At 40.7% G+C, this 144,179-nt stretch overlaps 1 protein-coding gene across 1 annotated transcript; it reads left to right on the top strand.

Annotated features, from left to right (window-relative positions):
- Nucleotides 1-45,873: 45,873 nt before the first annotated feature.
- Nucleotides 45,874-104,491, top strand: STMN2 (stathmin 2). Its single transcript, XM_089661010.1, has 5 exons — nucleotides 45,874-46,059; nucleotides 97,493-97,588; nucleotides 99,412-99,584; nucleotides 100,834-101,025; nucleotides 103,010-104,491. Exons 1-5 carry the CDS (start codon nucleotides 46,041-46,043, stop codon nucleotides 103,067-103,069), a joined length of 540 nt encoding a protein of 179 aa, XP_089517136.1. The 5' UTR covers nucleotides 45,874-46,040; the 3' UTR covers nucleotides 103,070-104,491.
- Nucleotides 104,492-144,179: the final 39,688 nt, after the last annotated feature.

The following is a 144,179-nucleotide window of genomic DNA, read 5'->3' as shown; positions in this document are numbered from 1 at the left end:
CATAAAAAAAATGATAAAAATGTCATATGGGTACAGTGTTGCATGACCGCGCAATTGTCATTCAAAGTGTGACAGCACTGAGAGCTGGAAATTGGCCTGGGCAGGAAGGGGGTATAAGTGCCCTGTAGGCAAACGGTTAAGTGATTGTAAACCATCACTTTGTAAATCAACCCACTCAGTTTAAAATAGAAATGAAAGGCAAAACATTTGTGTCTATGTATAAAACAAACATTATAAATACCTTTTTTCCCCCTTTTTATATGTGATCACATGCCCTCTGCTTTCAGCTGCATAAGAGCTGGGGGAGGAGAAACAGCAGTACACTGATCCAAATGGATACAAATAGATGGCTGTGTGGAGTAGGGAAGGTGAGGGGGGGTGTCAGGTCGGTTCATTGGAGGAGAGAAGACATAGCTCATTGACCATGGTGTATGTTCTCCTACTTAGTGTGGTCAGTTTTTATTAGATAAGCAGAGAGACTGGCAGCAACACCAGGGATTTCACACAAAAGAAGCAATACAAAGAGAACAGGATACTTTTTCATACAAGTACATGGTACAGCAGGCACATATCAGGAATATAAAATATTGGGTTTACATATTCTTTAAATCTTGAACCTTTGCAGAATTCTCCTACACCCACCACACTGTCTCCAGCAGCATCTTTCCCATAGCAATTGTCTATTCTGCAGCTGTAAGAGTAAGAAATGTCCTAAAATATTTCTCTATGATGCTGGTAAAACTCTCAGCAGCAGGATGCACATGACCATGAACAAGTGGTTCAATAAACATGGGCAGGGACATTACTTCCTTCACTGCACACTGGGTGAATCTTAAGGTGGCTGGGAAGGATGCAGGACAGGATATACTACTGGAGCTGGTGGTGTTGCCATGTTTCTTGTCAGATGGTGATAGAGCAGTCACCTGTACCCTCTCTTCACTCATCCAGGCCTCATCCTCTCACTCTTTGAAATCAGCAGTCCCACCAAATGCTCCAGTCCATATGTAATGTGCCAGGATAAATATTAATATGCTGTGTTGTAGCTTGTATACCTGGGGGACAGAGGCCACACTGGTCCTGAGCTGGTGGCAGCTCTGTCGACCCAGGTTGAGGTGACTCATGCCACACAACTTCAGCTAGACAAAGTTGTGTGACAATGGCACTAATCTACTGGCCACCCTTTGCCCTTCACATACATTCCTTGCCTGGAATCAACGTTGTTGTGCACCAGCTCATCACAAAATGCCCTGATTCTCAGAAAGTCCTTTGTCAGACTAGGAGTGTTTGTGGGCAATTAAGGTGGTCATGCCCAACCATTTCTTGATTGGCATAAATGCAACACTAATATCAGCTACCTGCAAATCCTGTTATCTGTGACACCTCCACACACTGCATGGCATCACAGACCGGGCAGCAAAAACAAGAGGAGAACATGCTGCTATTTCAGGGCCAACAGAAACATTTGCCCTTTACCTCTATCCTTGTGAGGCAGAGGCAACAGGAAGCCCAAGAGGAATACAAGGAGGATGAGATGGTTGGACTACTCAAAAGGGTAAGCAGAAGAAAATGCAGAATGCTTTAAAGGAGAGGTTTCACCCTTCCCAAAATCCAAGAGTTTTACATGGATGGTATAAGATTGTTGAAAACAGCGTTGAACTCACCAACACAGAGGACTGGGGTCCTCTGTTGCAGGCAATGTGGCAAATTGGGTCTTTTATGCTCAAATGCCTGCAAAGGGACCTAGAATTCAGGTCATCAAAGAGAGGGACCACTATTGGTTGATCACTCTATTCGATCCCAATACTAATAGGGTAAAATGACTCATTTTCAATCATCATCTCAGATATAGCTCATAATTAGAGATGAGCGAATCGAACCTGGCGAAGTGGAATTCGTTTCGAATTTCAGGAAAAATTCGATTCGCATCGAATCCGAATTTTAGCAAACTTCGGGTGCACGAATCGAATTTTTCCCGATCAGCCGGCAAAAGTGTCACTGCAGAGAGCTCCGCTATTTCTGACAGTTCTGACAGTTCATTTACAGCGGTTGAAACATTGTATCTATTTGTTTCCATTTAGGATACAGATGTTTTTATTCGGAAATAAATAGATACAATGTTTCAACCGCTGTAAATGTGAAGGAACTGTCAGAGAACTGTCAGAAATAGCGGAGCTCTCTGCAGATACACTTTTTGCTGTACTGGAATACTTCTTCTTTTCATTCTTCTTCTTCTTTTCATTCTTCTTCTTCTTCTTCTTCTTTTCATTCTTCTTTTCCTTCTTCTTCTTCTTCTTTTCATTCTTCTTTTCATTCTTCTTCTTTTCATTCTTCTTCTTCTTATTTTCATTCTTCTTTTCATTCTTCTTCTTTTCATTCTTCTTCTTCTTCTTTTCATTCTTCTTTTCATTCTTCTTCTTCTTTTCATTCTTCTTCTTCTTCTTTTCATTCTTCTTCTTCTTCTTTTCATTCTTCTTCTTCTTCTTTTCATTCTTCTTTTCATTCTTCTCATTCTTCTTTTCATTCTTCTTCTCATTCTTCTTTTCATTCTTCTTCTTCTTCTTTTCATTCTTCTTTTCATTCTTCTCATTCTTCTTTTCATTCTTCTTCTCATTCTTCTTTTCATTCTTCTTCTTCTTCTTCTTTTCATTCTTCTTTTCATTCTTCTTCTTCTTCTTTTCATTCTTCTTTTCATTCTTCTTCTTCTTCTTCTTTTCATTCTTCTTTTCATTCTTATTCTTTTCATTCTTCTTCTTCTTCTTCTTGTCATTCTTCTTCTTCTTCTTGTCATTCTTCTTTTCATTCTTCTTCTTATTCTTTTCATTCTTCTTCTTCTTCTTTTCATTCTTCTTTTCATTCTTCTTCTTCTTCTTTTCATTCTTCTTCTTATTCTTTTCATTCTTCTTTTCATTCTTCTTCTTTTCATTCTTCTTCTTCTTCTTTTCATTCTTCTTTTCATTCTTCTTCTTCTTCTTTTCATTCTTCTTCTTCTTCTTTTCATTCTTCTTTTCATTCTTCTTCTTCTTCTTTTCATTCTTCTTCTTCTTCTTTTCATTCTTCTTTTCATTCTTCTTCTTCTTTTCATTCTTATTCTTCTTCTTTTCATTCTTCTTTTCATTCTTCTCATTCTTCTTTTAATTCTTCTTTTCATTCTTCTTTTAATTCTTCTTTTCATTCTTCTTCTCATTCTTCTTTTCATTCTTCTTCTTCTTCTTTTCATTCTTCTTCTTCTTCTTTTCATTCTTCTTTTCATTCTTCTTCTTCTTCTTTTCATTCTTCTTCTTCTTCGTCGTGCCCCGTGACTGCCCAAATGAGTGAAGTGTGCGGGGATTCTAAGATCGACGGCACTCATCTGCATGTCATACTGACTGACAGTATTATTTCTCTTCCCCAGCAGACTCCAAGGGCATTTAAATTAAAGGTACAGTGTTCTGCACTAATATAAAGGCTCTCTGAAGCCTAGAAACCCTTTAAATAAGTAAAATTCGCGGCGAATAAATTTGCATCGAATCGAATTTCTCCCGCAAATTCGGCGAATCGGCCGAATCGAATTTTTGAATAATTCGCTCATCTCTACTCTTAATGCAGCACTTTTAGGAGGTATTGTATAAGATCCTTTTAGGTACAATGCCTGATGGTGACAGGATCCCCTCTGATGACCAACATGCCTCTGATTGTCTGATGTAGTCAATGTGCTTTTGGAAAGGGCTGTTAGCGAACCAAGAGATTTTGCTATGGAGAGCAAAAGCCACCTGTTCCTTGACAGTGTGAACTGACTCACTTTCAATAAAATTAACCAGTCATGGATTGCCAATGACTGCAAAATTCTTGCTGTTGATGCTACAGATAAAACATTTAAGTGTCATACAGCCCAAGAAAATTGATACATGCCACAATTACCAGCTCCTGCCATCTCTCCTGGTTTATTCTGTGCTCTGGCACTGTAAAGATCTCACATAATGTTTTTGCAGCTTGACTTCAGCTAAAATTTTAAGTATCTTCTGCAGGGGTAAACACTTGTTTTGTGTCTAAAAGTTTGAGGCCAGTTCTGGTGCTCAGGAACTGTAAACATGACACACACCATTTTAGCAGCTCGACTTCAGCTGCAACATTTCTAATGTTTTCCATAGGGCAAATCCTGCATTGTGTCACAAAGTTTATGTCCTATTAAGAGGCTAAGGCACAATAAAGATGTCACAGTGTTTCTGCAGTTTAACTTCAGATACAAAGTTTTAAATGTTTGCTGCAGGGTAAATCCTGCTATGTGTCTCAAATTTGGCTTATTCTTGTGCTCCAGCTATGTAAAGATGTTGCACAATGTTTCTGCAGCTCAGGTTCAGTTTCAGTCTTTCTAATGTCTTCAGGGTAAAATCTGTATTGTGTCCTAAATTTTGCAGCCTATTCTGGTCCTATGGTTCTATCAACCCACTCAAAAATATTTTGGTCATTTCTCCTTAGATAATACACAGTAATGTTTATTTTAAGATAAAAGCAGCTTTTTCTCTCCCTCCTAAATTGAGGCCTAACTGAGCTGCTTACATATTGTCCAGGCACTTCTAAGTGTTTTGGGCTAATACCTCTCAGTTAATATACCCTGATTTCTATTTCAAGAGAAAACCTTCCCCAGTTTTCTCACTTTACTTGCAGTTTAACCAAGCTGATTACAAACTGTCCAGCCACTTTAAAATATTGTTGTTTTTTTGTTTGTTTCTTAGAAAATATACTCTAATTTATATTTCAAGATAAAACCTACCCCTTCTCTGCTTCTGAAATTGCTGCTTAAAGTGGAACTTCACTCTCTCAACCAACATTGACTATTTTTAATCCTTATGCTACTAGAATTAGTATATAGATAGGAAATATTATCATATTTACTTGTTTTAAACTTTTTTTAACATTTCTTCAGTTTCATTCTGGTTTCCAGAGCTAGGAAAATTAAGTCATACATCCTAGGAGTCTTCAGGAGAGGAGGAGGGGTTTTCTCAGCTAAGCACACCCTCATGCCTGCATCCCGAGTGTAGCTCGGGGTAAATTTCAGTACCACAAGCAGTAACCCCGAGCTACACTTGGGAATACCATGCGGCGCTGCTCTGCGATCCCTTGATCACCTACCTTGTCCTACACTCCCGCAATGTCCCTCCTGCAGTGTCCCCGGCAATGTAATCTGGCGGATGCCGACATCTGTTTTCTGGGTTCTGTCCCCTGCGAGCGTCGGGATGTAAGGGGGACAGAACGGCGGGAAATTTGAAAATGACAAAAAGTGACATTCACTAAAATCACATAGTAAAACATTACTGTATCAAACCATGTCACATACATTTTGTCCCTAGTGCTTTGTCCTGTGCCCTGCCTGCATTTTTACTGTTTTATTGCCTGGAAACTGAGAAACGTCCATGGTGTCCAAAAAGCATCCCTTTAGGTCAAAAGCGATATTAGACCAGCTAGAGAACAGCGATAGTAAATCAGAACCTCTTGCAGAATTGAGTGATAATGATTTGTGGGGAAATTCGTTATCAGACACTGAAAAAAATTTGCGACTTTGCTCAGTGATGTGCGAACTTGACGCTATATTTCAAATTTCAGTGTTTTTGGTTTGATTATATTATTGAATTAAATTTATTATTATTATATTATTATATTTTATGATTATTTATTAAATTATAATTTATGATTTCGTGTTTCAAGTTTTATCCTACTCAGGATGTTTACTAGACTCTTGTTCGGACAGATTTCAGTGAGGTATTCCTAAGAATTACAGGCCTACAATATAAAACGCCAAATTTCCATGCAAAATAATGGTACCGCTTTCAGCACCAAAAATCTAAAATAATCATACCGCCAGGGAGGTAATACCTATATCAGTGGTCTCCTGCACTAATACAAAATTGTAAGTGGCTATACTCAGTGGCTCAAACAGTTCTGCTATTACAATGTTAGTAACATATTTTTAGAAGAGAATTAATTTACATCTAAATAAAACATGAGTGTGTCTACGTCTCTTGCATGTGTGCTCACATACCTTATATCATTTAATAAACCAAATCTGGAAATTTAATTCTGCCTTTTATCAAACAAGACTACCAACCTTTTATCAAAATCAGATCATTCAATGGAGCTTTGTCCATTGTGAAATTCAAAAATGTCCAATGTCCTATTAGAAGAGTGTTATGACTACTCTGTGTTTTGATGTGTATTCTGTTCTGTCTGTGAGCCCAGTATTCCATTACTTTCAGTGTTCACTCATTTTTCTTTTAACCTCTAATTATACTGATATATTTCATTAATAACACACATATTTACCAAATGTTCCTTATACTGCATAGTTGCATTTTGAGAATAGCGATGTCATGTATTTTTAGAGAGAACTGATGTCACTCCTATAACACATGACTCACATCTGATGAGTAGTGAGATCATCTCTGTACTCTATTATATTGCATCTATAATGCAGCAGAAAAAGAGACTACTCTTTGTCACAAACCTGCTTGAATCTTTCTACACCTGATATAGAGTCTGTAGAATCATGGTGTAAAATATAATTTTTGTTTTATATGTGTAACATGGGAAAGAGATGAGTGTTGGATTGGTGCTACAGAGTTTGTTTATTAGCATGGGGCAAACAAAAATAGTAGATAGTATAATATAGAAAGCAATGAGACTAAAAAGAAAATACATCAGGGGGATTGATTCCCATATACCTTAAAGTGGTTGTAAAGACATTTTTCCCTAAAATAAAAAGATGTTTAAATTTACCTGCTCCATGCAATGCCATCTCTTTAATATGCCGACAGTGAAATAAAAATACCATTTTATCTAATTCATTTTTCATAAATCTCATCTATTTTTTAGGAATAGAATAATTAATTTGTGATCCCCCTTAATTTAAATTTTCTGTGCAATTCTAAAAATTGTAATTGATTGTATTCCATTGTGATGGTAGCAATGTTAAGAGATAAAAACATTTTTTCACTTAATTTGTAAATAATGTGTTCCCACCTCTCCCCCCACCAGTGTTTGGTGTTGACCTGTGGCATCCCCTTCTCTGGATTGCCATAGCAACCAACATAATTGTCAGAGAACGTCCCTCTATCGCTAGCAGATCAAATTTGCTGTAAACTTATTCTGTAACCAGTACAACATATAGCAACAATAATGTGCAGTGGGTGATTACCCATAGCAATCAGTTAAAAATTGTTACATAGTTAATCTGATTAAAAAAAAGTCCATCCACTTCAACCCTCAAAAAAAAAAGGACACACACACAACACACATGCATAGATATCCTCCATATACACAATCTTATACCCATCGTTGATCCAGATGAAGGAAAAAAAACAATAAAGCATGATCCAATTTGCTCCAGCTGGCAAAAAAATTAAATTCCTTCCTAATCCTCCAAGAGGCAATCGGATATTCTCTGGATCAGCTAAAGTTGATATCTAGTTAAACACAAGAACAAAAATGTAATATATTGTGGCTTACCAATTATTGGATGTGGTGTGGTGATTTTCTTTTTTTCAGTGTTTTATTCACTTGTTTTCACCCGGTTGTCAGCCAGTAATATACTTCCTGACTTAGGGTGGCTACATTCCCTCCTCCACTGCATCAATGGAGCAGCAATGTAGCCACCCTTGGATATACTCAAATGAGAAAGTTGCAGAAGCTGTCAAATTGAATAAAAAACACAAGTTTATTTCCAAAAAGCCAACCACAAAGGCTTAAGACATAGGATAAATAATAACATTGGCCAGACTCCACGGCCATATGAGAGAAAACTCCACTTACATGCACCTGGTAGGATGGTAATTTGTGAGGATGAGGGAAATCGGTGCCAGCAACGAAGAGGACCAAGTGTCTCCCAGTGGAGAATCTCCATACGGTAGTTGGTGTATCTAGGCAGGAGCCGCGTGCATGAAATGATGAACCACAAGACCTCGGACGCTGTCTCCAAGGCGCAACAGGAAAAGGCCAGGATCCAACTCCAGGAGCTCGCGTCACCAACCAGGGCGGTGGGTAATGTTGCCCTACCAGGGGGATGTAAGTGGATTCTTCTCTCATACGACTGTGGAGTCTGGCCAATGTTATTATTTATCCTATGTCCTGAGCCTTTATTATTGGCCTGTTGGAAATAAACTTGTGTTTTTTATTCAAGTTGACGGCTTCTGCAACTTTCTCATTTGAGTATATCTGGATATATATGCATTCCTTTATAACTCTGTTATCCATCTGGGAGACCTGAGTGCTTTGATCTTCTGTTCCCATTTTTGACTTTGGTCACAGTTAAACTTTAAGCTGGCCTTACACAAAGGGAATTTCATTTGAACCTTCGTACTGATACTCTGAAAAATGTATTTGTCAGAGCATTCGATCTTGCAATCATTGAGTTATCTGATTCACCCCAGATGTATTAAACCTGTTTCTTTTGTGCCTGGCACATGTGCAATACAATATTTATGATATTCCTAAATAAAAAAAACATTCATCAAGAAAAATATTCCATCCTGCTTCCTTCATATTTTTTCATCACTACAAACATAGTATTTTTTCATCACTACAAACATACAAACATTTGTCTAAAACAAACATTAATCTAACCCTATTAGCCATTAGAAAATCGCACCCATGTTCCGAAAATGAACATTTTTGAATAACGTTCTACTGGTGTATGGCCAGTTTTAGACTTCAGCTTACTGAAGACAGCTAAAATGTGATATCTGGTTATTATAGGTTCTGCTCTGCAATGCCTAATGACTTCTCTACTCATAATTTTCTCTTTAGTGGAAAATAGAAAACCGAAAATAATGACTGTACATTTTTCATAAAGGGTCGGGCACACATTTGCTACTTTGATGTGAAGTAGAAGATGGATTAGACCAGTGGTGGGCAACCTTTTTTTTCAACTGAGCCAAATCTCGCCAAAACCATGATTGAAATTTATTTTGAGAGCCACATTTTTAAAACTGAAAATACATCTCCCATATAGTAATTCATCCCCCATAGTAATTCATCCCCCATATAGTAATTCATCCCCCATAGTGTAATTCATCCCCCATAGTAATTCATCCCCCATATAGTAATTCATCCCCCATATAGTAATTCATCCCCCATATAGTAATTCATCCCCTATATAGTAATTCATCCCCCATAGTAATTCATCCCCCATAGTAATTCATCCCCCATAGTAATTCATCCCCCATATAGTAATTCATCCCCCATAGTAATTCATCCCCCATATAGTATTTCATCCCTCATATAGTATTTCATTCCCCCATATAGTATTTCATCCCTCATATAGTATTTCATCCCCCCATATAGTATTTCATCCCTCATATAGTATTTCATCCCTCATATAGTATTTCATCCCCCCATATAGTATTTCATCCCCCCATATAGTATTTCATCCCTCATATAGTATTTCATCCCCCACAGTACTATTCCCCCCCCTTCTAGTAAGCCAAGTCCCCCGTGTCCATTCACTTACCTTTCCTCTCGCTGTCTTCCCGGGTCTTCAGGGCGGACTGTGAGAGGAGCCTAGCTCCCCTCCCCTCACGTTCGGCACGCTGCCCCGCCTACACACATCCTGACAGCCACATCCGCGGGCCGGATTAAAAGGTCCGCGCGGACTTTTGGGGCGGCCAACCGAGAGGAGGCAGGGGAGCGGCCGACCGAGAGGAGGGAGGGGAGCAGGCGCCCGGCACACAGAAGAGCCGCATTAGAGTGGGTAAAGAGCCGCATGTGGCTCGCGAGCCGCGGCTTGCCGACCACTGGATTAGACTGTTGATTAGTTTTGAAAAGGGACAGTCTCAGGTACACATCCTGTCAGCTTTCTCCTTCCTTAGTCAAGGATAATTAACATGTACTCACATATAGCAGCAACGTGTAAAAAATTTTATACTAAAAAAATTCTTCATTGATCACACACACTTTTTAAAAAGTGAAAATGTTTCTGGTTTTCCAGATCCTCTCTACTATGAGGAGCATTACACATCACATGAACAGTGTTCTGGAAAAGGTTTTTTATATGGCTCCTTTGTTTCCAGCTACCATTTCCTGCCCAATAAAAATGTCTTTAGTATCTATGAAAGACAGAAGATAGATTGCTTTTTGTTTTAGTAGCAGAGAAAGAAAGGCAACACTCCACCATGATACAAACGAATTTTGTGAATGGGAAACAGCATGATGAAATTATAAATGTTCTGCCATGTTTAAACATACGTCTGGAGTCTAGACATACAGTATTATATTTTATTTTTAGACAAGTTGTGGACACTTACGTGAGGATTTCTCCTTAAAACTTTATGTTTTTAAATCATATAAAACTGTCAACACTGCCACATTGTAACTTTAAAGTTCTTATTCAAATGAATCCAATGAAAGTTGAAATAAGATATGAGATGAATCACACAAGAGGATCCATTTGTTAAAGCCAGCCTCCTTTTTCTTCTGTCATGAGTTATGATGACCAGACCAGAAGAATCAACATTTTGGTACTCCTCAATATATTTATGTAGCTCTCTCTGATCTGCAGAGAATGTTACATTTTAAGAATTCATGTTTGTTTTCCCAGATCAACAACAATTATTTTTAGGTAGCACATAAGATCTAACAGCATGATCACTAAGACTCCTTTCACACGGGTGATCCAATCAGGTCCATCTATCCCTATGGGTGTAGCAGACTTGTGTCTGTTTACACCCGCCTACCTCCAATTCAATCAAGTTCACTAAAAAGAATTGGAAGGGGACCAGTCCACTTTCATCCAAGAGGATCAGATGGGAGGACAGTTGGGTGTAAACGGATAGCAGAGTCTTTTTACACTCAGACACCCATAGAGCAGAGCAGGCTTTGTCAGTGTCAGCTTTGCAAAAACTGACAGGACATGGACCTGTCATCCACTCACTCGGCTGTGATCAGCAGGGGACCAGCGGAAAGATGCCCTACTGATCTAATTGGAGCCTGCCCCATGTGAAAAAGGCCTTAAAGCCTAAGTGCAGCCAAAATGATCAACAGAAAAATCAGTGCAAGGGACATAACTTACCGTCAGTAGAATGTTTCCCTTTTTTGTTGATCCCTCTGCTGTGTGTAGCTTGTAGTAATCATCCTCCATCCTGCCCCTACCAAACCCCGCCCCAGTAATCTTCCAATGAAGCGGGGGCTAATACAACAAAGGAGCTGTCACAGGCTCTCATCAAAGAACTTTCCACCCAGCTCCTCCATTCATAGAAGCTATACAACAGCTTCTATGAATGGAACTGATTCTATGACTGGAGGGGGTTGAGCTAGAAAAGGTCCATTCTCCATTCTTTGATCCTGTTTCACTCATAGAAGCTGTGATATGGCTTCTTTAAATAGAGGAGCTGAGAAGAAAGAGTGTGCATAGTCCGGCTCTCTTGATGATTAAGGCAGAATGGTGGCAGGCCAGGGGAGGATTAGTACCAACAGCAGAGCAATCAACACACGGGACAGATCCTACCAGGGGCGGACTGACAACTCATGGGGCCCCCGGGCAATAGGGGATCATGGGGCCCCTGTGTCCTTGCCCAAACTCAGAAAGCCTATGAAAAAGGACCAGGGGCATCTCATAGGGCCCCCTACTGACCCCGGGCCCTCGGGCAGTGCCCGAGTTTCCAAATGGTCAGTCCGCCCCTGGATCCTACTGACTGTAGGTTATGTGTCTTATCCTAATTTTTCTGGTTTTGATTTTGGTTGCACTTAGGCTTTAACAACACAGAATGGATACTTCTGTGAATAATTACAGTGAGGACTCATTTACTTCTTAATGCACATGTGTAAACAGCTTGCCATCCATCCGCTGTATATAAATAATGGCCTGGACTACAAGTGGTAAAACAAACTCAGAAATGTAGATGCAGCCATGAGCTCGGTATAGTTTTTTTCAGCTGGCTCTTGGCTTTTCAGTACAAGTGACCCAGGGTACTGTAGAGCCACAAATAAATTTTACAGTACTGAGAAATATGTGATTCCTGGGCTCTCCCACTGCTCAGTGGAGTGGAAGCAGATCAGCAAACATCCATTCCCCCCATCTACTCTGCAAACAGTGAACACAGAAGTGCTCAACTATGTGGAGACACAGTGGAGAGCAGGGGAGACACTGGGGATCTAAAACACCTCCGATGTCTCTATAAAGAGAACCTGCCACCTGCCCATGCTAACACATTGGAAGCTTATAAGCAACTATTAAGAACAAAAAAGGTTAACTGCTACTTAAAAAGGTGTGAAATTAAGCTAAATTAAAATAAATGAAATAACATTTTTTTAAAAACCCATCCACTAGCACACACACACAAATGCAAATGACACATAGAGTGCATATGTATAGGTAAACAGCCGTTGTGCTACACATTAGGACCCTGATTTACTGTTGGGCGTGGGCGCATATTCGTGGGCGAACGCCCAATTTTTATGGGCGACCATCTATTTTTACCCCGCAACGAGATTTACTATTGAGCAGCGCCCATAAGCAGATGCCCAATCGAATTTACAAAAAGACACACGCCCGGAATCAGACTCACAAAGCAGACTTGCTAAGAAGCACGTCTAACACCATGAAAAATCACTGCAGAGACATGTTCACTTAGAAATTTGCTTTGCCAAATATCAGGACTTCACTTTAAACAATATCTGCTATTTCCAAAAAAATTAAGAATGTGTTAAAAATCGTTTTTTTCAAGGAAATCGACACAGTAAAAATCTAGACGCCCGAGCAGTGTCTTTGGCCGATATAACTGAGCATGTGCAGAACACATTTTAGACATCCTCTGCAGGCGTTTGCTTTTTAGCCACTGCCTAATAGTAAATCTCACTGATAGAGTGCATATGTATAGGTAAACAGCCGCTGTGCTACACATTAGGTGTCAACACGAACATCAGAGTAAAAGCAACAGGTCCAGGGCTATGATTTATTTTTAAAGCATCCTCTATTGATAATTTTGGGTATTGTAGCTTTTCGCCATTACGCATGCAATTTTAAGGCTTGACATATTGGGTATCTATTTACTTGATGCAACCCCAACTTTTGTATTTTACAAAATTTTGTATATTACTTTGTATTGTGTGCACTAAATTCATTTTAGTGTATTTTTCATATATATATATATATATATATATATATATATGATAAACATTTGTACAATTATTGTGCGACATAAAGAATTGCAACTGTCACCATTTTATTCTACAGGACCTCTGACTTCAGGAAATATATAATTATTTCTGGGTTTTAAGTAATATTCTGGCAAAAATGTGTGTGAAAAAAAAAAAATGCCCTGTACAAGAGATGGTTAACGTGCATTATGTTGTGCGTTAACATGCATTGCATTATGTCAACCCATTGAAATGGATGCCTTGCCAATGCACCCTGATGTGCTAAAAATCATGCCTGACCCTGTTTTTTCTAACACACCACAATGCACTACTATGCATTCTCATGCTTTGCAAGATACTACAAGGCAGGCGCTTTGCTTCAGACTGATGGGGTGCCTTTCAAAATGAATGACACTGCAACATAGTAACTTATCTCATACAAAAACATGCATGTTACTATGAAAACAAAGTGCACAATCTACAGGTAAAGTAGCAAATACCCCTGATGCACTGGATACTCCTCCCTGACCGCCATATTTCGCATCCAGCAAACGTCCACCAATAGTAACACTGCGGACAAGTATCACAGTTCTGTCCTGATACTGTGCTATTGCAGTTAGCAGTATAGTATGTATACACTGCCTTAATGAACACTGAAATGTGAAACTCTTTTCCATTAAGTAGAAACCAAAGAAAATGCCCATACATTCAAATTTAGACTATCATAAAAATGTTGGGCATATTGATTTTTAATGATCTTGTTATTTATGGTTCCTAGCTATTTCCTGCGCCAGAGCAAGACAGAACATGTATGGGCTTAATTGACATACTATCTTTTTCTTGTCAATTTGTAACAGTGCCTATAGCTACCTATTGTCTAACATAAAAGAAATTAAATGTCATCCTTAAAAGCAATAACATTTTACAAGAATATGCTGCATATATGTGCCAATATATTGTAATGAACATGTACCTACTGAGAAGTCCCTAAAATGCAAATGTGGTTCCAGAGCAATAACAACCAGAATAATTAGTTAATAAGTCCTGACTCCTCTCTGAGGATGAAGGAAAGCAGGCACAGAATGTTAATTCAGCATCCCAACATCTCTAGTACAGCTACAGATCATATACTTGCTATATGCACAGTCCCATCTTGTGGTTGAGATTCATAATTCTAGAAAGCTAGGTTGCATCTGTTTGTATGACTCAGAGCTGCCTTCAATGAAGTGCAGTGGGATTTTGTTAAGGGAGCTAAGTCAGAAAAACTACTTTGTAGAGTTCTTCTTTAACAATTATGAATTAGTCAGCAACCAGGTTGCCTATCAGATATCACACTTCAGAATTTTACACATCAGAATTCCATCCAGGAGGATTAGAGGACAGTTGGGTATAAACGGACAGCAGAGTCTGTTTACACCCAGATATCCATAGAGCAGAGCAGGCTCTGTCAGTGTCATCTCTGCAAAAGCTGAGAGGACATGGACCTGTCATCCACTCACTCTGCTGTGATCAGCAGGGAACCAGTGGAAAGATCCCCTACTGATTTAACTGGAGCCTGCCCCATGTGAAAAAGTCATTAAAGCCTAAGTGCAGCCAAAATCAAATCTTGGTAGATTGTCATGAAAGCAGAAAGTCGTATTCTTATTTATTGTCCTTCAGTATTCACTGAATCCACCTGTTTTATTTTTTATTTGCAAATTCATTTTCAAATGTCCTAATTTAATTATCCCCCAAAATTAATTCCAATTCTACAAGATAGTATTCATCTAAAGTACAGACATCGCAGCTTTAATTTTAACCAGCCTTTTCAAACATAGATATTTTGAATTTGACATCCCCCACCCCACTTTCAATGGCCAGTGTATCCTTATCTTGTGCAGTCACTGCCAATAAAGGGTCACCATCTGTTAAATTATATTGGCTGGTAAAATTCAGAGTCATACATTAGGGAAAGCAAAAATGAATCCCACCAAACAAAATCAATAGTGAGGCAGAGGCCTGTTAGTGCTCCTAAGTAAAGATATAATTATATATTATTATAAAACTGTTCCCTGGTTCATTGTTTAATCCTCAGTAGGGAGTCAGGATATCTAAATTATGCTGAGTCTTGTACAGGATGTAATAATCTTGCTACCTTGTACTAATATAGGGCTATGCAAATGCAGCATCAAGCACTTTTGTGAGTATATGAATGGTCCAAGAATGATGGTGTCTGTGTTGTGCTAACATAGGAAGTTCTTTTATGTCTGCTAAGTCAACCTGTCACCAATCTGAACTGCAGGCTGCCTTCTTTTTTTTCAAGAAGATATGGCATTTCAGTGACATCAACAATTTAGCATTTCATTTGAAGTTAAAAGAAATAATGTAAAAACTATTACATATTATAAACACAGAAATACATAGGCAATATAATATCAAAGTCTTAGGAGCCAAGCTAAATGTTAGACAGCAAAATCCTAATTAACAAGAATTCAACTACAGGTGAGTCTAATTATTCATTAAGCAGGTGTCCACCAGACAGTTGTTTATAAAAGGATATTACTTCCCATTTCATGCTGTCAGCAATGGCACCATATGGAAGAGAAATGTCACAAGGCCTGAGAAAGAAAATAATTTCTTTACACAAAAAAGGTGAAGGCTACAAGAAGATCAGCAATGCTTTACTTATTAGTCAGAATACTGTAGCAAAAATTATACAAAAATTTAACATAGATGGAACTGCAACCGTCTTGACAGGAGCGTCTTCTGATGAGAAGGGTTGACAAAAATCGCTATGCAAGTTCACTGCACTTAGCTAAGGAAGTAGAGAGCCAAACTGGGGTGATTGTTTCCCATGACACAATACAATGTACACTGCAGGGGAATGGCATGCATGGGTGTCGTCCATGAAGGAAGCTTCTCCTAAAGCCCATGCACAAAAAAGCCCACCTAGAATTTGCCAGGGCCCATGCTGAAAAAGAAGATGACTACTGGGACTCCGTACTCTGGATTTATGAGACCAAGATAAATATTTTTGGAACTGATGGCTTCAAAACTGTATGGCATTGCAAAGGTGAGGAGTACAAAAAATAATGCATGGTGCCTACAGTGAAACATGGTGGTGGCATTGTCCTTCTGTTGGGATGCATGAGTGCTGCTGGTGGTGTCGGGGAGCTGCATTTCATTGATCATATAATGAATTCACAGATGTACTGTTCTATACTGCAAGAGAAGATGCTACCATCACTCCGTGCCAGGGCCATGGATAAGGGGGGTACCACCAGCCCTCCTGTATGGGGCCCAGGCCAGCAGGAGAGCCCAGGCAGCCTGGTGATTCAGATGTGGGCAGGAAGGGTGATCAGCCCCACATGGAAGAAACATATATTTGAAATATATTTTTAAAATATTCTTCCCAAATATATTGACATATATTTGAAATACTACAATTTTCGCCATATTCAATATATTTCAAAATATATTTCAGTAAATATATATACAGTTGCAAGAAAAAGTATGTGAACCCCTTGGGATTACGTGGAGTTTTGCATGAATTGGGCATAAAATGTGCTCTGAACGTCATCTAAGTCACAACAATAGAAGAACACAGTCTGCTGAACATAATACAACACAAACATTAGATGTTGCCATGGTTTAATTGCACATAACATGTAAACATTCACAGTGCAGGGAGGAAAAAGTATGTGAGGCCCTAGTTTAATGACTTCTCCCAGAGCTAATTGGAGCCAGGAGTGAGCCAACCTTGACTCCAATCAGTGTGATGATATTGGATGTGTTGCTGACACCTGTCCTGCCCTTAAAAAACACACACCTGTTTTGTGTTTACTGGTTTCAAGAAGCACTGTCTGATGTGAACCATGCCTCGCAGAAAAGAGCTCTCAGAAGACCTACGATCAAGAATTGTTGACTTGCATGAAGCTGGAAAGGGTTACAAAAGTATCTCCAAAAGCCTTGATGTTCATGTGTCCGCGGTAAGACAGACTGTCTACAAATGGAAAAAGTTTAGCACTGTTGCTACTCTCCCTAGGAGTGCTCGTCCTGTAAAAATGGCTGCAAGAGCACAGCGCAGAATGCTGCATGAGGTAAAGAAGAATCCCAGAGTGTCAGCTAAAGACCTACAGAAATCTCTGGCACATGCTAACATTTTTGTTGACACATTTACAATAAGGAAAACATTAAACAAGAATGGAGTACATGGGAGGACACCACAGAGGAAGCCATTGCTGTCTAAAAAGAATATTGCAGCACGTTTGAAGTTTGCAAAAGAGCACTTGGATGTTCCACAGCACTACTGGCAAAATATACTGTGGACAGATGAAACCAAGATTGAGTTGTTTTGGAAGAACACACAACACTATGTGTGGAGAAAAAAAGGCACAGCACACCAACATCAAAACCTCATCCCCACTGTAAAACATGGCGGAGGGAGCATCATGGTTTGGGGCTGCTTTGCTGCCTCAGGGCCTAGACGGATTGTTGTCATTGATGGGAAAATGAATTCCAGAGTTTATCAAGACATTTTGCAGGAAAACATACGACCATCTGTCCGCCAACTGAAGCTCCGCAGAGGATGGGTGATGCAACAGGACAATGACCCAAAGCATACAAGTAATTCAACAAAACAATGGCTGCAACAGCACAGAATACGCCTTCTGGAGTGGCCCAGTCAGAGTCCTGACCTCAACCCAATTGAAATGCTGTGACATGACCTTAAGAGAGCGATTCACACCAGACATCCCCAGAATATTGCTACACTGAAACAGTTTTGTGAAGAGGAGCGGTCCAAAATTACTCCAGATCGTTGTGCAGGTCTGATCTGCAACTACAGGAAACGTTTGGTTATTAAGTCCAAAGGTTCACATGCTTTTTCCTCCCTGCACTGTGACTGTTTACATGTTATGTGCAATTAAACCATGGCAACATCTAATGTTTGTGTAGTATTATGTTCAGCAGACTGTGTTCTTCTATTGTTGTGACTTAGATGACGTTCAGAGCACATTTTATGCCCAATTCATGCAAAACTCCACGTAATCCCAAGGGGTTCACATACTTTTTCTTGCAACTCTCTCTCTCTCTCTCTATATATATATATACAGTTGCAAGAAAAAGTATGTGAACCCCTTGGGATTACGTGCAGTTTTGCATGAATTGGGCATAAAATGTGCTCTGAACGTCATCTAAGTCACAACAATAGAAGAACACAGTCTGCTGAACATAATACTACACAAACATTAGATGTTGCCATGGTTTAATTGCACATAACATGTAAACATTCACAGTGCAAGGAGGAAAAAGTATGTGAGGCCCTAGCTTAATGACTTCTCCCAGAGCTAATTGGAGCCAGGAGTGAGCCAACCTTGACTCCAATCAGTGTGATGATATTGGATGTGTTGCTGACAGCTGTCCTGCCCTTAAAAAACACACACCTGATTTGGGTTTACTGGTTTCAAGAAGCACTGTCTGATGTGAACCATGCCTCGCAGAAAAGAGCTCTCAGAAGACCTACGATCAAGAATTGCTGACTTGCATAAAGCTGGAAAGGGTTACAAAAGTATCTCCAAATGCCTTGATGTTCATGTGTCCACGGTAAGACAGACTGTCTACAAATGGAGAAAGTTTAGCACTGTTGCTATTCTCCCTAGGCGTTGTCGTCCTGTAAAAATGACTGCCAGAGCACAGCGCAAAATGCTGCATGAGGTAAAGAAGAATCCCAGAGTGTCAGCTAAAGACCTACAGAAATCTCTGGCACATGCTAACATTTTTGTTGACACATCTACAATAAGGAAAACATTAAACAAGAATGGAGTACATGGGAGGACACCACGGAGGAAGCCATTGCTGTCCAAAAAGAATATTGCAGCACGTTTGAAGTTTGCAAAAGAGCACCTGGATGTTCCACAGCACTACTGGCAGAATATACTGTGGACAGATGAAACCAAGACTGAGTTGTTTGGGAAGAACACACAACACTATGTGTGGAGAAAAAAAGGCACAGCACACCAACATCAAAACCTCATCCCCACTGTAAAACATGGCAGAGGGAACATCATGGTTTGGGGCTGCTTTGCTGCCTCAGGGCCTGGACGGATTGTTGTCATTGATGGGAAAATGAATTCCAGAGTTTATCAAGACATTTTGCAGGAAAACGTACGACCATCTGTCCGCCAACTGAAGCTCCGCAGAGGATGGGTGATGCAACAGGACAATGACCCAAAGCATACAAGTCATTCAACAAAACAATGGCTGCAACAGCACAGAATACGCCTTCTGGAGTGGCCCAGTCAGAGTCCTGACCTCAACCCCATTGAAATGCTGTGGCATGACCTTAAGAGAGCGATTCACACCAGACATCCCAAGAATATTGCTACACTGAAACAGTTTTGTGAAGAGGAGTGGTCCAAAATTACTCCAGATCATTGTGCAGGTCTGATCTGCAACTACAGGAAACGTTTGGTTGAGGTTATTGCTGCCAAAGGAGGGTCAGCCAGTTATTAAGTCCAAAGGTTCACATACTTTTTCCTCCCTGCACTGTGAATGTTTACATGTTATGTGCAATTAAACCATGGCAACATCTAATGTTTGTGTAGTATTATGTTCAGCAGACTGTGTTCTTCTATTGTTGTGACTTAGATGACGTTCAGAGCACATTTTATGCCCAATTCATGCAAAGTTCCACGTAATCCCAAGGGGTTCACATACTTTTTCTTGCAACTGTATATATATAGTATTTTTGGTTAACCTTTCTAATTACCAGTCAGGGCACTTGCACCTTCACCCTACTTATCCTTATACCTTCTCTTCATATTATTTTCTCATTCCCTTAGAAGCTAATTCTTAAAGAAGAATTCAAGGCATGATATAATTTTACATAGTTACATTGGTCCAGCTTGGACCAACATAACTGTGTATACACCATACCTGGCCAATCACCTGGGAAGCTGGAAATCACTGAAAAGCATTCTCTGAATGGTGCTCGTGAAGCACATCCAACCTCCTTTGTCACAATACATCCACAATTACATCCAGCCGGCCGCTCAGCACAGGACCCTGAAGTCTATGGTAATCACTGGAGTAGTGTGCTTATTTCAGTGGTTTCCAGCTTCAAGGGGTCTCAGGTATGGCATATGCATGGTAACATTGATCCAATGTCTCTATGTAAAAATATACCATGCCTAGAATTCTTCTTTACTGGAAAAAAAAGCACAAAATGAAATGCGTAATGCCATTGGCTAACTACCAGCAAGTGCACACAGCAGCGTATTTATCATGAGGAAAACAAGGCGTTTGCCTGTGTCAGCAATTTTCAGGGGGGTGCGCCACCCCCAGTAGAGGAGGATAAGATGTAATTTGTTGCTATTGGTTTCTGCAGTTTGCAATACATTTATCTTCACCAAAACACCCTTTTTCGTAGCAATCTTAATGTTTTATGAGTGAGAGGGGGACATCCAGAAATCTGAGCAGGTATCACTATTTGGTCTATGGAGAGATGGCTGTACCACGCACATGCAATAATGTATATTTATATTTTACAGCAACAAATGTACACAATGGTTAATTAGTGTGCAGAAAACCGTAATGTGATGTATAAAGTAAAAAAACCTAATTTATAATGGTGTGTGTGTGTTTGTATATCTATATAGTAATCACATTTACACTATTATTGCAAAACACTAATGAATTATGTAGCTTAAGGGTCTATTAGTGTTTGAACCAACACAGTGCAGTTCACAGCAGATTACATCCCCCAACACTAATTAGCACTGAACAGTGAAAGGCTTCTCCTTTCACAATGTCTATGTAGACAATGACATACCAGAAAGCTCAGTTCATGCAGATGATATCGTTGATTAATACAACAAGTGCCCTGTCACTTCAATATACATCATGTTTCTTATTATTGTTGCAGGAATAAAATTATACTATGTCATTTCCTTAATGTCTGAATGTTGCCTCTGCACTATATCATCTGTCTGGATTTACCAATTTTTCTTTTTCCTATCTTCTCATTAGGCTATTAAAACAGTAGCACTAATTTATTGTAACTATAGGACTGTCTGTGTCACTTCACAGAACCAATCATATACGTTTATCATTCTGTCCTTTGCCAAGGTTGGATGTGATTAGTTGCTATAACGAGGCAATTCTCTGTCCATAAGTATAACTAATGGCAACATTTTATTTTTAGATTTGGATAGGGTGGTAAGGAATTAGAACAATTGTCAGGATTTATTTCCGTGTATGTCCACGTTAGAGAGATTTATTCTCTCTAATTGTCCTGATCACCAATGTCATGTGGAACAATATTTACTGTAAATCCAAAATTCTGAGTTGCCATCACAGCAGGAATAGATGGAAATTTTGGGATATCTTTCCAAACTGAGGATTTCCCTGTTGAGACTACAGGAAATGAAGAGAAATCTTTTTAATGAGATTCAAGTGGCAAAAAAATGGCAGCAATTTTAACCCTTCCCTTTAACATTAGATGCAACATTAGCCACTTTCAGCCCTTGGGCCTTATATAAGTGGCCTTGGGTTGGTTATGCCAGGATCATGGCTGCTGCTGCACCCTGGTAACATTTTCTAGATCCAGTGAACCTCTTTCATGTAAAAGTGGACCAAATGGCTCTACAGTTGCCTGATCAAATTCACAGGGCATGAAGGGGGACCCTCCCTGCTACTGGCAGTTGCCATTTCCAGGCCCTCCCATGCCATCAGGGAGCCCAGGACCATTGAAAGTGGACCTGTCACTGCCCTAACTGCCACAAGGGATATTCTTCATCCCATGCAGTGTGGTAGCAACAAAGTTAAATGAAAAAAAAAATAAATAAAGGGAAAGTATAAAAAAAGTAACTAATTAATATTAAAGCATCCCGCCTTCCCATTCTCACACCCAAATGGGAATGCACACATAGGTCCATTATGCATATGTAAATGGTGATTGCGTAACACATGTGAGGTATCAATTTCAGAGAGAGAGCAATAATTCTAGTGTGCAGAGCTCACATTTCATTCTAAACTGGTAACCTGTAAAGGCTTTTAAAGTGTCACCTATGGAGATTTTCAGGCACCATAGTTTGCCGCCACTGTACAGGCAGGCAAAATTTTAAATCTTCAGTGAACATCAGTGTATAATGTGCAGTGCTATTAGCAAAACCAAATACGGTGATAATTAAAAGACACACTTTTTAAAAAACAAAAATAAAATAAGTTCAGTAATTAACAGTGTTTATGTGCTAAACAAAGTCCATGCAGGTGTAGGAGGGGAAGACAAGAGTGAACTCTCCAACATGTCCACAGTAGGTATTACAATCCGAATAATCTCTCAGACTTCACTCCAGCACCACCTGCAAGACGCAGGAACATGTAAAATATAAAGGTGGGATATTTACAAATTGAAGCCTGTTGATTTTTCTTTATGTTGTGCTAGCTGTTTCCATTTGTTAAACAGAATTTGTTTGTTGTTACTTGTTAACTAATTGCGGAATTGTTCATAATTATAAAATATTAAATCTTGATCTGTTTGGCATCTATTTGCTCAATGCAACATCATCTTTTAAATTTTACAAAAATATGGGTATTATTTTGTTTGTGTGCACTAAGTGCTGGTTCACACTGATGCGGTGTGGAATTTGCAGCATTTTCAGTGCGAATTCCACACCACATCAGAATCTCACCCCATTCATGCGAACCGCTGCTGGTGTGTATGTTAACAACACCTCGAAAGCGATCTGGAAAATGCAGTGTGATGTGCATAATCATATCACATAGGTGTGAATACCTGTGCCATCCGCTTCTAGTACAGACCAAAAAAGGGTTTTACACGGTTTTGGTGCGGGTGCGGTGCGAATAGAGCCATACAAAATGTATGGCTCCAATCGCACCGCACACAAATCGCATGTGATTTGCACAGGAATGAGGTGCGGTTTCTATGCAAATCACATGCGATACACCGCACCGCACATATGTGAACCCAGGCTAAAAGGCATTTAAGTGCCGGTTCACATATATGCAGATTGGGTGTCCACATGACATGTGAAAAAACATTGCCTCCTATGGTGCCTGTTCACATAGGTCCGGAGCACTGGTGGTGCGGATTCAGTGCAGTTTGAAAAAGAGTCATGTATGATTTCTGAGCAGTACCTTTAGGTTCAGGTGCAGATTACAGGCCATTGACTTCTATGGGAACAGTTTCTAAACTGCATATGTGTGATCAGGATGAAATCCTGAGTTAATCCCGTCCTGAGCCTGATATAAACCTGACATGAACCTGTGAACAACTACTGTATCAATTAGCTGTGAAACCTGAGCTTCAATCCGCACCGCACATGTGTGAATCAATTCTAACTGTATTGTTATTTTTTCCTGTTAATTTGCTTTTGATAAATGGCTGTGAAAATATCATGGCACATAAAAAATTGCAACAACCACTATTTTATGCTCCAGGGCTTCTGCTTTCAGATTTTCAAATATTTCATGTGTGAGAGGGTTCACATTTTAAAATGTATGTGAGAAATGTCGAAATTGTCCTGGGCAACAAGTGGTTAAGCAGTCACAGCTATTCACTTCATCTATGTGGCTGAGTTTTGTACGTTTTCATTTTTAGTCATGTGTCATATTTTACCTTGTCATATTTTATGACCTTTTCAGTTGAGTAGAGTGATGAGTAGACAGCTTTCTCCTTGGACACAATCAGGACAGATTATACATAACAGTGTCACACATTATGTCGCACTAAACAACCAGATTTCCAGCTGCTGTATGTGGCTCACATCTCTTCTTCACTTTGCTTCCTCATTCCTAGTCAGACCCTCAATGATTTATAGAAAGACAACAGTAAGGGCTTATGTGGCTGGGCGTTCTTGTCAATTGCAACCATTTCCAATAAAAAACAACTAAATGCAAATGAGTGGAAAACGTGGTGTATGACAAATAAAGCCTGCTTTGCCTGTAGTTCATATGCACCTTAGTAGGACATGCTGTGCCCAGGGAAATGAATTGCAACATAAAACAGGACAAATGCTCTGCCATATGTACTGCTCCATTAAAGCCAATGGTAATTTTCTGACCTGCCTTTGAATTTTTTCAAACTCGTGTCAAACACTGGAAAACAAGCCATGGCCATAGATGGATCAAGGGAAGTGGATAGAGAAATCCTCACTGCTGAGCTATTGTATTCTGAAAGGGAGGACTTCTCTGCTGTCAGAATAGACTGATCCGTGTGAGCAGGAATTTTCCACCATTCCAGTTTAAGGGAAGCTGATCATTAAATTGACTTCTCTCTACTGGGAATGGCCATAGATGGATCAAAAATCGTCCGGTCCCTGCTGAACAGGCCAAATTCCAATCCACCTATGGCTTGCTTAAGTATGTTATTTTTTAACAGAACAAGCTATCCTGCAGATGTAGCAGTTAGAGGGGCGAGACAAAACATTTATCACTGATCAGGGTGCTTACAATGGTCAGCTTTTATTTATTTATGTACAGTTGTGTTCAAAATAATAGCAGTGTGTTGAAAAAAGTGAATAAAGCTCAAAATCCTTTTAATAGCTTTTATTTCCATACACACAAATGCATTGGGAACACTACACATTCTATTCCAAATCAAAACATGAAGAAAAATATATCAAATTTGTGTTGTTCCTCTAAAAAAATTGAGGAAAAGTGAATATTAGACTGTTCAAAAAAATAGCAGTGTTTGTATTCTTCTTTACAAACTCAAACATTCACTATATAAACTGAAAAATGTTTGAAGATTTTGCTTTCCTTTGAATCACTTAATGAATATTTAGTTGTATAAGCACTGTTTCTGAGAACTGCTGTACATCTGTGTTGCATGGAGTCAACCAACTTCTGGCACCTGTGAACAGGTATTCCAGCCCAGGATGATTGGTCTACATTCCACAGTTCCTCTCTATTTCTTGGTTTTGCCTCAGAAACTGCATTTTTGATGTCACTCCACAAGTTTTCTATTGGATTAAGATCCAGGGATTGGGCTGGCCACTCCATAACGTCAATCTTGTTGGTCTGGAACCAAGATGTTGTACGTTTACTGGTGTGTTTGGGGTCATTGTCTTGTTGGAACACCCATTTCAAGGGCATTTCCTCTTCAGCATAAGGCAGCATGACCTCTTCAAGTATTCTGATGTATTCAAACTGATCCATGATCCCTGGTATGCGATAAATAGGCCCAACACCGTAGTATGAGAAACACCCCATATCATGATGCTTGCACAACCATGCTTCACTGTCTTCACAGTGTACTGTGGCTTGAATTCAGTGTTTGGGGGTCGTCTGACAAACTGTCTCCGGCCACTAGACCCAAAAAGAACAATCTTACTTTCATCAGTCCACAAAATGTTGCGCCATTTCTCTTTAGGCCAGTCAATGTGCTCTTTGGCAAATTGTAACCTCTTCAGCACATGTCTTTTTTCCAACAGTGGGACTTTGCGGGGGCTTCTTGCAGATAGCTTGGCTTCACATAGGCATCTTCTAATTGTAACAGTACTCACAGGGAACTTTAGACCTTCTTTGATCTTCCTGGAGCTGATTGTTTGCTGAGTCCTTGCCATTTTGGCTATTCTACTATCCATTCGAATGGTAGTTTTTCCACTTTCTTCCACGTCTTTCAGGTTTTGTTTGCCATTTTAAAGCATTTGTAATCATTTTAGCTGAGCAGCCTATCATTTTCTGCACTTCTTTATATGTTTTCCCCTCTCCAATCAACATTTTAATCAAGGTACACTGTTCTTCTGAACAATGTCTGGAACAACCCATTTTCCTCAGAATTTCAGAGAGAAATGCACTGTAACCAGCATGTACAACATTTGCTGCCTTCCTTCCTTAAATAAGGTCAATAATTGCCACCTGTTTGTCAAAGAATGAATGACCTCACTAATAGAACTCCACACTGCTATTATTTTGAACATGCCCCTTTCAATTAGTGATTCAATTACACAGAATCAGCAGCATGCATGTCATGACTGTTGGGTCTGTTGGATTTCTATTACTCTACTACACCTGCTGGTAAATTATTTGCCATGTAGAAATATCATTTCTACCAAACACAGTGATTGATCAGGTTAGTGATGTCTGACTGCTATTATTTTGAACACAACTGTAAAACCTTTAACCCAAAAGGAATAAAATTGTTGCTGTAACTGCATGTACACAGGTGCAGTCTACTTTCTCCATGGCAGGAGGTGCTCAACAGCAGCAGCATTGCAGAGGGAGAGGAAGTCAGGAGGAACATGGTTCCACTATGGTTTTCTGAGTAATCAGGGTAGCTATTCGGTTGAATGCTGCTGCTCCATGTGATTCTGGTGGCCATCTTGGATTAGGCAAAGTCCAGTTAAGACCCTGGATCCTGGGCTCTCACATGTGGGTAGTGCAGAGACAGGTCGCCCATCTGTCAGGGACAGTAATTAGTGGCAGGGTGAGTTTCCAGATGAGTAGGGAAAGTGCCAGGACATGCCATCCTTCCTAGAAGCCTCCCCAGTTGGGTACAGACCAGCCAGGCCCCATTCCACCCATCAAGGCAAATGTTGTTGGTGCACCCAAGGCCTACTGTTACATTCTTCACTGCAACATTCTGTAAGTGCAACTGGTCGGGTTGTCTTCCCACTGGGTAGTTCTGCCTGTTTGAAGTTTAACTTCAATACAGTTTTGTTACTGCATCTGGACTCAAGTGTTTACTGCTGATGCACCATGCTGCACCTCCCCACATACTTATAAAGTATAAGCTGCAGTTTAGTTTTATTTTGTTTAGTGTATCTAAATCTGCTAGTGAATTTAACACTTCCCTCCCCCTACATTAACAATGATGCTATCCAAAGGTGTCTCAATTGCTTCTTCACCCAAAGTGTAGGCACCCTAAAACAGAAGGTGTGTTACTGGCCAAATTACAAGGTGAAAACAGAGGGGAAAAAGCCTAAAAATGAAAACTAATGCAGCCGCCACATCTAATGGTAAGCTGTATAATGAGATAGCAAGAGCATATTTGATTACTTTGTTGGCAGGAGTTAGTGTCTTTTAATTGCCCTTTAATTGTTACCATTCCTATAGTGATATAGTGGATGAAGTTCCTTTATATGTCAGCTGTGGGTGGGGCCTAGTGCACTTGGGGTATGGGAACAAGGACACCCCGGATACACAAGATGTATGCAATGAGGAGAGAGAGAAAGAGCCCTCTGCAGGGCTGAATTGCCAAGGTGGTGAGTGAAGACACTTGGGAGCAGAAAGAGAAACCTTGACCCTTGCCTAGTGGGTCCTGTGACGGGAGTCACTTTGAGTGGGGGGCTCATGGAACCCAGCTTATGTTGCAGAGGTTGGGAGATCCCTATCTCAGCTTCCCATATCCCTCTTATGTGCAAGTCACCCTGTGTCTCTTAGGGGCACAGGGTGACTAATGGACGCTGAGAATGCGGTTGGAATTACTTCAGATGAGACAGTAATATTTATCAGTCATATGAAGACTATTCCTGGTTGTTGATTCTGAACTAGACATGTGAATTGAAAGAGCTGATCATGCTGGCCTCTCCTCTACTCTAGTGTAGGAGCTGGACTGACTGTTAGAATTAGTGAGATCCTAATTCATCAAACCATTGTCTAGGTGTGAATTTCCATTCACCTTTTGTTTCGGTCACCCATCTACCTAAAGTCTATTTCTGTATATATCTGCGTTTGCATATGATCATGTGATTAGTCTCAGTGTATATTGTATAAAAAGCCCATTTGAGTTTAAAATAAAGAGTTCCATGTTCAGACAGACTTGTGTCGTCTAGTCTTGTATGGTTGGCTGTGGTGTCTGTTGTCGGTGTTCGGATGGGGAAGCGGTATTCTAACAGAAGTACTCAAGCGTAGTCTGGGTCGTTACAGGTCCCGTGGCTTTTCTGGTTTAGAGTGGCCTCTGGGCCTATGGAAGATCTCCCTTTGTGTGTGGGAAAGGTACACCGTGAGAATGAAACATCTGAATAAGGAGACTGCAACATCTGGGAAGATAGCTGCAATAATAATTCTATGAAGTATTGGAATGTTCTGCACTTGAGGGACCACTGTATGAGAAGGTGTTTTGCACTGTGGACTTCTGTCAGTGAGTCAAGTTAATGCTACTTATACTATAAAATGTCTGTAAATACAAGAGTTGTGCTGGAGTGAAGTTGAGCAGTCAAGTGTTAAAAATGCAACATTTGTTTATTCCGGGTAGCAGGCCTTAGGCCAATAGTATGTGAATGTACAAGCCACATGGCAGAAGGAGTGTGACACAATATGGCAGTTACCAAACAACAGGTAGGTGACCATCCCATCTAAGAAGAAACAAGGTAGGCTCAGAGTCAGCATGACACAAATCGCCAGCCACTGGGGGACCACCTTTCATATAAGTTTTGTATATCAACTACATATCAGTTTTGGCTCCTGTCATACTATTTGTTCTGTTGTCCTATTTATAATGTAATTGTATAGATTGTACTACCTAGCATGTGCTCTTTCCAGTGAAACAAACACACACGTATTTTATAGTTCCAGGCCAGCTCAGTTGGTCCCCAGTAGAATGATATGCCCTGCTGGTGGGGGATTTATTGTTGCTGGGTGGGATCTATTGTTGCTGAAGAGGTCTATTGTTTCTGGGGATCTGTTGTTTCTGGGGGGAGGGTCTTTTGTTGATGGGGGTCTATTGTGGCTGAAGGGATCTATTGTTGCTGAATGGATCTATTGTTGCTGGGGAGTCTATTGCTGCTGGGGGTATGTATTTTGCTAGGGAGGTCTATTGTTGCTGGCTGCAGTAGATCTATTCTCCCACCTTTTTTAATATCATTAACACATTCCATATAAATGATTTAACACCACAAAATGATACTTGATTCTGTATTCTCTGAAATGGGCAGTACTGGGAGGGAGGTAGGAGGCGGAGAGAAGGAATGGTGCTCAGAGGTGGGTAGGGAAGGGAGTCAAGGGTGACTTGGGGTGGGAGGAAAGTAACTGTACATATTCTCAGAGAAAATAGCCCTGTGAATATATGTATAGAAATGAATATCGTGCACTACACACAATATTTAATGAGTTGCATGAAAAAGATGGGTATCTTACCTTGTTTTGGCATTTTTTTCATTTTGATGGAAAAGTAGAGAAAAGTTTTAATTAGAAAATGCTTTTTATGTAAGTAACACTGAATAATTGCAGTAGCCATAGCTACAGCTCTTATCGTAATTCCTTCACCTATGCAGATGTTCAGGTGGTCAGGCATTCCCAATACGGCTGCACATCAGCATGCTGCAGATTGCTTTCCTTAGTAATACAATGCAATCAGCAAAACACAATACTGTAAATGCCTTTTATTGCTCCATTTCCTCACTCCATTTGTTTCAACAGAAAGTGTACAGACAGGAAAACATGTAATTTGATGCAACTACATCCCCTATAATTTGCATAAATCAATATACAAAAGTAAATGTAGCAGTGGTCGGTGAGAGGGGGAGGTCTAGTAAGCCGTATGGTCTAGTGACAAATTGCTTCCCACTCATAATCCTCTAGGAGCACAGGGAGAAAATAGATAACGCAATTAGCAATGAATATCCATTATATAAACCGTGCATCACAAAATAAAAGACTTGATCGGATAAGGAGGATACAGCAAGTCCTCTGTTCCAACTGCTAATATACAAGTATTCTTATGATGGAATTTACGTTAATTAACAGTAATACTCTGCTCACTACAGGTGCAGAGCTTCTCAAGGCTGCCATTAATAAGACTCACAGTCCTTTTACCTAACATCTATTGGATTGTGCGTCATGTGCAAAATCCCTATAAACCCAATATTAATCCTGATGTTACATAAAGGCAAATTCTACCAAAACTAAAACCACATAAAGGCTTCTAATATTTTTAAAAAACCCATGAGTAAGATTCCCCCCCCCCCACATGGAAGAAAAATATAATTGAAATATCAATTTTAAAAATTCTTCCCAAATATATTGACATATATTTAAAATGCTACAATTTTGGCCATATTCAATATATTTCAATATATATATATATATATATATATATATATATATATATATATTGCATGTTGAAATGCGTTTTTTGCATATTACAAAATATATGAAAAATATCTTAACAAATATATTTTTTTTAAATATATTCTTCAGATTTTTTTTTAACATATAAAAAAGTAATTTTAACATGTATTTTTACATATATTTGTAAATGCGTTCCAAAAATGTGGATTTGTATTTTTAAAGACATACAGTATATTTTAAATGTATTTTTAAAAATACTTTTCATATATTTTGTAATAAAAACGCATTTCAACATGCAGTATATATATATATATATATATATATATATATATATATATTTATTTAAATATATTTTGAAATATATTGAATATGGTCAAAATTGTAGCATTTCAAATATATGTCAATATATTTGGGAAGAATATTTTTAAAATATATTTCAAATATATTTTTCTTCCATATGGGCCAGTTCCAACAAAATTCCATGACCATGATAGAGCTAATTTTAATTGACACATTGCCCAGATGGATTCTTCATAATGTAGAGTAAATAAATTGGGGAATCTGAGAGTGTGCTCATTCAAAAAATGTCCAAAGAGGCAATCCCTTGAAACACAGCTACTACGAATGTCTGAGATCTAGCTCACCCATTGCTACCCCCCTCATGGCACCAGTATGGTTCATCATATTATTAAACTTGGCACTAGATAAGATGGTAGGTGCTCTACTGATTACAGGATCCCACCGCAAAAAATATTATTTACATTTTTGGTGCATTTTGGAGAGTTAAACCACCTGACTACTGTTTTATCAGTGTTTAAGTTCCTGGATGTACACAGCAGTTACTGTCATTGTGAGAGAGTTCTGCTCTTCTTGTTGGATATGCTATTTATTTAAATTATGGAGAATACAACAATTTTCCTGTTGATCAGGAAGCACAGAGCATATAGAATGCTAAGAGCAGCCCCCAAGCTCTTGTATAGTGACTTCCCTCATATATTTTGCTGGAACACACAAAGGTGGGCAGGAGTGCCCAAAGCACTCAGGTGGGCCGGAATAGCATGGCAGAGATAAGGGGTGGGTGGGAGGGGTGGCTGCCCTGGACACAGTGGTATCATGTGAGGTGGAGGGGCACTGCATGGAGAGTTCCTACCTACAAGCTGACAGGAGTAGTGATGACAGCTTCACTACTGCTGGAGGAGACCAGCCAGATCTGGAGAGGAGGAGAGAGCCAGGAGGAGGGGTGGGTTGTGCTCTCATTCCCCTCCAGGTCCTCCTCCTACCACTGCAGCTCTCCTGGATCAGGACTGCCAGATTGCCATCTTGCAGTGTTTGTCTTCCCCCCATCTTGTTTCAGCAAAGAACATGGGTAGGGGGCAGGTGAGCGAACACCACACAGTGGCAATCTGACAGCCAGTTGCATCTCTAGTGAGGGGCCCCAATGCTGTGATCCTATAGCCCTCTTTAGCCGCCCTATAATGCTTGAATAGGGGGTAGGTAATTTTTGCTGACACATAATGTTTGGCATCTTCACCCTGGGCTCTAGATGACCTTGTCTTAGCACTGCGGACTAATATCGAGAATTTTGCCCCCACCCCCTGTGACAGCAGTATGGGGAAACGTTTCCCATACTAGCTGTCACTTTTTAAATACAGCGCAGCCATGTAGGGCTCTGCCCACACAACCATGTCGTTCATTCACAGTGTTCTGTGAGTAAATGAACTATATACTGACAGGTCTGCAGGAGACCTGCATGGCACCAGCAATCTGTTGATCGCTGGTGCAATGCTTTACAGGCTCCGGCAACCAATAATAATGGCGCATTTTTTTACCTACATAAAAAATGTGCATTTATTATTTTTTGTCAAAAGGTGAACTTATCCTTTAAGCAATCAGGTTACAATTTGTTATATTCTTATATGCAGTATTGATAACACAAGGGGACTTTATTTTATGTGTGTGGTTTTCTTGTTTTTATATTGTGTGCCATGTTCAGCCTTCCTTTTTGCGCCCCTCAGACTGTGTAAGGATATTAACTTGTTTGCAGCAAGAATTGTTTGTTCAGAAAAAAAGCCTGACTTTAGTGTCAGGCAGGAGAGACAGAACCTACATTGCTGTATATGAAATATAATTATGAAAATATAGACAAGTACGTTCTGAAAATCATGTACAAAGTTGGTTTTTGATAAACTATTCAATAATTATCCAGACATGCTTACTCAGCAAAGCAGTGCAACGAATAATGAGAAAAAGTTAAAAAAAATGCAGTAAACCATAGCAACCAGTCAGAAACACAATCCATCTGACTGTAATAAACTAAAATAGTTTACTTCATTGTACTTTGCATTGCTTTGTTGAAAAACACTGTACTCTCTTAGAATAGGTTAATTTTTTCTTTGATGCACAAAGATTTGAGGTATTAAATCATTGTGCATTGTGAGTAAGTAAAGAGCAAAAATCTCAAGAACAAAGTATTTGAGTATTTTAGACTACTGGTCCTTAGACATGGTGGCTGCATTAGCTTTCTTTTTTTTCAATATTTTTTCCTTTATTTTACCTGGTAATTCTGCCATTGACACATTTCTTGTCCCAAGGAGGCAACTGTACTGAGCAGTGTTATCACCTTAAGACAGGAAGTGTGTTAGGATTACATAATGCTGTATTAGGACCACACAACACCTTCCTCTCTTCTCCATAATGGGGGAGGTGTTTTTTAGCCCATGGAAATAGCAAGGAACATTGCTAACTGATAACAGCACAGAGGCTGAGACTATAGTAAGTTATCCGCTCACAAGATATCAGGGGTTTTTTTTGCACTTGTCAAACAGATATAGTAAAACATCTTTCTATGATATGTTCAACAGACCAAAAGTGAGCAAATAAAATAAATCTGCTATCTGAGTGTATTGCCCTCCTGTAGTTAGGCTGCTAGACTAAAGTTAGTTTTTGGCTTTAATGCAGTTGTGGAGAAGTAATCTTTTATTTTTGTTTGGTAGAGCTTTCCTAGCTGGGTGTTTGATTTCTATCACCTTCTTCTGAGAGAAGCTTCCAGAATATAGGGCAGGGAGAGTCAAATGACCAGCATGGCTGGGACAAGGGGTGGGCAGGAGGGGCGGCTGCCCTGGGCACGTTGGTATTATGTAAGGTTGTGGGGGGGGACCAAATTAAGAGCTCCTACCTACAAGCTGACAGGAGTAGTGATGGCAGTTTCACTACTTCTGTCAGCTTAGCTCTGGAGGAGACAAGCCAGATCTGGAGAGGAGGAGAGGGTTGGAGGGAAGGATGGGTTGTGATTTTTCGCCCCTCCAGCTCCTACCCCTGCCACTGCAGCTCTCCTGGATCAGGACTGCCAGATAGCCATAATGTAGTGTTTATTTACCTTCTCCCATCTCCTCCTGGCAAAGAACGTGGGTAGGGGGTGGGTAAGTATACACTGTAAACAATAGCAATCTGACAGCCAGTGGCATCTCTAGTGTGGGATTCCTATAGCGTTATATAGCCCCCCTATAGAACTTGAATTTTTGGAGGAAGGGATATTTTTGCTGACACATAATGCTCTTACAGCTTAGGGGGCGCCAGTTGGCATCTTCACCCTGGGCACTAGATGACCTTGTCCTGACACTGATGACCATTATGAATATTTATCACCAATCCATCCCTGGAGGGAGGTATCCAGAAGGTGGCTGGGGAGGTGATATATGTTTGGAAGACCTTTCCACAGTGTTCTTTCCTCTTCAGGGACGGTTCCAGTTCTCCTGGGGCTGCTGCCCCTAGGAGACAGCTACTAAGACAAGAAATTGCACTCTGGGCCTCAGCAGATGCTGGTTTGAGGGTCTGGAGAAGATTGCTAAAGGATTATTTGCTGGAGGGCATCATCCTGGAGTCCTAATCTGGAGAAGTATCTTTTGTCTCTCTCACTGTGGAAATACCTGTGGATGCTTGGTGGCAGACAAATCCTCAGACATTTTGAGTTAAGACCTTGCTGTGAACTCTTGAGTATGAAAGTGTTGGAAGGGAACTAAGTGCCAGAGGATGTATCACGTACCTGATGATGGAGGCCAATGGAGAGAGGGCTTCCCTTGCGGCTAAGTGAGAGTGGGACAGCGGGAGTCAGGCCCGAAGTTGCACAGGTCACGTGTAGGAGTGCTGGTTCCTGGTCCACTCAGAAGCACAGCTGGTGCACGGAGATAGGTCTGCAGACAGGAGGCACCTGTACGTGGTATGCAAGCCCTTCCGGGATTTGTATGTTTACTGGGTAGTCGGTTCAAGCCAAGGTCGGGTACCGGGTGGGAATCAGAGTGGACGTGGACAGATGGGAAAGCTGAGGTCATTCACAGAGGAGCGAGAGGGAGAGAGTGTCCATAAGCCAAGCCAAGGTCAGATCAGGGGTAAATCAGAGTAGACAAATCCAGGAGCAAGCCGAGTCAGTAACAGGAAATCACAAGTCAGAACCACAGGAAACAGGAACAGGGCACGGGGAGCTAGAGATCATCCAGCAACCAGAGGAAGTGATGAGCCTCCTTATAAAGGCCATCTGGCACCAGACTGAGGCTGATGTGTCCTTCTGCGGCCATGTAGAGTATTGGCAGAAACGCCACATCTTCCAGAACTCCTGCCGTGGACAGGACCCTGACAGTGCCCCCCCCCCAAAGGGCAGCCTCTAGATGCCCACCTGGGGCATCTTTTCAGGATACTTGGAATGAAATTCTTGGAGGAGCACGGGGGCATGTACATTCCCTTTTGGTTCCCAGGAACATTCTTCAGCTGGGTACCCCTTCCATCTGACCAGGTACTGGATTTGTCTTCCCCACTTTCTGCAGTACAGAATTGCTTCAACCTCGTATTCCATCTCCTCCCCAACTGTTATCGGCGGAGAAGGTCATTCTACTCTCCTTGGAAAAGGATCAGGAACAGCTGGCATGAGTAGGGAGACGTGAAAAACTGGGTGGATTTTGTATGATTCTGGAAGGCACAGCTCAAACGCCACTGGATTGATTTTCCTCTTGATCCGGAAAGGGCCAATGTACCTTGGACCCAACTTATGTGACGGGCATGGGAGTTTTAGATTGGCAGTTGATAGCCAAACTTTGTTTCCAATCTTCAGAGGAGGGTTTCCTCTCCGTTTCCTGTCATAGTGTTTTTTATAATCAGCCTGGGATTTCAGTATAGACTCTCGGAAAACTTTACAGTTGTTCTATAGCATGGAGAGTCTGTCCTGTACTGCGGGTACCAAAGCTTCAGGAATGGTGTAAGGTATGGAGGAAGGGTGGAATCCATAATTGGCCCAAAATGGTGACTGGTTAGTAGCAGAATGGACTGAATTGTTGTAGGCAAACTCTGCCAATGGGAGTAGGGATGCCCAATCATCCTGTGAAAAAGCAGAGAAGCACCGTAAATATTGCTCCAAGGTCTGCTTCGTTCGCTCCGTTTGCCCGTTACTCTGGGGATGGTAGGTGGGCGATAAGCAGAGTTCCATCTTCAGGGCCTTGCAGAGATCTCTCCAGTACCTGGATGTAAACTGCACCCCTCGGTCTGAGACAACATCACTGGGCAGACCATGCAACCTGACAATCTCTTTGATGAAGGTCAGTGCAGTCTCTGGCGCAGATGGAGTACCCACCATTGGTAAGAAGTGGGCCATCTTGGATAGCCGATACACTACTACCAGAATGGTAGTAAACCCCTCAGAGGGTGATAAGTCCACAATGAAGTCCATTGCGACCCTCTCCCAGGGACGATCAGGAATGGGCAGGGGCCTCAGTAACCCCCAAGCCTTGGTTTTGTCTCCCTTGTTACGTAGACACACTGTGCATGATTTCACATAGGCTATACAGTCTTGATTCAGGTTGGGCCACCAAAAGGATCGCTCGATTAGTTCCATTGTTTTACGGGCTCCAAAGTGTCCAGCCAGTTGATGATCATGGAAGGCCCTGAAAACTTGAGATCTTACTTTATGGGGTACAAAGATCTTATCTTTGTGCCAAAGAAGGCCATCCTGCCTTCTTAACGAGTCTTGTTCGGGTTCAGGACATAGTGCAGAGGCTTGCTTGATCGAAGATTTTAGGCTGGGTTGGATCAGCAAAAGATTTTGGGCTGACAAGATGGTGTTGGGGGGAGAAGGCTCCTCTGGGTCCGCGAACATACGGGAAAGAGCATCTGCCTTCCCATTCTTGGATCCTGGGCGGTAGGTTATGTGGAAATTGAATCTGGAGAAGTATAGGGCCCATCTAGCCTGCCGAGGTCTTAGGCACTTGGTGGACCTTAGATACTCCAGGTTTTTATGATCCGAGAAAATCATAATTGGGTGACTAGCTCCTTCCAAGAGGTATCTCCATTCTTCGAAGGCTATCTTGATCGCTAAAAGTTCCCTATCACCCACATCGTAGTTCCTTTCAGCTTGGCTCAGTTTCCTAGAACAAAAGGCTATTGGGTGAAGCAGAGCCTTTTGGCCCTGGCGCTGGGAGAGTACGGCTCCTGTAGCAACTTCAGATGCATCCACCTCCAGGATGAAGGGAAGTGTTGGTTCTGGATGCTGTAACAGCGGAGCGGAAGTGAACTGACCTTTTAACTGCTCGAACGCTCTTGTATGCTGGCGAGTGAGTTGGATAATAGGGGCAATGATGGTAGAAAAGCCCTTAATAAATTTCCGATACAAAATTGGCGAAGCCCACGAATCTTTGGACCCCTTTTCTGTCTGAAGGTGCAGGCCATTCCAGGATCACCGATACTTTCTGAGGGTCCATGGAAATTCCTTCAGTGGAACTTATGAGCCCCAGGAACTGAATGGACTGCTTTTCAAACTCGCACTTCTCCGCCTTCGCATACAAGCCATGCATCCTTAGAGTGTTTAGCACCTTCCTAACATGATCCAGATGGAGTTCCAGTGAAGCAGAGAAAATCATGATATCGTCCAGGTAGACAATTATGAAAAGGTCAAGGTACTCTCTAAAGATGTCATTTACAAAGTGTTGAAACGTAGCCGGGGCATTACACAGCCCAAACGGCATCACTATGTACTCAAAATGTCCACATCGCATTCTGAAGGCGGTCTTCCACTCATCGCCCTCCCTTATACGGACTAAATTGTAGGCTCCCCATAAGTACAATTTAGAGAACACTCGGGCTGTTCGGAATCTCTGGAATAACTCAGGCACAAGAGGAAGAGGATACCAATTTTTAATGGTAATTTTGTTAAGCTCTCGGTAGTCAATGCAGGGTCTGAGAGACCGATCCTTCTTCTCAACAAAGAAAATACCAGCCCCAGCGGGGGAAGAAGAGGGGCGGATGAATCCTTTAGCGAAGTTCTCGTTTAAGTAATGTTGGAGGGCTTCTAGTTCTAGCTCTGACAATGGGAAAATTCGCCCAAATGGTATTTCTGCCCCTGGAAGTAACTCTATTGGGCAGTCGTAAGAACGATGAGAGGGCAGCGTGTCAGCCTTCTTTTTATCAAACATATCAAGGAAGTCGTGGTAGATAGAGGGAACTGATTGACTAGCCTTTGGTGAAGGTTGAACTGAGAGACTCATGGAAGAGTTGGTGGAAGCAAAGGCACCACAGTGTTGCAGACAATATTCCGATGCAAAGATGATTTCCTTCTTGGGCCAATTGATCTGTGGGTTGTGGGCTTGCAACCAGGGTATTCCCAGGATGGCCAGAAACATGGGGGAACTGATGACGTCAAAACGAATGAACTCCTGATGGCCAGAGTCAGTGGTTGCTAGAATAGGAATGGTTTCCTGGGTAACAGGTCCAGAGCTCGGAGCAGTGCCATCCACGAGTAAGACGTCAAGTCTCTGTTTCTTAAGCAGAAGGGGGATGTGTAGGTCCTTGGCCAATTTGATGTCCAGGAAACAGCTACAGGCTCCTGAGTCAATGACTGCCCGTAACCTGACGTTCTTTCCAGCCACCTGCAATGACATGGGTAGAATGACATGGGTGGTTAAAGTCCCGGATAACTGAAGGTACGAAGGATGGAGCTGGCTGGACTTACTTGGTCGTACTGGGCAGCTACGCAGGAAGTGGCCTGTGGCCCCACAGTAGAGATATAGATTGCCTTGCTGTCTGCGTAGCCTTTCTTCAGGAGTTAGGGCAGGTTGGAGAAGGCTAATTTGCATTGGTTCTACCTCAGAAGTGCTGATGGATTGTGGAGTAGGGGCAAGAGAAGTTGGTCCTGGAATCTTTGGCAAAACCCATGTGGGTCGAAAGTTCTGAGTACGCTCAGCACGTCTTTCTCGTAGACGCCGATCCAACTGGGTAGAGAGAAGGATAACGTTCTCCAAGGAGGAGGGAGCTTCCATCCTAGCTAACTCGTCCTTGAGTGATTTGGACAGGCCTAGGCGGAACTGGTAATTTAATGCCGCATCGTTCCAACCAGTATCTGCTGACCATTTGTGGAACTCCACTATGTAGTCCTCCACAGGCCACCGACCTTGTACTAGAGCATGGAGGGCGGACTCAGCAGTGGAGGTCCTCTGGGGATCATCGTAAACGGCAGCCATGGCTTCAAAAAATTCACTCACTGAGTTGAGTGCTGGGTTCTTTTGTTCCAATAGGCTATGTGCCCAAGACTGAGGTTCTTCCGACAGGAGGGAGATAATGAACCCAACCTTGACCGCTTCCAGTGAAAAGGTTCTGGGTTGTAGAGCAAAATACAGTTCACAGGCATTCTTAAAAGCTCTGAACTTACGTTGATCCCCAAGGAAAAGTTCAGGAGTAGGAGGTGGTAATACCACAGCGGGAGTTGTGGTAGGAGGCAGATTGGCAGGCGCGGCTACTGGGTTAGGACTGGCAGAAAGATCCTGTTCCATAGAAGTAGAGAGCGAGTGAAGATGCCCTTCCAACTGGAAGTATCCTTGCTGAAGATCTTTCACTGCTTGAGTAAGTGCCATCATTGCTGGCACAGGGCCTCTAGTGCGGAAGTGTCTCTCTCGGCTTCGGACATACTGGCTGGATGATACTATCACATAACTGGTGATGGAGGACAATGGAGAGAGGGCTTCCCTTGCGGCTAAGTTCCGGAATCCCCTGAGAGTGGGACAGCGGGAGTCAGGCCCAAAGTTGCACAGGTCGCCTGTAGGAGTGCTGGTTGGTGGTCCACTCAGGAGCACAGCTGGTGCACGGAGATAGGTCTGCAGACTGGAGGCGTCTGTGCATGGTATGCAAGCCTTCCGGGATTTGGATGTTTGTTGGTTAGTCAGTTCGAGCCATGGTCCGGTACCGGGTGGGGAACAGAACAGACGTGGTCAGGTGGGAAAGCCAAGGTCATGCACGGAGGAGCGAGTGAGAGAGTTTCCTTTAGCCAAGTTGAGGTCACATCAGGGGGGTCAGTAGAGCAGACAGGTCCAAGTACAAGCCGAGTCGGAATCAGGAAGTCACAGGTAACAGGAAACAGGAAGCAGAAAACAGGAACAAACCACGGGGAGCTAGAGATCATCCAGCAACCAGAGGAAGTGATGAGTCTCCTTATAAAGGCCATCTGGCACTAGACTGAGGCTGAGGTGTCCCTCTGCAGCCATGTAGAGTATTGGCAGAAACACCAGAACATCTGCTGTGGACAGGACCCTGACACAAGCCGAGGTCAGATCAGGGGTAAAGCAGAGTAGACAAGTCCAGGAGCAAGCCGAGTCGGTAACAGGAAATCACAAGTCAGAACCACAGGAAACAGGAACAGGGCACAGGGAGCTAGAGATCATACAGCAACCAGAGGAAGTGATGAGCCTCCTTATAAAGGCCATCTGGCACCAGACTGAGGCTGATGTGTCCTTCTACGGCCATGTAGAGTATTGGCAGAAACGCCACATCTTCCAGAACTCCTGCCGTGGACAGGACCCTGACAGGATGCTACCTGGACTGGGACTGCTGTTATAGAATCCTAGATATACTGGTCATCCCCTGTTGCCTCCAGTAAAGGCTGTTTAGAGAACATTAGTGAGAAGCTGTCCTGTTTTTTCTCCTATTGTTTGGAGTATCCGGATCCCTAAACCCCTATCCTGCTCAAGCTATTCAGCAATAAATTCTAAAAAAAAAAAAGACATCTGCTAAACTGAGCCTTCATGGATTTGTTGCTGTGGCAGGCAGCCTCTGTACCAGCAAGGGAGACCTGGGCATATTTTCAGCAGCCCCTCTAAGAATCAGCGCTACATGAGTTTACCTTGAAAAAAAATATCAAAACACTTATTACTGCTAGGATAATGCCTTTTACACATAAAATAATGTGTTGCTGATGTTCACAGAGTATACAGTATATAACCATTTAAAATAATTACATTATATTTCTATCCCTTCAGATGAATTCAACTCTGGACTTTTTCCATGCCACAATGGGGGGTCATCCTAAAACCTGCTCCCCAAAGAAGACCATAGAGGACATGCTTGGGAATAGCAAACACCACTGGCTAGGAAAGGCTAGTACTGAACCATCTAATGCCATGGGAAGTAAGCATCCTGAGTGGCCTATTTTACACCCTGTCAATGCACACTGTAGCTTTAATGTGTGCACCAATGCCATCTGGGCCATAACATTAACATTATCTAGGTGGATATAATTGTTGGAAACATATATTCTCCACTGTACTCAGACTAATACATTACACAAATCTGTTTGGCATTGGATCGCCTACTTACCTTATTGTTATCAGACCCTCTATTGTCCTGGCTGGGTGATGCAGGCCATATGCATAGATGTATTTATATTTGTGGGCTTCTGTTTCCTTTTTGGATAGGCCTGGTACAGAACAACAGCTGCAACAGACCCAGTGGCTTATTCCCATTACAAAATTCATTGCCCCAGAGTTTCCAGATTGGTGGTCCAAGCCTGATATAAGTGTTGCCTTTCTCCTGTCTCCCCTTTTCTGTTTTCCAATTTTATCAGTGCTTTGGTTGTATTTTTCTTTTCATTAATTTTCATTATTTTCATTATTTTTATTCATTGTCAGTTAACAGCATTTGGAAACTAAAATCATAAATTATAAATACATTTGGCGTGGGAACACCCTAAAGTGTTCAGCTGCCTATATGCTGTGCTTTGCAACTACAGGGAGGAATGGGCCGCATATAGGCATTCCTGCCATCAATTTATTAATTGCTATATATACTCGAACATGAAGACTCCCATAGATTGGAGTCAGGGCCACATTACACAGAGGAGCCCTGATGAGGCAATACAGCTTTCACATATATATTTGCAAATAGAGTGCACAAATTGTTAGAAAAATAGTATATGACCCCATACTGTACATACTGGAGTACCCTTTGGATTTGACCATACATTTTGATTATACACTGTCATTAAAGCTGCTACTATTGAGGCTTACATTATGAAAAGTGCACATATGTATCTTCCTCCCTCCATATCTGTTTTACGTATTTCCATTATATGCAATCAAACTTGAATAGCAAGGTGGCAGCATCTAAACAGAGAAAAGCATAGATGGGAGGGAAGGAAAGTAGCTGAGATCTCAGCTTATCAGAGGTCTGTTTTATAATGGAATCCTCCCATTAACTTGTTAGACATAGCTATGGCCCTCTATATCATGGAGCAAGGGTGTTTGTAGAGTCCTCAGGGGCACCTCTGAACACACACTAAAATATTGAGGGGCTGGTAGGATATCATAATGATTTCTTTCTATCAAAACTAAGACTAGTGTGATCTTTTTAACTGAATAAAAATGAATTCACAATGAAATTACATACACTCACCAGCTACTTTATAAAGTACACCTTGCTAATACCAGGCTGGATCCTCTTTTGCCTACAGAACTGCTTTAATTCCTTGTGGCATATATTCACCAAGGTGACATGAGGAGTTACTGTTGCCTTTCTATCATCTCACACCAGTCTGCCCATTCTCCTCTGACCTCTGGCATGAACAAGGAATTTTCGTCCACACAACTGCTGCTCTCTGGATATTTTCTCTTTTTTGGACCATTCTCTGTAAACCCTAGGCATGGTTGTGTGAATAGTCCCAGTACATCAGCAGTTTTCAAAATACTCAGACCAGCCCGTCTGGTACCAACAACCATGCCATGTTCAAAGTCACTTACATCCCCTTTCTTCCCCATTCTGATGCTCAGTTTGAACTTCAGCAAATTGTCTTCACCACGTCTGGATGCCTAAAAACATTGAGTTGTTGCCATGTGATTGACTGATTAGCAATATGTGTTACCAAGCAATTTGGTGTATCTAACAAAGTGGGTAGTGATTGTATGATGCTAAAGTAATTAATAGATGAATTGAAAATTAGATAACTTAAAGCAGAGTTCCAGCTGAAAAAAAAAAATTAAAGTCAGCAGCTACAAAAACTGTAGCTGCTGACTTTTAAAATACAGCCACTTACCTGTCCCTCGGTCCAGCGGTGTCCTCACCACCGCTGGTTTCACTGGCCTTCTCTCCCTGACACTGTCATCTTTAGTGGGGGCAATTGGCTGTGACAGCTTGTGGCTTCACAGGCGGGTGCCCACTGCACATGTGCAAGAGGCGCTGCGCTATGTGAATTGCCCCATAGTCTTCTGGGACCTGTCACGTGCCCCAGAAGACTATGGGGAGGGAGGGGGGGAGGACAACTTCCGCTTCCGATCGCCTAGGCAATCACAGTGGAAGTGGGAGAGTGTACCTGTCAAATTCGGGTACCCGCTCCCCAAAGGTGCCAGTCCTTAATGGGGAGCGGGGGACAAAGCATCAAAGCAGAACTTCCCCTTTTGGGTGGAGCTCCACTTTAATACAGAATTACAAAAGTGTATAATGCATAGAATGTATCATTTCTAAATCTCACCAGAAACATGAGGCACATACCCTAAGGGGGAGATTTACTAAAATTGGATCACTCAGAATTTGGTGCAGCTGTGCATGGCAGCAGTGTCATCTCGAGGCAGGTGCGAGGGGTGCGTGCCGCATCGGGTGACACTTACCACACGGGGTGACACTGGACCCGCTCCATGAAAAGGTAAGTTGTAAAGCAAGCCAATGATCCCAGCAGGATGGATCCGATCCATCCTGTGGGGATTGTTGGCTTTCTTTACAACTTACCTTTTTGTGGAGTGGGTCCGGTGTCAACCCGTATAGGTTGCATGCTGACTCTCCCAGCAGGATGAATCGGATCTGTGGATTGGGGAACAATCTGCATAACGATCCATTCTGTGGGGATCATCGGAGGGGGTGTCACCAAGTGTTATTGCACCGGGTGAAACCAATCCTAGGGACGCCCCTGCATGGCAGCCAGTCAGCTTCTAACTTCAGCTTGTTCAATTAAGCTTAGACAATAAAACCTGAAAGCTGATTGGTTTCTATGCAGAGCTGCACCAGATTGTAACAATGCCCCTGCCATGCATGGAGTCCAAACATGGACAGAGATGCTCCTAAAATGTACAAATTGTAATAATTATCACCCATTTATTTTTGTTTAGCAGTGATACCCAGTTACTTTATTCCCTAGCAGAAATTACAAAGGAAAAGCTTCAATGCAGATTTCTCAGCTTCCAGCTCCAATACAGAACACATCCCAAGGGAAGGAAAGGGTTGGCTGTCTCTTCTCTTTCACACATGTCAGTGCTAATCCCCCAAACAAATCATTGCTGAACAAGAGGAAATCAAAGCACTTCCCATAATTATTCACTGTTTAGGTGCATTGCATGGATGACTAACGACATTCTCTATTACTAATCAGGTCAGCTTTATCTCAGCACAAAGGTAACAGAGAACTCCAATCCATTTTGTATCATCTTGGTGAATTCCTATTCTTCTAGGGACAGAGCTAAGCATGTCTACAGCAGGCAGGTCTGCGCATGAGTCAGGGTGTGGTCAGAGGCCGGAGTGTGCCAGCAAAATGACAGGAGCACAATAATGCCGGGTACTGTGCCTTTGTCCAAGAGATCTCACTCTGCAATCTCCTTCCCCCGGGGAGCCTCCGCCCGGCACGGTCAGGGTTAATCACTCCCTTCCACCCCACCGCCTGCCTATTGCCAAATACACTGGAAAGGAGAGATCTCCTGCTGGGATGTATGGGCTGCCCCTGCTACACAGGCAGCTGGAGTACAATCTGCTACAAATACTGCCTTCTTCAGCACTGTATATATATATATCTATCTATGTATCTATATTTATATATATATATATATATATATATATATATATATATAAATAAAATTTAGATATTATAATGTATACAGTGCAGAAGTCATCCCATCTCCCTGCAGACCGTTATTAAATCGCTGACATCGGAGTCTCAGGGGAGCTGTCCTTGGTGCTGAAACGCAGCTCTGATCACACTTCTATTAGACCTCCACTGAACCGATGATGGCTCATGCACACTCATACATACCAGAATACTGTATATGTCTGTATATAAATATATATCACCAGGAGAGAAAGATAGTGATGTGGATATGTCTGCATGCCATATGCTCATCAAAATATAGAGAATATAAAACACTATACAATATATATATATATATATATATATATATATATATATATATATATATATATATCAGTATGTTATCAGAATATATAGACAGTATATATTTCTTCATGTGTAAGAGTGTCCACTGAACCAGAGATGGCTAATTACTAACATGCACACTATGCCACCAGAATACTATATTACTATATACTGTATCTATCTATCTATCTATCTATCTATCTATCTATCTATCTATCTATCTATCTATCTATCTATCTATCTATCTCTCTCTCTCTATCTATCTATCTATCTATCTATCTATCTATCTATCTATCTATCTCAAGGGAGAGAGAGATATTGATGTGTATGTGTCTGCATGTCATATGCACATCAGAATATTTATAGCGAATAGAATATACTGTGTGTATGTGTATATATATAATTGAAGTGCATGTCAGTACTGAGCCACCATTTGGTTTGGTGGAGGCCTAATTGGAGAAGTGTGATCGCAGCAGCATTTCAGCACCAGGACAGCTCTGTAGACTCCGCTGTCAGTAATCAAACAATGGGCTATGCTTGGGAATAGGATGACTTCTGCACCACAACAGGTGCTAACAACTGCCTGGAATCATTTAAAAATACATGCATTTTACATAATTATGTATACTGTATGTATTCACAAAATCTTGCAGCACCTGTACACTCATTCATACATATATATATATATATATATATATATACGATATATATATGTGTGTGTGTGTTTATATATGTATATATAGATATAGATACACACATTTATATATATTCTCTAATGTATAATTGATATATTACTCATATTAATATTTTCCTATTATGTATGGTGATATAACAATTATACAGTATATGTTCTAATATGTTTTACAGTTATTATTATTATTCTCATTATTATTATTTCTATAGCGCGTTTCTCCCTAGGGTCTGAAATCACTGATCAAATTGTTGTTTGGGTCTTAATAGCAGGTGTATATTTGTACAGTGTATATTATGGTTAAACACACATGTGTACTTTTATATAAGAAATGATGTGATAGTGATAACTTGATTTTTACTGTAATGCATTACACAGCCCTCATTTTAGCATCTGTTATGGGAAATTCTACATCAGGTCCACTTGCCAGTATCAACCGGCTTCCATCCCAATTTTTATGGAAAACATCTCTATGGAATGTACTACTGAAATAAATGGGGGTGTTTGATTCTCCCAAAGATTCCCATGTCTCACTGCATTATTCCATTTTATCTCTCAGCCCTATTGGTAGATCAATATTTAATGCTTAGAGATTGAAGCTTCAAATGAGTCATATCAGGGGACTGGTGGAACCAATCTGCTTCAGCCTAAGACTGCTAATTATTCATGGACTCCTGCCTCTTGCTCTTTCTTTTGCACAGCCCTACAGTGCTGACTCAGTGCCTTATTCAGTCTTGTCTCCCTCTCCACTGCTGTAGCTGGATCTCTTTCCTTCACAACCTCTGAGCATCTGTATACATCGCCATGGCTAAAACAGCAATAGGTAAAGAATCAAGCCTCTCTCTAGACTTCTATCATTGCTTAGTACATCTGATTTTACAATGTCATTGCTATACTGTAACACTAATATATTTTAAACTGCAGTCTTATTTTTAAGTCTGAATTTTTCATTTTCCTTTAAGGAGTTTTTTTTGTAAGCTTCATGTTTCAGTTTTATTTTTGCTGCTTTTCTTGCAATTATACTTAGCTATACAGGCAAGAGTCCTTTATGCATGTAATAATTTCATTCATTAGCACGACTTCTTGTGTGTAACAGAATATACCTCTATGTATGATTGCTCAGGCTGGTGAACAGGGCACGCCCAGGGCACTCTCATATATATATATATATATATATATATATATATATATATATATATATACATACACTCATATATCTTAGTTGTTAATAAAGGTGTAGCCATATTTAACATTTTAATTGCAATCCTTATAAAACTAATTGTGTACTTTGTTTTGTCAGTGACCATTGCTGTGTTAAAATATTAGCTGAGACATTGATATACAAAGGATGCACAGTACCTGCTCTTCTATATTGCCAGCACTATAGCACAATGCAGACAGACCCCACCCATCTGCCTGCTTTCTTGTTCACAGGCAGCTCAATGTGGAGTACTTTCCAGTCTGTAATGTGTTTCTGCTGCCCTCTTTCTATTGTATAAGACAGGGTTCAGATCAAATACAGCCAATTCATCATTCTACAATAGCACCAAGCTGTTTCTGTGAATCACATGTTGACACATATTTCCAATGTCATTGCTTTGCATTTGAGCTTATAGTAACATGGCACATGCAAGCCTTGTTTTATACTACATGTTGAATATAGCCAATTTAAAAGACAGCATGTTGAAAGCAAACTACTTTGCATCATTTGTAACTCTTTTCAATGCAATTTATTTGCAAAAAAAGATGTAAAATATTCACTATGTTTGGTCTGAATTAGAGAGAAAGATGTTTTATAGAATAGTTTGTGAGTTATATTGAAGAATCAGTTCAAATGTGTACAGATATTGTTTTTCAAACTGCAATGTTAGGCAAATAAATGGGATTATCTTTATAGCCGTATAAGAATATTTGATCATAAGCACTTAAAGACATTGGTATTGCAGTTTAATGACTTCAGCTTTTAAGATCCAGCCACATACAGGTTATTAAGGCAGAAACTTGTTGTTGTTAATGAATGGTCAGAACCCCCCCCCCCCCCCCCCCACCTACCTACTAAGTGATTCTGACTCTCTGGCATCCTACAGAGGTGTCCCAGGGAGGGGTGGAAGCCACACTGAAAGCTGAATATGTAAATGGAGCCAAAGTGGAGTTATGGGAGTCTGTCCAGCCCTGCAGTGCTGAACATGCCACCCCTCCCTATTGCAGCATTGTAGTAATCAGTATTGATAATTTGTAGTCAGTGGGAGACTGATCACTGCAGAAGGCCACTATCTTATCAATCCTCTGCCTGTCATTATTTGATAGATGGCTCTACATTTCATCAATCATAAACTTGTCTCGGGCTTTCATGATGGCGTTCCAAATCATTACAGTGGCTCATTAGACTTAATGATTTGTTTCTTTTAGTGTGTCTAGTAATTAGATTTGTTCATGAGAGTCTATATAAGTTTATGTTAAAAAAAAATTGGGAATCTATTTAAGAAGAGGCAAGTATGCAATGATAATTTACATAAATTATATGTTATAGATGTTTTAGTTTAGCCTAATTGAAAATTTCAGTGCATAAATACCATATTAGCTTTCATGATCTAATATAAAATAGATTTTCTTAAATGTATGTATAAAGTTGCTAGCCATGTAGACATAGATATTATCTCACTAGTCACGGAACTATATGTAGTGTTTTATATTATATGTTCACAATGGTTAATCCAATAATATTTAGTAATCCATTTCAACTCCTTTTTATTAATTAGAAACAGAAAAAATTGTGTTCTTGCTCTTGGGAGTGTTTCTGTGTGATCCTCTCCATAGTGGTGGGCACATCAGAGTGAACTACTGCCACCTGGTGAGCAGGACAGAAACAGCAACAGCAAAAAATATTAAAATCATTTCTGCTCCCTTGATTAAAAATTCATTGCTTTCCTAGTTTAGTCAAAATGCTCTTTTCATATTTAGTTTATACACAGCTATTTTATGGTCCTAGATCTGGTAGACTGTTTTAAAACATAAACAGGAGGCCATGGCTCTTCATGTGTTATAGCTGCATGGGGTAAACCATTCTTTCATAGCATGAATATTATGCAAAGTCATTCCACAGCATTATGTCTGCTGGATTATATGTGTCACAAAAGTAATGAAATATTATATAATACAATAATATTTATGATAAAAAAATATATGTACATAAATGTGGAAGGGCAGAATTGATATTTATATTACATTTAATATAACATATTCCTTAAAAAAATGGTAGGACAGTGTTATATAGTATACTGCATTATATTATGGTTGGACCAAATTTTCATAAAAATTATAGGGCAGTATTATATATTGTACTATATTACATTTTGTAGCACCATATTTCCATAAAGCTGGTACATTACATTTCTAGTACCATATTTCCATAAAAATAGAGTAAGTTGTGTTCACTTTTATCTAATATTTTAATAGAAATGTTTTACAACACCTTTAGCTTGTCTATAGGATACAGTTGCTGACCTTCTATACTGTCATGTGTTGAAAGATGCGTTTTGCCTACAGTGGAAGTAGCCATTTTGTGGGTGGAACTCCTGGTCATCAGCGTACAGTCTACCACCTCACCAAGAATTGCTGACATCACTCATTCATCACATGACCAGTTTTACTAACCGATTTTCATATGGAATACCTCTTATACTGGGTTCACATACTGGGGGTTATTTACTAAAGCTGGAGAGTGCAAAATCTGGTTTAGGTCAGCATAGAAACAATCAGCTTTCAGGTTTTATTGTCAAAGCTTAATTGGACAAGCTGAAGTTAGAAGCTGATTGGATACCATGCACAGCTGCACCAGATACTGAGTGCTCCAGTTTTAGTAAATCCCCCCCTCTGCTATGTTTAGAGAGTTTTAATCACTGTTCAAGAAATGTCAGCAGTTTTCAATCGCAAAAATAACCAAACCGAACAAGACATATACATTGCCTATCTGAGCTGGGAAACAAGCCATGCCTTGCTGCTGCCTTGGTCCATTCAATCATAATTGTAACCAAATTGCTAGAAAATTGCTGTTTCTGAAGCATGAGTCCCATATCCATTATACCATCTCTGTGAATGGACAGCCAGTACTCCATGCCTGTCTGAGCAGATGCAAATACTGACTTTCAGAAAGTCTGGTGGTGGTATTTTTCCTAAAATACATGTATGATCAGGCTCTTGTAGTGGCTTCTGTTTAGCTCATATTCCTGTTCAGCTCATATTGCAGTAGCGATACCCAGAAATAGGCCTGCCTGCATTCCCTATATATTACACCTATAAACAGAAATGAACATTTCAAGAATAAAATATACAGTAATTAAAACAAATATTTAATAGATGTGTTTTCTCAGTTACTTGCAAAATGACATATTACATGTGATTTGGTTATGAATTATAGCTAGTCAGTAAATATTCCTCAGTGTACCTCTAGAGATTTACTTGCTATTGTATTGCAACACTGCTGGGAGCGATGACCTCACTAGTGAGCCATTGTCTCGACAAGAGTCTCAGAGGTGAGCTCATCTATAACAGGAAAATATTGTTGTTGTTTTTTTATACAAAAGATGTGTTGGTGCAAAAATATAAGCTAATATTTAGATTTTGTTTTCTGTAAAGATAATATACATTCCAGAGTTTATTGAATCACCTTGAGCACAGTGCAATAAATGGTGGCAGCCAATCAGATCCCATCTTCTTTTCTTATCCTGCTACAGCAACCTGAAATCCGATTAATTGTATATAATTGCTGCATTGTCCATATTCCTTGTGCTTTGCTCTACCTTTTAACCAGGCCACATTTTGCTTATAGGAAAATATTAATGCAATGAATGCTATGGGGATGTGGACATTTTGATTCATGAAGCAGGTTTATTGAGTATCTCAAGAAGAAACATTGACAGGCCACTGTTTTATGCTTTCTGTAATTAGCTGGCTATTCAACCTTTTAATCAGTTGCTATCACTCAAAATGACACAGCTCATTTATTATGAAAACCTGCCTTATCAATCATTTTCATGACCAGGATTTTGAGATCTAAGGTGATGGTGGTTAGAATGATAACCACGACTGGAAAAACTCATGATATACTGTATACAGTAGTCTTTTCCTAATAAATGTACCCAATTCTAGAAAGGGAGTAAAATGATGTTAGTTTGTTTTCATTCAGCTTACCCATATGCTACAAACACCATACAGCCTAATAACAGAAAACAAATCTTTAGCATTCTGATTAAATGTGTAAAAAAAAAGTATCAATTGATGCCAGATAAGTACATTTTAGTGCCTCTAGTACTTCACCTTTATAGTTTTGGCAAATCAGTTTGTGCTGAAAGTGATTTTTAATGTTAAGCCATGACAAGGCCACCACTTGATTGCCCTTGATATATACCAAACACCTATTTCACATTGCAGTCACACTTGTAATATAAGTACATATTATTCTTCCATGTTATTAGACATTGCCGATGGAAAGAAGCTGACTACAGCATCACTCTATGGAGTCACTGTAGTTATTTAGGAAGCTTCCTATCTATAGTTATTTAATATTACTGGACCCTTATGGGCAAACCAAATACTTAGGCATGCATCAGTTTGAAATGAAAAACAATCCTGCACAATATTTCTCACAATAGACTTGCAAAGGTTTTTAAACCATACTCTATACATACAGTATATTAATTCTATTATGTGGAATGTGTTGGCATGTCATTATTATTAACGGATTTTTCCTCATTCCCTTAGTGAATGAGGTGAAGTTATGCTGACTTCCATCATCCAACCATGCACAGGAATGAAAGCTGTTTTTTTTTTTTTTTTAAATTATCCTAGCACATAATTGGGTATTGCTTGCAAAGTTAATATTGGCCACCTTGGCTAAGCTCTGGGGTGAATTTTGTTTTCCACAGTGCAAATTCCAATGCAAAATGAACAGCCTATTTGCCTTTAGCAAATCAAACTCAATGGGATTTATTTACTAAAGCTGGAGAGTGCAAAATCAGATGCACTTCTTCATAGAAACCAGTCAGCTTCCAGTTTTATTGCCAAAGCTTAAATGAACAAGCTGAAGTTAGAAGCTGATTGGCTACCATGCACAGCTGCACCAAATTTTGCACTCTTCAGTTTTAGTAAATCACCCCAATGTGTGTAGAAAGAAAGTGAAATGTCTTTTTTATGGTATCAGGCCACTTTCAATAGTCTCATGAGGCCTGTTTAACAGAATATATAGAATTTATTATATGATTTTTTTTTCACATGTCTATGTCCATAAGAAAGAAAACTGAGCAAAATCTAGAGCGCAATCAGTGCAGCTTTGAGAATCTTCTTGTCAGCTTTTGTTTGAGCAGTGTGAATCATCTTTAAAGACAGAATAAGGCTTATAGATGTCAGTGAAAACCAACAGCATACACAGAACTCTGGAGATCTGTCTGTCAGCAGTGCTGTGGAATTTTCCATTATTTGTCATGTCTATCTTCAGGATGTATCTGGTGGGAAATGTAGGTCAGATTTTCAAGGACACTTTTTCATATATAGTTTGCACGAGTAATTTAATGATATCCTATATGAGGTAACAAGATAAGAAATAGAACTGTGTTGGATGACATGTATCCATAAAGCAGGAAGAATGTCATTTTCTATTGCCTATCTGTACTGGAAAACAAGGTCATAGGTTAGCAAGTGATATTTGTAGGGTCTAATATGAAAAGGTAGGATTAAAGCAATTGTAGAACCTTGATGGATAAATAGAGGTGTCTTCTGTGTCTTTGTGCCATAATGAAGACTGAACTTACCTTTGTTGTACCAAGGTGGGAAAACTGCTTTGTATTGATCCGGCACTGGAAAAGCATTCCGTCAATTGCATCAAGCAGAGCTTTGCCATCATATCATAGTTACCCTAAACCTTTACAGCCTTGGTCCACATGTGGCAAATGAAGAGCAGGATTTGAATCTGGATTTTGGGGTAGACAACTCTACATGGGACTGACATGAATTAATGAAACCTTAACCTGATCTTAAAATATTATGATGGCTCCAAAGGACAAGAGCTGTGCAATTTGTACTAATATTGTCATTGCCTCTTATCCTCATTATTACATCATCAATACCTTATGGCATAATCACTGCCATATTACACTATCATTTCTTGATGACATTACATGAAATAATCATCTTTTCTCATGACATCATCATTTCCCTATGCCATGGGACCATCATATTCTCATTACATTTTCCCTTTCTTTTGCAATTATATTACCATAACTTTATATTATGAATTAATCATTAAAAAGTATCGGTTCTTACTTCAGCACCAAGATCTCAGCACTGCCAAATATCAGTGTAGTAATGTTACTTTTTTTATTAGCCGTTGGGTGCTGACACTTCAAATGTCCAATAATATAATTTATGGTTAATTATGGTCATTTAGGGTTTAGGTTTGTGTTGGGAGTTAGGTTAAAGGTTAGTATTAGAGGGTTTAGGAGGTTTTTTTAACATTAAGCGATAGGATATATTTTAGGGTTAAAGCAGAACTAAACTCTCTTGTTATTTTCAGCCAAGGAAGCTGCCATCTTGGCCTCTATGTGATCTTTAACTGCCATGATGCTGTACATGTGATCAGTTATGACACCAGGCAATTGATGGTTTGACAGTTTGGTTGAGAGCACAAGCACATGTGACAGTTACATTCCTGGCATGTGTTGGGAATGTAATTGTTTTTTGAAACTGTAAATTGATGGGTTTCATTCCTCTTTAAGCTTAGCTTCTAATTGTTAATCTGAAGTGTTAGGCAGAGGGTTAAGGTTAGGGTAAGGATTAGGTATTTAATATAATTTAGCTAAAAAATGCATTTAGTTTTGGATAGAGTATGGAAGGGTTAGAACCTCTATCAATTTTTTATTGCTGTCTGTGCTCCTACTTCCTGTTTTTTTTTAATGGGTGGCAGATAGAATAGGAAGTAACAGGATCTTGTTAATGGTTATGAATAGGTTGGAGATCAGTGTGATCTGGGAAAACATGTTATTTAAAAATTTTCTTTGGCTCTAAATGGAAGAAATACCAGCATCTCAAATTAGCGTATCAGCTTGATGGACCTCAACAATTACATTGATATCACCTCATCTAACACATTTATTTTTAAAATACATTGTATATATGACAGTACAGATGAGAACCAGATACCTTTTAAATTAATCTGGAGCTCCAAGTACTAGATATGGATCATAAAGCAAACTTTTGTTCTACCAAGCCAGCTGACATTGTGTTGACAGAAGAGGTTCAAACCAGTTGCAGCATTGGTATTAAAAGTACTCTGAAGCTTTTGCCATGGTTTGCTACTTCTTACGCAGAATTAATATTTGTCTGGTAGTTTAGGTCCTCTGTCACCTTGGCTGAAACTGGATCAACACTGTGCTGAGTAGAATAATGTAACAGGACAAAATCAAATTAATGAGTTTTAGGGAAGTCAAGTCAAATATTAAACCAACTCCCAAACAAACTATGTACATGTTCCAGTACGACAATTTAATTCCTGGAATGTCCATGGTGTAGTACTATGGTGGTGAGTCACACAGCCATTCGCACTCATGCGTGTTCTGACATGTTCTAACTTGCACTCGCCTAGGTTACAGATCAGTTGACTCAGTGTTTATGGAGTAGTAGAAGAAATTACACATTTATTTCACTGTTCTGTTGGGGGAAAATGAGTGACAGGAACCTTGAGCAGAGGAATAATATCAAATTTTGTGTGAAAATTGGTTGAATTGTGAGTGAAAGTTTAGTTGTTGTTACAACAGGCTTATGGTAAACATTCCATGAAGAAATCAAGTGTTTTTGAATGGCATAGGCGGTTTAAGGAGGGGCGGGAAGATGTCCACAATGATGCAAGAAATGGGCAGCCAAAAATGCAAATGCGAATGCAAATGTGGTCAGAGTGTGAACCAAATCTTTTCAGACAAAATGACTGAAACTCCGACCTGACAAGTGGATTCTCCACCAAGACAGTACTCTTGCACATGATGTGTTGAGTGTTTGCCAGTTCCTGGCCCAGAAATACTTTTCTAAAACTTGACTAATCACCTTATTCTCCTGACATAGCACCATACGACTTTTGGCTATTTCCAAAATTTTAAAAAATGCCTTAAAAAGGACCCAGATTTGATAATATTCTGAACATCTAGCGAGCCATGACAAAGGTACTGCTCAGCGCTCCAGAAAGAATTCCAGAAATGTTTCCGGCAGCGGGAAGGTGACTACTTTGAAGGTGACAGCATTTGCGAATGTATAGGTAAGCAGACATTTTTTTAATACTGTCCATTCAGGAAATAAATTGTCACACCTCGTATATCTTTTTTTATCAGTTTTTCTTTATCAGTTACACTACATATATCTAAAGCCAACATTTATTTTATAGTGGCTAGAGCAGGGGTGGGCTGACAACTCATGGGGCCCCCGGGCAATAGGGGATCATGGGGCCCCTGTGTCCTTGCCCACACTAAAAAAAGCCCATAAAAAAGGTACCAGGGGCATTTCATGGGGCCCCCTACTGACCCCGGGCCCACTGGGGAGATTTCTATTTTTTCCTATCCTTTAGAAACAAAAGAAAGTGAGAGTAAATCTCTCCAAAATGAAGGAAATACCCCCTCAGATACAATAGTTATCACCATAACAAGTGTTCCTGTTGGAAGATGTCCAGTCTATTGTTGTTTTTGTAACAGCTCAAAATTCCCATATTTTCAGTCATAGTGACAACGGTTCTCAAATAGGGTGATTCTATTTATCGGGGATAAAGAGAGCAAAAACAAATTGACAGGGAATGCAAGACTTCACCACACTATAAAAAAAAAACTGAAAAAAGAAAAGTTTGGGCTTTAGATACACTTTAAATACTAATTGAACAAATAAGAAAAATGGTGGAAAATGCATACAGTGGTGTACACATTTCCTTTAATTTTTTCCAGAGATGTTACACTAGCTATAACTACATTCACATATGAATCATTTGTCCATTATGTTATATATAAATGTTATATAAAAAACACTTTCTGTGGATGTAGTTTATCTAATTATGATATACTTAGTGGAATATAATATCATTTTAATAAAGAGATACAGCTACCATTTGGTATATATTACATTCAATTATTGCTATCCTGACAAGCATAATATAATTCACAGTGGGTGATATATGTATCCATAGAAACCAGAGGTTGGAGAGTTGTGCAATCAACTCCTGATTTTTCCATCTACTTACTTTCTTTAAAAAAAAAATAGGGATGTAAAAAATATGGTTTTGCAGATTTATTTTTATTCCACATGTCTATTTTTTTCAATAGCCAGAGGTCAGAATAGCACAAACAGAAGCTACACTAGAAATGCACATTAAAAGCTCATGGTAAGGTTTGTACCCATATTATCAATGGGGCAGTTCATATATACAGTATACAGTCTGGTATGGTATAAAAACCTGTATGCTGCAGTATTTTTGATTTTACATTTACCTTAAAAAAAATGATAGCACAGATAAAATCATGTATGATGCATTTTATGTTTCCTAAGTACCGTATTTATTTCCCTGTATGTGCAGGACGTTTGAACTAAATTGCTCTTACTCTGGCCTGTACTATGAGTGTACTTTCTGAAGCCTATGTGTAGGTAACCTCCTGGGCTCTGTTGCTATGTACTAACCCTAAATTTATAACTGGATTTATGTAAGTGGCTTCTAGTAATGAGGGTACTGGTCTAGTAATCTGCGAACCCAGTCTGAAATTTGCAAACCCCAAACATGGTGCTCAAACCTCCTTGATGTCTATGGGAGACAAACTTTTTTTCTGACCTTGTTCAAGTACAGTTTGCAAGCTTTGCAAAAAGGGCACGGGTCATGAAGAAAACTGACCAATACAAATGTTTTAAAAAATATTGTTTATTGGGTCTTTCAATAAGGCTTAAAGGGTAACATTAAAATACACAATTCTTTTAAATAACATGCTTGGGGGATGCCCTAAACCTTCATGTGGAGTGATGTATGTTTATGATGCACTACAAAACAAGTAGCATTTGAAAGAAAAAAAAAACTAATGACAGTTCATTCCTTTGCCTGCCTGGAAATGGGGGATCCCAACTGATGTCATTGACTACAGCATCACCTGCCGGTTTGTTGACATTCAGCAGCCAGCCAGATTGCTGTCATGTGCTATGGTGGGAGTCCAGCAGGAGAAGATTGTATTGTTTGTTCACCATTTATCATAATTGACAATTGATCTACACCACTGGAAAATATGATTGACGATGGATTTACACCATGGGATTATTTTGTTTTGTTTTTAAATAAAATACTTTGTCAATGGTGTCTGTATGATTATTGAGATGAACCTTTTTTTGTGAATGAATAACAAGTTGTACTCTTACCCATTTATGTAGGAAAACAGTTATCTGGGGACACCCTCATTCTAAAATTAGGATTCTGAAAACACCCTCCCTGCTGTCCCCTACATCAATACAGCTAGGGTTGTGAGAATGTGAGGTTGAACCTCTTGTTCCCATCAACTTGGGACATGTACCTTCCCAGCTTTGAGGGCATGTGGCTTGGTATGATTCAGGAAGGGGGCACGTGCTTGCTACCCCTCCCTTTCCTAACCAGCAGGAAGCATGCATGGATAAGGGTCTGGTATACAGTTGCAAGAAAAAGTATGTGAACCCCTTGGGATTACATGGAGTTTTGCATGAATTGGGCATAAAATGTGCTCTGAACGTCATCTAAGTCACAACAATAGAAGAACACAGTCTGCTGAACATAATACTACACAAACATTAGATGTTGCCATGTTTTATTTGCACATAACATGTAAACATTCACAGTGCAGGGAGGAAAAAGTATGTGAGGCCCTAGCTTAATGACTTCTCCCAGAGCTAATTGGAGCCAGGAGTGAGCCAACCTTGACTCCAATCAGTGTGATGATATTGGATGTGTTGCTGACAGCTGTCCTGCCCTTAAAAAACACACACCTGTTTTGGGTTTACTGGTTTCAAGAAGCACTGTCTGATGTGAACCATGCCTCACAGAAAAGAGCTCTCAGAAGACCTACGATCAAGAATTATTGACTTGCATGAAGCTGGAAAGGGTTGCAAAAGTATCTCCAAAAGCCTTGATGTTCATGTGTCCACGGTAAGACAGACTGTCTACAAATGGAGAAAGTTTAGCACTGTTGCTACTCTCCGTAGGCATAGTCGTCCTGTAAAAATGACTGCAAGAGCACAGCGCAGAATGCTGCATGAGGTAAAGAAGAATCCCAGAGTGTCAGCTAAAGACCTACAGAAATCTCTGGCACATGCTAACATTTTTGTTGACACATCTACAATAAGGAAAACATTAAACAAGAATGGAGTACATGGGAGGACACCACGGAGGAAGCCATTGCTGTCCAAAAAGAATATTGCATCACGTTTGAAGTTTGCAAAAGAGCACCAGGATGTTCCACAGCACTACTGGCAAAATATACTGTGGACAGATGAAACCAAGATTGAGTTGTTTGGGAAGAACATACAACACTATGTGTGGAGAAAAAAAGGCACAGCACACCAACATCAAATCCTCATCCCCACTGTAAAACATGGCGGAGGGAGCATCATGGTTTGGGGCTGCCTCAGGGCCTGGACGGATTGTTGTCATTGATGGGAAAATGAATTCCAGAGTTTATCAAGACATTTTGCAGGAAAACGTATGACCATCTGTCCGCCAACTGAAGCTCCGCAGAGGATGGGTGATGCAACAGGACAATGACCCAAAGCATACAAGTAATTCAACAAAACAATGGCTGCAACAGCACAGAATACGCCTTCTGGAGTGGCCCAGTCAGAGTTCTGACCTCAACCCGATTGAAATGCTGTGGCATGACCTTAAGAGAGCGATTCACACCAGACATCCCAAGAATATTGCTACACTGAAACATTTTTGTGAAGAGGAGTGGTCCAAAATTACTCCAGATCGTTGTGCAGGTCTGATCTGCAACTACAGGAAACTTTTGGTTGAGGGTATTGCTGCCAAAGGAAGGTCAACCAGTTATTAAGTCCAAAGGTTCACATACTTTTTCCTCCCTGCACTGTGAATGTTCACATGTTATGTGCAATTAAACCATGGCAACATCTAATGTTTGTGTAGTATTATGTTCAGCAGACTGTGTTCTTTTATTGTTGTGACTTAGATGACGTTCAGAGCACATTTTATGCCCAATTCATGCAAAACTCCATGTAATCCCAAGGGGTTCACATACTTTTTCTTGCAACTGTAGATTTTAGGGAGTACCCACATCATTTGTTTTTTTTTTACTAAGGTTCCTCCACCAAATCCATGCTACACCCTTATTTTTGTATGTAGCCTGGGCAGCCAGGAAAAGAGGGGGCAGCAAGCATGTGAAATATACCAGAAAACAAGCTCTCCAGTAGAAAAAAATGAATGGTGTTAAAATTAATATATCAGACCCTAATCCTAGATAGTGGTCTGTTATGGTTTGCATTTGGAGGGAGACTGCAGGCAAAAAAAATCAATGTCAGGGCACCCAAAATCTATACCAGACCCTTATTTGGGCATGCTGGGGACAAAGGCCGCATTCCCAAATCCCTGGCTCAGTGGATGTGGGGGCCTGCAAGGGGGGGTTAGCAGAATATGAAAATCCCCTCTTGAACTAGCACCCAGTGAATGAGTAGGGTCTACATAGTACCCCTTATTATTTGTTCACAAAAAATGTGTAATGTAAAAAAGCACACAGACACCATTGACAGTATAATTCTTTTATTAAAAAAAACAAAAGAATATGTCCCTTGGTGTAAATATATTGTCAGTCATATCATCTAGTGATGTAGATGCATTGTCAGTCATGATGAACAACACACTGCCAACAGAACTATTACATTCACAAACAACGATCCTCAGTGGAAGACTCCCATCACTGGAATTTCAGGTGGACTATGGCCAAATCTGGTCATTTAGCTGACCACCTGAGCTTTGACCAGCTAGAGCTTAAGTTGAACTCACCATTGACCCGAACCCAAGACTCACTCCAGCTGTCTTTTGCAGGCACAATCCTCAGTGCTCTAATTAGCCACCATGCCCAAATATAATGTTTGCTATGTTAGATGAGTGGCAATATTTTCATTTATGACATTTTGTTGCAACTCTCCCTAAACCCTTAAGATTAATGATGGATTTGAACCCATTTGAACAACTGTTTAGTGCAACGATAAATTGAAGTACAACAGCGCTAGCTGTCTAATAATTAATTCAAATAGATGAGTGTATGGATTAAAGAGATAATTAGTTGAGCTGCTGGCATAGGAAGTAAACCTCAAAAAACTTCGGATAATATGTCATAGAATTATGCAGCGCTCATAAATCAGATCTCATAGTCCACATAGACCTGATAACATATAGTAAATCTAGATAAGGTATACCATTAAATATAAAGCATATAAGACTCGTGACTTCTGTGGTGCATCCAGGATTGGAAAACCAGAAAAAAGTTTGTGACTCTTGTGTTGAAAAGGCTGACAGAAGTTTGCACTAACCAGATGTCTCAGCACATGGAGCATGGAGTAATTAAGACCTACTCCTGGTACTCTGAAAGGAAGCCACTGGAAGGGATGATGTCATCTGATCTCTCGCCACTAGATGTCATGTTCCCAGGACAGCAGGAGGATGATTCCAGAAATATACATCAGCCAATGGAAAGATGAATCCAGCAAGCCAGCCAGCAACACACAGGAGACCAAGAGGAACCAGGCACCTTCAAAAAGCCCGGGCTCCCTGCTCTGCTGCCACCACTGTGCACCCCCCAATACTGCACGGGGGGTATTGGGGGGTGCACAGTGGTGGCAGCAGAGCAGGGAGCCCGGGCTTTTTGAAGGTGCCTGGTTCCTCTTGGTCTCCTGTGTGTTGCTGGCTGGCTTGCTGGATTCATCTTTCCATTGGCTGATGTATATTTCTGGAATCATCCTCCTGCTGTCCTGGGAACATGACATCTAGTGGCGAGAGATCAGATGACATCATCCCTTCCAGTGGCTTCCTTTCAGAGTACCAGGAGTAGGTCTTAATTACTCCATGCTCCATGTGCTGAGACATCTGGTTAGTGCAAACTTCTGTCAGCCTTTTCAACACAAGAGTCACAAACTTTTTTCTGGTTTTCCAATCCTGGATGCACCACAGAAGTCACGAGTCTTATATGCTTTATATTTAATGGTATACCTTATCTAGATTTACTATATGTTATCAGGTCTATGTGGACTATGAGATCTGATTTATGAGCGCTGCATAATTCTATGACAACTGTTTAGTGCAAGCAAGGCTGGGAAGCATAGTACTTCTTGAATTTATAAAATCCTTACTGCAATAACGGTAGATACTAGCCCCCGTATATGGAGAAATGGGAGAGGGAACTTGAAATATCATTGGATGAACAACAGAAAAAGTGTTGGCTAGGTGGTATATTACACCGAGCATGGCACATAAGCAACAAGCGATAAATCACCTATATGTTGGAGAGGATGTGGGATTAAGGGCACAATGGCACATATATGGTGGAAATGCCCCAAACTTCAGGAGTACTGGGGAGAAATAATTCAACAAATTTAGGAGATAACTGGTGTTAATATCCCAAAAGATCCAGGCACATGTTTATTTCATACAACCAAGACTACAGTATAAAAGTATAAGAATTTGGTGATATTCCACCTAATAAATGCAGCAAGGGGATTAATACCCAAATTCTGGCAGGAACAAGAGGTACTGAAAATAAAAGATTGGATAAGTAGGGCAAATTATGTGTATAGGATGGAGGAACTTTACCACATGCAAGAAGATAAAATGGAGATATTTAGAGAAAGATGGGAAAAATTAGATGAGTTTAAAAGATCAAATAAATCTGTTGAAATGAGAGAAATATAGAAAGAGAAATGAGGGATGGGTAGGAAAGGAAGAAGGAGAAGGGATTTCCAAAAGTACTTAAGAGGGAGGCTAAAGAAAAAAGAGTTGGGAGTGGGTAGAGATGGGGGTAAAGGGGGTGGAGGGTAGGGAAGGGGGGGGGTTGTGGGGGAAAGGTATATAGGAATTTTTTTTCTTTTTTGAATATTATGATAATTTATTTATGGAAATGTTGAAAAATAATAAAATACTTATAACAAAAAAAGAAAGTTAAATGAACAATCTTTATTTTATTTATAGCATATTTTACATGATATATTATTGTTGCACACTAGCAGTTGAATGTAGGGATAGACTTTGATTATGGAGGACTGCCACATTAGTGTGTGCTGATTTATGTAAAATGCCACTTGAATTATTTTTCTTGTGCCATCCATTGGTAGGTGCCTGCAATGTTCAGTACTTATTTAAGTCTTGCATAATTTCTTCTACAGAGCCAATGTAACAAATCTTTGTTCTGATGTTTTGGCTCTGCAAACTTAGTCTATATTGTATTGATATTTTTTAATATTTAATTAATTTATTTATAATAGTCACACTAAAAAAGCTTTAAAAATAATTCTTATATTTTGTTGTTATATATTGTTCTTTACAGAGCCCAATAGCTCAGACCTAAATGTCTGCACACAAGTGAATGATTTAAAGTAGTGACTCCCCCTTATACCCCCTCCCTGCAAACACCTCCACATAAGTTTTCAGTCAGGGATAAGCTGCCTGAAATTAGACTACTGTACTGCTGGGCATTCTCTTTAAAAACCCATAATTTTCTGGGAATTCATTTTTGTGTATTAATTGTAGTTTTAAAATGGATTGCTGATTTGTGGAACACCATTGTATGCATAAGCAAGACAATTACATAATTTTCATACATTGATAACATTATTTACATAAATATGTTATCCAAGAACATTTTTTAGATATTTGTCTAGGTGGGAGATCTGATCTTGAGTAACTTACGCTTTCATTTTTTCTTTTTTTTTACAAATTTTTTTTTACCTGACCTCTAGTAACTGATATCTGTGTTGGTATGGTTAACCTCAGAATAATATTTTATTCTGATTTGAATGAGGGAATTAATAATTTTCCATCTCCGGAACGCTGGATTTGTTAATGGCAGGTTTACACTATATGCCAACAAACAGACAAAATCGGAGAGATATTTATCTTATTTAGATATTTTTCTATTATTATATCAGTTGTGGCTTCTATCACTACATCAATATGGATTGGTGTTATACAGCAGTAATCCACCCTTGTGTAACAGTTATAAGAGGAAAAATAAAATGAATAATAATTCTGAGGAGGGTTTTGTGTATTTTTATACAATTTTTGCTCTGTTTCAAATGGATGCTAAAACAACAGTCCCACTCTAGAAAGGTATCCAAATATGGATTAGGGAGATTATACTTCTTAATATTTTATTTCCTGACATATTTCTGAATGCCTACAAAGGCTTCAGGTTTGTTTAGATTATTTTTGGGGGCATACATTATTTCAATCCTTTATCCAATACCTGCATTTCTTCCTTCATTAGTTGAGCCCCACTGATGTTGAATATTCCTTCCTCTAGTACTCTCTCTTTCATTTGTTTCTGGGTCCCGGCTCTACATCCTCCCTTTTTTCCATGCTTCTTCTTATCCATGTTTCTCTCTCCATCCTCCTGGGAGGAGTGCACCTCCCTGCCTCTCCACTATGAGGACTATGAGGCACCACTTTTGTGTTTTTGGTATATTTGAACCTTGGTGGTATCACAGACTCACGTCGATAACAGGAACCAACATAGACATTTTCTACAATGTTATCATTTATTTAAGTTTGGTTACATGTTTGGTACCTCTTCTCACTATCTTCTCAATTATAAAAAAGGCAACAGAGTCTTTCTGCAGTTTTTTATTTTTAATTGTGAGAATGTCATTAACAAGAACGATGGCCTTAACATTTGTCCAACAAGTCAAATCAAGAAAGACAATATACAGTATGTTAGTATAAGCTGAGAGAGATCTAACAGTGCTGGGTCAAATGGTGCATATTGAAAAACATTTTAATGGATGGTCAGAATAGTAGGTATGAAGTACAGGGTAAAGGGGGAGGCCTCATTTTATAGATTAATAAGTGCAAATCAGTTTCAGAGGGGTGTGAAATGTCAATTGGAGGATCAGTGGTTAAGAGTCTGAGAAGATACCATTGAGTATAATGAAAGCATTGTAGTACAGATTGTTGAGTTTCTATGGGCAAGGTATGAATGAAGGATTTCATTCTGTGATCAAGCCCCAGTGGGCAGGGCGAAACACGTCAGTGGGTATAACCGGAGTGTTGGACAGCCTATACATCCTGGGTCGGTTGAGCGACGTCCATTTCCCCATTGAATTGGCCGATGCTGGAATCGCTACTGGACACCTGCTTCCTCCTTTTATCTGCCGGTGGGGTGACTCCTTTTTCTCATTTCCAGCTTGAAGTGGCACTGTACGGTATTTCTATTGTTAAGGATTTCCAAATGTTGAACAAATTTGAACAAATTTTGAACCTGTATATTCCTATGCAAGAAGGCCTCCACCCATTCCATGTGAAAAATGTAGGACAGTATAGGTATGTATGAATAGAGAGTTAGTAGGGGGTTCTGGGTAGATTCACTTATGTAAAATAGTTTTTCAAGGGATATGTAAGGAGTTGTTCGAAGCCGAAGCCTTTTTCTTTTTGCAATTTTATTATTCATTTATGTTTGTATATATATATCACGATTACATACTAGTATATTTGTATTTTATTCCCTTTATATGTACACAAAATGCTGGTTTGTCTTGCCTTGTTGAGTTTTATACTTTGGAAAGCAGCACAGCATCTGTTTTTCGTTTGATCTTTTGCATGCATGTGGGTACTCATGATAGGTGCTAGCAGCAACAATTGATAATAGTTATTACGGTGGGTGGATAGCACAGGGGTATACATATAACTTTATTTTAACCAAGGAAAAGCAGTCTATGAAGAAGGCTGTTTAGCCGAAATGTGTTAGCATTTTCTTACACTGTAGTCATGTCCTGTAGCCAATAAAGAGTAACCAGAAGAGTACATTCACTTGCCAGTGCTTTCCTGCTTTGGATTTACTATATGGGAATTGGACATCCCAGCTTTTGCACCAGTCTTCAGCACGTATCTTCGTGTATAGCAGTTGAGCTTGGGTATGATTTTTGGTTTGAAGGAAAAGCAGTCTATCCTAAGCTCTTATAATATGGAAGATATTGGGCTTCTTTTACTAAAGAAGTACAGAATGTTCACCTAGCATACACCAGTCAGCCATAACTTTATGACCACTGACAGGTTAAGTGAATAACATTGATGATCTTATTGCAACCGCATCTGAAAGTCAGTGGGATCTATGAGGCAGCAAGTGAACATGTTGTCCCTGAATTTGATGTGTTGAAAGCAGACAAAATGGGCAGCACAGTTTATTATGTATGGCGCTGTGTAGCCACAGACTGGTCACGGTGCCCATGCTGACACATGTCTACAGCCAGAAGTGCCTACAATTGACATGTAAGTGTTAGAAAAACAAGTCCAATCCTTGGAGGTCCCACCTCACATGACTTAAAGAATTGGCTATTAACAGCTCGGTGTCAGATACCACAGCATACCTTCAGAGGTCTACTGGCATCCGTGCCTTGATGGGTCAGGGCTATTTTGGTGGCAAAACAGGGACCTGCTAATATGCTAATAAAAGTTATGGCTGATCTGTGTAGTAAAGCCATGTTTGTTTTTAATACCTAGTCATGCCTGTGCAGGGCAAAATTGGATGATTGAAGTACCTACACCTTTGCTAAGCTAATTGCACATTTATTTTTCATGATGATCATTCTGTACCCCTTAGTTAAATTTGAACTGCAGTCAGACATAAAAGACACAACAATTTTATGTTCTCCTGTATTCATGCATAAATTATTAGAATTTTTTTTTAAATACATGCAGTGCAAGTACTTGAATTCGACTTGGTATCAGCTTTTTGCAGTGCCTATATTGCAGAGCTCAGACTGGAGGAGGGAGAAGTAATGCAAGTAGCAAATCAGTTGTGCAAGGAGCATGTTAATAGGATGAGAGTGCAAAGTGACAGAGAGGTCAACTCAACAGTGTGCTGCTTCTCCTTTCACTGTTCATTCATAGGCTGGGAGAGGGACAAGGGGATAGGTGTAGTGAACAAAAGGAGAGGAAAATAAGGTCTCCTGCCCTGCCAAGCAATGCTGTGTTGTGTGGCACAGCTTTGTGAATCTCAGGACTGGATGAATAAAATTTCAAATCCTTTGGCACGTAAAACAGTTCTTATATATGCATTTCATCTGTGCATATGCAGTAGCTGTTTGCCTGGAGTTCAGCTTTAAACATACCCATCGTCTCTTATTTAGCTTATGATAAAACAATGGGGCCAAACTTTTTGAAACACTTTGCCAAGTGGTATAGTTGAAATATTTTGTACAATCCCCCACCTTATAACTTTCTGTCATACAAGTATGTGTGTGAATATATATTTCAATTCAACGGGGCATTCCTTTCCTATCAATGGAAGTATTAATAATCCTGGTACAAGGGCATTCATTTTCAGGTATGCATATTTAGCTAACCATAACATATTGAGTATACTAAACATAAAGGAGCAGCAGTTGCAGAATAAGAAAAATAATTTAAAACAAAATTTCTTCAGCAAACATTTAAAAGCTTACAGTTGTTGGCCTTAAACTATCATTATGCAACTGTTTTAATTGGTTTACTGGCAATATGTTAATTAATTTAAGCTGCTTCTCATTTGTTTTAGAATTCTGCAAATTCCCATATTTTTCACAAACCGTATCTTGTTTTTCCTTAATTGGTTGTTACAATTATGGCATTCATGACACATGTGTCAACATTGTTTTCATGATTATAACAGGAATTAATTATTATCTTAACTCCAGAGGAAGTTAATTAAAAAAGATGCCAAGACATAGATCTTGTAAACATAGATAGTGGCGTGTGTCTGTGTTTAGAGCAATAGTTCCCAATCTGTGGACTGCACAAGCAAGCACTAAGTGGTCCTTATCTACCCGACCTATTTTACTGATGATAGTGGGAGTGTCTAATGAGAGTGGGTACTGGAAGAGTGGAGTATGGCATTTATTATTGTGGCATTTGCAAGCCCTGCCAATAATATTTAGATCCTCGTTGACCCTTGCAGATATCCATTCAGTAAGTATGTTGGTGGACAAGAAAAAAAATTACTGACCTTGATATTCCTAACCAATTGTTGGCATCCCACCTCCCTCCTACAAAGGCCATTGTTATGAGCTTACATGATTGATGGACGTAATTTTGTAAGAAAGATCAGTTGGTAGTCAGATTGTGCTTTATTTTTTTGCCTGAAGTCTGATAATTGTTTTTTAGTGTAATTTAGTTTAGTTTAATTTCAGAGCTGTGGACAGAGTGCCTCATGCAGATGTAGAAATTTTTTAATGCCCTTACCTTTGTACTCCATTAGCTTCCATTAGTCCTGGTGCTGGTTCCTCCTCTATATAGTGTTACAGATCCCATATATGCATTATCATTGCCTCAGTATCATCACAGGGTGGATTTTGGGAATTGGAGGCTCCAGACTTAGTGAATGAAAAGCATAGGATCCAATGATGAAAAAATGAAGGAAGTCCCACCCTCAAGCCCTGATGCAGAGAACAGCAAAAGCAGTCTCTAAAGGTCACAGGAGTTACAGCTTTATGACAATATATATATATATATATATATATATATATATATATATATATATATACTGCTCAAAAAAATCAAAGGAACACTTTTTAATCAGAGTATAGCATCAAGTCAGTTAACTCCTGGGATATTGATCTGGTCACTTAAATAGCAGATGGGGCTGTTAATCAGTTTCAGCTGCTTTGATGTTAATGAAATTAACAACAGGTGCATTAGATGGGCAACAATGTGACTACTCCCAAACAGGAATGATTTTACAGATGGAAGCCACTGACATTTTTTTCCCTACTCTTCTTTTCTGACTGTTTTTCACTAGTTTTGCATTTGGCTAGGGTCAGTGTCACTGCTGGTAGCATGAGGTGATACCTGGACCCTACAGAAGATGCACAGGCAGTCCAACTCCTCCAGGATGGCACATCAATACGTGCCATTGCCAGAAGGTTTGCTGTGCCTCCTAGCACAGTCTCAAGCGCATGAAGGAGATTCCAGGAAACAGGCAGTTACTCTAGGAGAGCTGGAAATTGTTGTAGAAGGTCCGTAACCCATCAGCAGGACGAGTATCTGCTCCTTTTTGCAAGGAGAAACAGGATGAGCACTTCCAGAGCCCTACAAAATGACCTCCAGCAGGTCACTGGTGTGAATGTCTCTGACCAAACAATCAGAAACAGACTTCATGAGGGTGGCCTAAGAGCCCAACGTCCTCTAGTGGGTCCTGTGCTCACTGCCTGGCACCATAGAGCTTGATTGGCATTTGCCATTGAACACCAAAATTGGCAGGTCCGCCACTGGTGCCCTGTGCTTTTCACAGATAAGAGCAGGTTCACACAGACGTGAAAGAACATTATGCTACCTGTAACATCGTTCAGCATGACTGTTTTGGTGGTGGGTCAGTGATGGTCTGGGAGGCATATCCATTGAGGGACTCACAGACCTCTACAGGCTAGACAATGGCACCCTGACTGCCATTAGGTATCGGGATGAAATCCTTGGACCCATTGTCAGACCCTACGCTGGTGCAGTGGGTCCTGGGTTCCTCCTGGTGCACGACAATGCCTAGCCTCATGTGGCGAGATTAGTCAGGCAGTTTCTGGAGGATGAAGGCACCGATACCATTGAATGGACCCCACTCTCGCCTGACCTAAACTTAAAAGAACATCTCTGGGATATCATGTTTCAGTCCATTCGATGCTGCCAGGTCGCACCTCAGACTGTCCAGGAGCTCCGTGAAGCCCTGGTCCAGATTTGGGAGGAAATACCCCAGGACACCATCCGCCGTCTCATTAGGAGCATGCCCCAACATTGTCAGGCAAGCATACAAACACGTGGAGGCCATACAAATGACTGAGTACCATTTTAAGTTGCTGCAATGAAATTTCAACAAAATGGACTAGGCTGCTGCACCATTTTTTCACTTTGATTTTCGGGGGGGGTCTTTGAATTCAATCCTCTGTAGGTTGATAATTTTCATTTCCATCAAATGATGGGGCATCCTTGCGTTCCTAACACACTACCCGGTCCATATCAGTATAGATATCCAGCATGATACTTTTTACCATCGAGATCTGATGTGTTTTCAAAGTGTTCCTTTAATTTTTACGAGCAGTATATATACGTATATAAATATATATATATATATATATATATATATATATATATATATACTGTGTATTAAAAGAAAGACGTATTTCAGTAAAAGTATGGGAAACAAATCTCTAAATATCTAATTGCACTAGTAACTCCACAATCTTCATACATTTTCATAAAAAAGTGCAGTGCAACTACCTCAAAACCCTTATCCTATATGTAACTTCTACCACTACTAATAGTGAATAATTACAAACATTCATGATTTAAATAGTCCCATCAATATAAAAGTCCATACAATGCACAAATTGGCATAAATATGTGACACTGTGGATATCTTCTTTTCATACTTCGGTGCACCACCACCACGCCAGTTGAAAAACCTGCTCACCTCCAAATTAAATCATTAACGCTCTTCAGGATATACACAGCCTTTTTCTATACAGACTCCAATCTTCTTCTGAACTTCTCTAACCCTCCTTTTGGTCAGACATCCAGTAGAGATGTATTGTATGGACTTTTATTTTTTGAGGGAGTTGCGCTGCACTTTTTTATGAAGATTATTTACTGAGAGTGAGGTGCAATTCACTTGACTTGTGTTCAGCGAGCAACAAGTGGGTGGGTTTGTTTATTACATTTATATTGTTTTCATGGTATTTATTATTTAATGTTTTTTGGTCACGGGGGATACACTGCGATGATTGAATCAGGTTGGTAATCTTCATACATTAACATTTCTGACAGAGTGAAAAATTCCAGTGCCTAGAACAGCATTAGCCTACAACCCACAGTAAGTCACTTCTGTGATCACCAACAGATGCATTTTATTTTAGCTTAATTTTATTTTATTAATATAAGTCTTATAAGCATGTTTAGGTAAACTAGGTGTTGTAGTCAAAAGTAGCAGGCTCACAATGTGAACTCTGCAGTGGTCGAGGTGTGGGGGTTATAAATTAAATAAGGAAAAAAAGGAAAAGATAAAATCAGCGGAATAGAATTATTGATTCTCTAGTCACACTGCTAAAATCAATCCTTTCTGACCTTTATAAAGGACATTTAAATGCATAAATCACAGTACAAGACATAGCTATTTCAATGAAATTTAGCAATTTATTGAAAGTCTATGTTTGCTTCTCTGGCATTAGTGTCTGGGGATGCCTATCTTCTACACTAATGACCCCTTCTTTATTGCGAGATACTGGAAGAATTATCCACAGCATCCCAACATCACCTTGATTCTATACAACAATTTTGCACCGTTGCATCAATTATCTTGTAGTTTTTATGGTTCAGTCTAACGTTTTGATGTTTCATCATTATTTAAGTTCAGATTATATGCAACCCATACCAATAAAATTTAACAATACTAGTTCAGAACAGGAAAAAAAATAATGCTAGTTTCTTTCTTTGGGTTACTGTACTGTGCCCTTATCATTTTGCTGGGACCCATTTGCTAGCTTTGATATACAGTATGTAGAGCATTCAAAGTGCTAATCACTTGTGAGTGCCAAAATCATAGACTTGATCCTACTGTGCTTGGCCAAATGTTTACAATAGCAAAATATTCTAAATATATTACAAGACAAGTTCAACATTCAGTAATGACTCACAAATCCAAGCCTTCCAATTTTCTCTGTGTTAATCCCGTAATGGTTTTATTTACGGATTAAATATGAGCTGCACAGAAGTCCAGTAATCATTCACAAACTTGGTTCAGATCACACAAGCCATTCTTCTCACCATCAATAATCAATCTTATTGGAAAAACAATGGTAACAGTGTGACTAGATTACTTTAAGCTAAACTCAAGGCAAATGACCAAATATGCAGATGAAAAACATACAGTCAGGTCCATAAATATTGGGACATCAACACAATTCTAACATTTTTGGCTCTATACACCACTACAATGGATTTGAAATGAAATGAACAAGATGTGCTTTAACTGCAGACTGTCAGCTTTAATTTGAGGGTATTTACATCCAAATCAGGTGAATGGTGTAGGAATTACAACAGTTTGCATATGTGCCTCCCGCTTGTTAAGGGACCAAAAGTAATGGGACAGAATAATAATCATAACTCAAACTTTCACTTTTTAATACTTGGTTGCAAATCCTTTGCAGTCAATTACAGCCTGAAGTCTGGGACGCATAGACATCACCAGACGCTGGGTTTCATCCCTGGTGATGCTCTGCAAGGCCTCTACTGCAACTGTCTTCAGTTCCTGCTTGTTCTTGGGGCATTTTCCCTTCAGTTTTGTCTTCAGCAAGTGAAATGCATGCTCAATCAGATTCAGGTCAGGTGATTGACTTGGCCATTGCATAATATTCCACTTCTTTCCCTTAAAAAACTCTTTGGTTGCTTTTGCAGTATGCTTTGGGTCATTGTCCTTCTGCACTGTGAAGCGGCATCCAATGAGTTCTGAAGCATTTGACTGAATATGAGCAGATAATATTGCCCAAAATGCTTCAGAATTCATCCTGCTGCTTTTGTCAGCAATCACATCATCAATAAATACAAGAGAACCAGTTCCATTGGCAGCCATACATGCCCACGCCATGACACTACCACCACCATGCTTCACTGATGAGGTGGTATGCTTAGGATCATGAGCAGTTCCTTTCCTTCTCCATACTCTTCTCTTCCCATCACTCTGGTACAAGTTGATCTTGGTCTCATCTGTCCATAGGATGTTGTTCCAGAACTGTGAAGGCTTTTTTAGATGTCGTTTGGCAAACTCTAATCTGACCTTCCTGTTTTTGAGGCTCACCAATGGTTTACATCTTGTGGTGAAACCTCTGTATTCACTCTGGTGAAGTCTTCTCTTGATTGTTGACTTTGACACACATACACCTACCTCCTGGAGAGTGTTCGTGATCTGGCCAGCTGTTGTGAAGGGTGTTTTCTTCACCAGGGAAAGAATTCTTCGGCCATCCACCACAGTTGTTTTTCGTGGTCTTCCGGGTCTTTTGGTGTTGCTGAGCTCACCGGTGCGTTCCTTCTTTTTAAGAATGTTCCAAACAGTTGTTTTGGCCACGCCTAATGTTTTTGCTATCTCTCTGATGGGTTTGTTTTGTTTTTTCAGCCTAATGATGGCTTGCTACACTGATAGTGACAGCTCTTTGGATCTCATCTTGAGAGTTGACAGCAACAGATTCCAAATGCAAATAGCACACTTGAAATGAACTCTGGACCTTTTATCTGCTCATTGTAATTGGGATAATGAAGGAATAACACACACCTGGCCATGGAACAGCTGAGAAGCCAATTGTCCCATTACTTTTGGTCCCTTAACAAGTGGGAGGCACATATGCAAACTGTTGTAATTCCTACACCGTTCACCTGATTTGGATGTAAATACCCTCAAATTAAAGCTGACAGTCTGCAGTTAAAGTACATCTTGTTTGTTTCATTTCAAATCCATTGTGGTGGTGTATAGAGCCAAAACTGTTAGAATTGTGTTGATGTCCCAATATTTATAGACCTGACTGTATATGAGAGCTGTTTTACCTGCCAAAGTATTATGTGGTCCTGTCCATTCAGTCAAGAGATTTATACAGCTCTGCTGCATAGCGCAGCCCTGTCTTGCAGGGTAGGAGACCTGACTTTTCTCTGCTGCAATCAAGTAATACATACAGCTCTTGTCTTTCCCCAGCTTGAGATTAGACAGTGAAAGGCCAAACAAGTACACAGACAACCTCATCTAATGCCCACTATGCTTCTGCCTCCTATTGACATACTCCATGGACTGCAATACAAATGATTGGCTCATTGTGCTGCTTCTTCCTCTCCCAGTATTGGCTTTGCTGTACAGGTATTGCAAGAGGCTGATAGCAAGGCAAATTTATGTGCTCACAATGCTTGCTTCAAAAAGAAACATCTTTAAGAACAATGAATACAGAGCTGCATTATTTTGTGTCTTTTATCTCTGCCTGGGTTTGAATAGTAAAGCTGAACTAAAGGCATTATATTTACTTCCTCTTTAATGGTCTCTTTTTTTTTTCTGGGGGTCGGTGGGGAGGGGATGTAAGGGGAATAAAGATAGAATGGGAAAAATGATAGAAAGGGATATAATTAATGGTTTAACTATAACTGGAGGTGTTGTATGTTATATGAGAGAAATGAGAAAATATGTATTTTATATGGAAAATAAATAAATATTTAAATTTAAAAAAAAAATAATGGTCTGGGTCTCTCACTGGTGCAGGTAACTTCTCCATCGGGTGCTGGTTATTGAGTTTGGGATGATGTAACTCCTGCAAATAGAGATTATGCCAGTGATGTAAACTGAGCTGTGCATGAGCAGTTCTGTTTACATGCTGCAGAAGACTGAGAAGAAAAAAACATAATGCTGCAAACGTTCTTCAAAGGCATTCTCATGACAGCTCAGAGATCCACAGGCCAGCTTAGCTGAGAAACATGAGCCCATCAGCGTGTGTTGAGAGCTGATTTACACATGTGCTGTGCGCATTGAAGCTCAGGTTTCACAGCTAATTGATACAGTAGTGTTAAGTGGTTCAAGTCAGGTTTACATTAGGATCAGGTAAGGGTTAGATCAGGATTTTATCATGTTCACACATATTTGGTTTAGAATTGGTTCCCATAGAAGTCAATAGCCTGCAATCCACACCTGAACCGGACCGCACTGCTCAGAAATCGGACATGACTCTTTTTCAATCCGCAGTGAATCCATACTGCCAGTGCACTGGACATATGTGAACAGGCACCCTAGGAAGGAATGTCATTTCACATGTCATGCAGACTGGATGCAGTTGAAACCGCATCCAATCCACATATATTTGAACTGGCACTTATTCATCCCCAAACTCCCTCATCTTAGTTTTGGCAGCTTCAGATCCCCAAATTTCTTTATATACGATGGACAGTAAGCTAAGCAATCCTCAATATCTGCATCAGTTTCACCTTTTCTCCATCTTCAGTCAACATCACCCATGTCGATGAACATGTAAGTAGCAAAATTCTTCTTGCCATCTACAAAACTGTAGCTAGTGACCAATCTATATACTGTATGTGCAAAATTACCATCATCATAACCATCCCTTCCAATTCCTAGATAACAGAGCACACAAACATACTGTGTTTAGCTAGAAAATCTTCATTTTCAAAGCAAATTTGAAAATCTATGTTTTTAAATGTCTGTAGCATTTGTCTGTGCGAAAATAAAGATGTTCTTTCATTAAAGAATCATCCAAACAGCTTTTTGGCATAAGCTGTAAATCTGTTGTTAGTTAAATTTGTTCTAAATTAAAGACATGAAAACCATATGAAAAAAGTATTGCATTTCAGGATTAGTTATGCAGATTGATTGGCTATAACAAAGAGCTGCTTCCAGCCATCAAAAAGGGTTTAGACATACAGTGTATGCATATGGTTTGCACTGTATGTATTTTTTTAATGCATAAGAAATTCAAATTGGTGAAAGTAAATCTATCACATATTATGGAAGATCATTTTATTGTTGAGCAGAATGAAGCAATGTAGGAATTTCATTTTTATTTTTAAATACTGTCTTTCTATTAAAGTCTCAAGACACCTATATTCTTTAAAGAACATTACTATGGGTAGCATCATCAAAAAGGATTCTATTTCAAAAATTCACTAGCACTTGTAAAAAAAAAATAGTCGTGCTGCCAATATAGTAACCAAGTAACATCCTGTTTCTGGAGTAAGGCCATGTGCACACTAGGCACCAAAAATGCTTTTAAGGCTTTTTTACTTTTTTCCTGCTTGTAAACATCCTTCTATGCTAGCCTATGTGTTCATGTATGTAAATGCATGTAAACGCATCTAAGCACACTTAAACGCTAGGTGCATTTAGCACCTGAGCTTCATTCTTTGGCCAGAAAATTAATATTCTGGCCAATGAAATGCATTAACGCCAAAATGCTTGACGTGCCTGAAAAAACACTTTCCCCTGCCAGAAGAAAGACATTTAGAAGAGTTGCAGTGTGCTTGAGGCCTAAGAAATAAAGATTACACACATTTAACTAGTTGCAATGTAAACATTATTGCTCTTATCGTAGATCTACAAAAGGGACAGTTGTGGAGGAAAACGCTACAAAGAGATTTGAATCCAAAACAGGAATATTTTAATGCTACGAATTCTGTTTTTTCATAATGGTTGTATATGTACCCCATGCTCTCTTGGTCTTCTCTTTTCCTACAATGTGCTCTTCCACTACTTATAACTATTCACTTGTATTGTTGTATTGTTTTTTCATTGGTTATTGTTTTATTTTCTAAATAAAAGGTCTTAGAAAATACACACTATATGGTAAAAATTTGATAAACACCTGACCACCACAGCTACTACATGGCCAAAAGTATGTGGACACCCCTCCAAATTCTTATGCCCAAGTGTTTCCAGTAAAGGGTACTTCTGCAGAATACAAGAATATTTAAGACAAGTGTGTGCCACCAGTTTGGGGAAGGCCATTTTCTGTTCTTGTATGGCCATGCCCTGTGCCCAAATCGAGGTCCATAAAGACATGGTTGGAAGAGTATGTAGTAACTGGAGTGGCCTATATAGAGTCTGGACTTCAGTCCTACTGGAATGCTGATTGTGAGTCAAGTCTACTTGTTACACCAGTACCTGGCCTCACAAATGCTTTTTAGAGTGAATGGACACATATTTCTGCATGAACAACCCTAAATCTTGTGGAATGCCATCCCAAAAGAATAGAGGCTGGGATAGCTGCAAAGAGGGTGGGGGGAACTCAGTATTAATATCCATGGATTCACAGTGGGATGTCCAACAGGCTCATATGGGTGTGATGGTCAGGTGTTCACAAAGTTTTGGCCACATAATGTATTTCAAGGACCAGGGGCGGACTGACAACTCATGGGGCCCCCAGGCAATAGTGGATCATGGGGCCCCTATGTCCTTGCCCAAACTCAAAAAAGCCTATGAAAAAGGTACCAGGGGCATCTCCTGGGGCTTCCTACTGACCCCAGGCCCTCGGGCAGTGCCTGAGTTTCTAAATGGTCAGTCCGCGCCTGTCAAGGACATATCTATAGGTGGCGCATAGGGTGCATCTGCTCTCATGATGGAAAAGGGCTTTACCATGGCCACTACCTCTTTTTATATAACAGGTAAAAGCTCATGTTACATTTTCTGCCAGATTATATTTTTTCTTAATATCCCCTCTTCTGTTCTGCAACCTAAAGTTTGTTCCTCTAGCAATATTTTAAAATGTACAATTGTAACAAATGTTACTAACGAGTAGCAGCAAAAGGAGAGCAGTCAGTGGGTTCTCCTGAGCAGCTAGGGGCAGCTAGAGCACTGTGGGGCTGGTTATTTGTAAGAATATTAGTTAAGTTTTGTTCTGTATCCTTGTCAATATAACACAAAAATAACATGTTTCCAGCATTTGAGAAGATATGATTCAGACATCCAGCCGCCCTGAAATATCTTAAAGTGCTCTCAGCTTCTGTTAATGCACAATGACTACAAGTATCATTATACTGTATATATGTCACTGAATAAACCTACCGCTGCTTAATTCAGGTTCAGGTTTCATTTGATTTACTGATAGGAGGTATTTAACTTAATCTCCTTCTCTGCCAGTGAGTTTATTAGAACAGCAGAGCGAAGAGCAAAGATCTGCCTCCTAAATGATGTCTGCACCTTGCAGGCTGATGCGGGTTTAATAATCAGATTCATGTTTTCATCACCAAGAGCGTTTTGTGAAAATAATGAGTTCCTGCAGTTCTAGCTAAGCCTGGTTCCTCACATTTTATAAAACACAAAGCTTTGCAAGTGACATATCTAGGTTAACCTGAGGGATTGCTTATATAGCTTCTGCTCCTTCTGTGCGCCCTAGAATAGATTCCCCAGGTAATTATGACTTAAGAATGGCAGTAGGGGGGATATGCATTGCAGTCATGGGAAATTGAGCAAACTTTTAGTGTTTTAATATACAATATGTTTCATATTTAATGGTCATTTAACTTTTAAATTGGAAGTTATCTAGTGGATCTCCAAAACCTGACTCCCACAAAAACTGTGCTCATAGCTAAGGCATACTGCTGCTTGAATACTGATCCCTATTACTGTCATATTCACATAATTCCTTATCATTTTATGTCATTTGAAAACATTTCTAAACATACAGCATTACTTTGTCTTTGCTGAGATCAATGAAATTGTGATTTTGGAAGATAAAAGGGAAGCATGGTCATGCACAGGAGCAACAATTCAATCTCTGCATAGAACTCTGTGTAGAACCATATACATTGTCTTTTTCGATTTACAAAAACGACAGTAGTAGTAATAATGGGGTGTTTTGTATGATCACTTAAAAAAGGTTGGTTAGGAGTCCTTTACTCGTGCCTTCTTCTTGCTAGCCCCACATATCACATACTATTTGAGTACCTTGTGATTTAAATTGTTTTATACAATATCAACACACCCAGAATGAAAATGATACCTCCACTATGACCATAATTAGAAAGGCTTGTATATAAAAAACATAAGATTACCCCACACAGAAAGGCTTGTATTTAAAAAACATAAGATTACCCCACACACAGATTCTGATTGTACAAATCTATATATAACAATAGAATGCATCATGTACAATTACAAGTAGAACATTATATACCTTTTTTTTAAATGTATGTATTAAAAATGACATGCAGTAATGGGACTTTATTAGTATTTTATGATTTTAGACAAGAGGTCTCCAAACTTTCTAAGTAAAGGGCCAGTTTACCTTCAGACTTTACTGTGGCCTTTTGGAGAAGAAAATGGCCAAGTGTCAGTGGGAATAAATAATGCCATCTTTGGTATTAGGGGGAAGAATAATGCCCCTTCATTGGTGTCAGTGGGAGGAATGATGCCCAATTGTTGGTGTAAGTGGGAGGAACGGTGCCCCATTGTTGGTGTCAATGGAAGAAATGGTGCCCCATTTTTGGTGTCAGTGCCAGGAATAGTGCCACTCATTGGTAACGGTGAAAGGAAAAGTGTCACATTGTTGTCATTGAAAGAAGTAGAGCGCCATTGTTGATATTAGTGGGAGGAATTGTGTCCCATCATTGGTGTCAGTAGGAGGAATATTGCCCCATTGTTGGTGGCAGTAAGAGGAATAGTGCCCCAGGGGCCAGATAACGGAAAGTAAAGGGCCACTTCCAGCCCCCAGGTTGCAGTTTTTGAGACAACTGTTTTAGGCCAATACCTTCATTAATCTCCTATAGACACACAGTTTACAAAACATGTTAAGAAAGAGAGCTCCTACACCTCGCCCATAATGCCTTGTAGTCATGGGAAAAAAATGAAGCCTTTCTTTGAATGGCAGCAATGCCAAGCGAGCGACATCCTGTAGTAACCATGCAGAATTGCTGCGACTTGACACTAGACTCAGTAAAGTGCTGCCATCCCTATAGGATGGTAGGAACTGGTCAAGTATGAGAAATGCATACTTATATTGGTCCAAGCTGGACCAATGTAACTATGGAAAAAAAATCATACCTAAACTTCAACTTTAATATTTAGATATTTCTTATTTACACACAAAAAACACTTATTTCTCAAAATCTACGTTGTAACGAACATAACATAGCTAAACTGTCTATCCTGTGCATCACCTTTTGTAGTGCATGTGATCTTCTACCTTGCTAGATAAATACAAATATTCAGAGCAGTGACAACAATCCATGCACTGACACAATACATGCTCACTCTGCTTTTGATCATTTTCCCATCACCAGACAAAATTTCCCAGCATGCCCCATTCACGCTAATTGACTCTGATCATTTTGCCTTTTAGTGCAGCAGATCTTCCACACACAGGAAAGTGAGCTTTTCTCATTAAATGGATGAGTGATAGCAATTGTGGATTGCAGTTTAGCTTGTGCAAGAGTAGTACTAATAATTATCAGTGAGAAGTGGACAATTTTGCCAAACTTGATTTTAATGCAAAATTCTCCTCCTTTACCAAAATTTTATTTAAATTAAAGTATACGGGAAACCTCACTTTGTAAAACAACCCATTCAGTTTATAATAGAAATGAAAGCCAAAACATTTGTATATATATATATATATATATATATATATATATATATAAACCTTATAAATACCTTTTTTCCCCTTTCTTTTACAATGGATTTTATTATAGAATAGAAAACGTCAGAGTAACAGTCAGAAACAAGAGCACTGACCAACAACAAATAAAACTTACAAGTTTTCTGATGAATAGTACAAAAAAATGCACAGAAGTGTAGACAAAGAAATAAACTTAGTACACAAGTGCAGCATATGAAGAGATAAAACAAAGCATCACAATTTGCAAAAATGGTGGGCAATTAGAGACCAAGGAATTAGTACACAACGATCAAAGATTAGCACACGATCCACCTACAAAAGACAGGAAAGGTGTAACACAGAGCCTCACCAGATGCACACTGGCATTCCACATCCAGGACTCACGAGGAAGTCCAACAGATAGATACAATATTGCTGGTGCAGTTCTTTTATATAAAAAAGAAAAGAGGTTACAATCAGCACAAATATCATGAAGACAAACAGAACAGAGAACAGGAAGGGAAAGACAGAAAAAGAAAAAAAAGAGAAAAAGAAAGGGTTCCAGGGGATGTGGCGAAAAAAGTCTTATATCGACAAAAGGGTCTGATCAAATCTAGACGGTTGGGCTATATCAAGCCAGGGACGCCAGATCTGTCAAAATTTCGGATGAGTGTTCAACAACATAGTCGTCAGTTTCTCATTAACCATTATAAAATTCATCCGATTTTTGACTGCTTCAAAGCTGAGGAAGGGGGTCTTCCAAGCCCTCGTGATCGTTAGTTTGGTAGCCATAAATAAATGCAATGCCAGCTGCCGCTCAGGACGTAGTAGGCCCACTAATGGTTTAAATAGTAATGCTTAATGTTTGTGTGAAACATAGTGCCAAGAAGGGCATCAACCCTAATCCACAGTCTGCAAACCTTGGGGTATGTCCACCAAATATGGGCCATGGTGCTTATTTGCTGATAACCCCAGAAGCAAATCAGGGAATATGCGGGGATAAAACTGGCCAAAAGGGCAGGTGTGTAATACCATCTATAAAGGACCTTATAGGCATTTTCTAATATAATAACATTCCTCGAACATTTAGACAGTGCCTGGGTCATGATCTGCCAGTCTTGCTGATCCAGACTCCCCTTTTTTCCCATTTCTTTAAGTGATTACATACCATCTGTTCTCAGCTGCATAAGAGCTAGGGGAAGAGAAACAACAGCACACTGATCTTGTGCATCAGCGCAAGCCTGGTCATTGGATTAGCGCCCAGTACAGCTAGAAAATTGACCGCCCTGTGCTCGAATGCTTAGTGTGGTCAGTTTTTAATAGGAAAGCAGAGGGACTGGCAGGAACACCAGGGATTTCACACAAAGGAAGCAATACAAAGAGAACAGGACACTTCTTCGTACAAGTACATGGTACAGCAGAAATATGAATTGTTGGGTTTACATATTCTTTAACCTTTAATTTTGCCATGTAGGACTACATGACAAAATTGGCTTTATAAATGTTCCCCTTTAGAGCTAGGAGGGTACAGTTCCTGCTGTTCAAAGGAAAACTCCAGGTTTTGCTCATCTCTGCTATTAATAGATTTTTCATGGCATTTCTGCTTCAATCAGTACATGGCCAGTATAGTATATGCAGTCTGAGCTGGAGTCTTTTGAAGCAAAGACATAGAAATTATCTATACAATATGTCTTTCTTGCCTTCAGCTGTTTCTGGCTCTAGTATGAATATTGTGAGATGCTTAAATGTTTTTTGGGGGGTTTTTTTGCCTTATCTGAACTGTGGCATCACAGGATTTGTGAGAGTAAATTCACGGTAGAGTTGGCTTTGTGAGGATGTTGTATGCGGTAATTGTGCTGCGCCATATGGATGTCACTAGGTGTTCAATCACACTGTGATAAGTATGTGGATTGATTTGTTTTTACCTTCTGTCACTCCGCCATACTTATCTGTGGTTTTGCAGTGAAAACCTTACATAATCTGACTTTTTTCATGAAAAGTTTATTAAATTTTAAATTATAAATGGAACAAGCGATAAACAAGACAACATTGAGAAGGGATTATAGCCATATCGGCCACAGCAGGAAGAAATCACACTGAACTAATTATTGTTTAATAAGGATCATATGAATACTAAATATAATTTATTAAAGCAGGCATAAGCTGTTATGTTAGGTTTGCTTTTCTCATAAAGGAAATAGGAAAGGTAGGAATGAGGAAAGCAGATAAATAAGGAATACCTAGAAAAAAGCAGGTCTCACAGCATTCCGGTTCTACTTTGGATGCTGCAGTGGCAATGCCCTGGGGAACTGACTTTACAGAGTCTTTAATGGAATTTTCTTACCCATTACGTTACCCATTAAGTACTGTGAACTTAAATGTACACTTTAAGTCTGCTTTAGAATTTTTATCTATTTATTTTGCAGAAGTAACAGCATAGTAACGCCTCCGTAAATCAAAAAGGAATTCACGTTTGTGCTTTACGCCCCAGATGCACATCCAGAAATTCTGATGTATAGTGCAAATCTAGCCTAACGTAATAGAGCCATTAAAGTGGTATTAAACCTAAAAGAAAACTTTTTTATATTGCAATTTATCAGTTCTTAGATATGGAGGCTGTTTTATTTTTCTTCTTATAGAGTTTCTTTCCTTTATTTTCACCTGTGATCTGGCTAGTAAGTCTGCTATTTCTCAACAGAACAAGCTGTCCTGCAGATAAAGTAGTTGCTGGGTTCAGACAAACAATTTACTACCAGGAGAGAAACTACAGAGGTCACAGGGGTCACAATTGTGACCTGGCCCCATGCTTCAGGGACCTGTGTGGCTTCCCTTTACACCTGGATAGGAGGGGCGGCGGGAGCGGCATATAGAAGAACAGATGCCCTCCATTTTCCTCTGCAGCTGCTGAAAGCTTGCTTCTCCTCTTCTCCCTCCCACTGGCATTCAGTGGCTGCAGGAGGAAAATAAAAGGCATCGGTTCCTCTATATGCCACTCCTGCCACCCCTCCTATCCAAGTCCTGCTGCTCCTGGGCCCTTGTGTGCTATCTTGCCCCCCTCATCCCCTGCAGCACCCCCTCCCACCAGCTGCTGAGGAGAATGGAGAGCGTTGAAGGGGCCAGGAAATATGTCATGTACCAACCCTTTCCTTTGCTGAGTGGATTGCTGCCAATCACTGACTCTGTCCATTCATATCTGAAGCATGGGGAAGTGTTAGCTGGAGTTGGGCTTCAATTTGTTAGTGTTTCTAAATCTGCTGGTGCACCTAACATTTCCATACTGGCAGATTAATAATGCTGCAATCCAAAGTCACTCCCAGTGCTCTTTTATCCAGAGTGAGGGCACTCTAATACAGGAGGTTTGTTACTGGCCAGATCACCAGGTGAAAACAGAGGGGAAAAAAGCCTAAAAAAATAAAACTAATGCAACCACCACATGTAATGATTGGTAAGCTTTAATATGTTAAATTTTTGGTTTCAGGTTTAGTATTGCTTTAATTCCAAACTACATACAGCATTTTCAGTCTATTTGGCTGTCATCTGTGGAAACTGTAGTTTCTATGGAGTAGGACTTGGGACCTCTTTTTGAGAAGGGCTTTTTATTGCTTTGGTCCCTTCTCACCATAACTATATGGTTATACTGGGAAAGATTTACTAAAACTGGTGCACACAGAATCTGGTGCAGCTCTGCATTGTAACCAATCAGCTTCCAGGGTTTATTGTCAAAGGTTAATTTAACAAGCTGAAATTAGAAGCTGATTAATTACTGTGCACAGTTACACCATATTTTTGTGTGCTCCAGTTTTAGTAACTCTTCCCCATTGTTTCTTTTCAGTAGAAGAAAAGCTTACATATAAAGTAGCAGCTCTTCAGTACCTGACCTCCTCATGAAAATGTTTAGCTATACCCTGCACTACATTAGGATAACTGACAGTCAGGGCTGTGGATAATGGGGCACCGCTAGTCCTTCTGTACGGGTCCAGACCAGCAGGGGGGCCCAGACAGCTGGGTAAATTGATATGGACAGGGAGGGTGATCAGCACGGTGGGGGGGCAATTACTAGAACCGATCCCTTGTATGGCTCTTTCTGCAGCAGCTGAAAGCTGGATTCCTCTCCCTCCCACTGGCTTTCAGCTTCTGCAGAGAAAACCACACAGGGGATCAGTTCCAGTAAATGTCCCACGCTGCACCCATCACCCTCCCTGTGAACCATATGTTTCCCCCTACTGCCCAGGCCCCCCCATGTGCCCCCACCCCGCAGTGCTGCCAGCATCTCTCCCCTCCTTCCCACCAGCAGCTGCAATCATACAATATGTTCAGGATGGAGAGTGGGGGAAGGGTTTGGTAAATATGTCACATTTACTTCCTTCCCTGAATGAATGCATTGAGTGATTGGTACCGATCACTTACTGTGTTCATAACTGAAGCATAGCAAACTTTTTTTTTTTGGGGGGGGGGGGCTGTCAGGTTGGCTGTATAAGGCCCCGTGGTTTCTAACAGCAGCCCTGATGACAGCACGTCATGCATGTAAAGCATGCGCTGGATTGTGGGAAACAAACAAATAGACTGATTTATTAAAATAGAGCATGTTCACTTTGCAGAGTGAATTTTTACTTTGTAACAGAATTTTCACTTAGATTAGCGAATGCAGTGAAAATTCATTTTGAAAATAATACCCAATCACATGCAAAGAAATTCTGGAAAAACACTATTTCTACTTCTACATGATAGGATGGTAGAAGTCAATTTGATATTAGTAAACCAAAGCCAATGTCTCTGGTTCAGACACTTTAAACTATGACATGCTTAGAAAGGAAAGTGACTATACATGGAAAAAAATATTTAGATACCTTCAAATCTGCTGGCTCTTAAAGGGTTTCATAGATATGGTTGAAGGTGATGCTAGTTCTACTTTCTGCATTATCACACTGTGAGTGAAGGGTACAGTGATGAAACCCCCTCAAGGGTGGGGTCCATGATGCCCACATGATCTTCTCAGTACCAGTCTTGGCCAAGCTGCATTCGACTCAGAAAACTGAAGACATCTCAAAAGAGGTATTACAGTGCTGGATTTAAGGTAAGTAATGTAGCCAGAGTTGTTTTCTATTTTAAGCACCTGCTATCTATTTTTTTTTATTCTCCAGAGTTAGACTTTAAATGTACAGCTTGGTGGGGCAAATACAGTATGTCTCCTTTGTCTACTCTCCAAATGCCAAAAACAAAACACTACAGCAGAGAATTATAGGCTGTCTAAATACATCTGAGCACTTTTATTTCTTATTGTAAAATGTTATTTTAGCTGGTCATATAAGACTGACAAGGATGGATTAATTAGTAATGAAACAATCTGTTAGTATATAAGAAGTAAGAGAGAAGCATACAGATGGAGCCCAGGATAATGTTACTTTTGGATCGATGGTGATAAAAAAAACATCCATTGCCGTGTGTTGTGCCAAACACTTCACCAGTGTGTACTCCATCTGTCTGCAGATAACAGTTCAGATCATACCGCCGAGCTCATTAATACATGCACTCATTAGTAAACAGTCATCTTCTGACGCTCTCTGCCAACAGTAGGTTTATATTTAGATTGTAGGGTACTCACAGGATATTCTTTTCATTAAATTTGAGTTTTCTGTCTGTTTGCTGAGACAGACATAATAAAATAATTTCATTTTTCTAATAATAACAACACAATTGTGCATGCAGGTAAATACATAAACATTTTGTCACCCCAAAAGTGATAGATTTGTATGGTTGGCATCAGACTGAATCAACCATTTATTGATACATTATTTTTAGAAAAAGAAAAAAAAAGTATATGTAATTTCATGGAATATACATATGCAGGAACCCATAAAATTCACAAAAAATCATGCAATGACATTGAAAAAAAAAAATAAAATGATCACATTTCATGCATTCATCAACAAGCTTTAACACAAGGATAAGGATCACTGTTTTCAGCTATGTGACATCATTTTCAGTCCTTATTGGTGCTCAGATGAAAATATGTAAATTTTTTGGAAAATAAGAATCTATATCCTGGTGCATTGGCTTTAGGAATTAAGCCCAATACTATCTTACCTGAAAATGTAATATGACGTAATGCACTATTATCTAGAACCTAATCCCTAACCTATATATATCTTCTGCAACAAAAATTCTTGCTGTTCACCAGACCAAGACCCAGGACTCAACCACTGACCTTTAAATATGCTCGTGGTAAAGAAAAAAAACTGAATCATAATAATAGACATCAGGCCAAGCCTAAAGCCTCAAAGCCTAAAACTTTATTTTAGCATTAGCGCTAAAACCTTTAACCTTGACCTAAATCAGCAAGGTGACAGGTTATCTTTACAGGTTAAATTTCGGGATTAGTTTGTTCATTTGAGATGTGGATCCGTGCTGATAAACGAATACTTACTGGCCTGTTCACCTCTAAAGAAAGTTGACTTTGCCAAGTATTTAACTTTTTTTAAATTTGTGGTTCTATAGCCAATTACTCTGCAATGGTAAGTAATGGAATTAGTGCAAAATCTGCTGCAGAGAGATGGAGCAGCCAACATTTATCGGTGCCTGGACACTAGAGAAATATTCAACAATATAAAAATATGTTATTTTTTTCTGATTTAGCCCTGGTTCACACTATCCTACATGCTGTGGGCTGGTTGTGGGTGCAGGAATCGGACCTGTTCTCCTGCCCGCAACCACCCACAGCTGCATCATGTTTCTCTTGTGAGACACGGGGGGTGCCATTCGTTCTGAATGGCACCCCAACACATCTCAACCCATAATATAAAGAAAATAGTTCAGCGCTGTAATATAAACGTGTATAGGATGATGAGTTAAACAATATTGTAATATAAGCACAAAGTTGGGTGCCAACGATGGTATGTTACCACAAGTGAGTAGTAAGGACGAGTCAATAAGAATAAATTCAAAATGTAGACTAGCAAGGGTTTTTATGGTGCCTTTAGGTGTCCTAGCTGCTGTCACTTTACAATAGCGCTCGCATACTCCTATTCTGACATCTCAACCCATAGCGCGATTGCGAGTGCGGGAACCGCATGGAAACTGCATTGTCAAAAAGACCGTGCGGTTCCCCAGCAGATGCATCCTTGCGTTAAAAAGAGGCACAGCAGCCAATTCAAATGAATGGCATGGCCCACATTAGTGTGAATCGTGCCTAAAGGGCTTCAAACTCAATTTAGGCAGAGTGCCTGAGTGAGCAGGATATGATGTATGCAGGCGGAATATCTGTAATCTTGGGAGATTTGTAATACTCATAATTCCTCAGGATATTGTATGACAGATGCTGATGTCACCTCCTGAAGCACAAAAGCTGGAAGAATGGTAAGTATTGTAAATGTTTTTTCTTTTCCCCACAGATTTTTTTCTTTTGAATCAGGTTAAAGTGGATTTAAAGTCTAAGGGCTTGATTTACTAAAGGCAAATAAACTGTGCACTCTGCAAGTGCAGTTGCTCCAGAGTTCACTAAATGAGGAAAAGCTTCACTTTGCAAAGAATATCCAATCACATGAAAAGATACTTTAAAAAAACAGCATTTTCAACCCCTAAATGTTTTTTTTTACTTTAATGCATTTACTGCATAACAGTAAAAAACACCACGCCATCCATTCTCCGCCCCACGTCTAGACACTTGACTCCTCTCACCAATTCAGCTCTGTCCTAGCTGCAGCATTGCTTTTCTCTCCTGGATTCACAGAAGACATTGAGAGCAGCTGGAGCCATAGGCTCTTGCTGCTGTTAGTCGAACTCCTGTGAGGAGGAGTGAGGGGGTGTGGCTTGCCAGCACTGTGTGTGTGTGTCTATGGATGCACACATCCTAGCCTGGGAGAGCGCTCGCACTCACAAGAAGAAGGAGGTGACAGCACCAGCAGGGGACCACCAAAGCAGAGGTAAGGGACCACTTTGTCCAATATCATTTCACACAGCAGGTAAATATGACCTCTTTTTTATTTTAATTATTCAAAATTACCTTTAATATAATTTTAAGATAGAGGGAGAGAAGGGGTCCCTTACTAATTAAGCAGCCCTTCAATGGAGTTTAAGATCCACTTTACCCAAGCTGTGTTGCAAAGAGAAAATTAAGCAATTGACTATGCTGTCTGGTAGGGTTGCCTGGGTCAGTTGACTAGCTGAACAAAATACAAAACCGTTCAAACAGTTGCCATATACAGGTGAAGCTCAAAAAATTAGAATATCGTGCAAAAGTTCATTTATTTCAGTAATGCAACTTAAAAGGTGAAACTAATATAGGAGATAGACTCATTACATACAAAGCAAGATAGTTCAAGCCGTGATTTGTCATAATTGTGATGATTATGGCTTACAGCTCATGAAAACCCCAAATCCACAATCTCAGAAAATTAGAATATTGTGAAAAGGTGCAATATTCTAGGCTCAAAGTGTCCCACTCTAATCAGCTAATTAAGCCATAACACCTGCAAAGGGTTCCTGAGCCTTTAAATGGTCTCTCAGTCTGGTTCAGTAGGAATCACAATCATGGGAAAGACTGCTGACTTGACAGTTGTGCAGAAAACCATCATTGACACCCTCCATAAGGAGGGAAAGCCTCAAAAGGTAATTGCAAAAGAAGTTGGATGTTCCCAAAGTGCTGTATCAAAGCACATTAATAGAAAGTTATGTGGAAGGGAAAAGTGTGGAAGAAAAAGGTGCACAAGCAGCAGGGATGACCGCAGCCTGGAGAGGATTGTCAGGAAAAGGCCATTCAAAAGTGTTTGGGACTTTTACAAGGAGTGGACTGAGGCTGGAGTCAGTGCATCAAGAGCCACCACACACAGACGGATCCTGGACATGGGCTTAAAATGTTGTATTCCTCTTGTCAAGCCGCTCCTGAACAACAAACAATGTCAGAAGCGTCTTACCTGGGCTAAAGAAAAACAGACCTGGTCTGTTGCTCAGAGGTCCAAAATCCTCTTTGAGAGGATGAGAGCAACTTTTGCATCTCAATTGGAAACCAAGGACCCAGAGTATGGAGGAAGAATGGAGAGGCACACACTGCAAGATGCTTGAAGTCCAGTGTGAAGTTTCCACAGTCTGTGTTGATTTGGGGAGCCATGTCATCTTCTGGTGTTGGTCCACTGTGCTTCATTAAGTCCAAGGTCAACGCAGCCGTCTACCAGGAGATTTTGGAGCACTTCATGCTTCCTTCCGCAGACGAGCTTTATGGGGATGCTGACTTCATTTTCCAGCAGGACTTGGCACCTGCCCACACTGCCAAAAGCACCAAAACCTGGTTCAATGACCGTGGGATTACTGTGCTTGATTGGCCAGCAATTTCGCCTGACCTGAACCCCATAACGAATCTATGGGGCATTGCCAAGAGAAAGATGAGAGACATGAGACCGAACAATGCAGAAGAGCTGAAGGCCACTATTGAAGCATCCTTGTCTTCCATAACACCTCAGCAGTGCCACAGGCTGATAGCTTCCATGCCACACCGCATTGAGGCAGAAATTGCTGCAAAATGGGTCCAAACCAAGTACTGAGTACATATGCATGCTTAAACTTTTCAGAGGTCCGATATTGTTCTATGTACAATCCTTGTTTTATTGATTGCATGTAATATTCAAATTTTCTGAGATTGTGGATTTGGGGTTTCCATGAGCTGTAAGCCACAATCATCAAAATTATGACAAATCACAGCTTGAACTATCTTGCTTTGCATGTAATGAGTCTATCTCATATATTAGTTTCACCTTTTAAGTTGCATTACTGAAATAAATAAACTTTTGCACAATATTCAAATTTTTCGAGTTTCACCTGTATGTGTTTTTGCTGTACATTTACCGGTGTGCCAGGGAATCAGCTTTTAATATTTAGTAATTCACTCTCTGTATTTGCATTACTGCAATGTTCAAATATGTAACCCTAATAAAGATGCAAGTAAAAATGTTCATTTTCAAAAAGATCTAAGAAAAGGTAGTTATAAGTTTGGTTTACACAGGTTTGTAAGCACTAGGCTTAAAAGCATCATGTAAAGCAAGCATTTAAAAAGCTTTCAGTAAGCCTCAAGCAGCTTTCTTGAAGCCATTAATACATCCATCAGCATGAGTGTAAGAGCATTGAATACAAAACTTAATGATATTGGTATAGAAGCAAAAGGAAAAGGTGTACCGGCCGAGTACAATATTGTAAAAACTCTTTATTAGATAAAACCAAATGATATTGTACTCACAAAGGTACAAAATTGAGTGCAGGTAACAGATCCAGCCCCTATGTAGGAAATGTGTCCTTCCAGCTTACGCTTACACTTACGCGTTTCATGGGCAAAGCCAGCTTCCTCAGAGCTGTGATCAGCACTCGATTGTGTACCTTTGTGATTACATTAGCATTTGGTTTTAACTAATAAAAGGTTTTTACAGTATTGCACTAGGCTTGTGCGCCTTCTTCCTTTGCTTCTATTTCAGTACTGGTTTCCCCAAATTGAAGTGAGCAGCAAGGCCGTTGTTGCATGCAGCGGGGTGATGTCCAGAGATGGCTGTCCATATTGTATTGACAAGATTGAAGAGGAGCCTGCTCTGAGGAGCCCACACGCGGTTCTGCATTTCTGAGCTTCTTTCTTGCTAGCAGCACGGACAGTATTTGTTTTAATGGTATTGGTGGTTGTAGCTTTAAACAAGCTTTCAGCAAGCTTTATCTAGATTTTATCTAGGTACCAAAAATGCTGTCCAAAGCTTGTAAAATGCTTCATAAACGCTTGTTGAAACTGAACTGATACAGTAGACTAGATTTTAGAAGCTAAGCGTACCAAAGCCCATGTGCTTAGAGCCTACCTGCTGTTGTGTTTTTCTTGATATGGTATACCTTGTTTGCAGGAAAAACAGAAGAAATAACACATAAACAATGTACATAGCCAGATTTTCCAATTGTATTCACAGCATAACTGGATGGGTCTGTTTGGTGTAAGAATGCATGTACTGTATATGCCACGATTGTTACACAGAACTCATCTTATAACCATAATCGTATGGCAATGGCTAGCCTAACACAGGAATCCTACCCTTCTACCCAAAATTATGTATTTATTTATTTATTTCACGTACTTATATAGGGCTGTCAATTTATGCAGTGCTTTACAAATAATACATTCACATCAGTCCCTGCCCTCAAGGGGTTTACAATATAAGGTCCCTAACTCACATTCATACATAAACATACTAGGGTAGATTTTAGACAAGATCCAATTAACCTACCAGCATATCTTTGCGGTGTGGGAGGAAACCCATTTAGGCACAGGGAGAACATGCAAATTTCAGGCAGGTAGTGTCATGGTTGGGATTCAAACTGATGACCCTAGTGCTGTTAGATGAAAGTGCTAACCACTTAGCTACTGCTGGCAGAGTAATAATGGTGTGGTGCCAGTGTGGACAGTGAAGCCGAGGAGGCAGTGGTAATTAGTAGCTGACTTCCTTTCTACCTTCCTTTCTACCTATCCTTTCAGAGATGAATTAAGCCATTTGCTAATTCAGGGAATGGGGGGTGTTTAGACATTTGCAACCAGAAATTATGTAGTTGCACTTTGAAGACCAGTATGTTATTATTACATTTACTATTGTCTACCAGTGATGGTTTCTTTTTCCCCTAGTAACTGCGGCAGACAGTTTGTCTGTAGCATTTAATGCAGGAACCAGAAGTCTTCCATATTAAGAGGCTCATTTATAAAGGGGAGAGAATATCACTATCTGGCGCCACTCTCTATTACACACCACTGTGCTATGAACATCTTGGCTCATCTCATTCATAAAAATCCAGTAATATGTACAGGTCGCATGACCAGGCTTGCTTGTTTACAGAACTGCTATTCAGTTCTATTATTGTCCTGAAGCTGGTGGAACATAGAGTACATTTGTAAAGCACCATGCTGGGCACTCTAAATAGGTGGTGTGTGCTTTCTATTAAGCAGATCAGCCCCAATTCCTGCACCTTCAGACCTCAGATTAGTCCAAATTCCTGCACCTTCAGTCCTCTGATCAGCCTCAATTACTGTACCTTCAGACCTCAGATCAGTCTAAATTCCTGCACCTTCAGACCTCAGATCAGTCCACATTCCTGCACCTTCAGACCTCTGATCAGCCCCAATTACTATACCTCCAGACCACAGATCAGTCCAAATTCCTGCACCTTCAGACCTCAGATCATGCCAATTACTATACCTTCAGACCTCAGATCAGCCCCAATTACTATACCTTCAGACCTCAGATCAGCCCCAATTACTGCACCTTCAGACTTCAGATCAGTCCAAATTCCTGTGCCTCCAGACCTCAGAACAAAGCAAAAAAAGGGGAAAAGGGGAAATAAACAGGGCAGACTCAGTAGACCACTTGGTCCTTTTTCTGCCAACAATCTTCTATGTTTTCATGCATACCTGCTTCAGCTGGCAGGTCCATTTAGAGGAGGAAAAGGACAGTTGAATGGGCTTCTTCATGTTACACACCATCTTCTGCAGCCACTGGTGGGCCTAAAATGGTTTAGGGAGGAGATATGGCGCCTGAAAGCCAGTGGGCCTTGGGCACAGAAGGGCAGGCCAGACTTTGTAATTGACAATGAGCTAGTGAGCTGTCATTTACAGCCTATGACTGCAGACCTTCCGGGTACTAAGAAAAAAGACATTTCATGCTTGCCCAGGCATGAATGCCATAGGCCGCTGATCCTTGATTTAGTGTTTTGTCTGTTTTGCAGCATTCTGTTTGCTAATTTCCCATATTTATAGCAGTAATGAAACAAAAATACAAAATGTATTTTAAAAAATTCCTAAACACACTCAGGCAGGATAACTCAGGCAGGTTCAGACTCATATCTGAACATGCCTAAGCTCATGCCTAGTGATGAGCTTTGTATCATCAGGCCCGCCCCACAGGCCAGAGTACTTGGTGTCATTCTTGACTCCAATCTATCCTTCTAGCCCCAAGTCCAAACTCATGCAGACTCCACCTCCGCAACATCGCCAAAATACGCACACTCCTAACCCCAGAAACCACTAAGCAGCTCATCCACTCCCTCATCATATCACAACTCGATTACTGCAACTCCCTCCTCACTGGCCTGCCTCGCCGCTGGCTATCCCCGCTTCAGTCTATCCTGAATTCTGCGGCCAGACTCATCCACCTTACCAACCGCTCCGTTTCCACGACCCCCCTCTGCCAATCCCTCCACTGGCTTCCGATTGCCCAAAGGATCAAATTCAAATTACTAACACTGACGTACAAAGCTGTCCATCATACTGCCCCAAACTACATCACCGACCTAATATCCAAATACCACCCAAAACGCACTCTCCGCTCCTCACAAGACCTCCTTCTCTCCAGTTCCCTGGTCTCTTCCTCCCATGCCCGCCTCCAGGACTTCTCCAGGGCGTCACCCATCCTCTGGAACTCCCTACCCCAATCCATCAGACTATCACCTACTCTCCTCTCCTTTAGGCGCACCCTAAAAACCCACCTCTTCAGGGAAGCCTACCCCACCCCCTGCTAATTGCTGACCTCCTCCACTCTTCCTACCACTCCATCCCCCACAGCTTTTCCTCCTGTACCACTGTCCCCTCCCTCCTAGATTGTAAGCTCCAAGGAGCAGGGCCCTCGAACCCCTCGTGTATCGCATTGTATTATTATTGTACTGTCGCATGTATTGTCTCCCATTGTATTGTACAGCGCTAAGCGAACTGTTGGCACTTTATAAATACTGTATAATAATAATAATAGTGGTGGGGGGCAAGGATGAGGGAAAAGCTCTTCACTGGGGATGGAGTTTTGTAGTGGTGACATCACCGACACAGGGACATTTTTTCCTTTCAGTGACACCACATACACAGGGGAATTTTTTCATCTCCGTGACACCAACAACATGAGGACATTTTGTTTTTCCAGTGACACCACCAACACAGGGACACTTTTTTCTTCCAGTGAAACCACCAACTCAGGGACATTTTTTCCATTCATTGATACCACAAACGAGGAACATTTCTCATTTCAGTGACACCCCTAATGCAGGGACATTTTTTTCCTTTTAGTAACATCACCAACCCAGGGATATTTTTTACTTCACCACTGTTAGCCCAATATTTGTGCACCAATCCTAAACTTTTCAGTTTGCTGCAGTGTATGACAAACATTGGTATGATTTCATTGCATACAAACAACAAATACAATTATTATGGCATGCACTACTATTGGCCCTCTCCCCTTTTCCACTCAATGGGGGAGGTTTGGGGTGTCTGATAGGCGGGGGGGGGTGGCGGGGTGGTTGGGGACACAGTCTCCCATTTTTGCCCTGGGCACCATATTACTTTGTCATGGCACTGACCTGCAGTATAGCAAACCACATTCATAACCCTTTCTATTAGCAGGTAACAGAGGCACACACAGTGCTGTACTGCAGTATACAGGATCAACTAGAACAGTGGTTCTCAACCTTTCTAACGCCGCGACCCCTTAATACAGTTCCTCATGTTGTGGTGACCCCCAACCATAAAATTATTTTCGTTGCTACTTCAGAACTGCAATTTTGCAGTGGGAGGAATAGTGCCCCATCATTGGTATCAGTGGGATGAATAGTGCCCCATCACTGATGTCAGTGGGAGGAATAGTGTCCCATCGTTGGTATCAGTGGGAGGAATAGTGTCCCGCCATTGGTGTCAGTGGGAGGAATAGTGCCCCATTATTGGTATCAGTGGGAGGAATAGTGCCCCATCATTGGTATCAGTGGGAGGACTAGCGCCCCATCACTGATGTCAGTGGGAGGAATAGTGTCCCATCGTTGGTATCAGTGGGAGGAATAGTGCCCCATCGTTGGTGTCAGTGGGAGGAATAGTGCCCCATCATTGGTATCAGTGGGAGGAATAGTGCCCCATCATTGGTGTCAGTGGGAGGAATAGTGCCCCATCATTGGTGTCAGTGGGGGGAATAGTACTCCATCATTGGTGTCAGTGGGAGGAATAGTGTCCCATCATTGGTGTCAGTGGGAGGAATAGTGCCCCATCATTGGTATCAGTGGGAGGAATAGTGTCCCATCATTGGTGTCAGTGGGAGGAATAGTGTCCCATCATTGGTGTCAGTGGGAGGAATAGTGCCCCATCATTGGTGTCAGTGGGAGGAATAGTGCCCCATCATTGGTGTCAGTGGGAGGAATAGTGCCCCATCATTGGTGTCAGTGGGAGGAATAGTGCCCCATCATTGGTATCAGTGGGAGGAATAGTGCCCCATCATTGGTGTCAGTGGGAGGAATAGTGCCCCATCATTGGTATCAGTGGGAGGAATAGTGCCTCATCATTGGTATCAGTGGGAGGAATAGTGCCCCATCATTGGTGTCAGTGGGAGGAATAGTGCCCCATCATTGGTGTCAGTGGGGGGAGGAATAGTGCCCCATCGTTGGTGTCAGTGGGGGGAGGAATAGTGCCTATCATTGGTGTCAGTGGGGGGAGGAATAGTGCCCCATCGTTGGTGTCAGTGGGGGGAGGAATAGTGCCCCATCGTTGGTGTCAGTGGGGGGAGGAATAGTGCCCCATCGTTGGTGTCAGTGGGGGGAGGAATAGTGCCCCATCGTTGGTGTCAGTGGGGGGAGGAATAGTGCCCCATCGTTGGTGTCAGTGGGGGGAGGAATAGTGCCCCATCGTTGGTGTCAGTGGGGGGAGGAATAGTGCCTATCGTTGGTGTCAGTGGGGGGAGGAATAGTGCCTATCATTGGTGCCAGTGGGAGGAATAGTGCCCCATCGTTGGTGTCAGTGGGAGGAATAGTGCCGCATCGTTGGTGTCAGTGGGGGGAGGAATAGTGCCTATCATTGGTGTCAGTGGGGGGAGGAATAGTGCCCCATCGTTGGTGTCAGTGGGGGGAGGAATAGTGCCCCATCGTTGGTGTCAGTGGGGGGAGGAATAGTGCCCCATCGTTGGTGTCAGTGGGGGGAGGAATAGTGCCCCATCGTTGGTGTCAGTGGGGGGAGGAATAGTGCCCCATCGTTGGTGTCAGTGGGGGGAGGAATAGTGCCCCATCGTTGGTGTCAGTGGGGGGAGGAATAGTGCCCCATCGTTGGTGTCAGTGGGGGGAGGAATAGTGCCCCATCGTTGGTGTCAGTGGGGGGAGGAATAGTGCCTATCGTTGGTGTCAGTGGGGGGAGGAATAGTGCCTATCATTGGTGCCAGTGGGAGGAATAGTGCCCCATCGTTGGTGTCAGTGGGAGGAATAGTGCCGCATCGTTGGTGTCAGTGGGGGGAGGAATAGTGCCTATCATTGGTGTCAGTGGGGGGAGGAATAGTGCCCCATCGTTGGTGTCAGTGGGGGGAGGAATAGTGCCCCATCGTTGGTGTCAGTGGGGGGAGGAATAGTGCCCCATCGTTGGTGTCAGTGGGGGGAGGAATAGTGCCCCATCGTTGGTGTCAGTGGGGGGAGGAATAGTGCCCCATCGTTGGTGTCAGTGGGGGGAGGAATAGTGCCCCATCGTTGGTGTCAGTGGGGGGAGGAATAGTGCCCCATCGTTGGTGTCAGTGGGGGGAGGAATAGTGCCCCATCGTTGGTGTCAGTGGGGGGAGGAATAGTGCTCCATCGTTGGTGTCAGTGGGAGGAATAGTGCCCCATCGTTGGTGTCAGTGGGAGGAATAGTGCCCTATCGTTGGTGTCAGTGGGAGGAATAGTGCCCCATCGTTGGTGTCAGTGTGGGGAGGAATAGTGCCCCATCGTTGGTGTCAGTGGGGGGAGGAATAGTGCCCCATCGTTGGTATTAGTGACACAAATGATGGGGCACTATTCCTCCCACTGACACCAATGATACTTACCTTGCTGACCCCTGCTCCAGCCTGGGCTCGCTCTCTCCCTCTCCCATCTACAGCCTGCAGAAGCAAAATTTGCACTTACCTGTCAGCTGTCTTCCTTCTCTGGCCTCTCTCCTCTTCACTCGGTCCTGCAGCTCCCTCGATCTTCTTCGATCTGCGCGCTCTGCCGCTCGGCTCCTCCTCTCCAAGCTCCACCTCCTCGCCGGTGATTGGCCGCCTGTGTGCCTCTCCTGAGCTACAGTTCCAGTGGCCAATCAGCGGCGAGGAGGCGGAGCTGTTGAGTGATCCCGGAGGTGTGGCCAGATTACAGGGGCAGCATATCATCCCGCCCACAGATCGCGAGACAGAGCAGCGGTGTCTCGGTTCCTAAGACCATCGGAAATATGTTTTCCGATGGTCTTAGGCAACCCCTGGGAAATGATCGTTCGACCCCCAGGTTGAGAACCGCTGAACTAGAACATCAAGACACAAGGGCCTACCGAAAGGATTTGAAATAGTACATGTAATGCAAGTCATATATATTACACAGTGGCTATACAGAAATATACATTTGTCTGTGCAGTTGTTTTGTAACTATTCTTGAACTCCAGGCAAACATCTGATTACAACTTTGAATTTTCTCTATGGGAACTACCCTAGGATTTATATTTCTGCCCACCCAGTCCAGAGATTTACACAGCCCTGTCAAACAACACAGACAGCCTTATGACCTGACTTTTCTCGGTTGCATTTAAGCAACTAAGCCTGGTCACCTCCCCACCCCCAGTTCATGATTGGGCAGTTAAGGATTGGAAACAGACTGATGAGGTCTTCCCTCTGTTCTCACCTCTTGTCAGCATGTTCAAGTGCATACAGGGGGATTAGAAAGAGTGTAGTTAAATTCAGGTATATTAAGTGGTTAAAATACTTTTTAGGTTTTAATAATAAATACATAATTACATTAATTGGTATTTTTTTTATAACAGCATGAAGTTCAGCTTCAAAGATTAGAAGAAAATAAAGTGGGTTTTCTATATGTAGCACCCTCCTAGTTAGCTAAGGGGAGCTAGTTAATTATTTTATTTTGTTAGAAGGGCTAAGTAGCAGCCTGAGGAAACAGTCAGAGGGGTCAAAATTGGGGCAGGGCTGAGAGGCTCTGTAGATCAGTTCCTTGACGCCTCCCTCTGATCTAGAGACTTGGAGAAGTCTCTAGAACCCAGTGGGTGGGGGTGAGGAGGAGTTGCACACTTGAGGCATCCTGGCCAATCCCCAAGCAGGAGGCTTGGTATGTATGAGGTCAGGGCAGCCCTTAAAAGTGATGGAACCTGCTCAGAGGAGGAGAGTGGAAGATGTGAGAGAGGAAGAGATGCAGGAGCCTGGGAGGGGGCACAGTGGGAAGGGGCCTACCTACAGGCTGGAACCTGGACAGGAGGATCACTCAGCCTCACCAGTCCCCAGAGGGAGGACTACCTGTAAAGCCAGGAAAAGAGCTAGCCCAGAAGAAGGCATGCAGGCAGTCACAGGAAAGAGACTGAGTAATCCCATTGGGCCAGCTAAGAGGAAAAGAGCACTCTGGTGGGAAACCTAAGCTCCTTACCCAGGACTGTTCATCTGCAAGTGGCAGGTACTGGATGCCCTTGCCGAGAGATTCCTCCAAACAGCTGGGTAAAGAAGAGGATTTATCTGTGGTCTGGGTTGGTACACCAGGAGAGGCTGGAGAGCGCTCCAAGAAGTTTTGCTTTGTAAAGACTTGTACATAGTTGCCAGGAAGTTGTCTTTAGTTTACTCTTTCTTGGGCATCCCATGCATCCCTTCACCCCATCCAAGTTCAATACCCCTAATAAAACTTAAAAAACAAGTTCAAGGACTGTTTACTGTCTCTGGAATGCAAGTCTGTGAAAAATAAGTGTTGCCTGGCTGTGCAGGACTATAGGGGGACCCAAATCTTCAGCAACTCCTAAGAGAGTAGTGCTACATATATTTTAATAGTGTTGGACATAGGTTACTAGATGTGATAGGTTTCAGCATTACCACCAGTAGGGCACCTGCTCTCTTGCATATATCACTGATCACTTTATTTGTTGTAAGATGTTTAAATACAAATTTGACATTAAATCATTATTACATTTTTTGTTTCTCTAGCCTACAAAGAAAAAATGAAGGAGCTGTCCATGTTGTCCTTGATCTGCTCTTGTTTCAACCCTGAGCCCCGAAACCTTAATGGATACACATATGATGGTAAGTACATTAGAGTGATGATGCAGTTATTGTTCTTTTTACTTGTAGCTAGTTAGGTTGTGTACATTTTCCGCAGATCATCAGTTGTACCTCTCGCGTGGGATAAGTACTGTACATTTTATAATAACACAGTTGCTAATTTACTTAGGACCTGTGACAGGAGATAGACATAAGACACAAAATGCCAAGAAAGTCTGGTGTGTAAACTTGTTCTGCATTAGTGTTCCAGAAAATATTAAAGCTAAAGGACCAGATTGATAGTCAGTCATCTAGCATTTTTAGAAGATCAGGCATGCCAGCACAGGTATTTATCTCAAAACAATCTTCCATTTAAAACAATTACATTACATGTTATAAAGAAGTATTAAACCCAAAAGCAATCATTTATTATATTGCAGCTTACTAATTCTTAGGTGTGATGGCTGCATTAGTTTTCTTTTTTTAGGCTTTCTTTCTTCTATTTTCATCTGGTGATCCAGCCAGCAAGTCTGTTGTTTTTCAAAAGAACAAACTCTCTTGCAGATGTATCAGTTTTCATGAGACAAACCATTTAACACTGGCAGGGGTACTCACAATGATCAGCTTTAATTATTTATGGAAAATCTTTATCCCAAAAGGAAAAAAAACTGTTTGTTGTAACTGATTATAAAGTGTTAGCTGGAGTTTGGCTTCAATTTGTTAGTGCATTTAACTCTGCTAGTACATTTAACACTACCATCCCCCTAGACTGTCAATGCTGTTGTCTACTGTGCCCCCTGTGCTTCTTCATCCAGAGTGGGAGCACTCTAATACAGGAGGCGTGTTACTGGTTAGATCACTAGGTGACAACAAACGGAAAAAAGCCTAAAAAAAAAGAAAACAAATGCAGCCACCACATTAGATGATTGGTAAGCTGCAATATATAAAATTTTTGGTTTTGGGTTTAATATTATTATTAAGATTATGCAGGATTTATATAGTGCCAACAATTTGTGCATTGCTTTACAAATAAAGGTCACAAACAAACAAAGGATTTCCCAGCAACACTTACCAGCCAGCCTGCAAAACAAATAAATTGGCCCTGTCTAACAGTTTGCGTTAAAAACAGAGGGTTTTGTTGGCACACATTTTCAAATATATGAGTAAGCCACAGCCTTGCGTCAAGGGTCCTCTATATAATGTGGACCTACCTAAAATTTCCAAAACCTCCATAGTGGGAGCACATGTATCAATGGATAGGTTAAAGGCAGGTGTGCCTGGAGGAGCCCATCCCTCCTTAAAGGTACAGGGAGGCACAGCACGCCCAGCAGGCTTGCTGGTCTGGTAAGTGTTGCTGGGAAATCCTTTGTTTGTTTTTTAAAGGAAAAAATTTGCCGTCCTGGATTTCTCCAGTGTCTTCTACTGGATAAATTCTAGTATCACATCTCTTCCAGTCAAACATAATAATCCTGCTTCACCTAGTTGCAATTCTGCTAAACAGCACTTAAGGCATGCTAAAATGACACACAATAGTACTGCTCAGAGGCCACATTAGCATTCTTCAAAGTGGAAATTAATCATCTGGAAGAAGTAGGCTTTTGACATAATACAATTGCACTCTTCTACATTATAGCACATTTACCTAATAGTGTGCCCCCCTGCAGTGATGACAAGTCTAGCCTTGCTCTCACTGATTCTTCCCTCACTACCACCATCTACTAAACCGCTTCTTCTGGCACACACGTTGCATCTGTTTGGCCATTGGAAAGCCAATGATCGTTTAACTCCTGCATATGCATCACAAAATAAAATAGGAATGGAGTCTCCAATCATCATTCCAACCACATTTCATTGTTATATTGTAGATATGGAGGTGAAACAGATTAACAAGCGTACATCTGGCCAGGCATTTGAACTGATACTGAAACCCCCATCCCCTGTCTCTGAGGCTCCCCGGACTTTGGCCTCTCCAAAGAAGAAAGATGTTTCTCTAGAAGATATACAAGCAAAACTAGAAGCTGCAGAGGAAAGAAGAAAGGTAAAGAATGTCTCTTCAATAGAAAGTAATACAAACTAATTATGTCTGGGATTTTATAGTGATTCTGTTGGCTAAAAGAAAACATCAATAATTTCCAGTATAGTAGGGCTCTGTTTATATGTATAGCTAGTACACACAGTGACCTTGGCCCAAAAGAGTCCAATCCGTGGTCAAAAGGCAGGCAGAGGTCTTAGTGTAGTCAAAATCTGAGTTTGACCATCAAAAATGGAATCCAAACAAGCTGGCAGGGCATGGTTAAGATGAAGGTCAAGGCACAAGAACAAGGCAGGGAAACAGGGAGATTGAAGCACGTGTTACAAACACTATCACAAGTAAAAGACTGAGGGCTTGGCTGGCTTAAAACAGGTTTGGTCTACACCCAGAGCCTGCCTTCATCAATCTCCCTGCAGGTGTACAGTCAGACAGGGAGAATGCAGCTCAGCCAAAACCAGGATGCTGAAATGAGACCCGCAGCTGTCATAGAACAGGAGGGTTACACACTCCTGACAAACACCATCTCTTGTAAAACCAAGCTGCTTGCATGTTTGATTGCCTTTTTATGTCTATGGCCACCCTAAGCCAACACTTTAATGAAGATAATGAGTCATTTTTAAGAGTCTTCCACAGGTTTCCAGCATAGCCAACTGCTAAAACATCCTAAACAGAAACACTTATAAGTCTGATTGTTCATTTTCTGTAATTAAGACACACTTTCACTTTGCCTGTTCAGGGGAAAGTGGCAGTGCCTTCTAATAGCCACTACGTTTCTGCTTCTGTGCTATTGGAGTCCACCCACTCTGGTTTTAAATGATGTTGGAGCTTACCTGGGTGGATGATGTCACTGCCTCAGTTCCACCCCACTCCCTCATCCTACGTGGGAAAGTCACATGTTCCCCTGTACCCAGAAGCCCCGCTGTGTTGTCTTTAGCCTGGAAAAGATGCTGAAAATATGCAGAAAGGAGTGTATTATATATTATTACAGCACTGGTATTGATCATGTTAATATAGTACATAGACCCTCCCCTATCACTTTCAATATGCAAACTTTTTATATAACCCATCTCAGTATCTACAACACAAAGCAAACAAGAATTTTCTTTACAGTTTTGTAAAAAAAAAAAAAAAAAAGCATTTATACAGTATATCTCAACTGCTTGGATTTTTTCTGCACAAAACTGGTGTTTTAATTTAATACAGTGATTAATGTGATACTTCAGTACTCAAAGTTCCATTTTGTTTTGATTTAAAGTCTCAGGAAGCCCAGATCCTGAAGCAGCTGGCAGAGAAACGAGAGCATGAAAGGGAAGTTCTCCAAAAGGCTTTGGAAGAAAACAATAATTTTAGTAAAATGGCTGAGGAAAAACTGATACTGAAAATGGAACAAATTAAAGAAAACCGTGAGGCCTACCTAGCTTCCCTCTTGGAACGTCTTCAAGAAAAGGTAAAGTCAAATGTTGCCAAAATGTGTAACTACATTTTTTACCAGTTCAAGTGGTGTCAATAGCATCTTCTTGGTTCACCTTCTTTACAGAAAACTGAAGGGGGGAGAGGATACATTAAAACGATTTCCAAACCCCTTAGCTTCCCTGTTAGTTGTGGCATTTTTGTGTAACGTTTAGGATGATCACACTCCACATTATTTTTTGATTGGTTTTTAATTTTTTTGCTAGCTTGTACCTTTGAGAAAGCTCTGTTTTAATGATGCTGAAAAATTTCTTCGACCTTTTATGTGTACTTGATTTTGAGTGTAGAATGATAGGATGAGTCAGCATCTGGCTTCTTATGTCTTGAATTCTCTAAAACCTATAAGAAGCCAAGTGTTCCTGTCCATTTTAGAGTTTTTGGTGTTCCCATCCACTTTTATGTGTTCCAAAGAAAGTGGGAACTTCAAGATGGGCAAAAGGAGGTGCCAACAGTACCAAGATGTGCAGCGCACAAATGTATAAATCTATATGTATTGGATGTGATGGATCCTGTTGGACCTTTCTGACTCCACCACCCTGGACAGCCCCCTGCCTGGGAGACCTATTCCTTCATGAATGTTTGCTTTTAGATTGATCTTTCCTTTGGGTGAGCTTGATCCAATCTTTTTCATTGCCAAGGCACTAACACATAGTACACATCCAGTTAAGATTTTGTTCCTCAATAGCCAGAGGTTTAACTCAACTGTCATTTCCAATAATCAATGTTTACAAGGTCCACAAGCCATCCTTAAGGAAGCCTATGCTCATCATTCTTCTTTGGTTCCACTGGGGAGAAATCACTTTTTATCCCTGGAAATAGGTTGGCTAAGACTTCCTTATGTCCGTTTGTGAAGGCTTTCGAGTCTTATGTCCAACTTAGGATGTGGTCATGGCAGTACATAAGTAAATCCACAATTCACTGTGTGAGTATCCGTGTATGTCACACACTCCCAGGTTTCAGCATTCCCTGGATATATGTGTTAGAGCCATGGCAACAAAGGATTGGATCAAGCTCACCCAAAGGAAAGGTCAATCTAAAAGAAAACATTCATGAAGAATAAGTTCTCCCAAGAAGTGGGCCTGTCTAGGGTGGTGGAACCAGAAAGGTCCAACAAAATGCAGCACTACCAGTACATCCATATACCTTTGTGCACTGCACATCTTGTTATTGTTGCTTTCTATCAATAAGACTCAATTGGCATTGTAATCTGCAGAAGGTTTTGATCATAACCCAGATGACAAGTATTGTCAGCACCTTGGCATACAGACTGTGCAAGAGGTGTGCTGACCCTAAAACTCAGTTATCTTACTACAGGGGTATAACTCAAGCAAGCACCAAAAGTGTATGTATCAGTTTTAGGTCAGCTGGCCTGTAAAATACATCTATTGTGAGATTATTATGTAGACTACCATTGCTGGCCCCTCAATAGTTGTCATTTACCATTATCAACATTTTGAAAATTTTAGTTCTCTGGCTATCATGAATCTTGGTTGTGTATGAATATGTTTCTGAATGTGTTATACATTTACAATAAGTCATTGCTTAGATGTGATTTACTTATCATCTAAGAAGAGGAGTTTATGTTTTTTTTAAATAATTAATCCAAAACACAGCAAAAACTCTGGAAGAATGTACTGAACTGATTGTAAGAAGAAAATACAATTCTAATTTATTTGTACCATATATGCAATATGTAATCAAACTTTTTTATTTTTTTATTTTTTAGTACTATGCTTTTATATAGACATTCTTAATATTCTTCCATTATCAAAGTGCCTGATATGAGAACTGTATTGCCTTGTGGCACCAAGTCAGGTTCTTATTTTCACGCTCCTACTGCCAAATTTCAGCACAGATTTTCTGTGAGACAGCAGTTACGGTTGCTATTTTAGGAACTTTAATGCAGTGTCCTGGAAATGTTCTTATCCTTCACCTTACCATTTATTTGTGTTATCTTTCAGGAAAGGCATGCTGAGGTGGTCCGCAGGAACAAGGAGATCCAGGAAGAACTATCTGGCTGAACACAGATGACCATTAGTCTCTTATTTGCCTATATTTACGGATCATGCGATAACGATATGGAAAATGTATGACATCACAAAAAAGAAGAAAACCAACAACAAGAACTCATTATGAACAAAAAAAACCTTCAAAAGTGTGGTCTCTTTGCAGAATGATTTGCTTCATGTTATGAAAAAAAAAAATAAAAAAAAGTGGGTCTTATTTTGTAAATACTTACATTTTTGTTAAAAAATTACAAGTATTGCATTATGCAAGTTATTTCATAATCTTACATGTCCTGTAACAGGCTTTAGGTGTTGTCTGTTTCTTCTGAATCAAGTTTGCAGAATCCTCCCAGAATGTCATGTCCAATCTGATAATCTCATTTCCTGCTGTTTTTCTTTGGAAAGTAACTTACGTATAAGTACTCATGAGGTTGGTGGTGGAAGAAAGGCCAGCTATCACTGAGCCATAGCACATATTTTGTAAGCTTTCCACTTTGTTAATTCAGTCTTTCTATCCCGAGTACAATGATGTTACAACATGTTGGTGTCCAGACAGATTATGTCAGAAAAACAATGAAAATATCTTTTCCTTGTGTGTCATGGTACAATGTTACAGTGGTTTCCAGTGTGGGCTAAACCAGCCTGTAATTCCATTCATTTATATAATTTGTAGCACCTGGACAGTAGGTGTCAAAGTCTAAATGAAGAACCTTTGTTTTTATAATTTTTTAGTGACCACTCAGATATTCCCTTTAAAAAGTCCCCAGTGCCACAAGCGAAAACAAATAGGAAGATCCAATTGGTTCCCATGGATAGCTAGTCCCCTTCAGACACCCTGGGTTTTAAAGCCCATTAGCATTGTTATCGAGTCAAATCCAGCCAAGAGGCAAGTAGGGTTTTGTTTTTAACACAATAACTTTCACAAAAACACCAATAGAGATAGCGAATATGATGAAACAACAATGTTGCACAGGGGCCCTCTAATATGCAAAAATAGCTGCTCTTGTTCTCCTAGCAATAGCTCCCTGAAATCTGTTATAGGGAACATGTTAATGACGTCTGTTGCCATTAAAGGTTTTCTTTGTACAACATAACACATGCTCTTAACAATACCTCTATGTGAAATCTGTAAGATTACTTGTTCTACCAGGAGAAATTTGCCTTTTTCTCAGCAGTATGAGGGTTACCTTTATAAGCAAAAAAAAAAATCCTGAATATGTAACCAGTAAATCTACAGGGATCATTAGACAGGGTGCACGTGCCAAGTGTGGAATTGCCTAACAGCCGCAGAGTGTCAAACATAGTTGCGATTTTGAAATTGTTCCTTACCCTATTGAAATTGCTGCCTGCATATTCTACTCTTCATTAGTGCTATTTCCTGTATGTCATTGTGAGCAAGCTGTGGTTAATAAAGAATTGGGGTTCTGAGATCTTAAACATGCCTCTTGGCTTGTTTGTTGTTTCATCGTCACTTGGTTCTTTCAGATAAAATGAACCTTACTGATTGTTATTCTGTCAGCATTTTGAAATGTCTCAACAGGCAAAAATCAAGCTCCAGTAGGTACCTGAAATCAAGCTCCAGTAGGTACCTGGTGCATGGTCACATTCCCTACAAAAAACCTATAAATCCCAAAGGGTTCTTACTATACGAATTATGAGCTTATGATGCTTTACAATGGGCCAGTGAGACTGCCTATCATAGTGGTGTGTGGAGATGTGTGAAGGCCAAAGCATTCAACTACTGGAAAGGGTCCAGATTTGCATATTTATATTCTCCAGTTTTGGCACTTCTCTCTAGCTTTTTTCAATATCTTATACTTGTCCCCCACCTTTAAACTAATAAAGAAAAATGAATCTAGTTTTTTTTATTTGTACAGCATTTAGAGCATTGTGAGTGGTGTAGGAAAACAAGGAGTTTCAACTCTCTTAAGGCATACTATCTAGCATGAAGAACATGATCCCCTGCTGAACAATACAATAGTAGGAATATTGATACCAAAGCAATACTGGACATGAAAGATCACAACTGGACAAAGGAGATAACATTGTACAAGAAGGCTTCCTACTGTAACTGGACACAGGGCAACCACAACACAATGACAAGAATAGCATTTATAAATCTGAGAAAGATGAATCACTGGTTGACAGTAAGATTGGGCATAAAATACATTATTATTCCAGAAGAAAATGATAGACAAATATACTAGATGGCATGGAGAATATACGGGAACAAAATCCAATAGACGTCAGAAAGAACATGAAAACAACAGCAATAAGGCAATAAAGGCATGACCCTAGACAATTTCAGAGAGAATATAGGTATAAAATCCCCTTGTTGCCAAGCAAAACATGGGCAAAAACACTAGATACAGGAAAGAATTTCACATGACATTATGGGAAACACCTAATCTAAGTTGTAATACCAGGATTTGCAGAACAAATGAAAATGCCAGCATGACCCTCAGTTTCAATATAGTGACATCTGTGGATATACTGGAATGCCTGTCTTCCTGCTTTTGGTGCATTTTGCTGTGGTACGTTACTGTATGTATTATTTCTAAAATTACAATTTTTTGATTTATTGTGAATTTCAAGCTGTTATTATTGGCACAACACAACTGTTTATGATGGATTGTGAATTGTAAATATAGTACTTCTTTCTGCCAAATCATGCCTGTGTACAGTTTTGATCTTTTAAAGAAATCTTACCATAAAAATATTTTCCTCATCCTGTCCCATTTTTGCAGGTGCTGTGGTTCAAGATCTACCAAGGTTGATAGTCTGAACTCCCCATTCCCAAACTGCTGTCCAACCAAGCTGCTCTGTAGGAGACAAATATCTAATTAGTATTTATTGATAGCACTTGACTCCTCACCAAGCATTTTTCACAAGAACAGCACCATCTCAGCACTTTTAGAGGAAGGGGGAGTATCAGAGCATCTGCCTGAAAACCATCCAGAGGTATGCACACACCAAAAGGGGTAGAAACAAGTGTGCTCAATAAGCGTGAACAGGGAGGGGGCATGTTAGAGCTCACCTCTGTTTTGTAATGACTTAATTTGTATACTGTATTGCAATAAAGAGCTGTACATGCTCTATATACTGACATAATCCACTGGGCAGCTTCCAGTATTGTTATACTCATGATTATAAATGAAAACTGCACCCAACAGGCCACTCATTGAACAAGGGGACAATAGCAACTGAGCTCAGCAACAGTTACACCCACAAATCGGGTTTGTGACAGGGGAGTTTCTGTCATGCGCCAATGGAAGAAGTAAAGAAAGGATTTTTTACAGAGTCATTCAAAGTTTCTTTGAAAGCAGCAAAGAGAAATATTTCTACATTATATGGCCTATAGACTAGCATGTCATTTTGCAATGTCCTTGAGACTACACCTGTGCTTTAAATGCATAAAAGAACATTAGCACATTGTTCTCATTTATATGATGCATCACATTTTAGCCATTTTGATATATTTGTTGGTGTTTTTGCATTAATTGCACTCACCTTATTTAAGGGAAAATTCTTTTAATAGCTACATTCTTTTCTGTGTACATGCACAACTCAAATAAAATACTTTTTAAGCTGTGCAAACCTATAAAATGACAGGACTATAATGTTAAAGGGGAAGAAGGCTATGGCAGGCAGTAATAAGGGGTGGAAGACTTTAATGGGCAGAGGCTATGGGTCTCATGATTGACATATGCAGCCAGGAGGGAGAATTCCAATTAGATTCTCAGAGCAAAGCATTTTTTCTGATTCAGATCTGAGCAGTAATGAATTGCTTAAGAGAAATTACATTAGAGTTAGTTTAATGTGAAACGTAATTAGCCAAATGATCAGACAGGGAGTAACTGTATCTTGCAGTTTACTAAATAAGCAAGCAATAATGCAAAACAGGGTCAGGATGACAAAAATCATGCATAAACTGCAAAGTCAGATTTTGAAGGCTGCATAATATAGCATAGTCTCTATTAGCCTCTTTAACAACAGAAAGTCAAGTAGAGATAAAACAGTTCAGAACAGTGCTACCTATGATTACCCTCATAAACAGTTCCCTTACAGTGATGTCCAGGGCGACTTTGGTAACACAGGTGAACAGCTAGAGGGATCCAAGGCCCAAGGACAAAGGACCACCCTACTGTACCTGGAGTATCATGGTAGCAATGGGAGAGGGACTTCTAATGGTAGCTGGGTCTTTCAGAGAAGGGTCATACCCTGCTGCCTACACACTAGTTATGACACTTGCCCAGTTACCTCCACATCTTCAGGTATGGATTCCCTATTTTTGAGGGAGGGAAGCTGAGGAATTGAGCCATTCCAGGGACCTGGGAAGCTGTGGGAAATTGAGCTAAAGATGCTTGCAACTAGTATATATAAGCATGGTGAGTATATGGGCACTCTGCTACACTGGATATTCAATTTAGATGCAAATAGTGCATAGAGGGATTCCCTTATATAAATTATGCTTTATAAGGGTATTTTCACCATTTTGGAGTTAACTATAGTATTAAAAGGTGCAAGAGTCATATAAGTTCTTTAGAAATGAGGAAGCTACATGAATGAGCAGTGAAACCTCTTCAGCATTTCAGAAAGAGACTAATTGCTACTAGTCATACCATAAACTGAATAAAAGAGAATCTCCAAGGACAGAATGCAACTTTATACTGATTATGTGAAAAGCAGTTATGATCTAATTCCTTTAGAAAGCAATAAATGTGCTTATAGCTTTTATACATAAGGCCTTGTGTAATAGATGACAAGGTTATGGCACACATTCAGGCTGAGAATAGACATTACGTTAATATTAAGGGACATGTGACTTCCAGGATATTTCCACTGGCCTGGAAAATTTCAATAACATTCGGTCACAGACACAAGCAAGCGGTATATGGCCAAGCAAATTTAATTGAATTTTTGAAATAATTAAAGGAGAGACCAAGCCTTCATTCATATTTGATCAGCACCACTATTCCAAAAAGTTGAGCTGCCAAGTAAGTGACTGCAAACTCTCAGATTTGAGTCTCACACATTTACATTTAATAAGCAGTTTTTATTAGGGAAAAACTCCACTTTCTAAAATAAATGAATATAATATACAAATTCCTACAGAAACATATTGTTTTTAATATCATTAAAAATACTTTTAATTTCAATCTGCAATGTAGACTTGTCTAAAGATGATTGGGTATACTGCCAAATGACAAGAATGCCAACTAAAACGTAATTTCTTACAGAGGCAACTTCCCCTAAAATGATAGGCAATGCACAATTTTTGTGTAGACAGCAATACAAATGTATGCGCCTCTGTTTTCCATCAGCATTGTAATTTTTATAAAATGCAGGAAAAGAGCACCAGCAGAAAATACTCTACAATTGTTATAGTGGGGTGCCACTTTTTTTTACTATGAATTTCATAGACAACCCTAACTATTCTCTATATTTACAAACTGTCTGAGATTTAATTAATTATATTTGCCATTGTCCGTCTGCCCTGCAATTGAACAGGATGATCCAGGGATGGGCATTGACCCTACATCATACCACTTTAGAAAGCCTGCTCTCTCCTGTGGGCTGAATATTTTTGTAGGCCACTGGGGAAGATGTACAAAAGATTGTATCTCAATGTGCATGCTCTTTATTTAACAATGGTACATTTATATTTGAATATTTTCCCAAAATATACTTGTCATTCGACCTAAGGATTGCACAATCATTACACATTTTGTACATCAATAAGCAAATTACACACATTTTGAATGGGAAATTATTGTGCATCTATTCCTAAATCTCCCACATTCTATCACATGCAATATACCTCGACAGCAATGACTCTAGGAATCAGCACAGAAGCTCGAAAATGTAACATGCATGCAAAGAGACCCTTACTGCCATAGATGGGATTGTATAGTCCAGGCATGTCAAACACTGATGAAACAGTAAGCCGAGTAAAATAAATCTGCAAGTGAGGCAAGTGACTGATGGCTGGATTATATACTATTTATTACTATGGTAATTAACATCATAGTAATACCTTCAACTTATAACACTGTTAAGGCACCATAAAAGGATTTTTGTACATGATACCCTTGAGAAAAGACATCATTAACGGAAACACCTTCATAACGACCACTCTGATCTGATCTGGCTTGCAAGGATGGTACATGCCAAAGCATGGTAGGTACCAATGTTCTCCTTCTTTGACAGGTGGTGCAGGCTCAACATGATCTCTCGCCAACACCTTCTGCATAAACTCAACAAAGTGTTTTTTCATCTCAGGTTTTCTGCTCAGGGTGCATTGTAAAGACGTTAACTGTGCTTCTGCGTGCTGAACTTTATTTGGTAGTTTCTTTCTAGAGGCATGAAATTGTAGTGGTGCCATCCAGCTGTTGGAATTGTCATGGCAGCATTCCTTACTCATAGTTTTTAGGAACTCCTTTTCTTCCATGGTGGCTGCCAGCTCATTATCTTTAGTTGTTACAGCAAACACTGTGTTACCAGAAATGAAGGCCACTGTTATTGCTTTGAGTGAAGAACTGTTGCATGCCTTTACTTCAATATATTTATTTGGCATGGTAGTGATGTGGGCACTGTTTGAAGAAGGCAATGTGACCATTTGGCAGGATACATGTCTTGAAAGAAGAAACTGTGAAAAAGCTCCTGACATTACTCAAACAGACACTGCCTATGATGACCCAGCCTAAGTCAGGGTGTTGGGCAAATAGTGCCTTGTGTACCCTTGGGATGTCTCCGACAAGAAGCAAGAGAATATTGGCATTTTTGTCAAGAGCTGGTATGTGGTGAGCAGCAGCAGCAAGAGTAGGGATCTCCTCTCTCTTGGTTGGAATCTGGTTGCACTCGTAATGGTATTTCTATGCTGCCATTCAGGGGAGCTACTACAAGACCCGTGGCTTTCCTGCCTGAATCTTCTGTGATGCCAGTCTTATAGCTTTTTCAGGTCAACCCTTGGGGTATACACAATCTAAGCATGTTGTGGCACAGTATTTGCCACAAAGTTCTTCTCCACAGACATATTTACATGTGGAGAAAGCTGGAGTATGGTTTGCTTTGAGAAGATTACCTGTAGATAGAGCGAAATGTCTTGAAATGGATGAAGTGCTTGCACATGATCATCACTGTTGCATTCTATGTACTTAATAGTAGCCATACAGTTTAACCATGGTGTTCCGTTGGAGTACAGCATTTGAAGAAAACCCAAAATTTCTTTACAAGCTCTTTGTGTTCTTGCAAGGGTTTATTTCTGAAGCTGATACACTTCTTAAGCAGGTGTGGTTTGTTATGTATGGGACAATGGTGATTTGGGTTCTCAATTTTCTTGTTCTGATCAGTCTTTTGAGGGACTGGAGTAGGTTCAGGTATAATATTACTCCTTTTCACAGACACTAGACCTCTTCGGTCTCTATGTGGAATGTGTGAGCTTGCAGGCCTTCAAGAAGGTGGATTGAGTATCTGCAAATCTCTTAATGAACTTACAGAAGTAGGAAAAGGAGATTTTATTTCCTTCTTTGTACCTTTATCCAGGTGATGCTTATTTTTCCTGTATGCCATAAAGTAACTTAGAGACTATTGGGTTAACCCCAAGAGTGGTATCTAGGTAACTGAGGCCTGGTGGATGGGTATCAGCCTTGGCAAGTTGAAGCTTCAAAAGAAGGTCACTGAGCTCTTGAAACTTTAGAATGTCTCTGCCAGATATTTTTAGGAAGGTTTGCAATCTTTTAAAAAATAGCAAATGTGTCTCAAACAGTGTTAAGACCTGCAGCAGGGTTGTCAATGTGAATGTTCTTCAGTCTTTTACTAGGTTCAGCACACTGAGGACTTAGCCACCTGATAAGCGGATCTATTTCTTCTGTAGTTGTTCTAAGTATCTGATGGTGGCCTTGAAGGTGCATTTTCAGCCTCTGTTGTTTTCAGGTTTGTTGTCAAACTTAGTGAGACCTATCTTGTGAGCTCTTTGTTTGAGAAGCATATATTTAGCGAACTGTGACATGTCTGTTTCTGGACTGTGGATACACAGATACACGTCGAACAAAGTTAGCTACATTGTTTGGTGTGCTGAGATTTAGTGACTTGGGGAAGAATGGTGGTGCAATGGCATTCATACCTGGTACTGGGTTTTGACTGTGGAGCAGTATACTTGGTAGGAGGTAATTGACTAGCCCTATGGTAAGGTATATTGTCTATTATCTGCATACCGTTGTCCACAGTTTGCTGAGGTGCAAAAGCGTAGTGTACTGATCAATGAATAGGCATGTTGTCTAGAGTGGAGGTAGGCACAGTGCACTGACCTTGCTTGAGGGACATACAGTATCTGCTGTGATTGATAGCTGAAGTTTTGGGAGAGCATGTGAGAAATATGATGCATACGGTTGTCTGCTGTTGTTACCTTCTTCATTTTCCAAAGCAGGTTACTCTAAAACCTTTAAGCTTGCCATGGGTGTGGCATTCTCACATTGTTTCTCCAAAGCTTCATTCTCTGCTCTCTTGCATGTAGCTTCTGCTACCACCTCTGCTTTCTTGTGTGCAGCTTCTGCTTCCACTTCTACTTTCTTGTGGCAGCTTCTGCTTCCAACTCTACTTCCATCAGTGCTTTCTTGCATGAGGTTTCAGGAAAAGGCTTTTAGAAGCTTCAGCATTGGCACAGGCTTTAATAGGTTGTTGGCTGAGAGTGGAGGATCTTGAGCATAGAGATTTGGCAGATATGGGGCAGTGTCTCGTGATGAGATTTAGATTCATGAAATTTTGTCATTCTCACCTGTGCCTTTGTCCTTGTCCTTTTTTTAGTACTATACTCTCTCTAGATTAAGTTCATTAAATCCCTTTAATTCTTCCTCTTCAGTGTTATACCACTTTAAGAGATTAATGTATTTAACGTGGAACTATACTCGCCTCTGCTCCTGCGATGCAACGGCCCCGAGCTCCCTGCCCGGCCAATTACATCTTCAGGCAACAGGCTTCCAGTTCTTGATCACCAGCTGCTGTCACTGGCCAGGCAGGGATGATGTCACTCCTGCGCACGTGAGGAGTTCAGTCAGATTCTACATTGCTGAGTTTGAACAGTGAGCTGCACGTACGCGGCTCAGTACAAGGGTGGGCAGCCAGGTAAGTAGCTTTAATGTACAAGAGTCAAAGCATGTCTCTTCTGCCTTAAAATTCCTGCCTGTTTGCCCAACTTTAATTCTGGCTTCAAGTTCCACTTTAAGGTGCAGTTTTTGATGTCATAGGTAGCATTGAATTGTTTGAAAGCACCCTCTAATGGCAGTACCTCATGAAAAGGTTGAGAAAAGCATTAAATGCAAACAACAGTTTTAGACCACAACTGACATAAACCAGCAGTTCTTCTTTATCAGCTTTAGTCCTCATGCACACTGATGTTTTTTTTACAGTTGCTGTTTTTGGCTTTTGGTGTTTTTTTCTACAGCCAGCATGTTATCCTATGTATCCATGCACACATAAACTGCAATCAGGGTTTTTTGGTTGAAAAAAACCCAAAGGAATTAGTGGGTTTCTAGGATAGCAAAAAAAAAAAACTGCTAAAAAACACAAATGTGAAAAAACACTGCAAAATGCCACTAAACGCTAATGCAAAAACGCTAAAAACTGATGAAAAACTCACATTTTTAACATGACTTTTCACAGCTAACGTTACCAGCGTCATTAAAATGCCAAGTGTACATGGAGCCTTATAATTCTGTTGAACCTTCCAAGTTACTTTAACCAAGCATTTACAATGTCTGTTTACTTCCTTATCTGGAAAAATTCTGTCTCTTGCTGTGCTTCAGTTGCCACAGAAAATTTATTGACTTGCTGTGGTATTTATAAGTAGAAATCAGAATGGCATGTGGCAATGCAGGAAACGTCTACTGAATACATGTATGCTGCACACATTGATTGTATAATATTGCCATTAGAAAAACACTGGATTGTTCCTTTCATGTAGACTGTAGGCTGCTGTGATTAGCTTGAGGCAAGTGGAAAACGAGTGTTGCCTGGCTGTGCGGAGCTTAGGTGGACCCAGACACAGAGCGGCCCTCAAGAGGGTAGCCCTACAATTATTTTTGTAAAGGCAAGAAAACAACAATGCATGTGTACCATAATAGTTGGCTATATCAATATGCAGGAAAAACATAAATAAAGGAGCTCTCTTACAGAGGCATCTGTAGAGGAAACCTGACAGGGGCGGACTGACAACTCATGGGGCCCTGGGCAATAGGGGATCATGGGGGATCAAAAAAGCCTATGAAAAAGGTACCAGGGGCATCTTATGGGGCCCCCTACTGACCCCGGGCCCTCGGGCAGTGCCCGAGTTTCCAAATGGTCAGTCCGCCCTTGAAACGCGAGTATTTTACCAATCCGTGTCTTTATAACATACCAATGGTTGAGTTTAAGATTGGATAGTGTAGGAATAAATTAAAACATCTCTTTAAAAGCAATTTTCCTATTGAACACCTTATAAATTACCAAACATCACCAATAGTTCCCTGATACACTACTATATTGTACATTAAATAATTGTTCTTACAAGCTAATGCTATGCTTTTAATCTTTGTGTAACGCTACTCCCGTAGAAGCCGCATAATTCTGCCCAGATCCTCCCCAGTTACTTTGTCCCACAGCCAGGCACATAGGCTCATTTACATGTTTCTCCAATAACCAGTCTACCTTTTTCCTGTAAATTAATGCACATTGGGTGCTTTGATACCGCTGGTAACTTTTGCTGTATAAAGTCACATTTTTTAGTGTTTTTGCATTAGCGTTTAGCGGGGTTTTGCCACGTTTAGAGGCGTTTTGCCGCATTTGGGTTTTGTTAGCAATTTTTTTTACAAAAAAAAAATTGGGGGGGGGGGGCAAAAACATCTAAAACACCGGTTTACAGCAGTTTATCGTGTTTTGCTGTGTTTTTCAGCATTAGAGCATTTTTTTAGCTAAAAACACCTCTTGAAACCTACTAGTCCTGGGGTTTTTTCCAGCCAAAAAACGTCCCTGCTAAAAAACGTAGATTACAGTCTATGTGTGCATGGACACATAGGATAACATGCAGGGGGGTTACAAGCTGTAGAAAAAAATGTCAAAAGCCAAAAACAGCAGCTGCAAAAACGTTCAGTGTGCATGAGGACTAAGGCCGACGATACATGGGTCGATTTTTGAACAATTTTTAGTTCGAAAATCAGACCTATTACTAATCGGCTGATTTTCACTTTATTATTGTGGCAATGGCACAGGCCGATTTTCGTGGTTCCTCCCCATTTCGTTTATAGGGTATGTTGGAAAATTTGTGAAAAACGACCGATTTCCGAAGTCATTGGTGACACCATTGGATTACAGAACAATGTTTTTGATTTTCAATCGAAAAATCGTTTGGAATTCGATCCATGAATGGCCTGCTTAAGGCTTGAGAAGATAGTAACTATCATCTACTGTATCCCAATAATCACCCAACTGTAGGAGGCACAAGATAGAGGCCACAAGCAAACTAAACTGGGGCCTGTCTCTTACAGTGCCCTCTAGTGGCAGAAATGCATATTTCTCTTGTTTGAGAACTGCATTGAGAAATACAGAGATTGTATTCCAGGATTTGCTTGTCTTCAGCTGAGAGAACTTGCAATAATTTAAGATGTTACATAAAGTTTCAGAAATCTTTAATTAAGGTCTTCATGGTATATACAGTGAAGGAAATAACTATTTGATCCCCTGCTGATTTTGAATGTTTTCCTACTCACAAAGAAATGATCAGTTTAAAAATCGAATGGTAGGTGTATTGAAATACTGAGAGACAGAATAGCAACAAAAAAGTCAAAAGAAATGCATGTCTAACAAATTATGCACTGATTTACATGTTCATGAGGTTTATAAGTAGTTGATCCCCTTCACAAAATATGACTTAGTACTTGGTGGCATATCCCTTGTTGGCAATCACAGAGGTCAGCCGTTTCCTGTAGTTGGCCACCAGGTTTGTACACATCTCAGGAAGGATTTTGGCCCACTCCTCTTGGCAGATCCTCTCCAAGTCCTTAAGGTTTGGTGGCTGACATTTGGCAACTTGAACTTTCAGCTCCCTCCACAGATTTTCAATCGAATTAAGGTCTGGAGACTGGAAAGGCCACTGCAGGACCTTAATGTGCTTCTTCTTGAGCCACTCCTTTGTTGCCTTGGCTGTGTGTTTTGGGTCATTCTCATGCTGGAACACCCATCCATGACCCATTTTAACCCGTTCTCACCCAAGATTTGATGGTACATTGCCCCGTCCATTATCCCTTTTATGCGGTGCAGTTGTCCTGTCCCCTTAGCAGAAAAACACCCCAAAAACAGAATGTATCCACCACCATGTTTGACAGTTGGGATGGTGTTCTTGGGGTCATAGGCAGCATTCCTCCTCCTCCAAACACGGTGAGTTGATGCCAAAGAGCTCGATTTTGGTCTTATCTGACCACAACACTTTCAACCAGACCTCCTCTGCATCATTCAGATGTTCAGTGGCAAACTTCAGACGGGCTTGGACATGTGCTTTCTTGAGCAGAGGGACCTTGCGGGCACTGCAGGATTTCAATCCTTGTCGGCGTAGTGTGTTACCAATTGTTTTCTTGGTGACTGTGGTCCCAGCTGCCTGGAGATCATTGAGACTACTTCTAATTTCAGCTTGTTACCTGTATGAAAGACACCTGGTAGCCCGAAATCCTGCTGAATGATAGGGGATCAAATACTTATTTCCCTCATGAACATGCAAATCAGTGCATAATTTGTTAGACATGCATTTCTTTTGAATTTTGTGTTGCTATTCTGTCTCTCAGTGTTACAATACACCTACCATTCGATTTTTAGATTGATCATTTCTTTGTGAGTGGGCAAACATTCAAAATCAGCAGGGGATCAAATACTTATTTCCTTCACTGTAATTTGAATACCATGTCATGGATATATTATATATCATTGTAAAAGAACATATTCCACACTTCTTTCATTTTTTTCCCAATTTTTCCAGAACAAAATGGCTTTGAAAAAAATAAAACAAAAACACATTTTTTTCCCAATGCTTCCAGTTTTTTCCAAGGCCTTTCCATCTCTAGCCTCCCCGTGTGTTTATAGCCCACCACAAGAGAGCCATGAACACCTTGGAGTTGGCAGCCTTAACCCCTTCCTAATTTCAGGCAACCTAGTATACCAGAACTTACTAAAACAATGCATATTAACAAGATGAGGTAATGTGCACCCCAAAATTATGCACCTGTAAATACACACACAGGACACTACTGTGGGAAGGAGGAGGGGGGCAGAGGACACTACATTGGGGGGGGGGGGCACAGGACACTATTATATGGGGGTGGCAGAGGACACTATAGTGAGGGTGATGTGAAGAGGGGCAGAGGACACTTCTTTGGGGGGGCACAGGACACTACTGTGGGAAGGAGGACGGGGGCAGAGGACACAACATTGGGGGGGGGGCACAGGACACTGTTATGGAGGGGGGCAGAGGACACTAAAGTGAGAGTGATGTGAAGAGGGGCAGAGGACACCTCTTTGGGGGGGGGCACAGGACACTACTGTAGGAAGGAGGAGGGGGCAGAGGACACTACATTGGGGGGGCACAATACACTGTTATGGGGGGGGGTGGCAGAGGACACTATAAAGAGAGTGATGTGAAGAGGTGCAGAGGACACTTCTTTGAAGGGGAACAGAACACTACTGTGGGAAGGAGGTGGGGGGCAGAGGACACTACTGTGGGAAGGAGGTGGGGCGCAGAGGACACTACATTGGGGGGGCACAATACGCTGTTATGGGGGGGGTGACACTTCTTTAGGGGGGGGCACAGGACACTACTGTAGGAAGGAGGAGGGGGCAGAGGACACTACATTGGGGGGGCACAATACACTGTTATGGGGGGGGTGGCAGAGGACACTATAAAGAGAGTGATGTGAAGGGGAACAGAACACTACTGTGGGAAGGAGGTGGTGGGCACAGAACACTACTGTGGGAAGGAGGTGGGGCGCAGAGGACACTACATTGGGGGAATGATGTGAAGGGTCAGATGACACTGCTGTGAGCAGAGGGGACACTACAGTGGGAGGGGGTGAGGTGAAGGGGGGCATGACACTTTTTATGGAAAGGCAGAGGACACTACTGTATGGGGGAGGGGGGACATTACTGTGAGGGGGGGTGAACTACTGGGGGGGGGGGCAGAGTACATTACTGTGGGTGGTGATGATGTGAAAGGGAGCATAGAACACTACTGTGGGTGGGGGTGAAGGCACAGGACCCTAGGCTGTGTTTTTATTAGGGGATTGATAGTTATATATTTATTGTTAAAAGGGCCCCCCAACTCCCCCATCCCGGAGATCTTTGATTTCCTCCATGTTCTCCAGGTAGATCTCAACCTCTAAAAGGTTGTCTACCCCGATGTAAAGAATTTACAACAGAAGCCTTTTAAAAGTCAAGAACCTTCTATGATAGAACACTAACAATGTGGTTAATAATGATGTAGTAATTGCTTCTAGTCATGTTACATTTGAAATGGAAATGGCATGCATTCATCTGTCCACAGTATCCCATGTAATAGTAAATACAGTCGTTTGCAGAGATTCTGGTATAGCAGGTCTCATCTAGAGGTCTCATTAAGCACAGCATTAAGCACTGTACATTCTGCCAATTCTTATTGGAGACAAAAGAAATTGGAGCATTTTGTGACATCATCCTGGTCCCCAGTGCCCTCAGCTCTTTATATGAGCACACTGGTATTGGCTACTTATGTCAGGCTTCAGCTTAAAATACAATAATGCTGGTATGGTGATCTAATAATCACATATATTGAGGGGATGACCTCAGTCTTCGGATCCAGCTCATTAAATTGTTCTATAACCAAACACTTTCCTGTAATTGGAGAGATTCTGGACCTTTTTAATTCTTTCGCTGTTTCTAATATGCTTCTAAAGCTTACATTTTCAGTAATAACGTTTCATTAAAGTTGCATCTAAATCCAAGAACAAAAATATATTAGATTGCAGATTACCGTTCTTTAGATGTAGTGGCTGCATTAGTTTTCTTTTTTTTCAGGTTTTTTTTTACCTGGTGATCCTGCCAGTAACATACTTTCTGTTCTGGGGTGACAACGCACACTCACTTCACTGTATGTAGAGGGGCAGAATTGTCACCCTAAGCTGCTCACTCCTGATTGGAACTACAGAACATCTATCCTTCCTTGACATAGGAGAGAGATGTTGTGTAGTTCAAAGAAGTGACATGAGTGACATGAGCAGGGCTAATAGTACTGCTTGGGATTTTAGTGCAGCCCAGGCACTGGGTTGTGGCATAGAGGAGCTCAGCTATGAGGAAATATTAGCTGAACTGAAATGAAACTCTCGTTAGAGAATGTGATTGAGAAGAGAAATAATTGCCATGTATAAATACATACAGTAAGTGGTCCATATACTGAACATGGTGTAGAGTTATTCACTTTAAAGAATATGTAAACCCAACCTCTTCATTTCCTGATATGTGCCTGCTGAACTATGTGCTTGTTTGAAAAAGTATCCTGTTCTTTTTGTATTGCTTCCTTTGTGTGAAATCTCTGGTGTTCCTGCCAGTTCCTCTGCTTTCCTATTGAAAACTGACCGCACTAGGCATGAGATCAGCGTTCTGGCTGTGCTGGGAGCTAATCCAATGATCAGTCTTGTGCTCACATGCCCCCTCCTGCCTGCACAGCCATTCACTGAGAAGATTAGTGTGCTGCTGTTTTCCCTGCCCTACCGCCTTAGGTAGCTGAGAACAGAGGGTATGTGATCACTTATAAAAAAGGGAAAACAGGTATTTATAATGTTTTTATATGTATGAAGAAATGTTTTGCCTTTAATTTCTATTTTAAACTGAATGGGTTGTTTTAAGGTGAGGATTTACATATTCTTTAAGGTTATTACAGAGGACAAGGGGACACTCCTTAGACCTGGAGGAAAAGAGATTTCATCTCCACATAAAGAAAGGTTTCTCCACAGTAAAAGCAGTGAAAATGTGGAATAGATTCCCTTCAAAGCCAGTTCTGGCCAGCTCAGTAGATATTAACATTTAAATGTAATAATAGAGATTATTGGTACAGGAATATCTTATTGCCTTAGGGCAGTGTTCTCTGTGGGCCAGATGAAGCCCTTTGCCTGACTTTGTGCGGCCATTATTTCTTTCACTGACAATAATGATGGGGCACTATTCCTTCCATTTACACCAATGATGGGGCACAATCCCTTTCACTGACACCAATTAGAGGGCACTACTCCTTCCACTGACAAAAATGATGAGGCACTATTCCTCCCACTGACACCAAGGATGGGGCTCTATTTCTTCCACTGACACCAATAATGGATCACTATGCCTCCCACTGACACTGACTATGGGGCACTATTGCTTCAACTGACACCAATGATGGGGCGCTATTTCTCCCACTGACACCATTAATGGGGCAATACTCCTCTGACTGTTCAAAAGGTTTGGAGACCCCTGCCTTAAGGGATCTGGAAGCATTTTTCTTTCTTCGCTGGAGCAAATTGGACCATGCTTTAACCTAGGTTCACGTCCAAGTGTTTTTCTGCCGCATTTTGCAGAAATGCAGTACAGTCCATTTAACATGATTTCGTATGGGACAGGTTCACATCTCCGTGTTTTCACCCGCTGTGTTTTATGTAAAGGGTCAGGGATTTTTGAACGCAAAACATTGCAGTTTTGGTTCTATAGACTATAATGGGAATGCTACAGAAAAGCATGTATTGTGTTTTTGCTGCGTTTTTGATGCATTTTGCATTTTAAGTCTGCCTAGCAACAAAAAAAATTTTAAAAATGAAAAAAAAAACACAAAACACATAAAAAAACGCAGCAAAACGCTATGCAGAAATACCCCAAACGCAGCCTGCATAGGTGTGGACCTAGACTTATTGAGGGGGGTTTTTTTTGCCTTCCTCTGTATCAATTATGGGTTTAGGGTATAGGTTTAGATATAGGGATCTGTATAAGGAGGTTTTCTAATTGATTTATTTATTCCTTTGGTTGAAATGGATATACTTTTATCTTTTATCAACCAACTACATAACTATGTAGCTATGTTATCAACTCACTACAGGAAGTGAGGAGTTCACAGGATTTCTGGCAGGATCAACTGTTATTTTATTGAAACGGAAAAAAATGGTATAAAGTGAGCGCTCCTGACCAAGCAGCTATAGCACTAAAGGTAATCACAGTGTACCCATAAAAAAGAGAATATGTGACATGTCCCAGAAGGTTGCTGGAAGGGAGGGTGGAGAAGAACTTCCAGTGGATCCATCACGGCTACCCCCCCCAAAAAAAGTTCCAAAAATAGAAGAGGAGGGGGGGAGTAGGGCATAATGTCTTCTGCCAAGAAATGCATATACTTATAACTAATTAAAACAGTCCCAAAGCCAAGGAAGCTTACAGTCAGACCAGTCTACCACAGTCTCATATGCACAGTATATGCCCAGCAGCCAAGTAACCCATCCATATTCTTGTGTAGACAGTATAGAAAAGAATCTGAATGGTTGCTGGCATCAGCGCATTCATGGTCCTTTTAGACACAATTATGTAGGAAGTATAATATTCATATGTGGCAGTGCTCCTCTTAGTATTATATCAGAGATCCGGAGGTCCCCTTAAAGGTGGTATGGTTATCAGCCAGAATCCAAAAACTCCGTCCCTCTGGTGGTGATAGGTGAGCACTACAGGGATCCTGCAAATGGATTTAGCTCCCAATAGGAACCAAAAAACAGGTGCCCATAGTGTAGTATTTAAAACAGATTTATTGGATAAAACTGAAGTGACAAACAGGGTAGTAAGGCTGTGTACAGTACATATATTAAAGCAGAGTACGCAGCAATGGTACTGACCCTTATTTAAAATGGCCGCGGGGCTGTCTCGTGGCTCCGGGCGGAAGATGACGTCATGCTCTGTCGGTTCCTCCTAAGGCCTTTCGTGCCCAAGCACATCATCAGAGGGGATACCAACCAGAGCATGACAGACGTCCATCTGATTTATTCCGAATAGCGGCGCTCGCGCATGCGCAGTACGGCGCCGCCATTTTGCCGAAGTTCATGGAGTGCGCATGCGCGGCTCCATAGACGCCATTTTGCCGTAGGATGAAAAACCCATGCAGTTCCTGATAGAAAACGGTTATTACCAGCATTGAGTGGTACAACCAAAAAGCTGATATCATTACATCAGGAGTCAAATAAAGACAAGGATTGCAGACTAATGCTACATATAATAGATGGGTGAGATAAAAGACCCATGAAAATGAAATCAAATATCCAAATAATAACCAGGATTATTATACTCTGCATTACGGCAAAAGGGCACAAGGGGGTGCTAACTCCCATAGGAATAAAGCACTAATGTTAGAATATACTGCAGAAAAAGACAACCTATTTAGTAGTTTGTAAAGAATAAGTACATGAATATTTCATAATAAATAATAAAACATAGATTACCAATATCAGAATATGTTATACAATACCCTAAAAATCATGATAAGACTCAATATAAAATTTATAAAAGATAAAAATTAAAATTGTATAAAAGAGAAATGGGAAAAATAAGAAAAATACCAGGAATCTTGGAATATCTAAATGACCATATAGGGCGAAAGATGTATAGCTTATTATTAGTCAATTGTTTGCAATAAAGCAATTGACATCAATTTCTATATTGTGTCCTAATGGGTGTAAAGTACCCAGTTCATATACCCACTTGGTTTCTGCTTGTGACACTGCACGCGTTTTGTTCATGCCTCTCCAGTGTGGGGTGATGATATCAATGGCCGTGAACTTAAGCGAGGTGGGATCTTGATTGTGATATATCCTATAATGATTAGATAGGGCATGGTCCCTGTATCCTTTCTTAATGTTGGATACATGCTCGCGTAAACGATCGCGTAATCTCCTAGTGGTGCGACCCACATACTGTTTTAAACAGGGGCATTGTAGTAAGTACACTATGTACCTACTATTACAAGAAATAAAATGCCTTATAGTATATGTTTTACCTGTAACATGCGAATTAAATGTATTTACCCTGCGTTTCCTGGTATTATCACATTTACAAATAACGCACCTGTTACATGGGTAAAAACCCATTAGGTCGGCAAATAATTTTACATTTTTAGGGGGGTCAATAACATTAGGTGCCAAACTGTGTCTCATAGAGGACGCTCTCCTAAACACAATTTCTGGTTTGTCTGGCAGAATGTTACTCAAAATTGGATCAGTTTTAAGAATATCCCAATTCTTTTTTATTATTCTGCTAATAGATCTATGCTGTATTGAAAATGTTGTAACGAATGGGCAAACTTTTGCTTGTATAGGTCTAGTACTATTCTGTAGCATTACATTCCTATCAGTATTAGCTACATTGTTAAGAGTGTTTACCAGAATATTATTATCATATCCTTTTTCAAGGAATCGATTTTTCAAAATATTGGCCTGAGAATGGTATACCTCTAGATCTGTACAATTTCTCCTAATCCTCATGAATTGACTTTTGGGTATATTAGCCAACCAGTTAGGGTGGTGACAACTGTTGGTGGGGATAAAGCTGTTTCGATCTGTATTCTTGAAGAAAGATTTGGTTATAATCCTTCCGTCCATGTTCATGAGTGTTAAATCTAGAAAATTTATCTCTTGTTTACTGTAAGAGTAAGTGAGATGGATATTTAATTTGTTGTTGTTCAAGGTCCCAAAAAAGTTGATTAAAGATTCCTCATTACCATTCCATACCAACACAATATCATCTATATATCTTTTATAAATAGTCAGTTCCGGCCATTCTCTAGCATATATCAAATCCTCCTCCCACCTTGACATAAACAGGTTAGCAAGACTGGGGGCAAATTTTGCCCCCATGGCAACTCCCTTAATCTGCAGATAGTGGGTCTTATTAAACCAGAAATAATTTTTCATCATGGCAAAATCCAGTAAACGCAAAATAAAATCCTTCTGTACAGTGGGTACAGAGCTATAATGTGTCAAATAAAAATCAGCGGCCTCCATTCCATCACAATGATTAATATTAGTATACAGTGAAGTTACATCCGCTGTAACTAAAAATGTGTCTGGGGAGATATTAACATTATTGACAAGGTTCAATACTTGCTTGGTGTCCTTTAAGTAAGACGGTGTCTGTACAACCAAAGGCTGCAAAAAGAAATCGATATATTCTCCAATTTTTGAGCACAAAGACCCAATTCCACTAATTATAGGGTGACCTGGTGGTTTAATGGGGTCTTTGTGGATTTTAGGCAATATGTATAAAAATGCCTCCCCAGACACATTTTTAGTTACAGCGGATGTAACTTCACTGTATACTAATATTAATCATTGTGATTTTCAATACAGCATAGATCTATTAGCAGAATAATAAAAAAGAATTGGGATATTCTTAAAACTGATCCAATTTTGAGTAACATTCTGCCAGACAAACCAGAAATTGTGTTTAGGAGAGCGTCCTCTATGAGACACAGTTTGGCACCTAATGTTATTGACCCCCCTAAAAATGTAAAATTATTTGCCGACCTAATGGGTTTTTACCCATGTAACAGGTGCGTTATTTGTAAATGTGATAATACCAGGAAACGCAGGGTAAATACATTTAATTCGCATGTTACAGGTAAAACATATACTATAAGGCATTTTATTTCTTGTAATAGTAGGTACATAGTGTACTTACTACAATGCCCCTGTTTAAAACAGTATGTGGGTCGCACCACTAGGAGATTACGCGATCGTTTACGCGAGCATGTATCCAACATTAAGAAAGGATACAGGGACCATGCCCTATCTAATCATTATAGGATATATCACAATCAAGATCCCACCTCGCTTAAGTTCACCGCCATTGATATCATCACCCCACACTGGAGAGGCATGGACAAAACGCGTGCAGTGTCACAAGCAGAAACCAAGTGGGTATATGAACTGGGTACTTTACACCCATTAGGACACAATATAGAAATTGATGTCAATTGCTTTATTGCAAACAATTGACTAATAATAAGCTATACATCTTTCGCCCTATATGGTCATTTAGATATTCCAAGATTCCTGGTATTTTTCTTATTTTTCCCATTTCTCTTTTATACAATTTTAATTTTTATCTTTTATAAATTTTATATTGAGTCTTATCATGATTTTTAGGGTATTGTATAACATATTCTGATATTGGTAATCTATGTTTTATTATTTATTATGAAATATTCATGTACTTATTCTTTACAAACTACTAAATAGGTTGTCTTTTTCTGCAGTATATTCTAACATTAGTGCTTTATTCCTATGGGAGTTAGCACCCCCTTGTGCCCTTTTGCCGTAATGCAGAGTATAATAATCCTGGTTATTATTTGGATATTTGATTTCATTTTCATGGGTCTTTTATCTCACCCATCTATTATATGTAGCATTAGTCTGCAATCCTTGTCTTTATTTGACTCCTGATGTAATGATATCAGCTTTTTGGTTGTACCACTCAATGCTGGTAATAACCGTTTTCTATCAGGAACTGCATGGGTTTTTCATCCTACGGCAAAATGGCGTCTATGGAGCCGCGCATGCGCACTCCATGAACTTCGGCAAAATGGCGGCGCCGTACTGCGCATGCGCGAGCGCCGCTATTCGGAATAAATCAGATGGACGTCTGTCATGCTCTGGTTGGTATCCCCTCTGATGATGTGCTTGGGCACGAAAGGCCTTAGGAGGAACCGACAGAGCATGACGTCATCTTCCGCCCGGAGCCACGAGACAGCCCCGCGGCCATTTTAAATAAGGGTCAGTACCATTGCTGCGTACTCTGCTTTAATATATGTACTGTACACAGCCTTACTACCCTGTTTGTCACTTCAGTTTTATCCAATAAATCTGTTTTAAATACTACACTATGGGCACCTGTTTTTTGGTTCCTATTGGGAGCTAAATCCATTTGCAGGATCCCTGTAGTGCTCACCTATCACCACCAGAGGGACGGAGTTTTTGGATTCTGGCTGATAACCATACCACCTTTAAGGGGACCTCCGGATCTCTGATATATCTTCCCAGGCTGATTGATCCACAGATTGGAGTTTACCCTCTTCATCTACTCTAGGATTTCAGGAGATATTCATTTATGCGCATTTTCCATGCGCGTCCGGTGAGTGCGCACTCTTGCCATTGCTTCCTGGTCTTCATCAGCTATTTCTTGGGACTATATATTTATATTTAGTTAATAACCACGGACTATTTGCTTTTTGCACATATTTCTCAGCGCTGCACTCTGTTATTATTCTGTTATTTTATTGTTCTTTTGAACAAAATACTTTTAAGGGTATATTTAACAGACCAAAAGGGAGCAAATAAAAAATTAAATGCTTCCATTTCACATACACTTTAATACTAAGAGGAGCACTGCCACATATGAATATTATACTTCCTACATAATTGTGTCTAAAAGGACCATGAATGCGCTGATGCCAGCAACCAATCAGATTCTTTTCTATACTGTCTACACAAGAATATGGATGGGTTACTTGGCTGCTGGGCATATACTGTGCATATGAGACTGTGGTAGACTGGTCTGACTGTAAGCTTCCTTGGCTTTGGGACTGTTTTAATTAGTTATAAGTATATGCATTTCTTGGCAGAAGACATTATGCCCTACTCCCCCCCTCCTCTTCTATTTTTGGAACTTTTTTTGGGGGGGGTAGCCGTGATGGATCCACTGGAAGTTCTTCTCCACCCTCCCTTCCAGCAACCTTCTGGGACATGTCACAGGTCCCAGAAGGCTGCGGGATCATTCACAAAGTGCAGTGCAGCTCATGCATGTGCAATGGGAAGGCCGCTGTGAAGCAGCATGGAATCACAACCAGCTGCCCACAGTAAACATGCCAGGACTGGGGACCGGAAGACCGACAAAGAACCGGTTCGCGTGAGGACAATTCTGGATCTCTGGACAGGTGACTGTCCTTCATTTGAAAGCCAGCAGCTACAGTATTTTGTAGCTGCTGACTTTTCTTATTTTTTATATATATATCAAAGAGGGTGAAGGGCCAATTTAATATGAGAATTGATTTAAATAGTGGGCAGCATAGTGTCTAAATGGTTAGCACTTCCACCTGGCAGTACTAGGGGTATGGGTTCAAATCCCAACCACAGCACCACCTGCATGGAGTTTGCATGTTCTTCCTGTGCCTGTGTGGGTTTCCTCCGGTTTCCTCTCACACTCCAAAGACATGCTGGAAGATTAATTGGAATCCTGTCTAAATTGGCCCTAGTATGTGTATGTATGAATGTAAGTTAGGGACTTTAGATTGTACACCCCTTGAGGGTTAGGGACTGATGTGAAATGTACAATATATATGTAAAGAGCTGCATAAATTATCGGCACTATGTAAGTACCTAAAATAAATATGCTCAGTTTTACCCACTCCTAGAATTTTTTGTAAATTGTTGTGATTTTGCATGCCCACTAGATGGCACTGAAGAACTTTACTAGGAGCATATGTCATCTGACATGAGAATATGAGTATTACTACAAGCTATACAAAATATTAATGAGAGGATTTGAAAGAGCTGTGTCACTCCACAAGAAGAAAAATCCATTTGTAAACTGCCTATATTCTTCTGAAAGTCAGCAGAGATACAAACTACCTTGGGGAAATCTGGCTATTAGAAACCTGAGAGGTTCTAATTTCTATATTAAGTTACATGAAATCTAATAAACTTTTAAAAGAAACTCTGCAGGGTATGAGAAGCTGATGTGCTATTTAGACAAAAATAAAAATGCAATTGGCGCAAGAGAATTTGTAGTGGACATAACGTTCACTCAGCAAACCTTAAACAAAATAATCCAGTAAACAGAAATTTAGATATATAATCGTACATGCCAGTAATAAAGGGGCAACAAGTAGATGATGCAACTTTAGTGGTGAGGAAAGGGAAGGGGGGAGGGGAGGGGGGTAGGGAAAGGAGGGGAAAAAAGGCCTTGTGATGCAAACAGTACTGGATTGAGATAGATGGTATATATATGTGTATACATATATATACAACGCTGCAATGTAGACACCGTCGTGAGGCTTGCACTTTCTAGAGTAAACCGGACTCTGTGGTAAATGGAGAAGAAAGAGAAGTGCGCCAGACTAAGTGCAGTATGAATATAAAAGTTTATTGCACACAAGATTATAAAAACTCACAAGACGTGGGTAGATATCAGGCATCAATATATAAGGAGGAGGATGTCATCTGTGCTGCACCTCACAAATGGATGGCTGTAATGTCAAGGTGTTGCGTGGCTGGCGCTCTAGGCGGGTCCCACAGGAGGAGGCGAGGATGGCAGGCGCAGTAACCGGGAGTCGCGGCGCAAATAAGAACCGGGATCCAGGGCAGGCACTGCTGATCTCTCACATCAGCGTGGGTACAGTAGCCAGCTTGAGGCACATCCAAGATGGCCACCGGGCAGGAAATGACATCAGAACGTTGCTGGGAATCCTCCCTTAGATTGTACACCCCTTGAGGGTTAGGGACTGATGTGAAATGTACAATATATATGTAAAGAGCTGCATAAATTATCGGCACTATGTAAGTACCTAAAATAAATATGCTCAGTTTTACCCACTCCTAGAATTTTTTGTAAATTGTTGTGATTTTGCATGCCCACTAGATGGCACTGAAGAACTTTACTAGGAGCATATGTCATCTGACATGAGAATATGAGTATTACTACAAGCTATACAAAATATTAATGAGAGGATTTGAAAGAGCTGTGTCACTCCACAAGAAGAAAAATCCATTTGTAAACTGCCTATATTCTTCTGAAAGTCAGCAGAGATACAAACTACCTTGGGGAAATCTGGCTATTAGAAACCTGAGAGGTTCTAATTTCTATATTAAGTTACATGAAATCTAATAAACTTTTAAAAGAAACTCTGCAGGGTATGAGAAGCTGATGTGCTATTTAGACAAGCCACAGCCACCTAAAATCAGTGGAGTCAAGATCAACCACTTGTCCTCCAGAAGGATTTACCCCCTTCCTGACCAGGTCATTCTTTGCTATTCAGCGCTGTGTTATTTTAACTAACAATTGCACGGTCATGCAACACTGTACCCAAACTAAATTTATAAAAAAAAATTCACACAAATAAACCTTTCTTTTGGTGGTATTGAATCACCTCTGGGTTTTCTATTTTTTGCGATATAAACAAAAAAATTCCAGACAATTTTGAAAAAAAAATAATTTTTTTTATTTTATTGGATGTTATAAAACATCCAATAAAAAACTAAAAAAAAATCTCTACATCAGTTTTGGCCAAAATGTATTCTACTACATGTCTTTGGTATAAAAAAAATCCTAATAAGTGTGTATTGATTGGTTTGCGTGAAAATTATAGCATCTACAAACTATGGGATATATTACTGGAATTTTTTTTTATACTACTAGTGGCGTTGATCAGCGACTTATAACAGAACTGTGATAGTGCGGCTGGCAATCTGTCACTGACGCTGAAGAGAGGGGGACTGACTAACAGCCACTGATATCACCAGTGGCATTAATACAGTGATTAGTGCTAATAAAATGCACTGTCACTGTAAATAATGACACTGGATAAGAAGGGGTTAATATCTAGGGCAATTAAGGGGTTAACTGTGTGCCTAACTATGTGTGATGTGTATACTGTGTGCTGCTTTTACTAAGGATCTTGTTTTAATTCCCTGCTTAGCTACAGTACATGTCTTTGGTCGAAAAAATCAAAGTAATTGTGTATTGATTGGTTTGCGTGAAAGTTATAGCGTCTACATACTATGGGATATATTAATGGAATATTTTTTTTCATACTACTAGTGGCGTTGATCAGCATCTTATAACAGAACTGCAATAGTGCGGCTGGCAATCTGACACTAACTGGCACTGGGGGAGGGGATTGACTAACTGCCACTGATATCACCAGTGGCATTAATACAGTGATCAGTGCTAATAAAATGCACTGTCACTGTAAATAATGACACTGCAAAAGAAGGGGTTAATATCTAGGGCAATTAAGGGGTTAATTGTGTGTCTAACTATGTAATGTGTATACTGTGTGTTGCTTTTACTAAGGATCTTGATGTTTTAATAATGAAAAAACAAGATCCCCTGTTAGTGAACACAGTTCTGTATTGTTTTCAATGACAGAGCTGTGTTCAGCGTTGATCACCGGGTCCAGGCAATCAATGTAATAACGCATGTCACTGCAACGCATGGTAGTGCACTCTGGATAAAGCATGCACTGCAATGTCAATTGCAACCCAATGCAGATCTACAGTGGGCTGCGATACACCTGTGTTTTTGTGCACCACATTGCACAGATGCATGTGCTCTGTTCATTGCATTGGACCACACCGATAAAAATTCAAACAGGACATATTCCTTTGGTGCATTGAAGCAAACATTTATTGTATTGAAGCCTACCAGTTCTTAGATGTGGTGGCTGCATTCATTTTAAAGGCTTTCTTTCTTCTATTTTCATCTGGTGATCCAGCCAGTAAGGCTGTTGTTATTCAAGCTCTCTTGCATTTTCCAGGGATGGGGCAAACCATTTAACACTGGCAGGGGCACATGCACTACTTAGCTTTTATTTATATAAAACCTTTTTCCCATAAAGAAAAATACAACTTTGTTGTAACTGCTTAGAAAGTATTAGCTGAAGTTTGGCTTCAGTTGGTTAATGTATTCAAATCTGCTAGTACATCTAACACTCCCCTACCTCCAGACTTACAATGCTGCTCTCCAAAGGTGCCCCCTGTGCTCCTTCATCCAGAGTGGAGGTACTCTAATACAAGAGGTGTGCTACTGGCCAGATCACCAGGTGACAACAGAGGGAATAAAGCCTAGAAAAAGAAAACTAACACAGCCACCGCATCTAATGACTGGTAAGCTGCAATTTATTCCGTTTTTGGTTTTGGAGTTAATAATGCTTTCATTTTAAATAAGTTGCTTAATGAAATTCTTCTCAATGAATAAAAATACTTGTGTTATGGTGTTACTGGGTCTTAAAACTAAAACTGTACAAAATCAGTGAATAATCTTTATTTTGTTTATGAATTACGGAATTACTGATTATGAATTTATGAATTACTGTATATAGTGCTGACAATGTACTCAGTGTTCCAAATATTGTACATTCACATCAGTCACTGCTCTAAAGGAGCTTCCAATCTAAGGGTCCTATCTCACAAACACACATTACAGCCAATTTAGAGAGGAGCCAATTACCTACCAGCATGTCTTTGGTGTGTGGGAGGAGCCTGGAGTACCCATGTAATATATGCAAACCAGAGGTGTATTTAGGGTTTGTGTTGCCCTAGGCAACACAAAAATTGGTGCCCCCCCCCCCCGCAGAAAGAGCCTGACATTGACCAAGAACACTCCTGCCCTCCACCCGAGCCTTCCACTACCACTGTCCCCCATACACCAGCCACCATCCCCCATGGCGAGAGAGAGAAAAAGACACTCAACTTCACAGCTCCGGACATTCCCAGGAACGAGAGACGGGCTGCGCATACAGCATCATGAAACCCACAGCATCTCTCGGAACCCGCCAGGTCCCCATGCCGCGTGTGTCCCTTCTTCCGTCCCTTCTTCTGAGGGGCAGTGATGCCCCCCCCCTGAAAAATGCCAAGGCAAATGCCTTGTTTGCCTTGTGGTAAATACACCCCTGATGCAAACTCCATGCAGAATGAGTATAGCGCTGTAACCTATGCTACATATTTCTTTGTAAATGAGATTGCCGGGTTTTAACAACAACGAGCAGTCCTTATCCGCTGAGAGGGTCCATCGAGAGGTCTGGAGGTCTTTCCCAGGTTGTACCCAGTACCATTGGAGTGCCTGTAACCTACCAGGTCCCAGATGACTACCAGTGCCCTTATATTACCTGTGTAATATTATCATATGTCTGGTGAGTACAAGCACACCCCCTTTTTTCTCCATATCACGGAAGTCACGAGCACTTACTACCATTGATGCAAGTTTCCATGAGAATTGTTAATTTCTTCCAATTTTGGGAAAGTTGACGCACCTTGTCTGAATATCTTGAAGACTTTTATATATTTGTTTAGTTATGCACTGTTGATATGTTACTATGACATGATGTCACGTTTTATCAATTATTGTTTTTATTAAAGACACCACTGATATGTTCACCCACTAGTGCATACAATTGCGCAATATATGTCACTATCTCACTTTATTATTCATTAGGAGCACTGCATTTTGTTATTATGTATGCTTGGGGGAAGCATGCTGATTCGTTCTCTTTCTTTTTTGAGAGGGGGATTTATGCTGAGACATGATGCTCAGACATGGGGGGGCTTAGTTTGTCATCTTTGCCATGGGAACTAGACAACCTTGTCCTGGCACCATAAACAGGGCAGTCAATAGATCTCCTTCTCCCCAATCAACACATTGCTGAAATCGGATTCCCTTACAGACACAGCCTCGATCTGAAGTGTATAACTGGCTGCTATGTTGCAGTTCTGATCCTGTCCTCTCCTCTTCTAACCCCTGTCCTCTACCCTGCTGACCCTCTGTACCCTGCTCTGCTTTCCTCTGTCCTCCATCCTGCTGACCCCTGTACACTGCCCTTCTGATCACTGTCATCTGTCCTACTGACTCCTTTTTCCTGCCCTGCTGCCCTGTCTTTGCCCTGATAACCCCTGCTGACCTCCCATCCTCTGCCTGCTAACCCCTATCCTGTGCCCTACTGAACCTCTGTATACTGCCCCACTGACTCTTGTACACTCCCCTGCTGACCTCCCATCCTCTGCCCTGCTGACCCCTATTATGTCTCCTACTGACCGCCTGTACACTGCCCTACTGAGTCTTGTACACTCCCCTGCTGATCTCCCATCCTCTGCCCTGCTGACCCCTATTATGTCTCCTACTAACCGCCTGTACACTGCCCTACTGAGTCTTGTACACTCCGCTGCTGATCTCCCATCCTCTGCCCTGCTGACCCCTATTATGTCTCCTACTGACCGCCTGTACACTGCCCTACTGAGTCTTGTACACTCCCCTGCTGATCTCCCATCCTCTGCCCTGCTGACCCCTATTATGTCTCCTACTGACCGCCTGTACACTGCCCTACTGAGTCTTGTACACTCCCCTGCTGACCTCTCATCCTCTGTCCTGCTGACCCCCTGTACACTGCCCAGCTAACCCTTGTACATTGCCTTGATAACCACTTCCCTACAAACTAATGGCCTCTGTACTCTGCCCTACAAACTGTTGTTCCTATCTCTCTGCAATACTGACTTCTATACACTGCCCTGTTGACCTCGCATCTTCTGCCCCCCTGATGTTTTTTACTGCACCCCCACATGAGACAGGTTAGATCCGGCCCTGACGTATAATATATGTATTTATGTATAATAATGAATGTATTATAATTGTTTATTACTGAATGCTATCCTCTGACAGCTAAAATGCCAATGTGGAAGATTCTTTGATTAGTGTAACATTTGAATAACAGAACAGTTTTATGATAAAAAAATTAATGCTTTAACATTGTCCTGTATTGGAATTAAAATTTTCAGGTAATTCCGAACTTCTGAATGCTAGTATACTGTAAATGTATATATACACCCAGATATACATGTAATTTATTTCTAGACAAGTTGCACGGTTTGCATTCTCATATATACAGTGCTATTGCAATACATCCACGGGTTGTCTGATTTATCCACCACCCATCCCCCTTCTTCCCCTAGAGAATTATATTTCCTTTATAAAATCAGCATTGTACCAGACACAATTAGCTGACACTTTTTCTGTATGGTGACATTGACCCTTGCATTGTTACTTGACCCCGATCTCCTGCACACACTTCTTGACTATTACACTATTCCAGGTAGCACCTGGCTAAGACAATGCATTTCTATTATTTACATCTTGACCAGCTTTTCTCATTATTGTTGATAGCAGGTTTAGAAATCCTTCTCGCTGGACTGTTAGCATAAATCACAGCCATATTGTGCCTTCTGTGACAGTGGGCCATTAAATCTTCCCTTAGGCACAGCCATCAATCATTGTGCTGAGATTCTGCTCAGCTGAAAAATGCAAAAGCTGTTTGTGATCTGAGCTAAGAGGCTGTCCTGCCATCTCCTTCCCCTTTTCATCTTCATCAAAACTACTTTGATTCTGAGATCTGAAACAGAAAATCAAGGAAAGTGGAAAATGCTCCAACATCTGATAATACGCGAATTACTGGCCTCTGCTTCCGCATACTGGAAATATTCCAGCAATCAATTATAGGACTTTGGTGCTTGTGGGGCTTTTTTTTGCTTATATTGCATATCTGAAACTTTAAGGAATTCTACTATACTCTACTAATTTAATGTGAACCTTGGATGTTAGCAAAAACTGGAAATGAAGAGCTGAAGTACTGATCCTTCCTGGAGAAAATGCTGCTGCAGGTTCCCTTCAGGCCTGTTTCACAAAGGTTTCAGCTTGTATAAGAGCATACCTCCCAACTTTTGGAGATGGGAACAAGGGACACCTATAGGCAAATGTATGTGAGCATAGGACATGCCCCTGACACGCCCCCTTAAAGGAGAATTATGCCAAAAAAAGATGAGTTAAACCCACAAGTGCTTTTTTTACCACTACTATTCTTTTATACTGGCTTTTGAAATTTACAAATGCAGCAATTTAGAAATTGGATGAAAGGTTTAGCAATGTGAAACACTTTTTGAAAGATAAAAAGTGAATTTTATATACAACTACTATAGGTCAGATCAAAATGAGGGACAAATAAGGAGGAAAGAGGGACAGAGGGACCTTGTTCCAAATCAGGGACAGTCCCTCGAAATCAGGGACATTTGGGAGGTATGTAAGAGTAGTGTGAACAGCAAGCTTTGACAAAGCATTTGCAGAGCTTTCAGCAAGCGTTACTGAAGGTTTTATAGTACCATTCAACTGCAGTTTGTAAATGTTGAACACAGATCCTAATGGGAGTGTTGATTTCCACTTTAAACAAGCTGCTAGCAGGCTTCAGCACTTTTGAAACTTGTTGAAAGCCTGCTGAAGCTGCTAGTAGCTTGCTTAAAGTAGCAATCAACACTCCCATTAGGATCTGTGTTCAACATTTACAAACTGGAGCTGAATAATATTTTAAAAGCTTTAATAAAGCAAATGCTTAGGCATAGCTTGCTGCTCTTATAACAAGCAGAGGAAGAAATAAATGCATACAGAAAGCTCCAGTGTGCTTTCATTAACAGAACCATCTCCCTCTGGTAAAATGTTACAATTTATTTTCATTCCTTAACCTAATTTCACTTACTGTCCAGTCCAGAGTTCCCCTCATTGTTATATAGTACATTGCTAAAATACCGACTGCCTACTGGCAGGTGCTAAATAATAAATCGCTTCCCGTCCGCCCTATAGCAGAAGTACTGCTACAGGGCGGCCTGGGTGCGTAAAATCACGTATATATATATGTGATTTTGCATTTCCAAGTAGGGGGTGCATGTGAGGTGTGCATGCCCTACCCGCGCCACCATGCGCGACCTTGGCTGTCAATCACTGGATCCCGGCCGGTGATTACTCGGCAGCGCCCAGTGATTACCGACCATCTCCGATGGGGAGGAGAACTGTTCTCTGCCCTGTCAGCTCCTGCACACAGCCATGCAAAGTAGTGTGCTTACAGTGAAGCACACAACGCACACAGTAAAACAGCACACAGCACACAGGTAACCCTTTGATTGCTCACATGTTAACCCCTTCCTGCCCAGTGTCATTAGTACAGTGTCAATGCTTTTTATTAGCACTGATCACTATATTGGTGTCACTGGGGATGTCAGTGACACCAAGTCAGTTCCCCCTCATTGTCAGAATGCCTGCCGCAGTCCCGCAGTTCCACAGTTCCGTCTGCGCAGTTCTGATTGCCGTCATTACTAGTAAAAATCCCAGTATATATACCGCCATTTGTAGACGCTATAACTTTCATGTAAACCAATTAATTTACATGTATTGGGATTTTTTTAGCAAAGACATGTAGCAGAAAACATTTTGGCTTAAATTTATGACGGAATTTGATTTTCTAAATTTTTTTACTGGACATGTTTAAAAAAATATTGTTTAATTTTCAAAACTTTTTTTTTTTGTTTATAGCACAAAAAGTAAGAAACACACAGTTGATCAAATACCACCAAAAGAAAGCTCTATTCATGGGAAAAAACCGATGTAAATTTAATTTGGGTGCGGTTTTGCATGACCGTGCAATTGTCAGGTAAAGAAACACAGGGCCGTATCGCAAAAAATGGCCTGGTCAGGAAGGGGGGTGAATCCTCAGAAGGGCTTATGAATCAACTTTCTTTTGATGTATTTACCTCACATTCGATATTTTACTTTGATGAATTAACTCTTTCATTATCTCATGCGATCTTTCTGGAAAAAATGGGTCATGTGACCTTCATATCATATGCACTAACCTTGACCCCATATTCTCTCTGCAGCAATCACATATTATAGTTAAAATTAAAAATATAGAATATTTTCTAAATGGTATTTTCTTTATCCAGCAGGTGGCGATCTTGGCTCCTGTTCGTGTGCCACACATGGAGTTCTTGGCTCCTATTCACAAGCTTTACAGGCCTAAAACTTGTAAGAACCTTGTAAGGTCTAGTCCTAGTGATGAAAAGCCCAATGATTACAGACCTCAATAGTGCCAGCTAAAATGTATGTGAAAGAATCAGAAAAGTGACACGTCTTATGTTTATGGCTGGAACACATAACCAAAGAATTACATGTTATTTTATTTTTGGCCTATTACTGAAACTGCATTCTGTTTTATTTTCTGTCTAAAGCTGTTGTCCTGGCTGAAAAATAAATACATAAATTGAAGCAAGTACACTGATGGGGCACTGATGGGACTGCACTTATGGGGCACTGATGGGGCACTGATAAGACTGCACTTATGGGGAACTGATGGGGCCACTTATGAGGCCACATTGGTGGGACACTGATGGGGCACTGATGAGACTGCACGTACGGGGCACTGATGGGGGAACTGATGGGGTCACTGATGAGGCTGCACTGATGGGACACTGATGAGGCTGCACTGATGGGACACTGATGAGGCTACACTGATGGGGCACTGATGAGACTGCACTTACGGGGCACTGATGGGGTCACTGATGAGGCTGCACTAATGGGGAACTGATGGGGTCACTTATGAGGCTGCACTGATGGAACACTGATGAGGCGGCACTGATGGGACACTGATGGGGCTACACTGATGGGTCACTGATTGGGTCACTGATGAAGCTGCACTGATGGGGCACTGATGGGGTCACTGATGAGGCTGCACTGATGGGACACTGATGAGGCTACACCGATGGGACACTTATGAGACTGCACTGATGAGGCTGCACTGATGGGGCACAGATGAGGCTACACTGATGGGGCACTGATGAGACTGCACTTACGGGGCACTTATGGGGCACTGATGGGGTCACTGATGAGGCTGCACTAATGGGGAACTGATGGGACACTGATGAGGCTACACTGATGGGGCACTGATTGAGTCATTGATGAGGCTACACTGATGGGGCACTGATGGAGTCACTGATGAGGCTGCACTGATGGGACACTGATAAGGCTACACTGATGGGGCACTGATGAGACTGCACTTACGGGGCACTTATGGGGCACTAATGGGGTCACTGATGAGGCTGCACTAATGGGGAACTGATGGGGTCACTGATGAGGCTGCACTGATGGGACACTGATGAGGCTACACTGATGGGACACTGATGAGACTGCACTGATGAGGCTACACTGATGGGACACTGATGAGACTACACTGATGAGGCTACACTAATGGGGTACTGATGAGACAGCAATGATGGGGCACTGATGAGACTGCACTTATGGGGCACTGATGGGGTCACTGATGAGGCTGCACAGATGTGGACACTGATGAGGCTGCACTAATGGGGCACTGATAGGTGGCCACATTGGCTGCCTAGAGGATAGCAGGCTCCTGGGCTGCCCAGACCTGACTCTGAGCTGCAGTCTGAGCCCATCCAGGGTGGGAACTGGGCATCCCCTGCGAGGGGGTGTCCACCTCGAAGCCATTGCTGAGTCTGTTCAGAGCCGCCGGTTCCTGCTCCAAGGAGAGGTTGAGAGTCTCCCGGAGCAGCAGGTGTCCCTGAGAGCTCCACTGGGGACACTTCCTGCAAGCTCTGCTCCTCCTCTGACCCACCCCTCATGCTACTGTACATCTCCCCTAGCCTGCCATTCACATTCCCGCCTCTCTCCTCCTTTAATCTGCCCTCACAGCAAAGCTCCTGCCTACCCCCCGGCCTCACACACGTGGCAGTGACACCTGTAGGCTGCCCAGCAATGTTGCACCTGGCTGCGCTCCCCTATGCTATACCACTGGGGCTGACAACAGCCCGGGCACCAGGCGGCATTTTCTAGTCACCTTGGTGACTTGGCACCCAGGATTTGTCGTGCCCTGTATTAGAGGCTCAAAAGTACTCAAGTGTAAAATTCCTGGTGCTTTCCCATGCCTGGGGAGTCGCAAGTGGCACATGCAGATACTGACTCCTTTCAATTATATTGAATAAACAAATACGGTTAACTTTTGTAACGACACTTCTTTACAGCTGTTCAAAGTGCTGAATTTATAAAGCTTGCCAGAGGTTCAGAAAAAAGTAGGCAGAGAAGTTGCGTAATGCACAGCTCAGTAAGGAGAGCTCTGAGAGCTGATTGGAGGGAAGAGACACACCTCCTTCTACATAGCTCACAGGTACAAAGCTGAGGCTGTCAATCTGCTGGAACTCCCTCCCATGTCACCTTTTTCTCTTAGTGTCAGGAAAACTTGTCAGAAGTTACTCATACTGATAGCAGAGGAATGAAGCAGCAGATAGAAATGACACTAAGAAACAAGAGGGATGTTATGATTTTAAGGACACTTTTAGATGCATTTCCCTTTCTGTTTGTTATAAAACCTACTAAATAAAAATGCCAGAACAGTAGACCCCCCCCCCCCCCTCCTCAAAAAAAAACAAAAATAAACTTTTTTTGAAAAGTAGATACTCCATGGTAATCTACTTTTTTGCCAAAATTTTTTTGGAAATGAAAAATATGCTGGTATCAAGATTGTTACAGCAGGAATGAGCAAATAAACCACACGTACAGTACAATGCATTATTCTATTCATGAAAAAAGTTGCCGAAAAGAGACAGGTGACCATGACACAGCGGTGCTGGTACTCCTTCCTAATGACAATGAAGCACTTCATATAGCGGCAGTGTTAAAGGGTCTGAGTGTGTGATCTGTCATCCTGCTCTAAGTACATTCAGTCTCACCTCCCTCTATTCAGAAACATCCAAATCTAATAGAGAAATATCTGTTTTTTATTCCTCTTGGGCCAGTTGAACAGTTATAGCTCTTAGTTGCTATGGAAAAAATAAAAAAATTTCTATCAGTGAATTAAATGATCTGCTCACAAAATAACCACAATCAATAAGAAAACAATAAATAGATAATTCAATTCAAAACAGTCTCTGGTGTTTTGCTTGTATAATACACATCTTGGATCACACAAACATGCACCACGTGTACATGTTCATATCTTGATGTTCAGTTCATCAGACAGTGCTCAGTGACTAAAACCACCATTTTTCCTGTGAGCTCACTTCAAACTTTGGACCTGAAAAAGAATCATATGAAAATACGCTTGGAATCCACTGGGAATCAATCCAGCGTTTGCTCCGGCAATGCTACTGGTGGTATTCTTCCTTAAAACATTAACAGTAGTAGTGCATGGAACATTAAGAAAAATAGGTGTGCTGCCCCTTTAAGAACTCAAAAGTGATGGGCCGAATACCCAACTGTTCGGTTCGTGGTTGAACATTCAAACGTTACTAAAGTTCAACCGCGAGTATGCTGTAAGATACCGCACAGCTACTAAAAACTTCCTTTCAGCTGTCACTAGGGCTCCCTGCTGACAGCTGAATGTAAAAAGAATTGCCAGCATTACCCAGAAATTAGCCCTTCGGATCTGGTATGGGTTTTGAGGGAAACCCCCACACCAAAATGCTTTTAAAAAATGGCATGAGGGTCCCTCCCAAAATTCATACCAGACCCTTATCAGAGTATGCAGCTCAGCAAGTCAGGTGAGCGAGCACCTCCCCCCCTCCTGAGCTATACCAGGCTACATGCCCTCAACATGGGGGGTGCTTTGGGGCAAGAGGGCTCCCCCCCATAGCACCTTGTCCACATGTTGATGGGGACAAGGGCCTCTTCCCCATAGCCATTGCCAGTGGTTTAACAAGGGGGCCTCCAGATCCCCCCCCCCCCCATATGATTAGTATGGAGTGCATGGAACTCATTCACAAAAAAAAGTGTAGTGTAAAAAATTACAGTACACAGTCTCTGACAAGTCCTTTAATAAACACAAAAATAAAAAAAGTGTGTCCTGAAGATCCATTGTCAATCACGATGGCCACTGCCACAGCCGACCCAAAAAAAGAAAAAAAAAAGCTCCGCTCTCAACGCTGACTCCCGCCATCTGACAGGTGCGCCGGGATGACAGTTCTTAAATACAGTGATGATGTCACAAGGGTCATTCCAAGCCCTTTGTGATGTCATCATGTGCTCTGATTGGCCACAGCATTGCACCTGAAGTGCATTGCTTTGTCCTCAGGTGCATTGCTTTGGCCAATCACATAGCACTGTCAGGGTGCAGTGCATTGTGGGGCACAGTGGGGGAAAAGCCCGCCAAACACCCTTACCATTTGTGTGTTCACTGTACACACGAACGGCCAATGTTCAAGTAGACCTTATATTTGACTCCAACATCTAGCCCAAAACTAGTGCTCAGCAAGTGAGCTCATAACATATGGGGGCTCCACATAGTTTTGTACATTTGAAAACCGCTTTATTTAAGTTAAAATCGCACTTACATAGGAGCAGTAAAAAAAGGACACTTCAGTAAAAAGCAGGACCACGGCTCCTGTGTTACTTTCAGTTTCAACAGTCAATCATGTCACCCAGCTCGGCCCTACACGTGTCGTCATGGTCTTGTGACTTCCTCAGGGGAAGCATATATACTGTATGTATATGGATACATATTGTTTAATTTACTTTTTATTGTGGGAACACACGTTTAGGTTTGCAGCCACTATTTTATATATTTTTTATTTATTTGATATTTTTCATGTGGATTTATTTCCACTTATATAAAGCTTGGTACAATACACAGGAATACTTATTCTCTATAGGGTAGCGCAGGATTGTTACTGCATATCAATTTTTCTATCAGTGTTATAAACTATTTCTAAACCTAAAGAGAACTGTCTATAATGTTTGCCCGTGGCAATGTATCATTATCTCTGTTTCAACCTCCCCTGCTGTTCTAGAGCTGCGTATTTGGAAAGCTGGTCACTATGGTCAGCAACAACAGAGTTCTCTATCTACACTTTTAATCATGAGGGCCAGTTGAAAGCTGAAGGAAACTTCACTTCCACTAGAAAAGAAAAGGTTAACGTGTTATGAGCAATATGGGAACGGAAGGTGCCTTTGTCCCCCTGGCTAATTGTTCTGGATAGTCACACCCTTGGCTGTAGCCCATATCATTGTATCTTCTCACTAACCCTCTCCTCCTCCCTCGTCTCCTTTCTTCTCACAGTCCAGCGGCTGTGCTCATTTCAATGCTGGCGAAATGAAACCATTATGATGTGTTCAGACTTGTACAGTACATGACCTTTTTATGAGACTTTATCACCTTGCTCTTTATATGTCTCCCTTGCAGTCAGTTCTCATCTTCCGGAAATCTGACTTTTTGTCTTAACTTACATGAAAGAAATGGAAAAGTTTTCTGCTACTGGTCTGGCTTCATGTCTTTCTACTTATAGTTTGCCTCTGGTGTTTCCACACTGGATGATGAGACTGACTGACCCTCGACTGGTTGACATGCAAGCATCGCTCTTGACAGTAACTCTCATGGAGGATTCTAGACAGATGTAGACTCAGAGGGGTTGGTAAGCATGCTAGACTGAAGAAGTATGACAACTGGATAGCTACTCTTCTATGCCTTAGGTAGAAAATCAAACTTGTAAAGTTCTGAAAGGAAAGCTAACTTAAAACCTTACTCTGATTGCCATACTTACCTTCAATCCATAGCTTTTTCCCACAGTAATCCCTTTTCACCAAAAGATGTCCAGGTCTTTTGAGAATGAGTCTTGATGTCATTCAATCTGGAAGACTGATGAGATCCGGTAAGTGTGGGGCATCATGAACCAACACCTGGAGCTGATGCCACTCACAGGGTAATAATGCAGAGAGTGGTGTAATCACATTAGTACCACTCTCTGCATCATGCAGGACTTCCATGCGCCAGAGAGGATCCAAAGAGAACCTGTTGTGTCATGTTACCAGGCCGAAGATACCTGGTAAAGGTAAGTATAGGTGTAAATAAAGCTAAACATACTACTGTGGGGTTTCCTGGGGAGAGGGCTGGGGTCTGAGCCTAGAACTTGACTTTAAGATATTACTCGGGCTACATTTTGCACATGGCTGGCAAAAACATTTCAGTATTCTTCATTCTTCCTCCTCTGCCTATTTCAGCACAATGAAAGGAAAAAGCACAGGGAGCATCATCAAGATTGCCATTAGAAATCATGGGGCCCCGTAAAGCCTTCTGACAGCTCTTCCATCAACCCCATTACATAGGACGTTTAAATTCCACAATATTTCAAAGCACTATCAAACACTGTAAATATGAGAAAAAGTAATACAGGACAAAACCCTGTCGGGCCCGGGCTCCTTTCCTGACCCATTGGGCCCTAGGTGAGAATTGTAGATGTGGGAGCAGGTACCTGTCAGGAAAAAAAAAAGCCTTTCAAATATGTTAGAGGAGAAAGTGGAGAGGCAGTTTGGCTTCAATTTACCTTTTAAGTGAAACAAAAGGGTTGATTTACTAAAGGTAAATAGACTGTGCTCTTTGCAAGTGCAGTTACAAAGTTCCTCAGTAAATTTAATGTGGTAAAACTTCACTTTGTAAAGAATGCCCAATCAGGTGCAAGGAAAATAATAAAAACAGCATTTCTGCTTGGTCAGGATTGGATGATGGAAATCAGCAGTACTTTACTACATTTACAAAGCTCTGGAGAAAATGAGTGCAACTGCGCTTGCAGAGTTCACAGTCTTTAGTAATTCAAGTGTTCAAGTGTTCATGTCTTAGTGCATTGGGATGCCATTCAAAATAACAGCACAGCAATGGGCTCCATTCACTAAAGCAGATCGCATGTGGTATTTAGGTGTCAGGACACATTTTCCCTAAATATTGCATGTGATCCTGAAATTGTCAATTCACTATGACGAATTAACTGCAAAACACACAGTAAATACAGCATGAAAAGGCAGACAGCAATAAAAATCTAACAGGTGTTCTAATACCTCTCCACCCAAAACAAACAAAAAATGTTTTTCCTATTAAGTAAATACAAAATATCTTTCTAAATGTCAAATATTGATTGAAAATAGTATCAAAAATCACACACATATATAAACACCATTCTTCCACCACTAAAAAATACAACATTGTAGAAGGAGGGTATTTATACGTGTGTGATTTTTGATACTATTTTCATTCAATATTTAGAAAGATATTTAGTATTTACCTAATTTGACTTAGTTGTTTTTTATACACCATTTGTGTCCTGTGAAAGCAGCTTCCCTTTGACTGGTATTCCAGTTACCTTTGTTGTTGTATTATTACATCTGCTGTATGGACCGCACTGACTTAGTGAGTTACTTTAACTGACAGTTGCGTGGTCATGCAATGTTGTATATAAACAAAATGTATGTAATTTTTTTCCTTTCAGTATTATTTGATCACTTCTGGGTTTTTTATTTTTTGCACTATAAAATAAGAACAAAAATGACAATTTTGAAAAAAACATTTTTTACTTTTTGCTATAAAACATATCTAATAAAAAACATTTAAAAAATAACATTTCTTCATAGATTTAGACCAAAATGTATTCTGCTACATGTCTTTGCTAAAAAAAATCCCAATAAGTGTATATTAATTGGTTTACATGAAAGTTATAGCATCTACAAATGGCGGTATATATACTGGAATTTAATTTTGTTTATACTAGTAATTGCGGCAATCAGTGACTTATGACACTGGACAGGAAGGGGTTAAGCTTTGGGTCAATCAAAGGGTTAACTGTGTGCTGTGTTGTGCTCACACTGTGTGCTGTTTTACTAGAGAGACATGCTGCTTTCTCTCTCTCTCTGCTGTGCAGAGAGAGAAGCAGCATGTCCATGCTGACAGGAGAGAGATCTGTGTTGTTTACAAACAGGTCTCTCCCCTCTCAGCTTTAGCAGCGATCACCGAGTGCCGGGCCAAGAATCGCCAGCCCAGGACCTGGTGATTGACATCCTCTGTAACCAATGGCCTCGTGGGTAGGGCGATGCGCACGCGCCCCCTACCTGGAATTGCAAAATCGTGTATATATATATATGTGATTTTGCGCAGAGAGGCCCCCCTATAGCAGTATATCTACTATAGGGAGGTAGACAAGTGGTTAAACCATTTTACCTCTTTATTAGCAATAAAAACTAACAGGGGGTTATAATCCTTCTCAATTGTATCCATCCCGCTGGATATTACATGAGATAAAATACTGCATGGTTTCATGATGTAAATACTGCATGTTTCAAGAAAATACAGCTTGCGGTATTTTAGAAGTGTTTTTTACTGAAAATGTTTTTGAAAATACTAAGCAGCATTTTTTAAAGCGGTAGATACTGCTTTGTAAATGGAGCCCAATGTGTTATTGAATGGAACATGCACATTCCCGCAATGCACAGATGTAAATGAGCCCCTAATGGCCATTTTCTGCATTACAAGGGTGAGTCACTTTTCAAAGCGAACCTAACAAAACTTAACAAACTACTGGGAATAGTTAAAGCCCAATTGAACTTTTACATTCAATCAGTTAAATACATTCCAGATATGCCATGACTATAGCTGGGTATATTTTTTTTTTGTCTAGACTTATAATCATAAGCCTGACAATCATAGAAAATTATGGGTAGCACACACACA

The sequence above is a fragment of the Staurois parvus genome, unplaced genomic scaffold (assembly GCF_062004578.1).
Source record: "Staurois parvus isolate SC_StPar_1 unplaced genomic scaffold, SC_StPar_1.0 ptg001302l, whole genome shotgun sequence".
NCBI lineage: Eukaryota > Metazoa > Chordata > Amphibia > Anura > Ranidae > Staurois > Staurois parvus.
The sequence above is the reverse complement of the archived record's forward strand: the minus strand, read 5'-3'. Positions and strand labels throughout refer to the sequence as shown.

Bases quoted from the DNA above. Each gene is read 5' to 3' on its own strand.
- STMN2 (XM_089661010.1), top strand. The intron at 97,589-99,411 runs GTAAGTACATTA...GTTATATTGTAG, and splicing joins TAATGGATACACATATGATG to ATATGGAGGTGAAACAGATT. The intron at 101,026-103,009 runs GTAAAGTCAAAT...GTTATCTTTCAG, and splicing joins TGGAACGTCTTCAAGAAAAG to GAAAGGCATGCTGAGGTGGT.